The sequence below is a fragment of the Ostrea edulis genome, chromosome 3 (assembly GCF_947568905.1).
Source record: "Ostrea edulis chromosome 3, xbOstEdul1.1, whole genome shotgun sequence".
Classification (NCBI taxonomy): Eukaryota; Metazoa; Mollusca; class Bivalvia; order Ostreida; family Ostreidae; genus Ostrea; species Ostrea edulis.
The window spans coordinates 30,313,366-30,431,950 of record NC_079166.1 but is presented as its reverse complement, the minus strand read 5'-3'; the positions used below and the strand labels follow the sequence as shown (position 1 = coordinate 30,431,950).

General features: G+C 35.8%; 4 protein-coding genes across 5 annotated transcripts; 2 read left to right on the top strand and 2 right to left on the bottom strand.

Annotated features, from left to right (window-relative positions):
• Window positions 1–23,855: 23,855 nt before the first annotated feature.
• On the top strand, window positions 23,856–50,537 carry LOC125674934 (protein GDAP2 homolog). 2 transcript variants are annotated; one of them, XM_056160438.1, is made up of 15 exons: window positions 23,856–24,246; window positions 24,403–24,545; window positions 25,461–25,614; window positions 27,758–27,846; window positions 27,970–28,046; window positions 28,672–28,834; window positions 32,108–32,294; window positions 32,570–32,723; window positions 35,970–36,109; window positions 36,698–36,752; window positions 39,406–39,549; window positions 46,290–46,392; window positions 46,476–46,635; window positions 47,488–47,646; window positions 50,297–50,537. In XM_056160438.1, exons 1-15 carry the CDS (start codon window positions 24,089–24,091, stop codon window positions 50,412–50,414), a joined length of 2,004 nt encoding a protein of 667 aa, XP_056016413.1. In that variant the 5' UTR covers window positions 23,856–24,088; the 3' UTR covers window positions 50,415–50,537. The 2 variants fall into 2 exon arrangements, with proteins under 2 accessions (XP_056016413.1, XP_056016412.1); XM_056160437.1 differs by lacking the exons at window positions 46,290–46,392; window positions 46,476–46,635; window positions 47,488–47,646; window positions 50,297–50,537 and adding an exon at window positions 40,015–42,112.
• LOC125677676 (uncharacterized) lies at window positions 42,274–65,667 on the bottom strand. The gene is made up of 12 exons (XM_056160864.1): window positions 65,660–65,667; window positions 63,817–63,928; window positions 62,941–63,064; window positions 62,519–62,691; window positions 60,240–60,417; window positions 56,582–56,740; window positions 56,339–56,466; window positions 55,635–55,787; window positions 54,776–54,901; window positions 54,216–54,403; window positions 43,745–44,010; window positions 42,274–43,114 (listed from the first exon to the last, which is right to left on the bottom strand). The coding sequence occupies exons 1-9, from the start codon at window positions 65,665–65,667 to the stop codon at window positions 54,884–54,886; spliced, it is 1,053 nt and encodes a 350-aa protein (XP_056016839.1). The 3' UTR covers window positions 42,274–43,114; window positions 43,745–44,010; window positions 54,216–54,403; window positions 54,776–54,883.
• A 4,709-nt stretch (window positions 65,668–70,376) lies between these two features.
• Window positions 70,377–72,569, bottom strand: LOC130046551 (uncharacterized). Its single transcript, XM_056160445.1, has 2 exons — window positions 72,205–72,569; window positions 70,377–70,830 (listed from the first exon to the last, which is right to left on the bottom strand). The coding sequence occupies exons 1-2, from the start codon at window positions 72,342–72,344 to the stop codon at window positions 70,611–70,613; spliced, it is 360 nt and encodes a 119-aa protein (XP_056016420.1). The 5' UTR covers window positions 72,345–72,569; the 3' UTR covers window positions 70,377–70,610.
• A 4,613-nt stretch (window positions 72,570–77,182) lies between these two features.
• Window positions 77,183–105,310, top strand: LOC130046632 (uncharacterized). The gene is made up of 6 exons (XM_056160435.1): window positions 77,183–77,320; window positions 82,016–82,118; window positions 82,876–83,514; window positions 86,467–86,508; window positions 95,708–95,755; window positions 100,780–105,310. Exons 3-6 carry the CDS (start codon window positions 82,902–82,904, stop codon window positions 104,322–104,324), a joined length of 4,248 nt encoding a protein of 1,415 aa, XP_056016410.1. The 5' UTR covers window positions 77,183–77,320; window positions 82,016–82,118; window positions 82,876–82,901; the 3' UTR covers window positions 104,325–105,310.
• The last annotated feature ends 13,275 nt before the right edge of the window (window positions 105,311–118,585 follow it).

Genomic DNA, 118,585 nt, shown 5'->3' with positions numbered 1-118,585 from the left:
TTTTTTTAAATAGTGCAGATTTAAGTTTGTTCAAATCATGGACCCCGGGGATTGGATGGGGCCTCAAGGGGGGCATCAAAGTTTTACATACAAATTTATAGGAAATATCTTTTAAAATCTTCTTCCCAAGAACCACTGAGCCAGAAAAGCTGAGATTTATATGAAAGCTTTCTGATATAGTACAGATTCTAAATTGTTAAAATCATGCCCCCCCCCCGGGGATCGGATGGGGCCACAATAGGGGGTCAAAGTTTTTTTTATTTTTTGTTGTTTGCTTTTTTTTTTTTTTTTTTTTTTTTTGATATAGTGCAGATTCAAGTTTGTTCAAATCATGGATCCCGGGGATTGGATGGGGCCTCAAGGGGGGCATCAAAGTTTTACATACAAATATATAGGAAAAATCTTTAAAAATCTTCTTCTCAAGAACCACTGAGCCAGAAAAGCTGAGATTTATACGAAAGCGTTCTTATATAATGCAGATTGTAAATTGTTAAAATCATGGCCCCCGGGGGTCGGATGGGGCCACAATAGGGGATCAAAGTTTTACATACAAATATATAGGAAAAATCTTTAAAAATCTTCTTCTCAAGAACCACTGAGCCAGAAAAGCTGAGATTTATATCAAAGCTTTCTTATATAATGCAGATTCTAAATTGTTAAAATCATGGCCCCTTGGGGTAGGATGGGGCCACAATAGGGGATCAAAGTTTTACATACAAATATATAGGACAAATCTTTAAAAATCTTCTTCTCAAGAACCACTGAGCCAGAAAAGCTGAGATTTATATGAAAGCTTCCTGATATAGTGCAGATTGTAAATTGTTAAAATCATAGCCCCCGGGGGTCGGATGGGGCCACAATAGGGGGTCAAAGTTTTACATACAAATATATAGGAAAAATCTTTAAAAATCTTCTTCCCAAGAACCACTGAGCCAGAAAAGCTGAGATTTATATGAAAGCTTCCTGATATAGTACAGATTCTAAATTGTTAAAATCATGGCCCCCGGGGATCGGATGGGGCCACAATAGGGGGTCAAAGTTTTTTTTTTTTTTTTTTTTGCTTTTTTTTTTTTTTTTTTGGATATAGTGCAGATTCAAGTTTGTTCAAATCATGTCCCCCGGGGGTCGGATGGGGCCACAATAGGGGATCAAAGTTTTACATACAAATATATAGGAAAAATCTTTAAAAATCTTCTTCCCAGAACCACTAAGCCAGAAAAGCTGAGATTTATATGAAAGCTTTCTGATATAGTGCAGATTCAGGTTTGTTAAAATCATGCCCCCCTGGAGTAGGATGGGGCCACAATAGGGGATCAAAGTTTTACATACAAATATATAGGAAAAATCTTTAAAAATCTTCTTCTCAAGAACCATTGGGCCAAAGTTCACATTTACATGAAAGCTTTCTGACATAGTGTAGATTCAAGTTTGCAAAAACCATGGCCTCCAGGGGTAGGTTTGGGGCCATAATAGGGACTACGGTTTTACATGCAAATAGATATGGAAAATCTTCTGATATGGACCAAGGTGACTCAGGTGAGCGATGTGGCCCATGGGCCTCTTGTTATTATACCCCCCGAACGAAGTTCTGGCGGGTATATAGGAATCACTCTGTCTGTCGGTCTGTCCGTCCGTCTGTCTGTCCGTCCGTCTGTCCGTCTGTCCGTCCGTCCGTCTGTCTGTCTGTCTGTGCAGATTCGTGCCCGGGCCATAACTTCTTTGTTCTTTGAGTTAGGCATACCATATTTGGCACACAGGTAGATCACCATGAGACAATGTGTCGAGTACCTTCATGACCTCTATTTGACCCTTGACCCCAAGGGTTTTTTTTTACAATGGATTCGTGTCCGGGCCATAATTTCTTTGTTCTTTGACATAGGCATACCATATTTGACACATGAGTGTATCACCATGAGACGATGTGTCGAGTACCTTCATGACCTCTATATGACCTTGAACTTTGACCTCAAGGTTAAAATTGATTATAGGGTTTTGACATACCATAAGACATGAGTGTATCACCATGAGAATATGTGTCATGTACATTCATGACCTCTTTATGACCTTGAGCTTTGATAGGTTTATGCCATGGATTTGTGTTTGGACTATATCTTCAATTTTCTTCTACAAAGGCATGTACCATATTTTTACACTCAGGAAAAAGGTAATTTATACTTATTAACAACACCCTTTGGGAGATTGGGGTAAGCGGGGGGTATTCGTAGTGAGCATTGCTCACAGAACATCTTGTTTAAGCTATCACTCTCGTTGATTTGCTACTGACTAAACCGTCATTAACGCATTCAAAATCCCGTTAGATGTCACTAGTTGTGTGGCAGGAAAAATGTTATGACATTACTATGCACATATAAAGTCGGGCACATACTTCAGAGTCGAATTTTTACTCTTAAATAACTCGACTTATGTGCGAGTATATACGGGTAGGTCTAGTGATTTGGTTTGCACGTGTCCTGGCGTTCTTCATGACAGTTTAGTTTTTTAGACCTCAAATGTTGAGCCAAGTTTAAGTGACTTCCATTAGATTCTGTAATGATGCATGAATGACCCAGTATTCAAAACTATATCTTGATGCTATCAAGTTTTGTCATTTGAAGTATGTATTCAAGATGAATTTCGTTTGTATGTTTAGGATGTCCTATAAAACCAAATGTACGAGCACCAATCAGGAAGCAAATGTTGTGTTAGAACGTGCATTTGGTGTACTCGTGTCTCAATGTATATAAATTGCATGCTCTTGGTTTAGCTTTAGCCACATTGGTAAGTTATAATCCTTTCTTGAATGTACTACAAGAGACCCAGATCTTTCAAGTGGCGAAAAACCTTCATTTCTATCATGAATTATGTCTACATGTAAAAGTATGCCAGAAGTTGGGTTAGATATGGAAAGAAAGAACTTGACTCCTAGTCAAAACGGTAAAATGTATAACAGGAACATTAAAAACCCGTATTAGGCACATCAAAACAGATTTGCGTACCAGCCATCCCTCTGTGTTTAGTAAACCAGAGGTAATAAAAGAATTAGATAGTTTGCATGAGAAATACTAGTATATATTAGTTCTAGCTGACAAAGCTTGTAACAACGTTGTCTTTGTTTTTAAGGCTCATCAGTACAATTTATTTAGAATTACTTTGAAAGTAGAAATACCAATGTATAAGCACAATTTCTATTCTTTTTTTTTTTTTACCTTTATATGATTTTAGATTTATTGCATTGTATACTATGTCTATAAGCTGTATTTGCTTTTGACTAATAAACAACAATTGTATTTTAAGAGCTTGGGTTTAACTACACATTCAGCAGTCCTTAATAGCCCAGTCAATGGGACGAATGAATATGAGTTACCTATACTGCATTCCAAAGCTACACAAAGTACCTTACAAACATTGCAAGATCCAGTAACTATTCTATCAAGCCACTGTGTTTGCTCATCAACAGAAAAACACATTGCAAAGGTATAGTGCTACAACATATACCAGAAGTGGCATGAAAATAATGTAGATTGCAATTTTTCCCCAAATCAACAACATCGAAAGGCATAACATTTTGATGCTTTACGTCACCATCCCTCACGCTAGATTAAAAACTAAACCTTTTGACATCTGGACACTTGCTTCATCAACAAAAATAGAAAAAGGAAATATGCATATCTAGTGATCAGTCATAAAAAAATTACATTCTTAAACACCACTATAATTCCACGAACAAGTACTCTGAAGTTGCTATTAAAAGATGCTAGAGTCCCTCATTGACAATTTCTCCGTAGGATTTCGTGATCAGATCTTCCAACAATCAAGGTTAAAGTAAAGCATGTGAAACATGTTGAAATAGTGAACGAAACAAGGTACTTAAACGTCTCTGACTTTAGCTTCTACATCGCCAACTCCCCATATTAATGTAGCAATATTCAATTCCCGCCTGCATATGGTGTTTGTCTCTCAACCATCCAGTATTCTAGATCAGGTTCTATGTATGATATATATATATTTTGTTGTAAATCAAGGCAAACTCCCGACAAGTAAGTTGATGTTATATGGGTTGCAGCAATCCAGTTTGAAGTCCACGTTTTGTAAATTTTATGGTTGTTATAATGATCTTATTTGCACATGTTACCTGTCGTTTGGTTCAACGCCGTCTGAAGCGGTTCATACAATGTACATGCACCAATTGTTAAGCCTTCCTTTACATGCTGATTTTGACTACGGATTACTCAGTTTACCTGATCAAGATATGGGGCTCACGACGGATGTGACCTGTCAGCATGGCTTGTTTTTCACTAACTTTCTTACGTTCAAGATTTCGTCGCAAACCTAAGTTACCAGAAATATCCGTCTTACTAAACTTCATAAGTTACGATAAAAAACAATCGTAACTTTGCGACACCTATGGGATAAACTGAGTTAAGTTTCTTTTTAAATTAATTTCTTTCTACTAAATAAAAATAGCCGCCATCATGTTGTTGAATGTTCTGGAATATTATGAGATATATATTTACAACTGAAAACATTGAATATTACGAGACAGAAGAGACGTTCAACACACCGCGACAGACGTAGAAATCATCGAATGTTATGCGATTCCGAAACATATTTTTCAGTTGACAAAGAAATGGGTGGTCTTACTGTGCTAAAAATCTTAATAACCTTAGTTTACGATATAAACTTAAGAGCACACTAGTAAAACAGAAAGCATCGTATCTTAATTTACAATTTACGAGATGCTTAAGTCAGAAGTTTTTCAGTACAAGATTAGAAGTTTAGTAAATCCCATCCCTGGTGTGCCCAGATATTTAGATTGATCACTGTTGTCCGCAACACATACAGTAAAATGAAATGCACTCTTTAAAGCATGGCATTGTTCTGCTGTTTTTGGTGTAGCATGAAGTAGCACAAAAATGGCGCAACGTTATCGTAAATTGTTTTGTATCTACATATCTGAGAAGCGAAGATAACGAACAGTGATCAATCTCATATATGTAACTCCTATAAGCAATACAAAATAGAGAGTTGGGCAAACCTGGATATACCAGAGGTGGGATCAGGTGCTTGGAAGGAGTAAACATCCGCTGTCCACCGGTCATATCCGCGTGAGCCCTATACCTTGATCAGGTAAACGGAGATATCCGTAGTTAAAATCAAAAGTTAAATTCATTGTGTCAAAAACGGTCTAACAATCGGTATGAAACACGTCAGACAGCATTTGACCCAAAGATAGGTTGTAATGACAAATTAGATCGTTAGAACGATCATAGAATTTGCGAAATGCTGACTGTAAACAAAACTGTTGAAATCCCTGCACCATCAACTTGTTTGTCAGTAGCCTCCCTCAATTTAAAAACTGACCATACGCATAACAAGCTCTAGTGTATGGAATCAGTTGGGAAATGTAAACACCATATGTAGGTGATAATGGAATATTGGTACATAAATATGGGAAGTTGACGATGGAGAAGCTGAAATCATCCCGTTTGTCATACAGTTGAGTTGTCAGTTTGCCGTTGATGTCTACTTTCAATAAAATTTCTCTAAGTATGAAGCAGAAGTAGACGACTCTGGTGTCTTTTATTTAGAATTCACATATTGAGTCCACATATGAAGGAAAATTATTATTCCTAATAAATAAGACGTTGCCAATACATCCAAATGTCGAATCGAAGGCCACGGCAAGATATATTTTCACACATAAGTAAGGCAAGCATCCTCCAAACATATGTTGATTTATTTATGAAATCACACACGCTATATGTCTGAAAGAATATTGAAGAATGCTGTTTAATCTGTACACGAAGCCGAATTTGGCCTTAAATATCTTAGTTCTTTTGTAAACAGCAGACCTGTACGGAACATGAAAAATTAGTTTGATTAATCTGAACCTATTGTCCATTCAAATTAATGTATGAAGGTTTTGATGTACTTCTCTTTGAATTACCATCAACTACGAAATAGAATGTCCAGATTCAATTTTATTTGAGTAGAACCAAATAATATTACGGACATCATCTTTTTTATGGGTCTTGTTTTCTTCAAACCTGTTAACTTGTCAATGTGGACCATATATTGTTTTACAATATATGAAGGGATGTGTGTTATGTATGAGTAGGTAGCAGCTGGACACTGATATATTTACATTACAGTCCACACTTGTGTAGACGTGGCACTATACGAGGTTGTAAATTCTATTATGTGTTTGTATCATTTCGTAGATAACAGAATAATATGCCCGTGTTTGGACATGGATCATACGAGTTGACACACATGTATCTAATCTTCCCAAACACCCTACAAAAATGTCCAAACTCCTTCTTGGGGTAAGTGCAATTAGTTTCCTATGAACCTAATATACAGGTTATGATGAACTAATAAGGTTTCCAAAACCTTCGGATTTTCTATGGTCTTAACCCCAGCAATACACTATTACACCATATTTCTTAGTTTTCTTTTATCATAATTCATATCAGCTCTAAATATGTTATTTTCTCGAGTTCGACTTCTTTTTTAATTCAAAGAAACAAAGGATTACGGTTTACATAATTATTTTATGCATTTCAAAATGTGCAGAATTCGAATGTTTTAAAAGTTCTACAACAAATAAAAGTTGTTTTTCGTATCTTAACAGCAATCCATTTGAGTCAGTATTTCCTACACCTGTGCAGACGAGAGAATAGGTGTGATAACAACCTTTCTCTATATACTTAAACTAATTTCTGTTGTTTTACAATTTATCTTCAATTTTCTTCTACAAAGGCATGTACCATATTTTTACACTCAGGAAAAAGGTAATTTATACTTATTAACAACACCCTTTGGGAGATTGGGGTAAGCGGGGGGTATTCGTAGTGAGCATTGCTCACAGAACATCTTGTTTAAGCTATCACTCTCGTTGATTTGCTACTGACTAAACCGTCATTAACGCATTCAAAATCCCGTTAGATGTCACTAGTTGTGTGGCAGGAAAAATGTTATGACATTACTATGCACATATAAAGTCGGGCACATACTTCAGAGTCGAATTTTTACTCTTAAATAACTCGACTTATGTGCGAGTATATACGGGTAGGTCTAGTGATTTGGTTTGCACGTGTCCTGGCGTTCTTCATGACAGTTTAGTTTTTTAGACCTCAAATGTTGAGCCAAGTTTAAGTGACTTCCATTAGATTCTGTAATGATGCATGAATGACCCAGTATTCAAAACTATATCTTGATGCTATCAAGTTTTGTCATTTGAAGTATGTATTCAAGATGAATTTCGTTTGTATGTTTAGGATGTCCTATAAAACCAAATGTACGAGCACCAATCAGGAAGCAAATGTTGTGTTAGAACGTGCATTTGGTGTACTCGTGTCTCAATGTATATAAATTGCATGCTCTTGGTTTAGCTTTAGCCACATTGGTAAGTTATAATCCTTTCTTGAATGTACTACAAGAGACCCAGATCTTTCAAGTGGCGAAAAACCTTCATTTCTATCATGAATTATGTCTACATGTAAAAGTATGCCAGAAGTTGGGTTAGATATGGAAAGAAAGAACTTGACTCCTAGTCAAAACGGTAAAATGTATAACAGGAACATTAAAAACCCGTATTAGGCACATCAAAACAGATTTGCGTACCAGCCATCCCTCTGTGTTTAGTAAACCAGAGGTAATAAAAGAATTAGATAGTTTGCATGAGAAATACTAGTATATATTAGTTCTAGCTGACAAAGCTTGTAACAACGTTGTCTTTGTTTTTAAGGCTCATCAGTACAATTTATTTAGAATTACTTTGAAAGTAGAAATACCAATGTATAAGCACAATTTCTATTCTTTTTTTTTTTTTACCTTTATATGATTTTAGATTTATTGCATTGTATACTATGTCTATAAGCTGTATTTGCTTTTGACTAATAAACAACAATTGTATTTTAAGAGCTTGGGTTTAACTACACATTCAGCAGTCCTTAATAGCCCAGTCAATGGGACGAATGAATATGAGTTACCTATACTGCATTCCAAAGCTACACAAAGTACCTTACAAACATTGCAAGATCCAGTAACTATTCTATCAAGCCACTGTGTTTGCTCATCAACAGAAAAACACATTGCAAAGGTATAGTGCTACAACATATACCAGAAGTGGCATGAAAATAATGTAGATTGCAATTTTTCCCCAAATCAACAACATCGAAAGGCATAACATTTTGATGCTTTACGTCACCATCCCTCACGCTAGATTAAAAACTAAACCTTTTGACATCTGGACACTTGCTTCATCAACAAAAATAGAAAAAGGAAATATGCATATCTAGTGATCAGTCATAAAAAAATTACATTCTTAAACACCACTATAATTCCACGAACAAGTACTCTGAAGTTGCTATTAAAAGATGCTAGAGTCCCTCATTGACAATTTCTCCGTAGGATTTCGTGATCAGATCTTCCAACAATCAAGGTTAAAGTAAAGCATGTGAAACATGTTGAAATAGTGAACGAAACAAGGTACTTAAACGTCTCTGACTTTAGCTTCTACATCGCCAACTCCCCATATTAATGTAGCAATATTCAATTCCCGCCTGCATATGGTGTTTGTCTCTCAACCATCCAGTATTCTAGATCAGGTTCTATGTATGATATATATATATTTTGTTGTAAATCAAGGCAAACTCCCGACAAGTAAGTTGATGTTATATGGGTTGCAGCAATCCAGTTTGAAGTCCACGTTTTGTAAATTTTATGGTTGTTATAATGATCTTATTTGCACATGTTACCTGTCGTTTGGTTCAACGCCGTCTGAAGCGGTTCATACAATGTACATGCACCAATTGTTAAGCCTTCCTTTACATGCTGATTTTGACTACGGATTACTCAGTTTACCTGATCAAGATATGGGGCTCACGACGGATGTGACCTGTCAGCATGGCTTGTTTTTCACTAACTTTCTTACGTTCAAGATTTCGTCGCAAACCTAAGTTACCAGAAATATCCGTCTTACTAAACTTCATAAGTTACGATAAAAAACAATCGTAACTTTGCGACACCTATGGGATAAACTGAGTTAAGTTTCTTTTTAAATTAATTTCTTTCTACTAAATAAAAATAGCCGCCATCATGTTGTTGAATGTTCTGGAATATTATGAGATATATATTTACAACTGAAAACATTGAATATTACGAGACAGAAGAGACGTTCAACACACCGCGACAGACGTAGAAATCATCGAATGTTATGCGATTCCGAAACATATTTTTCAGTTGACAAAGAAATGGGTGGTCTTACTGTGCTAAAAATCTTAATAACCTTAGTTTACGATATAAACTTAAGAGCACACTAGTAAAACAGAAAGCATCGTATCTTAATTTACAATTTACGAGATGCTTAAGTCAGAAGTTTTTCAGTACAAGATTAGAAGTTTAGTAAATCCCATCCCTGGTGTGCCCAGATATTTAGATTGATCACTGTTGTCCGCAACACATACAGTAAAATGAAATGCACTCTTTAAAGCATGGCATTGTTCTGCTGTTTTTGGTGTAGCATGAAGTAGCACAAAAATGGCGCAACGTTATCGTAAATTGTTTTGTATCTACATATCTGAGAAGCGAAGATAACGAACAGTGATCAATCTCATATATGTAACTCCTATAAGCAATACAAAATAGAGAGTTGGGCAAACCTGGATATACCAGAGGTGGGATCAGGTGCTTGGAAGGAGTAAACATCCGCTGTCCACCGGTCATATCCGCGTGAGCCCTATACCTTGATCAGGTAAACGGAGATATCCGTAGTTAAAATCAAAAGTTAAATTCATTGTGTCAAAAACGGTCTAACAATCGGTATGAAACACGTCAGACAGCATTTGACCCAAAGATAGGTTGTAATGACAAATTAGATCGTTAGAACGATCATAGAATTTGCGAAATGCTGACTGTAAACAAAACTGTTGAAATCCCTGCACCATCAACTTGTTTGTCAGTAGCCTCCCTCAATTTAAAAACTGACCATACGCATAACAAGCTCTAGTGTATGGAATCAGTTGGGAAATGTAAACACCATATGTAGGTGATAATGGAATATTGGTACATAAATATGGGAAGTTGACGATGGAGAAGCTGAAATCATCCCGTTTGTCATACAGTTGAGTTGTCAGTTTGCCGTTGATGTCTACTTTCAATAAAATTTCTCTAAGTATGAAGCAGAAGTAGACGACTCTGGTGTCTTTTATTTAGAATTCACATATTGAGTCCACATATGAAGGAAAATTATTATTCCTAATAAATAAGACGTTGCCAATACATCCAAATGTCGAATCGAAGGCCACGGCAAGATATATTTTCACACATAAGTAAGGCAAGCATCCTCCAAACATATGTTGATTTATTTATGAAATCACACACGCTATATGTCTGAAAGAATATTGAAGAATGCTGTTTAATCTGTACACGAAGCCGAATTTGGCCTTAAATATCTTAGTTCTTTTGTAAACAGCAGACCTGTACGGAACATGAAAAATTAGTTTGATTAATCTGAACCTATTGTCCATTCAAATTAATGTATGAAGGTTTTGATGTACTTCTCTTTGAATTACCATCAACTACGAAATAGAATGTCCAGATTCAATTTTATTTGAGTAGAACCAAATAATATTACGGACATCATCTTTTTTATGGGTCTTGTTTTCTTCAAACCTGTTAACTTGTCAATGTGGACCATATATTGTTTTACAATATATGAAGGGATGTGTGTTATGTATGAGTAGGTAGCAGCTGGACACTGATATATTTACATTACAGTCCACACTTGTGTAGACGTGGCACTATACGAGGTTGTAAATTCTATTATGTGTTTGTATCATTTCGTAGATAACAGAATAATATGCCCGTGTTTGGACATGGATCATACGAGTTGACACACATGTATCTAATCTTCCCAAACACCCTACAAAAATGTCCAAACTCCTTCTTGGGGTAAGTGCAATTAGTTTCCTATGAACCTAATATACAGGTTATGATGAACTAATAAGGTTTCCAAAACCTTCGGATTTTCTATGGTCTTAACCCCAGCAATACACTATTACACCATATTTCTTAGTTTTCTTTTATCATAATTCATATCAGCTCTAAATATGTTATTTTCTCGAGTTCGACTTCTTTTTTAATTCAAAGAAACAAAGGATTACGGTTTACATAATTATTTTATGCATTTCAAAATGTGCAGAATTCGAATGTTTTAAAAGTTCTACAACAAATAAAAGTTGTTTTTCGTATCTTAACAGCAATCCATTTGAGTCAGTATTTCCTACACCTGTGCAGACGAGAGAATAGGTGTGATAACAACCTTTCTCTATATACTTAAACTAATTTCTGTTGTTTTACAATTTATCGTTATTTTCGTTATTTCGAAGTGAAAAGACGACAACACGATGATTAGCGACTTTTCAAAATCCGAAATAACAAAAAAACGACAAAATAAAAAGTCGAAGAGACGACAAATTACTTGTGAAAGGGCGATAAAAAAAAATCAGCATTTGTCTTTTCGCTTGGCGTTTTGTCGTCTTCTCGAGGCGTAAAAGACGACAAAACGATGATTTGCGATTTTTTACATAGAAAAAAACGACAAGGAAAACTCGAGCGTGTCCTCTTTTCGCTCGTCGTTTTGTCGTTGACGATAATAAAATGACTTTTAATGTCCTATGATCGGTGTAATGATCTAATTTGCAAATACATTGTACATGTATATAAGCTATCACTGGATTGAATGTTGTTTGGCATGTTTCATATCAATTGTTATGAATTCCTAATGCCGAATTGTTCAAACAAGAGCAATGTACTATCTGAATATCAATGAAAGGCGAAGCTAATGAACAGTGATCAATCCAATAACTCCTATAAGCAATACAATTTCTTATCACCTAATCACTGCTTCATTCATATGTCGATTCGATATAACCTTGTGAGCTCGAAATTAAAAAAACACACCAGAGAGTCGTCCATACTTCGATATTTTATTGAAAATAGATATTAACGCAAACTGATACCTCAAATGTATGACAAACGGGATGATTTCAGCTTCTCCATCGTCAACTTCCCGTATTTGTGTAGCAATATTCTATTATCACCTGTATATGGTTTTGATATATCTCAACTGATTCGATAGGCAAGAGCTTGTTCTGCGTATGGTCAGTTTTTTTAATCAAGGCAAGCTACTGACAATAAAGTTGATGCTGCAGGTGCTTCAACAGTCTCGATTGAAGTCAGCATTTTGCAAATTCTATGCTCGTTATAACGATTTAGTTCGTCAATACAATCTATCATTAAATCAAATGCTGTCTGACGTGCTTCATACCGATTGTTAGGCTGTTCTTGGCACACTGATTTTGACTACAGATAACTCCGTTTACCTGATCAGGATATAGGGCTCACGGCGTGTGTGACCGGTCGACGGGGAATGCTTACTCCTCCTATGCCTCTGATCCCACCTCTGGTGTGTCCAGAGGTCCATGTTTGCCCAACTATCTTTTTTGTATTTCTTATAGGAGTTATGAGATTGATCACTGTTCGTTATCTTCACCTTTCATTACCTAAAATATCAAATATTGGCAGTTCCCCCCCCCCCTTCTTCTCCTCCTACGCCCGTGAATGATCTTCCTTGAAATGCTGTCCAGAACATGCGAATATGAAAATGAATCTTATTAGATATGAATATTTCCGTTTTCCATTTTTCTTGAAGAAGCAACTGTCTATGGTGTCAAAAAGTCTAGTCTTTAATTTATCGTGAGGAATGGTCGTGTAAAGTGTTAAAAAGTCGTAGGTTTTGATGTTAATGATTTAGGACACATTTTGCGATTTCAAGTCTACTAAACGTTGTTTAGAATTTTTTAGAATCCATATTTGATTAACACCACTTCTGGTAAATGTACTTGTACAGTAAGTTTGCAGTTTCTCCACAGCTGTTAATATTTTCGTGAGGAGCAAAGATAGGGGCTTAGTAAAGCACGTACTGGTTCCAGCAATGCATCTTTGTTTATAAGGGTTTTTATGTATTTTAGGAATCCAGTATACATGTACGTACGGTAACTCATATTCATTCGACCATTTGACTGGGATATTAAATATGTCTAAAACTGAAGCATGGTTTTGAAGAATTTCATCTTTTGAAAGAGCAGTTGGAGTATAAGTACGATTAACAAAAGTGAAATTAATACCAAGTTCATATACAGTTGTAATAATTAGCCTTACAAACAAAGACAATGTTGTTACAAGCTTTGTCAGCTGGAACCAAAACATATTCCTCATGTAATCTATCTAACTCTTTTATCCCGTCTGGTATACTAAACACAGAATGATAAATGGTACGTACTTTTGTTTTAATATGTCTAATGCGGGATTTTAATATTCCTTTTATCCTTTTAACCCATTTAACCCATTCCATTCTGACAATGTATCAAGTTCTTTTTCATATTTAGTCCATCGTCTAGCATAATCTTCGACAGAATTCATAATAGAGATAGAGTTCTGTCGTCAATTGAAAGACCGAGGTTCTCTGTATTTAGGACCTTTTAGAATAAGTGATTTGACGTCCTCATTTTCAACTATATCAACATCACCAGTAATGACATGCCAAGCTGGACAATAGTTGAAAGAATATGAAGAAAAAAGAACACGTTGGTGGATTACGTATAAGATGGTCTATATCTAGGCACTGCAAAGTTTGTTAATAATTACAAAGTTTGGATGCACTAGTAGAAGTATAGTTGTAGGAAATAGTGGGTGTAGACTTAGAATTGAAATAAGTTGGAATACACGACTGAACCATTTTGTGACGAAGAATGTTGCTTATGTTGGGAGGAGCTAAGCCGACGGTGAGATTATCAATAAACATTGTCGATAATCGCTGGAGCGCGCCAACACGGTAGTCGAAATTCAAGATAAAAATAATACACTATACATGAAAACAGCACATATTCAAAATACTTATGTGACACATTTTCATGAATTTATAACAAAATGATAGTTTATGAATACTAGTGAAAAAAGACAGTGCACATGCAGAGTTTATAAGTCTGATAACCACAATTTCACAACGTAAAATCAACTGACGTCCATGTTCTGTCAGGCAATTTTGTGTTGTTATTCATTATTTATTTGTTTAATATTTCATACATGTGAAGTGTATCTTGGGTTCTGAAAATTATATTGCATAATTATATTTATTTCTTGACTGGGTTATTGAAATCAATGTGTTTAAAGTTGCCTAAATGATTTATTCACTTATCGTCTATATTAAACTAGCAAAACCCGGCTTTCCACTTACGTGTACACGTATTTTTAATTTGTAAATGATTGGTTAGATATGGGTTACTTATTGCCAGCATTGTAAAATTGTTCAATTTCACTACAGCATTTAGACAAATTTAAATAATTATGAAGATTCCAATTAAAGTGTAAATGTACATGTTGTTTTAACCTGAAATCGAAGGTACAGTTTTGGTAAAGTGCATGTTCCCGAATAGACGCGTTCAAAGTATTTAAAGTATGTTTACAACGTAGGTGCATTTGTTTGTTTTATGTTAGTTTTTTTTTTATGTGAAAACGCCTCTGTACAAATGTTTAATATTCATGATTTTATATAATTATCCGCCGCCAAATGTAGGGAGATATTCTTGTTATTCTATTTCCATCCATTATTTTCTCAAGTTCTCTAGTGAAAGTGCGTCAGTAACGGTGAAAAAAACTACTGAAGTGTATATTCTGAATACACGGTGGACGGGGTTTTCTTGTCAATCATAATATCACGTGATTCATTCACGCTTGGATGAACAAAGCAGTCCCAGAAAGCAGTCCCAGAGCAGTCCCTCTTTTTGAGAGAGCAGTCCCAGAGCAGTCCCCGGCACTGCTTTCTGGGACTGCTTGGGTGTCAGATTGAGTCTGGTTGGTACTGTGCTACTTTATGGCATTTTTTTGCTCCTTGTCATGACAAAATTCTTAATTAATCATAAGGATAAGGATAAGATGGAAACATAAATAATTACATTTGTTTTTACCTTACATGATATAGACGCTCTAAGTTCGTAAAAAAAAATAAACATTTCAAATAGTAGGCCGTTTGTCGCACCCCCATTAAATGCGACAAACATGATATATCATTGCGCATCTGGTGCATCAAAATTGGTACCGTATAAGTTTTACATTATGACCCCTGGGTTGAGGCCTCTACTGGTGGACTGTTAGTCCCCGAGGGTCTCTACAACCCAGTAGCTAAGTACTTCGTTACTAGCTTGAAAATACGGATGTACATGTATATTAAATTGCTGAGATAAAATTTTAGAAATTCATTTCAAAATTAAGGATTATCTTCCTCATGCATAGCTCTTATCCTTGGACGAATTTGACTCCAGTTTTTGGCACTCTAGTTTTCCTTTTAGCTCTTACAAGTTTATTGTTATTTCGAATTTCCAAAATTTCTGCATGAGCATCACTGAAGAGACATTATTTATCGAAATATGCATCTGGTGCATCAAAATTGGTACCGTATAAGTTTTACATCCAACAGTCACCAATAATACATTTGACTGTATATTTCACCATATCAATATATTTGATTTATAAAACTGCTATGAACTCGTTCAGTCTATGAAAAGTTGAAGATAACAAACAACGATCAATCTCATTTATCTCTTATGAAAATACAAAATTAAGAGTTGAGAAAACACGGACCCCTGGATATGCCAGAGGTGGAATCAGGAGCCTAAAAGGAGTAAGCATCCACCACTGTGAGCCCTATATCTTGATCAGGTAAACGGGGTAATCTGTTGTCAAAATCAGTCTTTAAAGAACGGCCGAAGAATGGATATGAAACACTTCAGACAGCATTTCACCCAATGACACTGACATGTTGTATTGGCAAACTAGGTGTTATAACGATCATAGAATTTCGGATTGTTGACTTTAAGAGAGACTGTTGAAACCTGATTATACGCAGAAGAAATTTCAGCGTATCAAATCAGTTGAGAGACTTAAACACCATACGCAGATGAACGTGAAATATTGCCACATACATGTAGATATGCGAAGCTGACGATGGAAAAACTGATATCATCCCTTTTGACATAAAGTTGAGTTGTTAGTCAACATTGATGTTCAATGAAATATCTATGCATAATATTGATTATCTTTACCTTTTCAGGATATAAGGCAGAAAGTATTAGATCTAATGACAGGTTGTGTTCTCAAAGTAGATGCAAATGAGACGAATAAAAGGTAATATTTCTCTATGTGAAAATACATATCTTTATTGCCAAAAATCGATCCGATAACTACAATTTAAAGCCCGAAAAATATGACCGTAGATTACCATATATGTAACGCCCGTGAATCCCGGGTGCTCTGATCCACACCTGTTCCCTTTTCTTCATGTTGATGTTGACCGTGGACGAGCTCGCCAGGAAATACCCACTCTTCACTATTTTACCATCGGCGTAATTATAAGCAATGATATTGCCGTCCTTAACAATCTCTGTATGAAACTCTTTTCCAGAATGAACCAGAACATTCCAGCTAAAGGAGTAAACCCCATCCTCCGGAGCAGTAAATTTTCCCGTTTTGACGTCATATCCTGATCCTTCATTTAGCTTCACTGTGTCAAATTTAACCGTCTGATACTTTCCAAGATTTGATAAGTGATTCTGAAGCATGGTTTGGAATGCGACAACGCCTATAAAAATAACATCTGATACTACAGATATTTCATCAGCAATAGTACTCTTTTTTACAAATTAGATTTATCAATGTTGGTACATTGTTTTGTATACAGCAACCAGAAATGAGAAGAAATGAACCTGCTAGAATTCACTCACCCTTCCTTGAACAATATTTGTTGTTGTGTTCCACTCCACTGCATATCATGTGTCAGTTTTTATATTGTGCCACTATCTGTTGAGGTGTCTCGGATAGCGTAGCATTGAAAAGCACGGTGAGAAATAGTGATAATAGGACAAGTCTGGAATAAATGAATGGAATTCTTAAACAGTTGGGCAAATACCGAAATTTATGATATTCAGCAATTATGATATGCAAATAATTTCATTTCAAAGCCCCAAAGGTAGTGAATATTGACTTAATGAAAAGTGAATATAACGAACACTGATCAATCTTATAAATACATGTACTATAAAGAATACAAGAGAGAAATGGGGAAGCAAGAATCCCTGGACATACAACAGGTGGGATCGGCTGTCTAGGAGGAGTAAGCATCCCTTGTGGACCAGTCACACCCGCCGTGAGCCCTGTGCCTTGATCAGGTAAAAGAAGTCATTCGTAAATGCCACGAATAGCCTAACAATAGGTATGAAACACGCCAGACAACATTTGACCCAATGATAGGTTGTATTGGCAAACTAGATCGTTATAACGACATGCATAAAATTTGCAAACTTCTTACTTTAAACCAAACTGTTGAAACCCCTATAACATTGACTCGTTTGTCAGTAGCCTGCCTCGATTTAAAAAACGATTATGGTGATAATGATAATTTACGATGAGAACCATCATCACAAGTCAAGGGTTATTGATTCGTTACCTCGCATTAACGAATCAATAACCCTTGACTTGTGAAGATGAATGCATATGGGAACTTTAGTACTGAACAGAAGAATCAGGCATCCCTTACCTCATAGACAGACGTTTCGTGAGATGCCTGCTTTCCAGTTGGTTGTTTCAACGCATTCACGAGGTTGAGAACATTGATTTTGAAATTACCGGTATGAAACTCGAAACAAAATACTCTGCGTAACGTATTTACAAACTCACCTGTACATTTTTATTGTAGTTAGCAAACTAACTTCAACCAACAAATAGTCAGGAAAAAAATGGCTCAGATTGTGACTCACTTCAACGATGAAAAATCTTGCTTTTATATATACTTTACGAGTTACATTATAACGACATACGATATGTGCTTTTCGTGATAAACACCAAATCGTAACCATTCGACATGTTACTGATCAATATCAACACATGTTGATTATAAACATGTATACTATGACGTATAAACTTTTTATAGTATGTTATGTCGATGGAGGCTCATATAAAAATGTGATAAATCGTTCCCTAATGTTTCTTATTGCCAAGTAGAGAAGATTCTTTATATATGTAGTGCCTTGACTCTGTCTATCTTTCTTGTACATGTTGGAATATTAATAATTGCCAGTTCGTTTCCATCTCTGTAATTCTTTATTTGGAGTAGGAAAAGATTGACTACAGTACAGAAAACAACAAAACTTACTATGTTGTACAATATGTAAATATTGTACTTTCAGATATGATTAACAATTATTACTGACTGAAATATTGAACTTAACTGATAATACTTCATAAATTGACAATTAATGCATGACTTATAGAAAGGTAAGCAAAATGAAATGTGACATCTACACTCTGACATGTGTTATAGTTTTGTTTACATACTTGAACTGACAATTTACCTTTTATAAATAACTGTAAATACACTATAAAGAAACATATCAAGTTTACACATTAAAACAACACTATTAAATTGATAATTACCGTGATTATTTTCTGATACATCATTGAATATAAGAAAACAGCTCAAACACACCACAGTGAGTACAGCAAATATGGCGCGTTTTCAAATCAGGTCAACATAAAAAATTACTTCCTGACAAAATTGGAAAACCTATTGACATACAATCAGATTAATTTGGAAAATTGAAATCAAATACTTTACAATATATGTAACCTCTGTAAATATATTATCATTAATCATTTATTTCTCATTGTTGCATAAGTGTAAATGTGTTTTTATTTCTGCGCTCAAGTGTGACAGACCACGTGTGTGTGTTTATAACTGACCAATGGACTTCCCTATACTTGTTTAACCAGTTTCTAATACTCACTCACTTTCCCGCTTTTACTAAACCAGGGCCCGCACTCTCGGCGCTACCCTTTAAGGGAACAGACGTTAGCTACTTAGCATTCGAGTAATCATATTTCATATACTGGAAATATATGTACCGGTGTTTGGTAAAAATTCATGATAACTTTAACTATATGTAAATGTGATATTCATTGTCATATTTAAAGGCCGGGAGTAACCTAGAAAAATTTACACCCCTACAGCAATTAAGCATATATGGCAAGAGGGCAGGGCTTAGCAGTGTTATCAGAATAAGCAGCAGTCTACATGTGCTCTGTAGCAGACGATATTTTGAACAGGGAGACTGGCATGATTTATCAAAATAAACTAAAGTTTTCCCGCATTTTTCTACCACTTTGCTCGATCTATGAGGCACTGAAAGGATATGTTTTTACTTTAACAAATTTTCACCCTAGGAACTTCAAAATGAATTCATCACTGTTTTATCCATGTCTTTTAAAACATGTAGTTTTTTGATAATATACACACATATAATGATATTGGTATATATGATATACTAATACTTATGATTTTCCTCTTGGTACCTTTCAATTATGAGAAGAATTTGGGGGGAAATTGTAGCTGTGCAATGGAGAACATATGCATTGAAGGATTATTAAGAAACACTTTGTCCATTTTGATATTTGGAGACCTGCTATCTGTGATTGTCTCTTTTGACATTGTGATGTTCACACGTTAGAGTCCAGATTGAGAGTAATTTTAGAGTGATGGTTGATCAATTGGACATTTGTCATCATTGGTGAGAGACAATGGGAGTTACACAACTGGCCTAGGAGATTGTTGCTTAATCAGACAAACATCATGCTTGACATTATTCGAGAAAAGGTACCAGCAATCCTGCAAAACTCTGAAACAGCGATCAGACTGAACAGTCCTTATGAGTTATTTTTATAAAGTTAACAAATTTTTTAAAGGAATGTGATTATATATAATTAAAAAATAAAATCTGGATTTACCAATGATATATGAGTAAGTACTTTTTTTCCACGTTATACAGTGATTTGATTACATGTTTCCTTTTGTGCAATCCCCCTTATCTAGAACTAGACAAGCATGCTCGTGCAATATGTGAGTCAACATCTGGTGTAAACAATAACAAAAGATAATCACACCCACAAACTGCCAATCTCTAGTTTGAAATACAAATTTAGCCCTGCTTCAGATTTTTGAGGCCAGAATTAAAACTTCATGAGAATGTATATCTAAAATAGATATGGCCAATATATGCACAGTTATGAGGGGAACAACCATACCCATTTTAAAATTTCAGTACAACAGCTTAATCTTTATTTTTGCAAAATAAGTGCTGCAATCTGAATGTGACCAGAAAATTCATATATTCCACCATTTTCACCGATTGGCTGCTTTTATACCCAATTGCTGGCCTTTAAACGTATTTCTAATTATTCATTTTATTTCAGGTTTTCACTTAATAGTTTTAATAAAACATATCCCTCAGACTGATGATATTTATCTCTCTAGTTGCATTTATTTTTAATTTTCTATATTAAATTTTGGAAAGGATTTAAACACTCCATCTTATTAACCTAGTTTCCAACTATCTTTCTTTGGAAAGATATATTGTCTTTCATTTATTCTAATATGATCCCAATCTTTACTATTAGGGGGAAATTGATATGATGAAATGAATTCATTTTCAATCATTTGTCTAAGTGCATACAGAATTTACCCTGGTTGTAAACTTGTATTGAGATACATGAGTACACAAACCACTCCTTTCAGAGTCTCAAACTCAAAATTATCTCAGCATATTTCATGTCTCATCGCAGAGTTCCACGTGTACTATGTATACCTCTCTGAGTTTCGCATATACATGTACATGCATTACTTCTCTCAGAGTCTCCTCTGGTCCCAGATATGGCGTTTTAGGGATTCATGTTTGCCTTACTTTCAATGTTGTATTCTTTGTGGTATTCGTGAGATTGAATGCTGCTCGCTATCTTCATTTTAGCTCACCTGAGCTGAATGCTCAAGGAAACTTTTTTGATCACCCATTGTCAGTAGTCTGTCCGTCCGTTTTTAAACTTTTCATACTTTCGGCTTCTTCTCCAGAACCACTCAGCCAATTTCAAACACACTTGGTACAAATCCTCCGTCGGTAAAGGGAATTGAAGTTTATTAGAATTAAGGACCATATCCCCTACAAAGGGGAGATAATCAGAAAAATGGGGTGGGGGTCATTTAAAAAGCTTCTTCTCAAGAACCACTGGGCCAGAAAAGCTGAAATTTACATTAAAGCTTCTTGAAATAGTGGTGACTCAAGTTTGTTAAAATCATGACCCCCGAGGGTAGGATGGGGCCAAAATAGGGGATCAATTTCTGTTTTACATGCGAATATATAGAGAAAATCTTTAAGTCTTCTCAAGAACCACTGGGCCAAAGAAATGGAGCTTTACCTGAAAGTTTCCTGGTATAAAGTAGGTTTAAGTTTGTTCAGATCATGGCCACCGGGGGTATGGTGGGACACAATAAGGGATCAAATTTTTACATGCGAATATAAAAGAGAAATCTTTAAAAGTCTTCTTCTCAAGAACCACTAGTCCATAAGAGTGAAGATTTACTCGAAAGCTTCCTGGTATAAAGTAGATTCAAGTTTTGTTAAGAGCATTGCCCCTGGGGGTAGGATGGGGCCACAATTGGGGATCAAAGTTATACATATAGAAATATACATAGGAAATCTTTAAAAATCTTATAAAGAACCACCGAGCCAGAAACGTTTACACTTACATAAAAGCTTTCTGGCATAGTGTAGATTCGAGTTTGTTAAAACTATGGTCCCCGGGGGTAGGGTGGGGCCACAATAGGGGATCAAAATTTTACACATAAATATGTAGGGAAAATCTATAAAAATCTTCTTCTCAAGAACCACTGGGTCAGAAAAGTTTATATTCACATGAAAGCTTTTTGATGTAGTGCAAATTCGAGTTTGTAAAATGCATGGGCCCAGGGGTAGTTTGGGGCCACAATAGGGATCAAAGTTTTAAATGCGAATATGTAAGGGAAATCTTTAAATCTTAAAGATATATGAGCCAAGGTGACCCAGGTGAGCGATGTGGCCCATGAGCCTCTTGTTAGAATTTGTATATAAATTATATGACTGGCATGGGATTTTCAACGCGGAAGAATTATTTAATCACATATTAGTCTATTTGATAAGTTATAAGAAATAAATTTCATTTTTGAAAATACAAAATGGCATGAACTTCAACGCTTTACGCCAGCATACTTTTTTTTACCCTCTATACTTTCATTTGTGTCGGGATATTAATATTTCCAGCCATTATTTGAATAGTCTTTATCAAGATTCAAACACACACACTGTTCATATTCATGAGGAAATGGCTATCATTCCAATTAGTTAAGAATCGAAGGTGAAAACATTGGAAATGTAAATATAAGTATATGAAGTCGAGACATCAAACGTTGACTATCTTATACTCGAATCATTTTCTATTACCGTCAGTACCCTTGGTTTGATTTTCTGGCAAGTTTATCATGTACAAATTCAGTGGATTTACAAAATTTCCAAGTTCTAGACAGAAAATTCGGTTATTTAACCGTATCTACCTTGGCATTCCTGAGTTTTACAAGTAACTTATCATATGGAAAGCATGACAGCTATGAATAATGTTTGATAAAAGAAAGTCTTATGCATTATTGCTATTTCAGAACAAGGGATTTATGTTTAGCAAGCAGAGAGTATTAAAGGGGTTGTACTTACATGCACAAATCAAAATGTTAAACAGTTACTGTCACTATTTACCAAACTAAACACGCACTGTATGTTCAAGGAAGCGAGTGAATGGTTCGAGCCCAGTACTGACAAATGTGCACAGAAGCGTTCCTGATTATCTGAAACCTCAGACCTCTTCTGCTCCATAACCAATTAACCGAAGGGACAAAGATGACAAATGATCATGATAGCCAGTTTCAGCAGACATTCTGACTTTCCACTTTCACAAAAAATCGCCCGACTGAAAGTCCCCTATGAAAAACGTACGAGGCCCAGAATTCTTAAGTAAAACCACTCTGATCCACAGGCACATCAAGTATGGACACTGTTTCATTATACCAGTACAAGGCCAATCTCAAAAGCTTAAAAAAGCGTGATACGATTATATATATCAAAATTGGTCGAGACACACAGGGAATTCACACATTTCGGAGAAATCATCGCCGCCAAATAATAATTTTAAAAAATCATAAAGGGTGGGTGGGTGTTGTTGTATAGTGTCCAAACTTCAGGTTTATGAGCTCATACTACACCGTGGGGCTAGGATCCTGACTACCAAATAACAAAAGAAAGAAAAAAAGGGGGGGGGGGGGCTGCAATACCGAGGATTTCAAAATACGTGGTAAATAATTTTAAATCATTTCACATTTTCTTAAAATCTAGAAAGTAGTGTACGTTTTTACCAAGAGATTTGTTTGAAAACATAATTTTTTTAAAAAAATATTTGATAAAACACGTTCTTCTAATACACTTCAATGTAAAATTGTAGGTGATAAAATCATGCAGTAATCAAAATTGTGTAAATTCCATTGTATACTATTTTTCAAACTTCAATGACTGTTTGCCATTAACCACAGGGGCTAAGCCCGTTTTGGGCCCGAACTCTGTGATACCATAAGTATATATTTATAGTATCACAGAGTTCGGGCCCAAAACGGGCTTAGCCCCTGTGTCATTAACAAACACATTTTCTTTTTCAAATTATTTCTATGTCAAGTTTTAAGAACTTTTCAAAACGGTTTATTTCCAAAAGAGAATAAATCTCACAGTTTGAACAAGAGACTTTGAGTCCATTAATTAAATGTTACGGAACAACAAATGATGCATGAATTGCAGGGGTTGAATTAATTATGCGGCGAAACAAGCTGATACCGGATCAATAGAATCACATGATCGCAAGATGGAGGATGGCCATGAGAATGACAAGAGAGGTACTCGTGATGTGTGATTAAAGTAAACAAAGAAGTGGAGAAAAACAATGCTCGTCAATTTTGCTTTTAAGTTATAAATTCATATCGTATTCCGTGAATTGATGAATTAAAAGAATGTGAAAACTGAAAACAAAACCACTGGAGAATATTTATCAAAGGAGGAAGTTGATAACAGTGATAATGGACGATCCTTTGGGGGCCCGCTCCGATTGTGTCGATCTCGGGGAATTGACAAGATGGAACCTAACACAACTGCCAATGACGTCAGAAGAAGACGAAGATGCCGAGATCTCTCCCTTTCCTTGGAGAAATGATCTGAACGCCAAACTCATATTGTGGTACATGTGTTTTATCATAATTAACTTGGCGTTTAAGCAATTAATCTTGAGGTTTGGCTTGATTGAACTGGTTATATTAATTCTAAACTCAGTTTTTGTATTTTGCCATAAAAATTTGGACTGGTTACTAAATTTGTATTTTGTTTGGCTTGTCAGGTGTGGCGACATGACCCGTCTGTTGGTCCATGGTATAGTGAACTTAACCAATGAGAGACTGGACGCTAGGCTTCCTGAAACAGAGGCTATTTATCAGAAAGGCGGGCCAGATTTAGTGGCAGAAATCAGGAACAATGTCAGAAGTGAGCTGCAATCTCATTCATAAAAGGAAAATATATATTTTGTCTTAGTTCATATGCATGTACCGTACAAGTGCATGGTTATGTACGCTGGGGGTTAAGACCGTTAAGTACATGTTTTTTAATGGCCAACATTATGTATGGGTAAAAATACGCAATAACTGACTGTAATATATATTATATGAAAGATTTATTACTATACGGTGGGGGAAATTTACACACTTATTACGTGACCGCGTAATTAGTGTAAATTTTCCCCCCATGCATAAATATAACCACTTTTATAGTAATTTGAGTACCTTAGGATTTTTTTGTTTTATCACATATGCATGCTACATGTATATCATGCATGTAATTCTGGAGTTAAATAGGAACTTTTATGTCCATAGACAACCTTGTTTTTTTAATTTCCCCCCTCAGCAGCACAGGGTTTTGACACAATCTGAGCAAATTGGTACATGTAGTAAATAGTGAGAAGGGAGCTAACAAAGCAGCCATAAATTCTCGGTTGCTCGCTTCAAACTCTCAAAACTTAGGTATTAATCGTGATAATGCATAAAAAAAATTCCCAGTTGAAAGCCAGAATATATTGTTCTGTTTTGTAATACAAATCATTTACCTGACGTTACAGAAACTTTGAAAAAATAAGTCCAACTTCCAAGAATTAGATCGCCGTTGTTAACCCTACAGCATTTTCTCCATGCAATTTTCCTTCATTATGTTGTAACTTTTATTTTGTAAGATTGTGTAGAAAAAATTTTGAATGTAAAATTAGATATGCAAATTATTGAATGTGTACTTAACAGTTCACAAATTACAGAGAAGGTGCTGTTATTTTATATGTTAAATGTAATAATTGACATGAAAGCAGGCAGTTTAGAAGACTAATTAATTTAATTGATTGATTTACCTTTACAGTATGTAAGACAGGAGAGGCGAAGACCACCAAGGGCCATAAACTTCCGGCTCGATTTGTTATCCACACGGTCGGTCCTCGATACAACATCAAATACATCACGGCAGCAGAGAGTGCACTTTTCTGTTGCTACCGAAGTGTACTACGACAAGTCAGGTTAGACACCGCATACACTTATATTGAAGTCACTTACATTGCACTATATGTTATTTTTAAGTTCAAATAAATCCCTAGTAACATCTTTAATATACAGTTTAAAGGGACTGGTTCACGATTTTTGATAGAAATATTTTTTATTTTTGATGTTAAACATTAAAAATATAACTCATTTAATGTTGACTGTCAAAATTTTGACCTTCTGAATGCAAGAATAAAAGCAATATTTTAGCCTTGAATCTGTGTTATGTAAACAAACACTTGAATCTTTTTATGTATACAAACAAACAAGTGAAATATTGATTTTGTAATATAAAGCATCTTAATTTTGCGTAGTCAGAAATTTTAACTTTTAGATGACACATTTTACCCCAAAAATACTTGAAATGTGAAAGATATAATAAACTTTGATTGATATCCATTTCTGAACTGTTGAAAATTTCGTAAACAATAACATACTGCAATCTTTGTTTACAAAGCAAATAATAAACTTTCTAAAATGAACTTGTGTGATAATGTATAACCTTAATTTTGATGTGAAATCTTTTAAACACATTAGACAGTAGATTTTGACCATTAAAAGTGAAAAAGAAAATTTGGGGGGAAATCGTGAATCAGTCCCTTTTATATCCGTTATATTTAACTTTGGATATAATGAACAATTCAGGTTGGTCCCCTGAATTTCAAAATATCTGGAGTACACTATTCTTTGGAATCTTTTAATTTTCATTAGGGGGGGGGGGGGGGGGGGGTGTACCAATTTCCATGGATTGTTGAATTCTTAACAGTTTCGTCAAGACATAATTTCTTGGTTTTGATTTCTAAGACTCTGGGGTGTTTTAGATTAAGGAGGTTCTGGGAGACATTAATTTTCCTTTCAAGGAGACTTTTTCCGGAATCAAAGATTCAGGAGCATATAGTTTTTGTTTGTCTAGATCTGTGGCAAAAACTGTTAATCTTGGTCTTATCTTTTACACCATAAGAGGTAGAGCTTTAAATCTTGTGGCAGGACCTTACTATTGACACCAAAATCTTTGGCCTTGTGACCTTGACATTGACTTTGACCTGGTTCCACTTTATTGTAATCCAGGGGCATTGGTGTTTCACAACCACATCTTGTTAGAATTAAAAGTAAAAAAATAATATAAAAGACATTTTTAGCTATATTTTCAATATGTGTACCAACAAGAATGATTAGTTCGGTTAAGGATATAATTATGTGTGTTACTGATGGCAGTCATACATCAATGCTCAAATACATGCATAGTATTCAGTCTTTGAGGTTATGAAAATAAAAAAAAATTTAAAAAAAACATTTTTCTGTGCAAACTAACTTGAATATTTTCACCAATCAAAGGGAAATAGAACACCACAATTTTTACAGGATATAACAAAAAAATTCTTCATACAATGTACGTCTCAACTGACCTAACAGTTTAGGACATTTCAGAAGATTCTGTGTACATATTATACAGATTGGGTAGTTAGTTGAGGTTTTAGATTTGTGAGATGTAATACCGTCAGCAATTGAGCACCTGTGAGATACACTGATTCCATAAAACAACTGTCACAGGGGCTAAGCAAACTGACGCAATGTCATAAAACTACTGTCACAGGGGCTAAACAAACTGACGCAATGTCATAAAACTACTGTCACAGGGGCTAAACAAACTGACACAATGTCATAAAACTACTGTCACAGGGGCTAAAGAAACTGACGCAATGTCATAAAACTACTGTCACAGGGGCTAAACAAACTGACACAATGTCATAAAACTACTGTCACAGGGGCTAAAGAAACTGACACAATGTCATAAAACTACTGTCACAGGGGCTAAACAAACTGATGCAATGTCATTAAACTACTGTCACAGGGGCTAAACAAACTGACACAATGTCATAAAACTACTGTCACAGGGGCTAAACAAACTGTGATGCAATGTCATCCTGACAAGGAAATCTTTAAAAGTTCAATAAACATTCCAGAGCAAACTTGGCACAGAGTTTAAAACAGTCTTATACAGATAGAAACTTTGAATTATGAATGTCTGTTTTCTTCTAAGATGAATGACAGTGCATGTTGACTTTTTAGAGAATGTCTGTTTTCTTCTAAGATGAATGACAGTGCATGTTGATTTTTTAGAGAGCACCAGATGAAATCCGTGGCCATTCCATGTCTTCACTCAATAAAACGGGGCTATCCAACCGAGGATGGGGCACACATCGCTATCAGTGAGTAGATATTATAGAACAGGCTACCTGAATGCTATCATTGGAAATGAACAGGTACATGTATATATAATGTTTAAATTCATATTGTTTAGAGTTTTATTTGAATGTTTTGTTCATGAACAGGAACAGTGAGACGTTTTCTAGAGAAGTTTGGAGACGATGTTGAGACGGTGATATTAGTCTGCAATGAGGACACAGTAGTGAGTGAAATGCGTGTTCATGTCGTGTTGTTGTTTGCAGAATAGTGATAGGGTATTATATTGTGCAGCCAAATTTCCTCTCATTTTTACTATTAAATTCATTCCATGTAGCATGTTACTGCTCGCTAGGGAGACACATTGCAGTGTTACACTTGTACATATTGTTTGGTTGTACAAAACATTTTTATATTGCCTGCATAGTATAACAACAGTTGAAGATTACTTACGAAATATGTTACAGTTTTGAAATTACATGAGGGTATGAATTGGGACTCTTCACACCTACATATTTCATGAAACGCTAATGCGATTCATGAAGTGGATGCGTATGTGAAGTGTTGCAGTATGTACTTTAAGTTGTCTGATTGTTGCTGTTACATGATCTTACCCCTGTAATTTTCTGATTACCGCTGTTACAAGATGCATTCATGAAGATCCCACCCCTGTATTTCTCTAATTGTTGCTGTTACATAAAGATCCTGCCTCTGTATTTCTCTGATGTTTGCTGTTACAGGATGCCCCCTGTATTTCTCTGATGTTTGCTGTTTCAGGATGTCCCCTGTATTTCTCTGATTGTTGCTGTTACAGGATGCCCCCTGTATTTCTCTGATTGTTGCTGTTACAGGATGCCTACATGAAGATCCTGCCCCTTTATTTTCCACGGAGCTGTAAGGAGGAGGGGGACATGCTCAAGTTTCTTCCCAAAGACATCGGAAACGAAGACGGAGAACCCATCATTCCCGAGAGACAGATCAGGATTATGGATAAACCCATGATGGCCTCTATGAGTATGCTATTGATCAGATACAGAAGTTTATCCTTTCATTTTCATATTCCTAAGACTTAAAATAAAAATTGATTTGTTTGATGTCCTCCGACCGACCCATGAAATTTGCCCCGACCCGATAATTTTTTCCACACTTGGAAATTTTTTAATTCTTTTTTTATTTGCTCCCTGGAAAATAGACATTCTTCGAATTAGTATTAAACTTAATGCCCTTGTTTTTATTATTTGGACTAGTTGTTTTACAGAATTCTTGATATCAAAATGTCCTTAGGGCGTCTTTCGGTTCTACTTTCACTTTGATAATGACCATTTGTTAATCCGGGAACTTTTCCAACATTTTCTATGTAATTAACGATCAAATATACCGCATCACAGCCCCAAATTACCACATTATCTACCAACAAGATAAAACAATGAGCTACGAAATCCCCCGTCTAGGCCTGATTGTATTTATGTACAAAAGTTTGAAAGCCATGCATGTTATTTAGATAAAAAATCATGTGGGATAGTGCACCAAAATTATGGCGGACCACGAGTCGGCGCTTAAGTTGATGGTCTATATTTCTGAAAAAGCACACATATTATTTTGATATAGGATTATCTAAATGTTATTATAGGATTAAACGTTCTTTTTGAAGAATTTATCGATGTGTAAACTCCGGACATTTTGCTCACAAACTGAATAAAAGTGTGAAGCACTTTTATGTTAAGTTTGTGAGTAAAATGTCCGGAGTTTACACATCGATAAATTCTTCAAAAAGAACGTTTGATTCTTATAATTCCAATTCATTCACTTTACTAACAATTCCAAAAATTTGAATAGTTTCCCCGCACTATGTTATTTGTTTCCAGGTGTGTATGAATACATCTCGTTTTCGGATTTATTGATGTGTAAACTTTTGTTCAGCTTTATTTTCGTCCAATCAAAACAATTGTAATAAATAACATTGGAATTATGACGATTTGATAGTTGAATGGCACTTTTACTTTGCTCTTAAAGGGACTGGTTCACAATTTTTTATCAAAATATTTTTTATTTTTGATGTTAAACATTAAAAATATAACTCATTTAATGTTGACAGCCAAACTTTTGACCTTTTGAATGCAAGAATGAAAGCAATATTTTAGCCTTAAATCTGTGTTATGTAAACAAAGACTCGAGTCTTTTTATGTAAACAAACAAACAAGTGAAACATTGATTTTGTAATATAATTCATCTTAATTATGCATAGTCACAAATTTTAACTTTTAGATGACACATTTTACCCCCAAAATGCTTTAAATGTGAAAGATATAATAAACCTAGATTGATATCCATTTCTTTTGAAAATTTCGTAAACAATAGCATACCGCAATCTTTGTTTACAAAACAAATAATAAACTCTCTAAAATGAGCTTCTGTGATGATGTATAACCTTAATTTTCATTTGAATTCTTTCAAACACATTAGACAGTAGATTTTGGTCATTAAAAGTGAAAAACAAAATTTTGGGTAAAATCGTGAATCAGTCCCTTTAAACTGAGACACACGAATGGAACACGATCGTCACAACAATTTGAACGATGCGGGAAAGTCAGCATTAAATTTATATTGGGTAATATTAAAACTTATTGTAAATTGCTGTCATCATGCAAATTACTTGGATATTCATGGATCACATTAAAGTGTTTAAGAGATTGCTATTATGAATGTCGGAATCGACTGGCGGTAACAAAAAAAAAGGGGTGTTAATTTATTTATTAACAACTGTAGAGGTCCTCATCCGTGATAAATGCAAAACGTCCTGAGTAAATTTCAGGAGACATTGGAAGATTTATGTGTATTATATACAATGTGTACAAAATGAATGTTCTAAACTCTATTCTGTCTGGCAGTGTTATGTGTTTAATGAAAACATAAGAAAATTGTGTAAATCTGATTTTAAAAAAAATAAAAATACCGATCTACCTACCCGACTTGAAAAATGTGGGTCGGAGTACATCAAACAAAAATTTTTTTAATGATGGCCTAAGATTAATCGAATATCAAATTTAGTCTGTTTGTCTGTTTCCTTACTTGTCAATAACTTAAACATCCATCATGAATTTAGGACTGCTCAAGATGAAGACTTATTGATTGATGAACTGAAATGTAAAAATGTATATGATAGGAAAGGTCAAGGACACAGGTCAATGTCAAATTTGCCATGATTGAATTTGGAGTCAAGGGAATGTAATTATAAGATACATCATTTGATAGTATTAAGTATATAGTAATGTGCTTTTTAATCAGCGATTCGGCGGCATAGAATTTTTGGTTGTCCGTCTGTCTGTCTGCAAAAATTTTAACCTTGGCTATAACTTTTAAATAAATGCATCTTACAGGGCTTTCATATTTCACAAATGTATTTCTTGTGACAAATCTCTTCTTTTGGTACCCAAAAGTTTGACCTTGTGACCTTCACCTTGGAGTTTGATCAACTTTTGAAAAACTTTAATCCTGATGCTAACTTTTGAATCGTAAGTAATTGGGTTTTCATATTTCACATGTGTATTCCTTGTGACAATACCTTTTTTTTGATAACATGATTACCTTTGCTGTCATATGGGGGCATCAGTGTTACACAAACACATCTTTCTTATTTGTTTGATGAATGACCTTGACACAACCTCTGTCTTGTGTTGACTGTAGATGGATTTACGTAGGTGAAAAGTAACATTTAGTGAATCTTCAACTTAAACATGATAGTGAAATTATAGATTTGAAGAAAAAATATGATAGATGGTTGGTTGTATATTGTTTAATGTTCCTCTCGAGAATTTTTCACTTATAAGGAGAAATATGATAGAAACATAAACTCTAAATTATCAAACATAAGACAACAAGTTACATAAGATAAAAACAATGTTGGTGCCAGACAGAGGGGGGAAGGGTTGTTAATACATAAGCTGGGGACAATGTAGGGGTCAGACAGAGGGTGTGTGTCATTTTACGGGGAGAGAATCGGCATCACGTAGCAACCCCTCATGTTTGAGGAACCGTGACCTTCTCCCACACAACTGCTTTTGATCACAAAAATTAAATTTGGGTTGCAGCAGTGAGAAAGCAAGTGTGCTATTTTATTAAGTTTTGACAGGTTAAGTCCTATATCAATTATATCTTTGAATTTACAGATAAGTGCGAAGTGAATATCAATAAAACATAGTAATCAGCATAGTCTATGCTAACAATATACTCTTTATGCCGAAATTCATTGTGAATCGGTGATAAATGATTTTTTTTTTTTCTGTTTAGGGAACACTAGAGATTTGGAGGGATTGGAGGAGACGATTGATTTAAACAAGGAGTTTGGTACCTCCACCGTCGTGGAAGTCGGCAGACATCCATTCGCTCAGATGCAGAGTAATCCTGACGAAGTGAAAAAGTCCACTGTGTCGAGTTATAGCACGGCAGAACAGAGGCAGATTGAAAATAGGAGGAGGTTTGTTCATAGCTGGCTGAAAACTATATAGACAATTGTACTAATTAAGTAAAGAAAAAACCATATTACAGGTGAAAAGTGAAGTGAGCTTTTTTGACTTTGTTATGTTCAGTAAAGTTGAAAACCACTGTTCCGTTTAGAATCAGTAATAAATGTACAAGTATTTGAAAGTTTTGTGTTTTCAATATATATCATTGATATGATGTGTAAGATAGACTGTATGTGTTTTGCTGTTGTGTTTATAATTCCCCTTTTCACCATTTTGTGTTTTGTAGATATGAACGGCTACTGAAGCGGTCTAAGGTGGAGGACCTGACGGACATTGCAGCCCTGAAATGTATCTACCGAACAGGGGTGGATCGCTTCGGACGACCAGTTATCATTCTCGTTGGGAAACATTTCCCAGCCAATACTATCAACATGGAGAGGGTAAGGAATGAATTTTATTCATGTGTACTATGACCAACAATTCACTTATTACGGACCCTGAAGTGTGCTATTATACCTCCAAAATATCAATATGGAGAGGGTAAGGAATGAATTTTATACATGTGTACTTATTACTTACTTATTACAGACCCTGAAGTGTGCTATTATACCTCCAACGTGTTTTGTTTTATGCAAACTGTTTAACATTCTGTGCAAACTGTTTAACATTCTGTGCAAACTGTTTAACATTCTGTGCAAACTGTTTAGCGTTCCATGTATTATACGAGTAACTTATATCTTATAATTGTCCTATCCATATTACCGTATATACTCGCCTATAAGTCGGATTTTTGGGAGTCAATTTTTGGTCCAAAACTCTATGTCCGATATATAGGCGCGTCCAAAGAAGATTGGTATTTTTCTAGATGGCGTAATGTAGTGTTTTTTAAACAACTCCGACGATTATCATGGACTACCACACAAATGATTATTGTTCACAAATATCTAGACATATTGTATTGTTTATGTATTTTAAAATTATGTATAAAGTACAAGTATTTACATACTTTTATCTTGTTAAAAATTATTTACATACCGGTAACTAATACTTTCAATTCAACTAATCTATCGTTTATCGGTAAAATTGAATTACAAACCTGATTTAATATTGAAATATTCATATGTATACCGGCTGAAATATATTTCATAAAAGATGGAATATTGTTAACAGATAATTTAGATCATCATTCTTGACTCTTAAAAACTCTATTGTTGATACATTGAATTATACTGGAACCCCACAATAACCGCGAGGCGCGTGCCACTAAGCAGGGTTTTCACTTCCTTTTCATTGAACAGGGCTATAAAGGATTTGAGGAGGCCCAAAACAAATTTTTTTGGAGGGGGGGTCGGGGGGGTTGCCCCTGAAAATTTTGAAAATCAGGACGCAAAATCCTGCATTCTGGCGCATTCTGAGGGTAAATTTATTGTTTAAAATATGTAAAATTATATATCTTTTTTTCAGGTATTTCAGCAAAGTGCATAAAATATGACATTCAGTCGTCAGCATTCAAATTCAGATCTATAACAAAAAGTTTGTTTTCAAATAAAAATGAATCATGATCAATTAAGTCCCAGAAAATTTTGAAAATTATGGAACGCAAAATCCTGTATTCTGGCTACATATTTAGAAACACATGACAGTCTTCAAAAAACCATTAATTGAACGAATAACCATGCAAAATAAGTGGGAATTAATTTTATTTTTAACCTTTAGATCGCTTCGTTTGCTTGCTTTGGATTTGAAAATAGTCTTTAACTGTTCTTTTCATCACCAGTTCTTCACGTTCATCTTTTAAGTTTTTTATCAGTGTTGTGGGTCAGCGTGGTACATTTGGGAAGATTCCCGTTCATTCAAAACGCAACATCGACTCGGAATTTACAGCCAATGAAAATCCTTCATAGATTATACACGATATTCGCAACCAATGAAAATCCGCGATACGTACCGCTTTCAACAACGAGGAAGTGATATGCACCATCTATATTTAACTAGTAAACACAGTCTATTTTAACTAATAAGTACTGGTTATTTCGATGAGAATAATAATTAACTTCAAGTTAAAAAAAAAGATGCAATAATATTTTTTTTCAAACACGATTTGAACCGGCAACTTAGTTGTCTGAGGCGGTCAATTCGACCGTTGGCCGGTTCCTAACGAAAACACTGCTAAGTAAACACGGTGTCAGGTACTGGTAATTAGGAGACCATAATTGCGTAGGTAAACAAGGGATCGTTGTCCATCATAGATCAAGGTTGCGTTTAAACCCCACACAGATATGGCTTGGATATTGAGCACCTCATAATTATTAATTTCTCAAAATATTTTTTGAAACATAGGTAAAAACTTTAGAGCATTGACTTGAAATTGTCAACCAATTATGACAAAAATTTGTACCGACTTCTAAGCGGGTCAATGGCAAATTCCTACAAAATAACCTTGAAAAATACAACCGACTTATAGGCAGACCGACTTATAGGCGAGTATAAACGGTAGCAGGGATTCTACATTTGTACCATATGTCTGTCTGCCTGTCTGTCTGTAGGCCCTGCTGTATCATCTGTCTGTCTGTAGGCCCTGCTGTATCATATGTCTGTCTCTCTGTCTGTAGGCCCTGCTGTATCATATGTCTGTCTGTCTGCAGGCCTTGATGTATCATATGTTTGTTTGTCTGTAGGCCCTATTGTATCATATGTCTGTCTGTCTGTAGGCCCTGCTGTATCATATGTCTGTCTGTCTGTAGGCCCTGTTGTATCATATGTCTGTCTCTCTGTCTGTAGGCCCTGCTGTATCATATGTTTGTCTGTCTATAGGCCCTGCTGTATCATATGTCTGTCTGTAGGCCCTGCTGTATCATATGTCTGTAGGCCTTGATGTATCATATGTCTCTCTGCCTGTAGGCCCTGCTGTATCATATGTCTGTCTCTCTGTCTGTAGGCCCTGCTGTATCATATGTCTGTCTGTAGGCCCTGCTGTATCATATGTCTGTCTGTAGACCCTGCTGTATCATATGTCTGTCTGCAGCGATTTTTTTCTACCCATTGGTACTGGTACCGGTACCCATTCAATTGGGAAAAATAGTGTCAAAATTGACCAAATTGGGAATTTTCTACCAACGCATCGGCAAATGATTTCAACCAAAACAAAAGAAAAGAAAGAACAAAACAAGAAGTATTCATCACTTTACAAACTTTTTAAAGATAATATTTGCTGTTGTGAGACATAAGGAATCATCGTAGGCTCGTTTTAGAATTCTCATAGCTCTACAATACTTGATCTGTACTTTCGCAATCTCTACCCAGAGTTATCGTTCCCGCTACGCTCCACTAATGTAGCGCAGCGTAATACGCCCTCTGGTGAGAGATTGGTACTTTCGATTTAATACCGGAAGTGAACATTTTAGTTAACTCGTACAATGTTTCAGACTAAGTAAATTACGATGTCAGTGGTCTATTTTTCGGCAAGTGAATTGGGAATTTTTAGTCTCAAAATTGGGAAAAATCAACGGTTTTTGGCATTGGGAATGGTACCGTTTATCAGTACCAGTTATATAAGGGGAAAAAATCACTGGTCTGTATGTAGGCCCTGCTGTATCATATGTCTGTATGTCTGTCTGTAGGCCCTGCTGTATCATATGTCTGTCTGTCTGTAGGCCCTGCTGTATCATATGTCTGTCTGTCTGTAGGCCCTGCTGTATCTGATTCGTGTCATGGAGCCGATAGTGGAGTCTGGTTATGTCATCGTATATTTTCACACACAAACTACGGCAGAAAATCAGCCGGACATGTCGTTCCTCAAACAGGTGTACTCCGTCCTGGATAACAAGTGAGATGAATTTCTTAAGTTCGCAATCTGTATAATTATTGTTACAATTATGAGAGAATGAATTACGCATCAGTCAGTAACTTTCAATAAATTACCTTTGAAAGGATAAACATTTATAGAATTACCTTCAGAAAATGACTATTAAAAGGATGAAAATTGAAAGAATCAGCTTCAGGAAATTACATGTACCTTTGAAAATATACAAATTGAAAGAATTGCCTTCAAGAAATGACTTTTAAAAGGATAAAAATTGAAAGTATTAGCTTCAAGAAATGACTTTTAAAAGGATGAAAATTGAAAGAATTACCTTCTAGAAATGACTGTTGAAAAGATGAAAATTGAAACGAAATTACTACATGTATATTGCACACAATACAGTCATGGTTGCTAGGATGTACATGGGATGTGTACTGAGAAAATGTTATCCACTGGGAATACTAGAAAGAGAGATACACTTATATTACATTGTCTACCAGGAATACTAAGAAAGGGAGATAATTTATTAACAAGAAATACTAGAAAGGGAAATATATCAAGCTTTGTTAATCAATGCATAATTTTTGAATTGAACTTTTTTTGTCTGTTTAGATACAAGAAAAATATGAAAGCTTTTTACATTATCCATCCAACTTGGTGGTCAAAGGTTAGTTTTAATTCAGTGTTTTAATGAAATGACCATGTGGTGGTTATAATTATCAAAGGTTATAACTTTTATTCGATGATTTAATGAGAGAATCATGTGCTGGTTATGATTATGGGGGTCTGTAATCACCATTAGTCTTGTTTTATAATCTTATTTAAAAGAATTACACCAAAAAGATATTTATAAAATTTCTGAAAAGCAGGTACATGTAAACCCAAATTTCCGATGCCTTGATATTTTGTTCAGTTTCATTTCGTTATGTTTGTTAATGTAAGCAGTTGGTTGTAAAGATATGATATTACACCAGAGTTGTTTAAATGATTTTTATTTTATCAATCGTGATGTAAAAAAACAAACCAAAAACGTTAATATGCCCCTGAACTGAAATCAAAGATTGTGGAGCGTTAGTTTCTTCAGTGTCTGCTCCTCAGTCTGTCTGAATGTCTTTCTAAGAAAAAAAAATAACCTTGCTTATATTTTTAAAAGAGAGGGAATCGATGTTTATTATAACAACATTTTGTTGATTTTTGATGGAGTTGTGCCCCTCTAACTTAAATTTTGTTTATCATTATGACCAGTTTTCTAGACTTCTTTTCTAAACGCCTTGAGATATTGAATTGATTTTTTGTATGCAGATGTGTATTGATGAGTTACAGATCGAGTTTGATGTTTTTTTCTGGCTTATTGATTTTTGATGGAGTTGGGCTCCTTTAAGGAAGTTAGCTCCTGAGCTTCTTGGCACAACTGCACAGGATGCTACAACTAAGTATTTACTGGTTCAATACTGATCCTATTGGTGCAAACATATTACACATCTATTACTGAACCATATCCAGTTGAAAAAAAATGTGTCAGTTGAAATTTTGGAAGGGTTTTGCAGGGACTATATTTTGTGGCGGAAGGATACATGTATATTCACCAAAACGTTCTAAATCTGTGTGATATTACAGTTTCTGTTCATCTAATATATCTTCTATTTTTATACTGTTATATGTGTATTTCAATTTATAATTTATGATACAAGTAGTTGAGACTTGGCACTAGATCAAATGTTGTAATTTATTAATTTGGTTGATATATTTTTCCAAATAGAACATTAATTCTTAAAAAAGTTTAAATTAATTTACTCGAAATTTGGTATAAAAATTTATTATTTTCACCAATAATTAAAAAATTTGGTCTCCAACCCCCTGTTTTAGTTCCATTTTAAATTTTAAGACAAGATCTTGAAAATGTAAAATTTTAGAAATTGACATTACTCCTAATATGTCTTTTTAAACTTTCAAATTCGATATCATGAATTTTTTTCATATATCAAGTGCAAAAAGGTCATTATTTGTCTCCATTAATTGTAACTATTAAACTTTTTTTATCTGTATTGTTAGAAGACATGATTGTGTATCTATTTTATGTAATGATTGATTTCTATTGCTTATATTGTGTTGACACCAACAATTGAATACATTTTAAGCGCAAAAGGTCATGTTTAGAACATAGTAGCTCAATAAAAAGCATTGCCACCCCAGTTTTTCTTTTCAATTTCCTAATTCTCCTTCAACATAGAAATTAAAAATACACTTCCCAAAAAATTGACATTACTCCAAATGTCAGGTGCGAACGTCTTTAATGTAGAAAAATTTATTTATTTTTGTAGCTGTTAAAACATAAAGGATTGTTAAATTCTCCATTGTACTAAATGTGAGTAACCTACAATCTGATTACCACATTCAATGCTATACTTTGATGAATTTCCTATATTTGACTTTACTGCAGGCAGGAGCATTCGTGTCGTGTCGACACATCTAGTTTTTTTATGCCCCTGCCACAAAGTGTTTGGGGCATATAGTTTTACCCTTGTCTGTCCTTCTGCAACACCCAGTTTTCCGGATTTTTTTCAAAATACCTTGAGATATTGAATTGATTTTTTGTATGCAGATGTATATTGATGAGTTTCAGATCGAGTTTGAGTTTTGTTCTGGTTCGTTGATTTTTGATGGAGTTGTGCCCCTTTAACATAGAAAAATTTATGTTAGGACCAGTTTTCTGAACTTTTTTTCTAAATGCCTTGAGATATTGAATTTTTATGTAGATAGGTGTAATTTGATCAGTCATAGATCTTGTTTGAGTTTTGTTCCGCTTTATTTACTTTTGATGGAATTGTGCCCCTTTTCTGCACTGATTTTTTGTATGCGTTACAGATCAAGTTTAAAATTTGTTTCAATTCTTTGATTTTTTATGGAGTTGTGCTCCTTTAACATATAAAAATTGATGAATTTTATGCCTGTTAAATCATATAAAGGATTGTCGTTGAGATCTTCATTGTACTCAATGCGTTTAACATACAATCAGAATACCATATTCAATGCTATACATGTACTTAGATGGATTTCCTACATTTGACTTTACTGCAGGGGGGGGGGGGGGGGGGAGGGGGGGGGGGGGCATTAGTGTTGTGCCAACACAGCTAGTTTCTACAGAAAGATAAACAGACTGAAGAGCAGGCACCCACTATATTTTTAACCTTAGGCACAATTGGTCGTGTAGTTTACTGGATGTAGTAAAGAAATGACTCACATAGGCTTTTCTGATAGCAGGAGCATTAGTGATGTACAAAAACAGCTTCTTTAATTTGTTGGAATATACTTTTTCACAGCTGGCGACATGGTTTTTCACAACATTCACTGCATCAGACATCAAAAACAAGGTGATCAGCATGCGAGGAGTTCAGTATTTGTATGGCACAATCTTCCCAGACCAACTGGACATTCCGTCCTTCATCATTAACTACGACATAGAGGTCAGTGTCACTAACCATCACTTCTCGATCAGTGTTGTTCTAGGACACAGAAGTCAGTTTTGTTAGGTATATCATTGAGGTCAGTGTTAATAATAAATCAATGGTTGTGTGCTCTGTTACAATTACTTATGTTTATTTATGAATTTGAATCCAACATCAAGCTACCTAGTAGTTTGTTTTGTTTTGTGGGTTTTTTGTGTGGCTTTTTTCCCCATTTTGATAACATTTTAAGAACTACTGCTCTTCCAACTACTGCTCTTCCATCCATTGCACACTCACTGGTCTATTCCAAGACAGAGAATGCATATACTATGTATACTGCATAGTGTAACGTTATTGTTCAGTTTGTGAATTCAGTTATTTTGAAAAAAACCAACAACGAAGAAATGCTGTTATTGTACTCAATCATTTGCAGGCTGCCAGACTGAAACCTCCTAGTGAACATCTTAACACAATCTGTTTCAGATAAATGGTCCCCGTTATTACGAACCACCAACCGGCAACGAACCTGATACTTTGTGATGACAGAATGGTGTAGCAAAAGAGAAACACTCAGACTTATTTTTGAATAGCTTCAACTGCAACTACAGAAACATTTTTGAGATCATGTGACCGAATGACGTACTCGTAGTCCAGATTAATGATGATAAGACTAGTTTGTTATGCTTTATATCGTTTATACCAAGTGCTGGTCACATTGCCATGACAACTGATTAATACTCAGGACCTTTTTGTTGATGATTGTGGAATGTTGGTGCAAGTTCATTCATGATTGTTAAATGAATAGCTCAAGTGAGCTTTTCTGATCAAGGATTGTTTGTTATATATATCTGTTAGCTTTTAAAATGTTTCCTCTAAAGAATCACTATGCTTATTGCAACCAAATTTTGCATTAATTATCTTAGTTAACTTAATTTCTTGACTTCCTCTAAGGTAGAAAGTAGAGGTGTTGGTTTGTAAAATTGTAAACAAAGAATGCTGGTGTATTCTTTGATATATGATATATTCGGTGTTAATTTTAAAGCAAAGCCATTTGTTGACATAAAGAAAATTTCCCAATTTGTTCTATGTTGACACTATTTTTCCCAACTGAATGGGTATCAGTAGCATTTCCATATGATAAAAAAAAACCAACTCTGATATGAAAATAATTTTTTGACACTATAACCCCCTGGATCAGTTTGGTATTATAATTGGATATTATGTTTATTTGGTAAAATGCAATTCTCAAGTGTCCATGAGCAATGTTGCCTATAGTTTCATTGTCTAAAATGATCCAAGGTTGATTTCTAACATGATACATTGAATTACATATAGTGTTAGTGGACATGCTAATGTTGTAATGTTGAGATGAGAAAATGTTTTATGTAAACTATACAGTATGATGTATATGGTTTTTTTTTTCTTTTTCTTAATCAACTTTACAAATGTTTCCTACTCAGATATAGTCCTTAGTACAACCCATATTCCATTTCTTGTGCAACTCATGTGTAACTGAATAGTATGAATTATGTACCATTGATTTCATATAAATATAATTGATATTGATGCAATTGGTATTTTTTTTTTTAAAGTTTTGAAAGTTTTTTTCCAGATAAGTAATTTAAGTCTTAAAAGGATTTTTGAAAACTTCAATGGTATGACAATGACATATTTGAAGAGTTTAGTTGTATGACAATGAAATATTTGTAGAGAAGACCACTTAGTTGTGATTGATTTCCTTTCAAATTTTTTTCTTAGAATTCAATGTTTGTATGTACATCTATATATAGTTATAATATTGATTGTATATTCTTAATTTATTTTGATTTCATTAAGAAAATTAATTTTCAGCTGTGCAAGTCACTCACTTGATTTGTTGTGAAACTATGACACAATGTATCACCACATGTATTGTAAGTTTCAGAAACAAAATGAAAATGGGATATAAAGCTGGAAAGCAAGGCATGGTGTGGGATCAGAGGGTCCATCGCAATGCCCTGGTGGGGCCCTGGATTACCAACTCCTGAATTTTAGGATGTAATGTATGGTGATTTTTGTCCTGGTGAGATATGTTATACATGTTATTTTTCAGAAAACTGCCCTGTTTGGGGCCCAGGGAGTGAAAGTCTTATAAGCTCCTGGGTTTTAGTATATCATGTGTGTTGTGGTTTTGCCCTCCAAGATATATTTGCTCTCATTACTTAGCAATTCAAACTTCAAAAGATGGGAACTCCCCTCTTTTGCCAAAAATTGTCCATCACCTTCAGCTCTGACAGCTATTTTGCGATGCAAGCTTGAAATGAATATCATGCCAACCAACCTCATCTGGATACAGAAACTGTCACATTTTGTACATCTTACAGATTCCAATCCATTACTCACCCCCAACAATGCTTACATACTTGTTTTTGTTCTTTTACATAAGTTTTGAATTATCATATACCTGTTGTATATGTTTCTGGAATAATGAATTGTCTTTCCATCACGTGCAATCATCAGTATTGATCTTTAATTGATTACATTAATCATTATGTTCACAGACTAACGTCTTTTGTAATGAAATAAATGCTTCGGATGTTTAGAATACCTTGATTATGATGTGGGTACAGGTGCACTGCCTATTTTGTGCACAGGTGATGTTTTGATTCAATAGTGACCCCTGACCTTTCCCCGACACTCCCTCTAAAACTTCTGTAAACAGGGCACCTATTAATTCAAAATACGAATTTTACAAAGAATCATTTTTACAATTTTATTTAGAAATACCAGAAGTACAATGCACAATATGGTGGAATAAATGGGACCACGATTTGTGTTAAAGGTCGGGGGAGACAACTCGCATACCAATAGACACCGGGAAACCAGTGGCCATATCGGTACATACAGCTACAAATCTGACATGGATGAAAGTACCGCCATCTTAAATCCAACGTCTCCGAATTAATGCTGGGTGTGAATTTAACATAAACAATGTATAATGTAGCGACCTGTTGTAGTGTACAGTTTCCTTAGTAAATAATAATCAAAAGTCGGACATGCAAACAACAATAAACATCAGCCATATACTAGCTATTTATCGACTTGCACGGATGTTGGCGCTAGGGGGTCATTTTGTGGGAGGAAACCCGAGTGGGCAACCACTGCTGATCACGGGGATCGGGTCGCAGCGGTGAGAAGTATGTGCGTTAGCCGCTACCCGACCGGACATCTTGTGTTGAGGTACACAGCTGTCGGAAGACTTTTAGATGCTGCAGACTCTCAAGAGACAAATAATCCGTAATTATGGATTCGCTTGTTCGAGCAAGGTTGTAACATACCCCTGTTGCTTTCATGCTGATGGGCGGATACAACAGGTTTGGTGGGCTGCCGATAACTGTTATTGCTTTCATGTTGATGGGCGGATACAACAGGTTTGGTGGGCTGCCGATAACTGTTATTGCTTTCATGCTGATGGGCGGATGCAACAGGTTTGGTGGGCTGTCGACAACTGTTATTGCTTTCATGCTGATGGGCGGATGCAACAGGTTTGGTGGGCTGCCGATTATCGTTATACTTCTGAGTGGATTTTGCTCTAACTCATTATCTGAAAAGAAAGTTTAGAGAAAATGTATTCAAGTACCAATTGTTTTCTCCAACAGAAGGGCAAAAATGTCCACAGTTACAATGTAACACCGAGTTTTATTTACACTATATACACGTGTTTTGGGTGCTACATTAACTAAACCAACAAAGATCAATGCAGAACTTAGCAATGCGATAAACCAATAGAAGAACAACATACAGCTACAAATCTGACATGGATGAAAGTACCGCCATCTTAAATCCAACGTCTCCGAATTAATGCTGGGTGTGAATTTAACATAAACAATGTATAATGTAGCGACCTGTTGTAGTGTAAAGATTCCTTAGTAAATAATAATCAAAAGTCGGACATGCAAACAACAATAAACATCAGCCATATACTAGCTATTTATCGACTTGCACGGATGTTGGCGCTAGGGGGTCATTTTGTGGGAGGAAACCCGAGTGGGCAACCACTGCTGATCACGGGGATCGGGTCGCAGCGGTGAGAAGTATGTGCGTTAGCCGCTACCCGACCGGACATCTTGTGTTGAGGTACACAGCTGTCGGAAGACTTTTAGATGCTGCAGACTCCAAGAGACAAATAATCCGTAATTATGGATTCGCTTGTTCGAGCAAGGTTGTAACATACCCCTGTTGCTTTCATGCTGATGGGCGGATACAACAGGTTTGGTGGGCTGCCGATAACTGTTATTGCTTTCATGCTGATGGGCGGATACAACAGGTTTGGTGGGCTGCCGATAACTGTTATTGCTTTCATGCTGATGGGCGGATGCAACAGGTTTGGTGGGCTGTCGACAACTGTTATTGCTTTCATGCTGATGGGCGGATGCAACAGGTTTGGTGGGCTGCCGATTATCGTTATACTTCTGAATGGATTTTGCTCCAACTCATTATCTGAAAAGAAAGTTTAGAGAAAATGTATTCAAGTACCAATTGTTTTCTCCAACAGAAGGGCAAAAATGTCCACAGTTACAATGTAACACCGAGTTTTATTTACACTGTATACACGTGTTTTGAGTGCTACATTAACTAAACCAACAAAGATCAATGCAGAACTTAGCAATGCGATAAACCAATAGAAGAACAACACCCCCCCCCCTCCCATCAACATACATGAACAAGATAATTAAAGTAACTGAGACCGAGCCTTAATACGTGACAGCCAGACACGTAACATCGTTTTTCGTTGTGTGGGAAGACGGGGTAGCACGAGGAGAAATTGACCTCACTATTGTGTCTTACGAAGTTTTACCTCGTTATTTCTGCCATCACTTGTCAGATGGTTATATCGACTTGTCAGATATTTATGTTGACTTATCAGATAGTTATCTGACAAGTGATGACGGAAATATTCCACCATAAAAATTCTTGACAAGCAAAAATAAAAACCTGTAAAATGTTCTTTTACCCATACTTCAAATTCCTAAAGGGGGGGGGGGGGGGCTTCGTCGTTCACTATATCTGTTCAGGCTTACAATGTTGCATGTGCCACAAAAGGGTTGGGGTGTCACCCATTCTATCTTGCATTGTTTGTGAAAATAATTGCATGTAAAAATATCGAAAACTTAAAGATGCCAGAAAAGTGTGCGGGCCATGCCCCTTTAACATCGATTATATTTTATTAAAACATTGTACGTGTATAGAAAACAAATGTTCAAAATGCAACGAAGCAAATTGACAATTTTTAAAGTATAATATTAACAAACGGTTGATATAATTGTACAGATATAGGCCTATATCTGAACTTAGAATAAATTTTCTAGATCATTGGAGAGAAGAGAGAGAGAGAGAGAGAGAGAGAGAGAGAGAGAGAGAGAGAGAGAGAGAATGTGCTGTTCAAAATAAAACATTGTCACCCACATATAAACAATACAAGGGTTAGTTATGAATATGAATAATTATTTATCTCGGTGACTGGCTGTGTGAGATCATAGTCCATTATACTGTACTGAAGATAATGAGGGACAGTATGGACTATACGCGGTTAGTACTGACTATCGCACTAGTGTCTGTCGGAATTATTGCTGTCCGGATTCCGGAACCGCAATGGCCAGACAACTACAAGGTAAAGATACGGATTAATTATTCAATGAAAAACTAGAGCTGTCACGTGTTTATTTATCTCGTGATCTGAAACTTGTAATTCACTTTCACACAAAGAACAGCACGTGGTATTTATTTACTTTTTGAAAACTGAACTTAAACCGTAATATATATACATGTATATATATATATAAAGCACTAAAATGACCAACGACACGAACAACCAGATTGTCAAATTTTCCCTTCTTCAGGACAAACGAAAAGAATTACAAAATTTCATAATTTTTTGTATTTTACCTTGTATCCATGTTGTGGATCCGACACTTTGAGGTATCGGGTGTTGTTGGAACTTTAGTGCTTTTATATATATATATATATATATATATATATATATATATATAGATAGATAGATAGATAGATAGATAGATAGATAGATATATAATTGTATATCTCGACATAGAATATGAATAAAATTGTTACATCAATGCGAATTGTAAATGAAGAAGAAACATATTTTGTTCACTATATGTTCCTCTGATTGCTTGATCGAATCTTGTTTAATATCCCTCTCGAGAATTTTTCCCCCCTCATATGGCGATGTCACCTATTCCGGTCTTGAGCGTGCCACACCTACTGCGACAAGGGATATCCGTTTTTAAGGTCAATTCCGAGTACCCTTGACATTCACACCTGGCCTCAAGACCATAAACTGAGAATAGACTTAAAACATTTTAATCACTTATATATTAAAATTTATCTTGCACAGATGTTTACAAAAGGTGCAGGTTTTTAAGATATTCAAATGCGAACATATACCGAAAATTGTATTCTCTGTATATTTTATCATTTTTTAATTCCGAATTCATTTTGAAATTTTATGAAACTCTTTAATATACATTACTAAGTATGACGGACATAGAATACAAGAATCTCCAGGAAATACTTCAATTTATTTTGGTTTGGTATATAAGAAGGTATACGTGGATATAAGGGAGCCAGATTATTAGAAGGTACGTGGATATAAGGGAGCCGGATGCTTGTGTTGAAATGAAGGAGATAAAATGTGAACATCCAATGAAAACAAACGATGACATTATAAAGTTTGGTTGATATAAATTCTTACATTTCAGGCCTGTGTTCGAGTACAAACAGAGAGGGAGTTCATTACAGTTGGATGGTACGTTGACAGTGAGGGACAACGCATGCGCCTAGACAGCTATGGCATACCAAAAGGTGGGAAACCAATCATATTGGTGTTTTTCATATAGAGAAATTAATTTTCAAAAGTCATAACATCTCTTCAATTTTTGATTTAGAAAACAAGTATACTTATGAGAGCGGGACCCTCGAGAACTTTAATTACGCCTGTGAACCCATTGGGGAACCCCTGTATGTCTATATTTACCACTTTGGGGCCGGGAAACAGCTGAATCTGATGCCGTCTCCGGATCCTCCATACAAACAATGCACCGTATAGTAAGACTACATACTATGACGTGTTACATTACGTCATTTAATATCTATCAGACACATTTCATCGAGTATCATTCATAGCAGTTTACTATCGTGTAATCGATTACTGAATTCAAGATCTATGATGTTGTGGCGAAGATGTGATGATGCAGTGTGTTGTGAGTCAGAACAAACCCTTAATATAGCGCAGCAGTATTTACTATCAAAAGACAATTAAACAATACAATTTATTTACAATTAATAATTGAAAGAAAATTGTAAAAAAAAAAAAAAAAAAAAAAAAAATAAAAAAAAAAAAAAAAAAAAAAAAAACCCCAACGAAATACTGCATGTAACTTACGGTAGTTGATAAATGAATCCGAACAGAATCTACACACACACACACAAATAGTAATTCCTAAATTGTTGTTCGCAGTATAACCTGAGCTTTGAAAGTGTATTTATAATAGGAATGATTTTTTTAGTACAATCTTGAACGACAATGATGCAACCATTATGTCACCTTTCTACTAAAAATAACACGAGGCTCTAGAACAATCTAGGCCCTGGGTGTCAATTTGAGTGCAAGTAGTACACAACAAGTGGAACAAAAAACGCGATATTTAGCACACTGCGTAAAGACATAGTGCTCAACAAGTTATAACTATGACGTCATCACACCATGTATAATATAATCGTGTAATTCTGTCATCGTTATTGCATCATCATCATGACGAGTCATGACACCATCGCTTGCCAGTCACACCACGTTACGATGAAATGAATTGCGTTTTCATAGATACGGGTTCTGCCATCAGAGTATGCAATAAAACACCGATACCATTGATTTTTTTTGTTTTTTGTTTTGTTTTGCAGCAACATCACCAACTCTTTTCCTCCGAGTCCGCTACTACCACATGTGAATTTCATAGCACGGACACGTGACAATGTGACTGTGTACGATCATTGGCGGTCAGAGTACTTCCTGTTTACCATGGACTATTTTTTCCACACAGTTAATGGTCTTCCCTATAAGTAAGTTACTTATTGTTAATATACTTCCTGTTTATCATTAAGTATTTCTTCCACATGGTTAATGGTCTTCGCGGTAAGTAAATTACTTCCTGTTTATTATGATAAATAGCCAGATATATGATGGTAAATTCATTTGTTTGCCATGTCATACATCGTAAAGTAATTTTTTTTTCTTCATTTACTGATATTGCAATCGAGAAATAAATATTAATAAAGGACCCTTTTTCAAAATTTCACTTGAATATGAAATGGGGTAGTCACGCGATCAAATCTTGTGCGGCTCAAGGGGCTCCTCAGTAGATTTGATGCATGCGTGTGTTTTTAAGACGAACAAGCAATTCTGAAACATGCCACTAACCACAGTCCTAAACCAGGACGACAAAGTGACCCATAAAATGATACTGCACTTCTGTAGAATTTACAGTTTTTATTGAATGGGGAAAGAAGGAAGATCAATTTAAGGAGTTTTGAACGGGACGCTGACAGCTAGATATAGAAGTTAATCGTCTTGGTGTGAATTTGTTATATTGCAAAAATAATGAGCTAGCATTCCGTCCATTAGCTAAATATACATTCCTGTTACCCAGATATGTCCTTACCCAGTCGATGTCTCTTCCTCGAACTGGCGTTTAACAATTATGACATTTGACCTCCCATGAACTTCAATGAAATATTTTGGTATGTTCATATGATAAAGGAACACCACAAATGTACATCTTTGAGTCCAAGTATATTAGTTATTTTCGCTATTTTGTACTTTTAAATTTCTGTCAGAATCATAAGGCTAAATAAGACCGTATATGTAGTTGTATATTGTCTTTTCACACCTGAGGAATCGTGGGATACGAGCATGATCCTGTATCTCTGTATTGAAATGGCAACCACTCTCCAATTTAAAAGATAATGATTTGTGGCGCAAGTGATACAATAGGAAAGTACATGTAAGATACAGATTAAAAATGAGCAATATTTATGAAAATTCGGTCTCGATCTGTGTATGATCTATAGGTTTATAACCCCCCCCCCCCCCCCCCCCCCCCAATACGCTTTTCATTGAAAAAAAGTCTTTAATGAAAATACACGAGGGTATGAACTGTGACGCTTCACGCTATAGCGCTTCATGAAGTATGCTGATGTTGTAGAGTGAGCCTTCCCCCATAATGAGACCCCCACCCACCCCCCCACCCCCCGGAAGCCTGGCTCTAGAGTGAGCCTTTCACCTGGAATCCTGGCTCTAGAGTGAGCCTTTCACCTGGGGGAAGGCTCACTCTAGAGCAGGAGAACCCCCGGGGAAGTCTCACTCTTGAGCCAGACTTCCCTGTGGGAAGATCTATTCTATCACTAGTTGTAGAGTCAGACTTCACCCCATAGCAGGACTTCCCCCCTTCATTCATTCCTGATAAACTACTATCACTTTATGGAGATTGTTTAGATACCAAGACCTTTTTCAGCAGGGCATTAAACGATTTTGCTTATGTCGTTCAATAAATTCAAGAGAAGAAAACGGTGAATAAAACACATTGAAATCAATAAGTAATTTTGTTTGACCCATAAACCTTGAACTTTGACCCACACAATACCTATGCCTTGGCTAGTTTTAGAAGTTTGAAAAATTAAATGAGGAAATTTCGAATTTATGTTTCTTCTCATCTGCGTACAAATATCGGTTATGCTTTTAAACTTGTACAACTTCAGGTTGGTAGGTAGGTAGGTAGGTAGGTAGGTAAGTAAGTGATTCCCTGTCCGATAAACTAAGATTTATGTCATAGTTTGTGCAGGAAGGGATGAAGGCGGGGGTGTTCCTCTAGAGCGAGACTTCAAGAGGGTGTTATGGCTCTAGATGGAGTCTTCACCTTGGGGGTAAGGTTTATTCTAGAACAAGTCTGCTGGGGGGACAATCTGATTAAAACCAGATCCTGAGATCCGCTCACAATCGCTACACTAGTGTAGCGATCTAAGTGAGCGGATCTCAGGATCTGGTTTTAATCAGATTGGCTGGGGGAAGGCTAACTCTAGCGCGAGACTACTGGGGGAAGGCTCACTCTAGAGCCAGACGTCCGGGGGATGGCTCACTCTAGAGCCAGACTTCCGGGGGATGGCCCACTCTAGAGCCAGGCTTCCGGGGGGAATTATTAAGTCTCACTATGGGGGAAGTCTGGCTCTATAACACAGACATGAAGTTTTAATGTTCATTTTTAAAAATGATTTCTTTCATTTTTCATATGTACTTTCTACTTTCATTTCTATCGGGATCCTCAGTCGTTCAAATGGGCATCTTACACAGTGTATATTTAACAAGATTCATACGCGTAATATTTACAACTGTTACACATTCATGAGGAAATGGTCATCATTAAAATTCATAAAGTTAGCAAAGGTAACAACATTGGGAATGTGAATAATTAGGATGTTTTGAATATTGCAACGTGTCACGTGTTATGATAAAATTATATGTAAATGTAATCTATTTATAAACTCCCATCATGATAGAATATTGTATAGAATTGAAAACAAATGAAATACGAAAATATCTTACTTCATAATTTGGTAGTTTTCAAATTCATTAGCAATGCTTTTAACAAGTGCCTATCGGATTAGTGTGTTTAAATTCAATATGGTCGTCACTATTGGGGAATTTTGTTTTTTACAGAATGTTTGTGAACGCTGAAGCCAGCGAGTTTATTTCGTTTGAGGTAGGGGACCAGAGTGACGCTGTTTTCCTCCCCCCGAGAGACGTACAGTGTTATTACGGAAGTGAGTCCGACTGAGCGGCTTGTGTTCAGATCTTGACTATACATAGATTCTATAAAACCAAAAAATGAATAATTATGATCTGTGTATAAGAACTATATAATCCCAACTAAAAATATAATCTTAAAAAAAACCATAAAGTGGTTTTTTATTGATTCTTCATGATTTCTAATGACAATATTTTAAAAATTGAATTAATTCTATTCATGCATGTGCTGCTCTGGTTAAGGGTAGGCATATGAGATATAATCTTATTTGGAATTTGACAGGGAACACATTTTTAAAAATAAATTTTGCCATGGTATCCCATGATCCCAAAGAGGTATGTGTGAGTGAAAGGCCATATAAGTGTATAAGTGCATATTTTCAGGGTTTATTTCTACATGATATATATATATATATATATATATATATATATATATATAATTTATAAATAAAGAATTTGGTATTTGATACAGTAAATACATCCAATAACAAAAGTCAAGAAACACAAAACTCGAATAACATTTCACTGAGCGCTTTCGGCTTTAATGCCTCTTCAGACAGTTATAAAATGAAATAAAAATATCATTTCATTTTATAACTGTCTGAAGAGGCATTAAAGCCGAAAGCGCTAACAGTGAAATGTTATTCGAGTTTTGTGTTTCTTGACTTTTATTATTGGATATATATACATGTATATATATATATATATATATATATATATATATATATATATATACATGTATATATATATATATATATATTTATATAAATATATATATATAAATTTGGCTCTTTTCCCCCCTATAATAGCTCTGACAAATGTATTGTTATTTCGGATTTTAAAAAATTCGGTTGAGCATCACTGAAGAGACATTATTTGTCGATATGCGCATCTGGTGCATCAAAATTGGTACCGTACAAGTTTTACATCTGAATTGTAAGTTTAATTTTTTATCACTAGTCTCTATAAAACCATGGGAATTGAATACTGAGGTAGTTATCATACAACTCTAGACTCGGCCTGGTGACAACTGTATAATGTCATCACATGGACTTCCGCGAATTTCTGTCATTTTCGCATTAGGTAATTACATCATATTATGGCAAAGGTGAGATACATGGGAAGACATTGTTTTGATATGGAGAAATCATCTCTTTAGCTTGAAGAGATATATATCATTTAATAACTTTTAAAGTGATGACTTAACAACGATGCTGATTGGTTGAAAAATTCGTTTGATTTCTCTGCCAAAATTTCGTTCGGAGTTCATCTACACTAAGCACGCGGGGCTACTTTTCTCTGGAATGCGTCTTCCCCGTTCTAATTTTAGCGCTTTTTATAGAACGGGATTTTCTACACAAGCATTATATATAACGGCATGCATTCGTTTGATTTTTGTTTTTCATTGCTATCAAAAATAAGCAAATAAAGATATGAATAAAATACAAATTAATTTAAAGAAACAACATACATAGGCGATGACGTGACAGAATAGTCAACTTGATGACGTTGACCACTTACTGGTAGAAGTAGACAGATTACACGAGTTCCCGGTATGAATCGTCTGCTTTACAAGATCGATACCATGACGGAGCAAGTGGCGACTTCTGATCTGGTAAATATTAATGTAATTGAACTGCGTTATATGGGGCTCAGTCAACGAGTGCGTTTTACATGTAGATGAAGAGGTGTTGAACTTTTTACTCGATATTGAAATGGAGCCGAGTTGCATTCCACCGTTCCAACGACCCAATCAGTGTTCAACGTCTCCTCCAACGCAATGCAGCATAAATCCAGTCACCACTTGTTATCTTCCTTTATATTAAATTCAGTTTTTAAGCATTCACCTTTAATTTGGCGTATAATCCATTTAAATCTGCACAGTAACTGTTCCTGACCTGAACGCACAGCCATGTTGTTTTGTTGTTTTCATTCTTACATATATGTATTACTACGCACCATTTCAAAAACGTTAATTCAAGCTTTTTGTTGGGAGAAACTTTTTGTTTTTCTATCTTAAAAACATAATTAAATGATAAGAAATTAAACTTATAATTCTTTGTTTGATGCATGTATCAAACGAAACAATGGACGGAAAACTTTTTCATCAATGCGCTACGCGCATTGATGAAGTTTTCCGTCCAATGTCTCGTTTGATACATGCATCAAACAAAGAATTATAAGTTTCATTTCTTAACTCAAAGTTAGAGAGATATCTTCTTCTGAAAAGTCTATGCAATAAGGATATATCTCTTTCCTTTAAGTAGATGTCTTTATCGGGTAAGAAATATAAATTTTTGTTAAAGACATATCTCTCTACCTTTAATTTCAAGAGATTTCTCTCTATGTTAAAGGGGTCGCTTTGTTTTAATAAGTAGTAAAACAGGTTGTCATAGAAATATGTCATTTAGTGTTTGATACTATAACGCAAATTATCACATGGGAGGTGAAGATAACAAACAGTGATAAATCTCATAACTCCATTCGCACTGGTAAGTGCGAAAATTTCCCAGTTTACTTGCGGAAGGTCGTCGGTCTCTTCCCAGGTACATTGTATCTGGGTTCTCTCTTCCACCAATAAAAAACTGGGCTCCACCATTTAGCTGAAAAATTGTTGAGTGTGGCGAAAAACAGCAGAACAATCAATCATAACTCCTATAAGAAATACAAATTAGATAGTTGCACAAACACGGACCCCTGGACACACCAGAGGAGGGATAAGGTGCCTATGAGGAGTAAGCATCCTTTGTTGACCGGTCACACCCGTCGGGAGCCCTATATCTTGATGAGGTAAACGGAGTTATTCGTAGTCAAAATCAGTATGCCAAGAACGTCTAAAAATCGGTATGAAATACCTCAGACAGCATTTGACCCAAAGATAGGTTTTATTAGCTGACTAGATAGTTATAACGACCATAGAATTTTCGAAATGCTGACTTTAAATGAGAATGTTAAAACCCCTGTACCATCAACTTGTTTGTCAATAGCTTGCCTCGATTTAAAAACTGACCATTCGCAGAATAACCTCTTGTGTATCGAATCAGTTGCGTCATATAAACACCATAATCAGGTGAGAATGAAATATTGCTACATAAATATGGGAAGTTAACGATGGAGAAGTTCAAAGCACCCCGTTTGTATATAGTTGAGTTGTTAGTTTGCCGTTAATATTTACTTTTAATAGAATATCTAAGAATAAAGCAGAAGTGGTCGACTCTATGGTGTCTTTTATTTTGAGTTCCCAGGGATATATCGATTCGGCACATTGATGAAAGTTACCAAGTTAAATAGATTAAGTGTCGTCGATATATCTAAATGTCGAATTGAAGGCCACAAGAAGATATTTTTCTTCTCACATTGACGTTATGGAATAAATTCTGCTTCATGGGAATATAAAAACAGATCAGCTAACAAAGGATCACAATTCGTGCTCATGGGAAATCCAACAGACTGTTGGAAGACCTGATCACCAAAGACCACGAAGGTATTGTCAATGAGGAACTCTAGCATATTTTTTTTATTTCAACTTCAGAGTACTTATGCGTAGAATCAGAGTGGTGTTTAACAAAATATTTTTTTTTTGGATGACCGATCACTAAATATGAATATTTCCATTTTCCATTTGACAATATTGATATATCTATTCGAGGAATACTATGGTCATTCAGCACAACATGATGCATGATGTGCTGTGCTCAATATAATGATACCATATTCATCATGATACATGTAATGATGTACACACAAAAGTAACTATATTGATGAATACAACGACCTGCTAAAACGGATAGCATTTGTAACATGATAATTGATAGAAATAATACAGTAATACCATTTTTGTCTCCTGCAACTGTCATGAAGCAATGGCCGATGTGTGCTGAGTAATCCACAGCCATTCCAATGGCAATGACGAGATTAGTATTGGACATAATGTTGATGTACATGCCCCAAAGGTGCATAATGCCAGCCACATCCACCTACATCAGAAGCAATCTTACAGTCTTTACGAACAATATCCTGCTACAAAACAGAATTTGTCAAAAGATTATTCCAGTGAAACGTGTATATATTTCACTAATAAAGAAATTATGCACACTGACCAACTTCAATTCCTCTACGGTTATTAAAAACATTTCTAAGAATTTTAAACGGGATCGAAGTTCATTTAATTATGGCAGAACTAAAAGCTAAAAGACAGCATAACAAATGCTAAACAGAATCATTTTCATGAAAGGTGAAGATAACGAACAGTGATCAATCTCATAATTCCTATAAGCAATACAAAATAGATAGTTGGGCAAACACGTAGTTTTATCTATCACACGTATTTTCTATATCTGATGTTTACATTTCGTTAGACGAGTTTAAAGTATGTATCTGTAATATACTAACCAGAGTCATGATGACACAGGTAACGACTACGAGACTGGTCCAAAGATTGTCTATCAGGACCAGAGTGACTACAAATACACACACTGAAGCCAGGCTCACGTTTCTCAATCACTCACGCTTAATCACCTGTTCAAATTAGATCAATATAAATTTAGTACATATAAAAATGTGCTCTCAATCACATGAAAGGCAAAGACAACGATCTCATAACTCTTAAAAGCGATACAAAATAGAGTTGGACAAACACGGACCCATAGATATACCAAAGGTGGGATCCGGTGCCTAGGAGAAGTAAACATTCCCTGTCGACCGGTCACACCCGCCGTGAGCCCTATAACTGATCAGGTAAACAGAGTTATCCGTAGTCAAAATCAATGTGCCAAGAATGGCCTAAAATCGGTATGAAACACCCCAGACAGCATTTGACCTTTTGATAGGCTGTATAGGCAAACTAGATCGTTATAATGACAATATAATTTGCGAAATGCATTTTGCAATACTATTACTTCCACCATTTTCCCTTGTTGGCTTCAATATCGAAAAGATTTAATTTTCACTACATTCAACTTGTTACTATAAATATTTACAAACTTACTCACAAGATTGTTATTATTGCATCAAAGCAACTTTTCAAATATGATTTAGTTCTCACAAACATAAAGTGATTTACAGTAGGAATATTTACAGTACCATCAACTGTGTATAAAGCACTATGTATATTATTTATAAATATTCACTGATAAATACAAACAAACCAAGTGCCATCATCCGTTGTAGACTGTGGACAAAGGTGATTTTTGTGTCCAATCAGTCAGAATATGACCCTAGTTGTCTGTATTCCTGTATTTTATTATCTCACTTTGTTAGCCTCCCATTCTAGATACTTTCTGGAATACGGAGAGCATTCTGTCTCAGGAAAAATCCCTCTCACTAATTCCACCATAGCATCCATTGCCACAATTTCTTCTGCAACAGTATCAAATATCTTGTGTTGATATGAAACGTACGTTGTCTGTAAAATAGATATCAAAGAAATGTGGACCACTCTTCCAGGTGTATTGGTAAAGAGGCATCAGTTCACGTTGGTGTCATATCAGAAGTCTTCACAAAAAAGATACCAGTACATAATAAATACTTGTATCTAGCTTGCAGTAAAAAGAAAACTGCGACCCCGACCAGTTTATTGAGATTGAGAAGCGTGTCTACAAAGTACTAAGGAATGAGAAACATTTTGATTTAGTACACTACAGTAGGATGGACAGTATTAAAAGGTATATTTTTCAGCCAGACTGCAATATTTGCGGGCACAGTTAGATGCACTATTAATCAAATCCACTTACTTTATCATGAAACAAACACATTTTTACTTACCCTATAATATGTTAACCGTACTTTTCACATGATAAAATGATAAGTGTAAAGGAAGTGGTTTCCTTTAAAGCTGGCACATGTAAGTACATTTATCAGTGTTGATTACAAAAGGCTAATACTTGTAAGATCGCATCAATAAGATATGTTGAATTCAACTCAGAGCAAAAGACCTGGGCATCATAATCTTATTACCGTGATATCCAGAATTCCAGAGTTGTTTTGGAAAACCACCTCTCTTAGATGCCGTTTTCCATTAGTCTCATTGTTCAGAAAGGTTTGCAAGAGATCTGCAAAGTCTGCTTCTGTATTTGGATAGTTGTCTAAAGTGAATGCAAATTATAGAATTGATCAATTGCTGCTTTGATCGTGTTAAGGAAAACCCATAACAATAATTTCATTTTTCACATTTTGACTTGGTCGGCTATGAGTACATACTTGTCACTTTGCCAGCAGTTGCTGCCGGATTTGTTTCCAACCAGTCTGTGTAAGATTTGAACCAACTGTCAACTGAACCAGTTGCTATATACTGGTTGTTAATCGTTCGGTTGTACAAAGTTTCAAATTTCGTCTTCGAGTTAAGGTAATCGATGTTCTCTGGAAAAATGGAAAGCGAATGTTGAGAATTCCAGATTATTCAATAACAGAAGCACATTACAATATTAAAAGGCATACACAACCATGTAACGTATACGTATTTAAGAACAAAGTTTAAGGCCCCCAGCAAAGGTGGACATCTCACAACATGGACACATACGCATTGCCTAAATTTTACTCTTCAGCGATTTTTTCCTTTGACCTTCAAACGTGAAAAAGATTAACGTAACCCCATGCTCGTATTATTATCTGATAAAAGTTGAAAATGTGTATTTATTTCAATCCATTAGAGTTAAATTTAATGAATTATCGAATAGAATATATATATAGGTCATTAAACTTTTTAAGATGCGAGGTATATATGTACAAAATCATATATCAACGTCAGAAAATTGCAATTTTTCTTCAACATTTTCAAAATTTCACAGAAACTAGTTAAAACGATATGATAGTATTCATAATAATTTCATAAAACGGTTTCTTTACAAAATATTCAAAATTTCTGTAAAAATGAAAATCTTTCGCATAAGGAACTTGTTAAAGGATTCAATGAAAACAGATATTGCCCTTGGATTTAATATTTTGAAACATACTGTTGATTATTCATACACGAGTATAACTTAGACTTTTTGAATATTTTATGGTTAACAAGATATGTTACAATAACCATTGGAAAAAACTTCAACAAAATTATGGTAATATCACAAACAAATCTAAATGAATGATTGATTTTGCAAACTCTTATGATGTCACAGGAAGGTGGGACTACTTTAAGGACAATACATAGTCATTCAAATCATACACATTACACTCAAATGTAGCATATATAATATCCTTTTTTCAAATATTTATAAATGCACCCATTCTATTAAAGTATTCAGCGCTAGCCTTTTTTCGTGTTTCCAAGTAAATCAAAACAAAATATTGCACCAGCTTTTTAGTGATGTGATTCATGCGATTCATAGACAAATACTTTCATCCAGTGAAATTGTTTATGATACGGTATGTTCGATTGTGTGTCTCATTTGGTCATTCCCGATGTGTCTATAAGTAATTCATCCAATAAAATGAAAATTTACAGAGTTCTGTGACATTCAGTGAAATGTCATACCCAGTTTTCATGCTTTATTAGTAAAGTCAAACATTTCAAAATGTAAGTTTGATTACTGAAAGGCAAAATAACGAACCGTGATCAAACTATACGCAATACAAAATAGCGAATTGGGCAAACACGGTCGCCTGGGTATACCAGAGGTGGGATTAAGTGATGAGGAAGAGTAAGTATCCCCTGTCGACCTGTCACACCCGCCTTGAACCCTATATCTTGATCAGGTAAACGGAGTCATCAGTAGTCAAATATCAGTGTGCAAAGAACGGTCTAACAATCGGTATGAAACTTACAAGAGAACATTTGACTCAATGATAGGTCGTATTGGCAAACTAGATCGTTATAATGACCATAGAATTTGCGAAATGCTGACTTTAAACGAAACTGTTGAATCCCCTGTACCACCAACTGGTTTGTCAGTAGCCTGCCTCGATTTAAAACTGGTCATATGCAGAACAAACTCTAGCAAATCGAATCAGTTAAAAGGTATATTTACTTTATGCAGATGACGGAGAAGCTGTTTGTCATAAAGTTGAGTTGTTAGTTATACATGTATAACTATATATTATATTATAAAGTTTTTTTAAAATGGCAATATATAGTCATCATTAAAACCTTTATCGGCTGTCCGACAAACATAAGTACTTTGAATTTGTTTTCAGATAGATGTGAAATCTTTGAATTGGATACAGTTGTTTTATAATGATAATGTAAAACTTGTACGGTACCAATTTTGATGCACCAGATGCGCATTTCGACAAATAATGTCTCTTCAGTGATGCTCAACCGAAATGTTTGAAATCCGAAATAACTATGAAGTTTTAGAGCTAAATATAACCAAAAACAGCGTGCCAAACAAGTGGAGCCAAATTCGTCCAAGGATAAGAGCTATGCATGAGGGACTATCAATAATAATAAATTTATGTTGTAAAGCGTAAAATCCATATTGCTTTTTTAAACGCTATTTAAATAGCAATAAAATAAGCAAAATAAATTGTATAAGAACAAATGACTAGTAGGTGAAGATAAAAGAGTCCGCTATGATTGCACAACATAGTAATCTTGACTTAAATTTCATCTGCACAGACTAGTTGTAATGAATTGTAAACAGGCGAGTCTTCAGTTTAGATTCAAAAATACATTTTATCAACATTTTGTTCACAGATAGACGTGAAAATAAAGTGGATATAGTTGTTTTATCAACACTTTGTTATCAATGCATTAATCAATCAAAACAACCGATATGACTACATGTTCAATTGAAATAGCATATTATTCATGGATGATTTAATTTCTGTTGAGTAAACTACATGTATATTTATGGCATTGTAGCAGTGAATGCTTTACGAAAAGTAAACTGATCTTCTTTACTCATTGCATATGCAGGTGCTAAAGCGATGATCAAATGTCCAATATTTCTGTTAAATGATTACATAACATTAGCACCGCAAAGTGGAGCTGTTCCTCAGGACTAGACACACATTTATCTACACTCTCTTCCCAAATGCATCACCTTGTATGTATTTTCCCCGGTGATAGATTTAAAAAAGGTACATATCTCCACCCAATTTTCAAATTTTAGATGAATTATGAGATAAAAATCAATGATAGAAGAATGAAAAGGAATTCAATTTTATTCGTGATTCACAGTTCTGTAGAAAATGTTTTTGCAATGCATACTAACCATTTGTGATGATGAAGAAAATTCGGAAAATAGTTCAAAACTTGATACAGCTGATGATCGTAGAAAAAGGTTAATAATTAGTCCTTGAATGAAACTATTTTATGTCTAATACTATTTTGTTGAATGCACGTATGCCGACTGGATGACTTATCTGTTGGTACTTAAAACAATGAAATGAAATAGGAATGTGCCTCAGATTGGTGATTGTACAAAACCGTGGTTAAATGCCAGTCGGAATGAAAATCATAAACGAAACATATTGTTTATAAATTGTTTCTTCTTGGAAACTTTTATAGATAGCCAATTTTAAGTTACGAGTTAGTATTTGAAATTAATGCCCAATACCAAGATTCACATATGGAACAAGAGGGAGGATAATGAAAGTGTCAGATCAGACCACGATGTGAACCCGAGCATTAAATGAATCTCCAGCCAGGCGCTCTACCAACTAAAATACCTGGCCACGGCGATCGATACCTAATCGCCACATCTATCCCCCGTCAAATCTCATATCGTCCCTGTTCAATTAATTCGTTTTTGATGGAATAGTAGGCCACCATGCATGTAATGTTAACTGTGCACACTTTGTCCTGAGCCCGCTGGGACCACCAATGTGGACCCTGGATCTCCTGTCTAATCAGCTTACATCCCCTTGATCTGCCCCCAGATCCCCCTCTAACCTAGTTAGGGAAGATCATAAACCTTACTGCAGTAGACGCCCCCTAAGGCTCCTCTTTTGGGGAAATATTTGTCTTTCATTTCGTTGAATTCATAAGCGTAGGAGTCAGTAGGAGAGAACCAGTTTTCCTTGTAGTCCTGTTTAAGGCTATATAATCCCCAAATGTTCAGTCCTAGCAAACCCAGAGTTATCACCACCACCATAATCTAAATGAATATAACATAGAAGTCTAAAATCAGGTTAACTTGTAGACAACATTTTGTAACAGAAAATGTTAAGCATAAAATATTTGAAATCTTTACTTCTTTCCCTGTAATAACATCTGACAGGCATTTATACACTATGATGATATCATGAAAATATATTTGTCAATTAAAGGTTATTAACAAAGCTTGAAGGGATTCATCCTACCCAAACAGATATACGGTATTTAACCTAAATTCTTATATTTTTGGGATATGATAATTGTGTATGAGTTATAGCTCTACTTGGTGAACCCGCAGCTCTTAGAAGATCCATACCTTGACCGGCAACTTCAAAAGTATCATTGTGTAGTAATTGCATAGTACAGTGTTGAAAATGTTCTTCTGGCTGCAGACATTGGCTTTGTAGCTGGGTTTGTGATTATAGCAAAAGATACAGGCATTCCGACCTTGCTCTGTCCTCATAATGTCCAGCGTAAAACAGGCCAAAAAGAAGGGGATAGCCAGAGAAAACAGTCCAAAAATGCCCAGACAGGCAAAGATAAATAACTACTTCAGAGCTGACAAGGTCTGAAAATTGAAGGGTTTGTCCCATAAAAGTTTATTCAATTCCCATTGCTATTTAGTTTTGTAGGTCATTCAAACTTGCTGTTTGAGTGTATATGTATTTTAGCACATTGTTAAGATATTGAAAAACTGTACAAATGTGAGATATTGATGACTTTTATCTTTCAGCATCTCAAACAAAGTTGTTTCAATTTCAATAGTGTCAAAGATTGTGGTTGTGGACATACTTTTTTATATCTTCAAGCAATGTAGATTAAATTGAGTGAATGGTACATGTAATTCTCAAATATTTAACCGGTGCAATAACACATATGCTAATTCATTATTTATTCTAAGATGCAAAATATAATGTCAAATCTCAATATACATGTAGTACTAATTTATGATGGCACCAAATAGTTCGTGACTACAGTTGCATTAAAGAGTGAATTTTGAATATAATAAGATATGAACAACATAAACATATAGTGACTTTTCAGAGGAAGGAATTGGTATTTAGGACTTCCTATACGGGGTGGAATACGCTTTCTCTCTCTCTCTCTCTGTATATATATCCTGTCGACCGGTCGCACCCGCCGTGAGCCCTATATCTTTATCAGGTAAACGGAGTTATCCGTATTCAAAATATGTGTGCGAGAACTGCCTAACAATCGGTATGAAACACGTCACACAGCATTTGACCCAATGATAGGTTTTATCTCTGTGTGTGTTTTTGTTCTGACATTGACAATGAAATTTGCCGGTGAAATTGATTTTTAAAACACAATGAACCTGCGTTTTACAACAAACAATACAGAGACTTTGAATTTACCATGCGTATTGTCTGTGTCAAATTGGTAACAAGTGTATTTTGAAGATAATATAACGTTCAAGATACAAGTACATAATTTAGATATTTATTTAATTTTGATGATTAGTGTTAGAAATCACCAAGGTGACTGAGAGAGTCATACTTTGATGCATACCCCCCTCCCCCACGAACAAGTAGTTTAATAAAGGATCCACAGTTCTTTAAAAAAAACTCCCCAGAACGAGGTATCCCCTTGCAATGTAGGCAATCAAAAAATGCGATTTTTTTTCTATGAAATTCCGTAGTGACCTCAATGTTTGGACCCCAAATTGATAAGGATCTTTTTATAACAAACCTAATATGAAGTATCAAATCAATTAAGCAAAAACTGTGGCATGTAGAGTGTCGGCAATATTTTTTCTATAAATTCCTATAATGACCTTGACGTTTGGACCCCAGAATCAATAGTGGTTCTTTTTCCTTTTTTGATAACAAAGTTACATGTGAATCATCAAATCAATCGAGCAAACAATGTGTCCCGTAAAATGTCTATAAGTTCAGCATTACACACTCACACGCGAAACATTCCGTTAATACATGTGTATCCTCTCTCGCAATGAATTGCTTGGGGATGATAAAATGGACTTGACAAGCTCAAAAGTCCTGGGTATAGCAAGGTGCTACTAAGTTTGACAAGTTATACACTCAACGATAAAACAAGTTTGAAAAGCTCTGAAATGTACTCACTGTTGTACCACCAACTCCAAAAACCAAAATGTCAGTCACTGACGTCACAAGAACGTACACACCTGCAGGCCGTAACAACTTCCCTATCCTCTGGTTCAAGGGTAAGCTGAGTTCACTGTGACTGAGTCTCTTGTAGGACCCAACAACCACAAACATGTTATCTACTCCAATACCTGTCAACGACAGGATCACATTCAGACTTAAAACAAACCTGAATGACATTAATGCACATCTATAATGGTACGCTGCTTTGGACGAAAATGAAAGAAACTTTGTCATGTCTTATGATTTATGAACCTACACTCAAATTAGGTTATTTTCTGGAATACTGTAAAATATATGATACATTGTGCCTACGTAATTTGATCAGTCATTTAAAAATATATTTCCAAGTATTTTAGTAAGTACATGTACTATCTTACCCAGCAGAAAAAAAGGCAAAATAGAATGTAGCGGTCCATACTCCAATCCTACAGCACTGGACAATCTAAATGAGAACGCAATGGACATTCCAACCATGATGATACCAGCCAGAGACAACCTAATCTGTCAAAGAAAACTACAGAATTCAAATTAAGATAAACAATAATAACTATAGGTACCGGGTACTCAATTCTAGGGCAGTTATAAAGGTCCTGTCATATAACGGGTAAGTTTTGTAAGCTCGAGGAGTTGGCATTTTTTTTAATATGGGGAAATCCGGCCCAATATAAAAGCACCAAATTATTCACATCTAATTAATACACATCTTTAATGAAATTCCATCCAATATAAAGCGCCGCCAAGATTTCAAGCTATTTTCAAAGAGAAATTTCCAAAGCCTATAATTTCAGCATACTCCAGATAAATGGAAACTCAGGGTATCAACTGATTATTTTCATTATTTACGAAGTTCAAAATAAGTGAAGTTTAATCAAATTAGAAAGTCGGGGATATCTTGTTTTGAAAACATATCATACCTGAGATGAAATGAAAATAAATTCAGTTCAATTTGAAAAATAATATAAAAGTACGCTGCGCCAAAGTAATGTAGTATTGTCATAATTGGACATGATTTCCCACGACCATGCCGAAGCCAAGATCAGACAGTGATCTATTAACAGCAGGAACCCCTATAGCAATAACTGATATTACTATAAAACGAAATTTCAATGCCCCCCCCCCAAAAAAAAAAAACCCAGAAAAGGTCGGGAAATTATTTCAATTTGAAGATAAGCGATATTTCAAAATACATAAGTGGTGCCAGCTAATTCAATTGATGATGATTGGTGATTCAATGACAGAAAGATTAACCTTACTCTTTGTTCAACACAATTGATCCTTCCGAAGAGGTAGACAAAGACCAGCAACACTCCTCCTGTGAGCAGTGATAAAACTTCTCGAATGACATTTCCTGCTTTATCATTCCAACTGCAATAAATAGACAATGATCACTGTAAACATCAATAAAAAGACAATAATCACTGTGAACATAAATAAATAGGCAATAATGAAAGGTGAATATAACGAACAGTGATCAATCTCATAACTCCGATAAGCAATACAAAATAGATAGTTGGGCAAACACGGGAAACATTAATGAATAGGCAATAATCACTGTAAACATCAATAAAAAATAATAATCACTGGAAACAGCATTAATATAGTATTATTAAACATATATTGGTGAATATTCTCAGAGGACGAGTTATAGTAATGAGTGTAAAAATCAACTTTACCCCGTGAATTTCCTTATTAAACACGGTTAAGATTCCATACAGTAAGAAGTCGAGGGTAAGGGAAGGGAGCTAACTCATGAAATAAAAGATTAACAACTATTCATCAGGCAATACCCACATTGATCATGTCTTGGGCAGAAGAAGGATATAAAGTTACAAAATATTTAACTGTTCAAAAAGTTCGGGCTTTTGTCATATAATGACTGAAGTCAACTGACAAATGGTTTTGTCATGAAGGATGTTTGCAAACCATAGGGAAATCGGCATGCACTCCTGCAAACTAGAATGCAATCTAACAAAAATGTGTTTGTGCGTGTCTCTGTGTGTATGTGAGGGTGTGCCTTTGGGAGTGGGGGTGATTGGTTTGTGTGGGTGGGGGTTGGGCGTGTATCTCTGTGTATGTGTGGGTGTGTCTTTGGGAGTGGGGTGATTGGTTGGTTTGGGTGGGGGTTGGGTGTGTATCTCTGTGTATAATTAACAAATCCTTTCACAATAGTCAAAACCAAACTACAAACATTCACCGCAAGATAAACTCCTTTAGCGCGTGTGTGTGCTTCCCCTAGCAGAACAGATCCTTTAGCTACCAGTGCGTGTGTGTGCTTCCGATAGCAGAACAGCTCCTTTAGCTACCAGTGCGTGTGTGTGTTTCCCCTAGCAGAACATATATGGACACAATTTTGTGCTTTGATATATTGTACTTACAGTATCAATATAAAATGTCATCATGGCAGCTGAGCAGCTGTAATTTCTGATCCGGACACTGTTGTCTTTCCTAAATACTTGGATGTTTCCCAGGGAGACTTGTACATGGGGCTATCATATATAAGATGACGAATGATAGTGTGTCCAGGGGTCCGTGTTTGCCCAACTATCTATTTTGTATTGCTTGTAGGAGTTATGAGATTGATCACTGTTCGTTATCTTCACCTTGCATAGATAAATATTAATTGCCACCTACATGTAAAATTGTTATTTTTCCCTTATACATATGAAAATCCTATGCATAGAGAATTTTCAAGAATAATACTTATTAAGATACAGTATTTACATGTATACTTCCTAGTATTCTGCTCAAGTGAGCTAAAATAGTAATGCTGGCTTGGGTTGCCAAGGGACATGTCCCCATAACAACTTACATTATACAATTTCAACTAAATGTTTCCAGTGTGGTCACCCAATCAAATTGCGTGTAACAAGTAAAATTAAATTATTACAGTATACACCCAATAGTTACTATAAAGAGACTTTACGGAACACATCAAAGTTTGGGAATCTCTAACAGAATCTTTTCCATAAAATATTATATTAATTCTTATATGAAAATTATTAAAAAAGTTGATAATTTGTCCAAGAAAAGCAAACAATACCAACAGCTAGGTGGTTGTCCTATGCTTATAGTGCTAAACGCCAGACTAATACTTACCTAGTCATTGTATTGTTTACGTCATTCCTTATTGACTGATCAGTCAATCTGTTGATAGTAGTGCTATCATATGACCACAATTCTAATACACTAGTGACCACACAATTTCCACCAGTTCTACAAGAGAAAACTATACCATACTCTTCATTTTGTACTCCGTGTATGAGCTATGAGGTTGATTGCTGTACGTTTATCTTCACCTTTCCATCATGAACCATATTTTATGAGAGTAAAATTATTCCAGTAAATAATAGTCTTTTATCTATTCATTGCATATGTAAGTTACGATTATTAAAATTGCTATGCATTCAGTTGAGTGCGGGTTAACTTATACATGTAGAACTAGAATTCTATTAGGAGATTGATCACTGTTTGCTATCTTCCCCTTTCATTATGAGAACCAAAACAAATGTTTACTGTCAAAAATAAATATACATGGTCAGAATGTAGAAAATAGTGTCTTAAGGTTTTAATTTCATTTTTAATCCATGTCGTTATGAAATCGAACTACTGTATAAAACAGGTTCTTCACTGAAGGAAACTTGACTATAATCAATGCCTGTGATACAAGGTAAATGGAACATATAATGTTTTTCATCTGATCAGTATTGGTATTTCACAGTGGTAAAATATTTTGTATATCTACGTACAATATATTTTGTATCCAAAGGTCTTTAGCACATTCAGTTCCACATCAAAATAATATTTGAATAAAACGTATGAACATCTGATTTCCACATATTATCATGCATAAGAATTGGAATATGTTACACAACTGTCATCATATTTGTTAGGTTGATTGATTGATTGAATAGTTTAACGTCCCTCTCGAGAATATTTCACTCATATGGAGACGTCACCACTGCCGGTGAAGGGCTGCAAAATTTAGGCCTATGCTCGGCGCTTATGGTCATTGAGCAGGGAGTGATATTTATCGTGCCACACCTGCTGTGACACGGGACCTCGGTTTTTGCTGTCTCATCCAAAGGACCACCCTATTTAGTTGCCTCTTACGACAAGCAAGGGGCACTGAGGACCTATTCTAACTCGGATCCTCACGGGATCATATTTGTTAGGACTAATGAATCAAATGTGTAAGAGTAAATATGGTTTTATTTTCCAGCGATCTTGTAGTCCGAAATTCGACCAATACCAACTGTTTATTAAACAAGGTTTTTTTTTCTTCAAAAATCTTGTCTGAAAAACCTACAAATTTCGGTTTCGTTTTTTAATGCCAAGGGCGTGGGAAAACACAGTTAGTAGCACTTATTTGACTGATTCAAGTCAAAGCTGAACCACAGAAACTCAAATTCTCTACAACAAATAAGTTACAATCAGAAGATGTGTTTCTGAATTACTGATGCTTCCTTATCTTAGATGGCAGCAAAATTGATACATTAATACCAAAGTTAATTTGTTTTCAAAATTAGGTCAAAACCAAGATAAAGGTAATAGGGTCAAAAGGTATGATACCAAAAGAATGTCTTCTCACAAGCACTACACATGTGGAATATGAAAGACTCATTACCATTCAAAACGTCAGACCAAGGTTAAAGTTTTACAAATAAATAGACATACAGATGATCAGACCAAAAACTATATCTCCCGAATCTCCGTTTACGGGGGCAAAAATAGATTATATTAACTTTGAAAACAGAAATTACCATATGCTATATAGAATTTCTATTAAAATCCAGTACTACGCAACTTTTTCATGCTTTTCCTATATACACATACTTCCCAGTACGAAAAGCCCTACCCTCATCCCTAAAACCAAAGGCCCTGACCACGTTCCCAAAACTAAAGGCCCTAATAATATATTTCAAGCACCAACATCCTAACTTTATTCTCAAAACTAAAGACCCTGACCACATTCCCAATACTAAAACCTTAACCGTATTCCCAACACTAAAGACCCTGATCACATTCCAAGGGATGCTTACTCCTCCTAGGCACTTTATCCAATCTCTGTTGTGTCCAGGGGTCCGTGTTTGCCCAACTATCTATTTGGTATTGCTTATAGGAGTTATGAGATATATTCACCTTTCATTCCCAATACTAAGGTCTTAACAGTATTCCCAAAACGAAAGGCCCTGGCCACGTTCCCAATACTACAGGGTCCTGACCCACATTCCCAATACTTAAAGTCATGAGCACATTTCAAAAAAGAGATGGCCACATTTGTGTGACATTATGTTTTCGTTCTGTCATTCAAATCAGAAAATGTGATAATGTTAAACAACAACTTTCATGCAAATTAGATAAATTTGATTGATTTAGAAACATTTTTCAAAAAGTATTGTTACCCAACTGCGTGCATAAACCCCGCCCTCCCGGTAACGGTACATAACAACGGTTGACAATATATGACGAATTGTAACAGTAGAAAATTGTTAATTGTGTAGAGTGTTAGTTCGTACGATTCATCTTAGTTTAACACAGAGGTATTTAAAGACTTATCTTTAAACATAAAATAATATGTTTTGTAGGGTAGCATGTGAAGTTGTCACCCCTTGAAAACCCCCTTTGCCTAGATCAACAATGGTTTTTCGCGGAGTGCCAATTTTGCATTGTACCCTACAAGACGAACTATTTTATACTGTTATTAAAATGTATTATGTTGAAGAGTGCCTAAAGTCAGTGCAAACTGTAGACAAATGCAGTGTATTTGATGAAAGACTTAAAGAAGCTATTAGGCGGTGGAGGATTTCATATATCAAAGTGGATCAGCAAGGTTATCAGCACCAGAGATAGATAAAGACATCAAGGACCTGGATCTAAATTAGGCCTTTCTTTACACACTGATTTGACTTTGAATTGTTCCGTTTACCTGATCAAGATATAGGGCTCACGGCGGGTGTGAACGGTCGACAGGGGATGTTTATTCCTCCTAGGCACTGGATCCCCACTTCCGGTATAGACAGTTGAGAGTGTTTATATTTTGGACGGGTGTGGTATTTCGGACAGTCAAGAAAACAGCATCATATCTTGCGTTACAATAGTTATTTGTTCTAAATTTAAACTGATTTCCGAACTTGATATATTTACAAAATGGAAAACACCTAATCCTATGCACATGTGTTACCGAGCTCTGATTGGTTGATTGAAATATATGACCCTCAACAACATTACAGTAAAAGACCCTGGCATCCATTTTTTTTGATTGGCAAAATCAAATTCCGTTACCGATGTAATTATAAAAATTATACACAAGATAAAAAACACTACCAAAAATAAAAATAAAAACATCTAATGTGCAAAAACGAAAGCATCATATGCTATTGAACCATGAAATGAAAGGCAACAACCGAATTTCTTAACTGTCCGCAGATATACATGTAACACCATGTGTCCGAAATAACAACACCACGGTCCGAAGTTACCTAATTGTTTTTAAGTGTTAATATGTGGCATACATGGCAGGAAGAAATCTGAAGAAACCCGAGAGCACAATCAAAAATGTTCGTTGAATCAACCAATAAACAATATGCCTAAGTTCAGTGGTTAGATGATGACCATTTCCGAAATACATCACATACTGTCCGAAATATCAACACTCTCTATATGGATATTTTTTTGTAATTATGTCACATATGTTCCATGATCAGGGGGCTGGGTTGTGAGAACCAATTCGTCAATTAATAACGCTATTGAAATTAGTGACGTCATAAATTGTTGTGCATAATTTTGTTTGAATGTAGAGTCGCAACTTTATGGCAGGTGGTAGATAGTTGCCAGCGTCGATATATGCAGTTGGGCAGCTTTCTAGTCAGCTTTGTACTGAGTTATAATATTGGATAACATTTCTAAAACGGTGATTGTTAACATTTTATGTTCTATGTTAGCAATGCAGTGATAGTGCATTAGGATGATACTTATTTATTTGTTGGAATTCATAATAATTGATTTAAGTATATCTATCATTTAAGTACGCATACATTTATATTTGCATTAATTCGGTATACCATCATCGGTGAAGTTTGGGTGTTACATGTCGGTGTAGGTAGTCTTCATGTAGGCAAACTTTACATAAATTGTGTATTACGAAAGATGAATCCATCTACACCAGTTCATATATATGTCTCTGGTTGAAAGAGTCAAGTCTCTCTGCACATAGGTGTCGGTGCTTCGGTATTGCAACTATAGGCGATATGAATCGAATAGTGGCAATGTGTCTTACACCTGACAATCAAATACATGTAGTTGAAAGATTGGTTGTTTGTCTGCAGCTGTAAATCCCTGAATCGATAATGCCCAGATCAAATGAAGTTCTAAAAATTTGACCAAATACTAGTAGCAGGCACAATATCATAGTGAAGGATATAATGACTCTCCTGCTACAGGACCTTGGTTTATAAGGTATCATATGAAAGGCCCATGAAATAATACTTCACTATCTCTGTTATTCTAAGAACTCGAGTCTCTGCAGTCAGAACTCAAACTTCAAGCGACTTTCATAAAACCATAATTTAAACATTGAAATCTAGAGACTTACTTTTGGCAAATTGTGGAATAGTTTGCAGAATCTGTACTGAGATTTGTTATGGTGTCATAAGCATTGTATATCTGAAAATGCAGTAAAGTTGTTTTGTAATAATTGCAACATGTACACACTATATAAGAATTGTGTGCCAACAAAATCTTATAAAAATATGTTACCAATGTACCAGATAGTTTTGGGTAATATGGTTTTCTTTAAAATAAATACAAGCTCATCATTGTTTCTAATTTATCCTATATCACAATAACCAGGTTCACTGTGTTCATTGTCTATTAACGAACGTGTCTGTTCTTTGGTATAAATACACGTTAACATATCAAGTGCAAGGTTTGAATCATCAAGATTCAATGGTTTAAAAGTTCATGCATTATTCGATTTCCATAAAATGCTATAAAATCAAACTGATCAGAGCTTACATTCTGTATGGATGTTTTTGTCATAACATTACTGTTAACCCAAATCAGGTAGAAAAATCTTGTTGTTGAGGGATAGATACTTTCTACGTATTTCTTGTGGGTCACCACTTCTGCATCTGATGTTACCCAGATCACACTGTTGTCGTCTGTTTGTTTCTGTGAAACTGACGACATTACTAATGCTGAAAAGGCCTGCGATGATTGTTGATACCAGTATTGTTTTCCATGGGTGTGTACTTATCAAAATGCCAATCCTGAGTGAAAAAACAATCATACACTATGAGAGTGCAGCTACTGTTCTCTTGATATCAATAATGATATATTGCACTACGACTTAGACAAAAAATATACAGTATACAGAAACCTTCAGTACCAAACCATGAATAAAGGGCCTTACATTGCTTGAAATCCAACTTGTTTAACAACCCAACACTTGTCTAACAAGTAACATCTCAATATTTGTCTAACAAGTAACAACTCAACACCTGTCTAACAAGTAACTCAACACTTGTCTAACAAGTAACAACTCAACACCTGTCTAACAAGTAACAACTCAACACTTGTCTAACAAGTAACAACCCAACACCTGTCTAACAAGTAACATCTCAATATTTGTTTAACAGGTAACCACCCAACACCTGTCTAACAGGTAACCACCCAACACCTGTCTAACAGGTAACCACTCAACACCTGTCTAACACGTAACATCCCAATATTTGTCTAACAGGTAACAACCCAACACTTGTCTAACAAGTAACAACCTAATATTTGTTTAACAAGTATCAACCCAAAACTTGTTTACCAGTCCAACAATTGTCTAACAACCCAAAACTTATCTAACAACTATTTTTTTAAGGTATTCAATGTATAATGACCATATTTCATATATAATAAATGGATGTTGGAATATTTGTAATCATGGTATCATTTTGAAGGGTTCATCAAATAAAAATAATCCACCATAGGAATTTTCAAAACTTTGTTTTCTGCTTGATTTATTTCACCTAGAATTTAACATTGAAGTATATGGAAAAAGCATGTTTTATTACAATATTTTAAAAACAAATTATATTTCCATACTAATCCCTTGGTATAAAGTTACATAAACTTTCTTTTTATGAATTTATGAAATAAAATTAATCATTGACCACACACATTTTTAGAAAATTAGATTTTTCTTATTTTTACCAAGGGCAGACAACTCTTCCAAAAAGTCTTAAGTGCAAAAAGGTCAGCTTCTAATCATTTACCACTCATGTGAATTTCATCTGCTTCACTTTCATCATTATTTAACAATAAACTTTTATGTTGATCTAAATCCTTCAAAATTGTTCATAATCCTTTCATTATACATGGACTACCTTAAATAATCGAAACTTTGTCCAACAACCCAAAACTTGTCTAATAACTCAAAACTTTTCTAACAACCTAAATTTTCTAATAACCCAACGTTTGTCTAACAACTCAATACTTGTCTGTCAACTCAAAAGCTGTCTAACAACCCAAAATTTGTCTACCAATCCAACACGTGTACATCACGATATGCATGCTGTTATTCCACAATGGACTTAGAATATCTTTAGTTACATACAAACCTCTCTAAATTATATCTGATACCATTCTCTCACCTTTCAAATCCTGTTTCAAAGAAGCAGGTGGTTTTATTGGCCATTCTCTGTACAATGTTTGGTTTCTCCTCTTGTTCAGAGGTTGTTGGCATATGATCATGTTCAGTCTTTGCAGGATTCGTTTCTGAATGTCCATTCATGGTAAAGCAAGCCAATCTTGGAACTAACACTCTACCACCCTGTGCAGTCTTCTCAACTACGCCTCGTTCTATTCCATAAAAACCATTTGTTTCACAGTTAACGTAACATGTGCATTAAACAGTGTACATACGTTTAAGTGTTAATTGAGGTAAAAAATTGCCTTTTCATAACTAGTACCAATATGCCATGTCCTCTGCACTTACACCCGAAAGATAAATCCACCCCCTTCAGAAATAATGTGATATCCGCCTTACAATACAAGAACAGGGAAGTAGTGTACACGTAAAATCAATGATTCCCCATGTGTATCAACACAGGTTACCCAGAATGACTGGCTATTTAAATGATTTAAAGACTTCCCCACAGATCAGCAATATTCCACATAATTGCATAACAGTTAGAATATAGGCCTATATTTACCCTGCTGTTGTTGTCTGTTGTATTTTATCTTTGTGGTTGTTCTATTTCCACTTGTTAACAAGTACATGTTATTTTGCAGATAGTTTAGTTCTACCTATTCACAATGAAATGTAAAGATAACTTTATAATATGAATTATTTCGTTTGTACTCGTACTCATCTTATAGCCCCTTGATTCCGTTGTACTTGGATTTTGGGATTTTAATTGTAACATAGTAGAGGTATCTCTAGACAATAAAATATGTTCAACCCAAACAAAAGGCATATGAAATTACACAGCTATGAAAATGTAAGCTACAAAGCTTGCTGTAGAAATTCTTTGCGGTTTTCCCAAAGATGGCAGCCAAGAGACATAGCCTTTGAGAGTGTAGATTCATGTTATCGGAAGACAATCACTTGGGTCACCAAGTGCTTTCTAGAGACACTCTGGATATGTTTTTAGGTTATCAAATTAATCAAAAGAGAGAGTAGCATAACATAAATTCAGAGATTTTGTGTTTGATTATCCAATAGTTCTTTAAAATTATTTGACATTTTAAGGTTTGATTTCAATGGACTACATGTTATATCCCCGTACTAAAAGCTGCTGCTAATTAAATAACATTGGTAGTTATCAATCATATACAAACATGTATTGCACTTTGCATTCAATGAACATCTTTATCAGAATAGTGTATTTCTAAGTAAATATATTATTGCATCATTATGAAATATATTATATAAAAAAGCTATTATTGAGATTATCATTAAAGATTATCAATACAGCATATCATTGTTAGACCGTTCTTGGCACACTCATGGTGACTACGGATAACAAGTTTACCTGATCAGAATATAGGACTCACGGAGGGTGTGACCGGTCGACAGGGGATGGTTACTCCTCCTAGGAACGTGATCCCACCTCCGATGTGTCCAGGGGTCCGTGTTTGCCCAACTATCTATTTTATATTGCTGATAGGATTTATGAAACTGATCACTGTTTGTTATCTTCACCTTTTATACATAGTTTAATCAAAAAGCAAATATTTGAATATTATTGGAAATATCGCCTCTCAAAACGTTGATTCTTAATCAGCGATAGTAATGAATGTTTGAAATCACGGTCTTTAAGACAAATATCGTATACTAATGTAAATATAGTTTATTTCTCACATTCATCGCGATAATTTAAAGACTAGACTAGACTTTTAGATAGCACAGACAATTGCTACTTTAACAAAAATGGAATACGGAAACATTCATATCAAGTGATCAGTCATCCAAAAAATTACTTTGTTAAACACCACTCTGATTCCACGCAAAGGTACTCTAAAGTCGAAATAAAAAATATGCTAGAGTTCCCCATTGACAATATATTCGTGGTCTTTTGGTGATCAGGTCTTCCAACAGTCTGTTGGGATTATCATGGGCACGGATGGTGCTCCTTTGTTAGCTGACCTGTTTCTATTCAAAAACTACATGAGAAGAAAAAATATTTTGCTGTGGTCTTTAATTTGACATGTAGATATATCGACGACGTTTTGTCAACTCTCATTCATATGTCGATTCGTATATCCCTGTGAGCTCGAAATAAAAGACACCAGATTGTCATCCACTTTTCCTTCATACAAAATGTTTTATTGAAAGTAAACATTAATGGCAAACTGACAACTCAACTGTGTGAAAAACGAGATGATTTCAGCTTCTCCATCGTCAACGTCCCATATTTATGTAGCAATATTACATTATCACCTGCATATGGTGTTTATATTTCTCAACTGATTCGATACGCAAGAGTTTGTTCTGTGTATAGTCAGCTTTTAAATCGAGACAAACAAGTTGATGATATAGGGGTTTCAACAATCTCGATTGAAGTCAGCATGTCGCTTCTATGCTCTTTATATATCTAGTTCATCGATACAACCTATCATTGGGTCAAATGCTGTCTGACGTGTTTCATACCGATTGTTAGGCCGTTCTTAGCACACTGATTTTTACTACGGATGACTTCGTTGTTGCATAGGGACCGAATACTTGTACCAAAATCGCTCAGGACTGATATTCTGAACAGTTTACATGAAGGTCACCTTGGACTCAATAAATGCCGTGCATTGACTCAAACAACGGTTTGGTGGCCATGAATATTAAAGGACATACAAAACAAAATCGCTACTTGTTCATTTTGCCAGATTCATAGGCCGTCACAGCATCGGAACCACTCAGGATTACAGACCTCCCTGAAAGACCGTGGCAGAAGATGACGTCAGATCTCTGTGAACTAAAAGGGAAACACCACTTAGTTGTTACAGACTACTATTCGCGTTTCCTTATAATAGCATACCCTGAATCTATCACTAGTAAACAGGTCATTGGAAAATGAAAATTATGTTTTCGCGTTGGGGCATTCCAGAGGAAATTGTTTCAGATAACGGCACACAGTTCACCTCTGACTTAATTCGTTCATTCGTAGAAGAATATGGTTTCAGACAAACATTTACAAGTCCGCATTATCCGCAAGCCAATGGGGCAGCGGAGAGTGCAGTCACGGTAGCAAAGAATATTCTTTAACAGGATGATGCATTCAAAGCATTACTATATTACCGATCAACTCCGTTGGAAGCCGCTGGTGTAAGTCCAGCAGAGCTGCTTATGGGTCGTAAGATACGTAATCTAGTTCCGACTTTACCGGAGGCTTTCGCACCAGGATGGCCTGACCGTGATGAAGTGTATCTCAAGGATTCGAAATATAAAGACCGATACAAATCCAGCAAGTGATGATTCATCCACATGGGTAGTACCAGCTGAACTGGCCGATACAGGTGTACCGCATGAAACCACAGAACCACCGCATAATCAGCTGTCTAATGCTCCGAAATCACCAGAAAAAGTTAATGTCGCAGAACAACCAGCAAAATTAATGCAATGCGTCCCAGCCAGTGATCACTCGTAGTGGACGCATTAGCCGCAAACCAGTTAAACTTGACAGTTATGTTTGTTAAATTGGTGATACTCATTTTCGTGTTTTGAATGAAACAGAAAATGTTGAGTTTCTATTTTCAGGGTCTGGAATATTTGACTATCTTTGAGATTGTACTTTACCTAAGAGGGGAGATGTTACAAAATGAATTAGAGTTATTCCTCTTTGTACATGAGTATCAGTTTTGTGTATCATGTGACATCTTCAGTGTCGATTGTGATGTAACTGATTTTAAATGTCTTCCAGTTAACACGTGCGTTAGTGATCTCTCCGCGCTCACAGAACCCTCATTATTTACGAGTTAGTACGGACCAAGCATACTGCTCTGAGAGTGGAAGAAATCATTGCTTCTTTTGTCGTTTACATTTATTCAAACAATATTTACCTTAAATTTGAAAATTTAGGAGGGGGGGGGGCGCTGGTTGCGCCCCCTTTAATACCCCACTTTTCATTTCACGTACAATTCACTTGCGTTCCTTCGTGTTTCTACTAAACATCTTGGGGTATATATTACCATATGCATGTCTCTTTTATTTTGATATATTCTGGTTGTTGCAGGTAAAATGTAAAGTCGGCTAAAGTGTATTTCAGTAAGCGTGATGTTGAAGATAAATATAATTTTCTTCGTGTTTATCCACTCTATCAAAATTTATGAGAAAACGTCATTAAAAAGTTTTATTTTTATTCAAGCTAGTTAAGGGGCATAATTAACGCAATAGAAAAATCTTATATGGATGCGAAGGGGAGGATAAGTATGAAAATATTTTGAAATTAAAATCTTTCAAGTTTACTTTATTTAGTAAAAACAATGTTGTTTTAGTTGAAAGTAATCTGAAATTTTAGGAAACCCCTGCTGTACTCGTTAACCGACTGAGTTACTCAGCTAGGCAATCAACTTTTAATAGAATATATTTCTGATATTTATATTTTCATTCATAATTTAAAAGGAGGTCGGTCATGCATAAGTACGATATTATACCTCCTTGAATTACTGATTTTCAAATGCAAAAACATTCGAAACGTAACATTATACATATATATGTATCTATCTATTTTACATATCAACACTACATATATGACATATTCAAAATTTTAATATTATACCAATTACAATAAATCTAGACAAATTTTATTAATTATATAACGTGTAGATACCAACAATCTAATTAAAATCAGACTTCTTAGATCCGCGCCGTATACTCTGCGATTGTGGGCGTATTCTACATTCCCCCATGTGTTTCTTTTAAAATCAAACTTGTTTAACCTTGGGGACCGTCATATAACAGTTATGAAGATTAAGATCTAGAACTGCTTTTTAATACTCATGTTATTCAATAATCATAAACAATTGTCGGGTTAACTAGATGCCGAGTTAACTAGGTGCCGAATTTACTAAGTGCCGAGTTTACCAGGTGTCGAATCCACCAAGTACGAGTTTACCTAGTGCCGAGCTCCCGAGAGAAGCGAGGTCAACAGGGTACCAGTTCAAGCTGACTATAGTAATCCATATCAGTATTGTCGATCAGAACTTTGTGAAGAACAAACGGAGGTGATTGTTGATGACAAATCGATATACAGTTATCAATGACGACATGATCAGGTAAATATATCAATGAATGGAAAAAAAAAGAAATACTATAATTTCTACTTTCGATTTGATTTCCTTCCTTAAAATCTCGAAAAACCCATATTCTAACATGAGGGAATGTTTTATACAAAGGCGCTTCAGTTTTAAAGTAGAAACACATAAAAGACGGGTAAATATTCATATTCATCTGGGTATTATAATATTCTGTCGTGAGTTTTTCTTAGAATGACAGCATTTACATTTGGGGCCCTCACAATACATCTATGTACATGTCACCTTTTAAAAATCTCATAGGGGATTTTGTGCGGGGTGGGCAACGTCTCGGGAGTGCGACGTTTCAGTACTTGTCATATACGACATTTCGGAGTTCAGTGACGACAGTTCCGTTGCGTGACGTTTTGGACACGACAGTTCGGGAGCTGGTAAGTAAAATTGGTATTTAATGTTATTTCTCCGTTTTAAAATTGACATGTATACTTCTTTTTGATATTTTAGATAATGTGACATCTCATAATTTAATTCTTATAAAATCAATGATTACCCAAAGGAAAAGCACGAGTGATGATTATAGGAGCACCATAATGAAGATTGGCTTCTTCTCAATCCCCCCTTTGAGGGAAGGCGATAATTAGGAGCATCTGAGTTAAGATTGGCGTCCCCTCAATTTCAATCTTCTATCGTGTCGTTCTTCTCACAGACTAAGACAGAAGGAAATCCAAATATGCCCAGAAATCATCCTACATGTAGATTTTCTATATCAACCATTTCCAAACCTTCTCCAGAGCCACTTGGCAAATTATAACCAAACCAGGCTAAAAGCACCCGTGGGTGACGGACTTTCACGTTTATTCAAATGATGGGCCATGCCCGCTTCAAACTGGAGATAATAACAAAAATGCAAATATAGGGTGGGGTCATTTTAAAACATTCTTCTCAAGAACCATTTGGCCAGGAAAGCTGATATTTACATGAAAGCGTTCTGACATAGTGCAGATTCAAGTTTGTTAAAAACACAACCCCCGGAGGTAGGATGGAGCCACAATAGGGGATCAAAGTTTTACATACAAATATATAGGTAAAATCTTCAAATATCTTCTTCTCAAGAACTACTGAGTCAGAAAAGCTGATATATATATTAAAGCTTCTTTACATAGTGTAGATTCAAGTTTGTTAAAATCATGATTCTGGAGAGTAGGATGGGGTCACAATAGGGGATCAAAGTTTTGCATAGCTAATAAATAGAAACAAATCTTTAAAAAATTCTTGAGACAAAGAAGTTTACATTTGCATGAAAGCTACTCTTGACATAATGCAGATTCAAGTTTGTAAAAATCATGGTCCCCGGGGGTAAAATGGGGCCACAATAACTAAGGATCAAAGTTTTACATGCGAATATATAGGAAAAGTCTTTATGAGTCAGGTGACTCAGGTGAACGATGTGGCGCATTGACCTCTTGTTTAATAATTACAATAATCAACTCCCGAACCGTCGTCACCGAACTCCCGAAACGTCGCATCAGGTGCCGAACAGTCGCGTACCCGAAATGTTGCGCACCCGAACTGTCGGTAATTCTTTGTGAGTAACAACATTTTGTCAAAGCTCTAGATTTGCGGCATTTTGTTGTGAAGTAGATATTTGTTTTGCAAAATTTTAACTTCAATTTATTAACAGCATCATTCATACATTGGTATGTATTCATTTATAGAACAACAAAAATAACTGTCAAAGTGAAACAGTCTGCATGTAGAACTTTGTGTTATACTAACAGGTATACCGCAGATTCCTTGCTTTACATGAGTAATTGATGTTGCAAAATGACTCGTAGACGTCAATAGCGAGAACATAAATTCGCGGATATGAGTATATGGTGATTACATCGACTAGACCTTTGGAAGCAAGTAATGAATGCTAAGTTGATAGAACACCTCACTATAGGTTTACAGGACCCGGGATGAATCTCGGTTTTGTCTATTAACAATTTTCGCTTTGCGTGATACAGGGTGTGCTTATGAGGAAGCACAGTGTAATATCTAAATCATGTCCTTAGTGCATACGTATATATTGCTTTGTAAATTGAAAAAAATGATAATCAATTTTATCGTATTAGCATTTATTGCCCGATTGCCCGTCTTGCTTTTCAATTTACCACATTTATATTTCTAGAATGTATTTTGTGTGTATCCGTTTACTGCACAATAAATTGTGTTGAAAATATGTGTTAATAGGATAAGTCTAGGCCACAATTAATCTCAGTTACGTACAAAAACTTAAGAGGCGCAACTGTTAAAGGATGTAACAATTGAGATTTATAATTATTACATCATTATAGCATATATATATTTATTATATAGCTAATAAATAGTCTATCATAAAATCTGCGTAAAATCTAGAGAATATTAGCGTTCAATATCCTGAGAATTTATTGAACGCTAACTTTGCATTGCGTAAATTGTATGCTCCCGAAACATTCCGAGTATGAGCGTTCAATATTGACGTTACCGTAACGATGTAACCAAGCCAAAATGGCAGACGACGGTCCTCCGAATCTGACAGAGCCGGTATTTGATATTTACTTAAGCAAAATGTTTTACTGTACATAAATTATGATGTCCCCATTTACAAAATCAGTTTGCTTCTTGCATTAATGACGGGTTAAATATTGAACAGTTGAGAAATGCATGCTGTTATTGCACAGCTGCACCTTCACCTTAGATGCCAATATTGATGAATTCTCGTCTATTTTGGAGTAGTTTGAGTGAAAAGGGATATAATTTAACAACTCAATACTTTAGCTATATAATAAAAGGGTTATTGAATTTATATAGGTGAATATTGGCACTCGTTGGCTGTCAAAATGCACTCGCAAGCTCGTGCAATTTTACAGCCAACTCGTGCCAATATTCACCAATATAAGTTCAATAACCCTATAATATATATATATATATATATATATATATATATATATATATATATATATATATATAAGGTTTAGAAAAACATGTATTCCTCCAACATTTGTATAATGACTTTCAAAGATTCCATGCAGTCATTAAATATTGATGGCGCTGGTGGAGGTGTTAATGTTTACGACACTTGGCATGTATTATCAATATCAATATACTTTGAAAGAATTATTGCAGTTGGTAAGATTCCTTTGCTATCAGTAAGAGTTAATGTCACTCAATATTGATGTTACATGAACCATTATCCCCTCTTTCGTCTCTTTATATTTACGAAAATTATAAATTAAGCGAAGCATTTTCATGTATTATAAAATATCCCCAGATCTCTTTAAGATGTTATGTACGCAAAGCATAGGGAATGTAAAAGGGATACTACTGGGGTGGAGGTTGTGAACGGTACCTGAACGATCAAATGTTGACCATCCCCCTTTCACAAATTCCTGGATCTTCCTATGATATATATACTTTACATTAGACATTAACACAACGTCAAAAAGTGTGTTTTACTCCTTTAACTTTAAGGAAACTGAAAAAGAAAATAAAGACACAGAATTTGAAAGAAATATATGTATCTATTTTGATAAAATTATCAATTAGCAAAAAGCACATCTAATACACAATCACCAGATTTTTAATCACATGGAATTGCAGGGAGCAGCCCGTGTAGTATTCAGCGCATGCTTTTTGGCTGTTTTTAAGGATATGCAGGACGTTTCTCAATTTATGTACACAATTTTTCGTGACTTCCTATTTACAATTCACTTGCACTCTATCTTGTTTGTACAAAAAGTCACTGTCTTGGGGTATATTACCAGGTGTAGGATATTTTGATAGTTCCTGGTTGCTGCAAGTAAAATGTAAATTCAGCTCTTATAAGTTATATAATGAATATTTTAGTGGACAAAAATCGTCGGGACAATCTGGTATTGAACCTGTGACCCCTGCATTGTTAGTCAGGTGGTATAACCACTGAAGTACCCAACTGTTACACAAAGTCGTGTAATATTATTACGATATAGAAACTCCGAAACCATACAAGAACTCTTCCTATCAAGGAGATGAAAAAAGTAATTTCAGAAATGTCGAATATTTCTTTGACAGTTTTTGATACAAAGTCAAAATTGGAGACCAACACCTTGAGGTTAAATTGTGGAAGATTCTTACAAGTGCATACCACTTGGTATTCAGCAGGGTCTGTATCCAAAGTATAAACTTAAAGAATTAAAACAGATTACCAACACATAGTGCGAATACAGGATACACTTTATTGGTTGACCGGTTTCGACCAGTGGTGGTCATCAGTTTTTAATATGTCAATGGAACATGTTGGAAGGTTTGTTCACTTTCACAGTCAACATGTTCTCAGTAGAGAAGTGTGGAAAAACATAATCTACATCTACAAATGTCCATGTCTATTTTTCTAGAGAGAATACATACATAACTTACATCTACAACTATACCTGTCCATTTATCTAATGAGAATACAGACATAACCTATATTTACAACTACACCTGTCTACTTCTCTAATGATAATACGGACATAACCTACATCTACAACTATACCTGTTCACTTCTCTAGAGAGAATACACACATGACCTACATCTACATCTATACATGTGCACTTCTTTAAAGAGAACACAGTCAGCAGAGCACGCGGTGTGGAGTTGTCCCAATCGAATTAAAGTTGGGTCCTTTCATCTGCTCACGTATATTGCTATATATCTAATTTTGATTATTATAGATGGATCGAGTTGTCCACATTTGATCTAGTGTCTATATTTTTTCATCATGGAGAGCTCAGCATTGGAGTTAAGGATGAACATCACGGTTGTTTGATACCCTAGGTGAGTAATGTATTGCATAGTTAAAGACGATCAGTTGTTAATTTTAGTTTGTTTTTTGTTTTTTATTGAAGTGTTTTACACATTGCTGGGTCCCACCGCTATCCTCGACAGTTTCCACAAAACGAAATCCACATACGAGTACTATACATTTCATTGCCGTTGAAATATATTTTCTGTGGCATTCTAGCATTGCTCATGACCGCCGCAATCTTGCTCAATTAAATTCCTGTGCTTCCTGGCATTTATTCCCGTCCATACGTTACATACCAAGGATGTTCCGATATAACAGCTAAACTGTCATGCTAGCGAAAGCTGTCATTTCATTGGCCAGGTGTGAAAGGTTAAATAACATGACCTCACACGGAATGCTGTCAGATCCTTCTCCAGTGTAACGGTTAGAGAAGATCTAATGTTATTAAAATTGGGAAATCACCGTTTGTCCCAAAATACATTGAGTAGACCAGTACTCCTTTAATAACCATATACCCATATATAATTTGTCAAAATTTTCCAATCACATTATTTTTCATAGCTTATCATACTGACAAAATACACGGTCTGCTTTTTTAACATCGAACAAATTATGGTTTAATACGGCACACATACCATTAATGAAACATATTGATGTCATACGCAGACGAAAGTGATTCTTTATAAAACAGCTGCAGAGCTACACTGTTCTAAATTTGCATCAAAGTAATTGTTAATAGATAGAAATCATACATTAAAATAATTCATATTTTCATTCCCTCCACAGATTAGCGCCTGACTTGATAGAAGGTAATGGCGAGTTCTTATGAATCAACGCCAGAGACAACAAACGCAAACAGAGCGTGTCGAGTCGTACTCGGTCCCTGCACGGATGGTCTACGTGACTTATTGCGTCACTACGTCCCACTACACTCATTCCATCATGTCATTAAACAAAACAAGCTTAATCTTCCTCGACTTAACAGAGATCAGCGAGACCTCATCTTACCACGAACTGGGAACTATGCTGGAAACTATGGTGATATGGACATTTCATTACTGTATATCTTATTGAGGAATATATCTAGCATACCACCACACTCCAATGGCTGGGGCAACGATCCTGACCCCAGTGACAAGAGTGTCTCTGCCAACATTGAGAGGATTAGATTGGTTCGGAATCTTTGTGTTCACTCATCTGATCCATCCATGTCCATCTCAGACTTTAATTCCATTTGGTCCACCATTAGGTCTGCAATGGTAGATATGGATGTCTTCCTCATGAATGGAAACAAATATGAAAAAGAGGTGGATTTCTTACATAGTGAGTCGATGGACCCTGAAAATGACCTACATTATGAAGAAGAACTGAAGAAGCAGGTGGAGGAAGATAAGACGACCAGGAAAATGATGGTCAACCTTAAAAGTATGGCAATATTATGCAATATCAGTTTTGATTTTTTTAAGAGTATTACTATATGTTATATTATACATTGTATATCATACCAGTCGACAGGGGATGCTTACTCCTCCTAGGCACCTGATCCGACCTCTGGTGCGTCCAACAGTCCGTGTTTGCCCAACTATCTATTTTGTATTGCTTATAGGAGTTATGCGATTGATCCCTATTTTCACGTTTCGTTGGTCACCTATGTCTTATTAATGTATTATGAGTCACTGGGTTGTGACCGGTCAACAGGGGATGCTTACTCCTGCTAGACACCTGATTCCACCTTTTGTACATGTAGGAGTCCTTATGTTATACTTTTGCTAATGACTATAGATATTGTGTTGTAACTGTAATGGAGACTAGGACATGTTATAATTTTGCTGGTGACTAGATTTTGTTTTTGTCAACCTGAATCATTTGAGTTGTATTTTAAATTTGATAAAGGTCACTGATGAATTATGAGGTGAAAAGTGTTTGCTCTTGCCATAATTCTTCATTGGAGCTGCAATATAAAGGATGATTACTTGTAGTTATTAGGAGTAAACTCAAGTGACCTATATTGCAATTGATGAACGTCCGTTGTGCTTCGTTCATTAAAAATTGAACATATTTAACTTCTTCTTGTTAGCTGCCACTCCAATTCTTTTCTAATTCTGTATGAAGCATCTTTGGGAAAAGAGGGGCATCCATTGTAATTTTCAGGACTCTGCTTCCTTAGGGCCTTAGAGGCGGGACAAGAACTGCTAAAACTATACAAATTTTCAAAAGAACTGCACATGTCACAGAAAAACCAAAAACATAGTAATGTAGAGCAGGAATGCTAGCTTCTACCTAAAACGTCAAATTAATGACCTATTGAATACAATCTGATTAAAATCAGATCCTCGATCCGTTCCTCGTAGCGACAAGGGAAAAAAAAGAGGAGCGCATCGAGGATCTGATTTTAATCAGATTGCAATTGAATAGAGATTCTAACTGCATGGCGGGTTCAAACTTGGTATTCAAATAGTATTTATGTGTAAAATATTTTTTTTTTAATTGATGTTGTCATTAATACTAATTGAGACTACCTAATAAGTGTTTAGAATGGTTTCCCTTTACCAAAATTGTGAATTTCATGTTAACTATTGAACATTTTCAACATTATCGTGGTGACTTACCATTGCAATTCTTTTTAAATTTGGTATGAAGTATGTTCATTGGCGATATACATAAAAATTTCAAGACACCTGCTAATCCCCGAGGCCTTAGTGACTGGGCTAAAACTGCCAAAACTTGACTAATGTTTAAAAATCATCTCTACAAAAAGTGTAAATTTCATGATCCCCAAGGTAGAGGTTCTGACTTCAGGGTTGATGTTAAACTTGGTATATTACATGTATAGTATAAAGTTACATGTATTAACATTATTAAAACATCTTTAAACTTATGCTATTTATACTGAGTTGAAACTAAATGGATATTCAAAATGAGCAGAAAACCCTCTCCAAAAAGATAGATGCATTAAACAAACAAGACGAGGCAGTATAGGTATCTCCATTTCAAATAGATATATATGAAATTCAGGATGCATAATGTCTTGATGTAACAAATTTATGATCGAGTAGTCTGCAGTTTTCTTCCATCTTTCACAGTTGATAATTATGAGACCACAAAACCTGTCATGAGGCTTATGTCATAGATGTAGATCCCTTCTAGCTGCAACAATGAAACCCTTTCCAATATGTTACCTCAACTACTGGCGTCGGTGGCATAGTTGTAAACATTTCACATTTTCATCTTTTCCAGAACCACTTGGCAAATTTCAACCAAACGTGGCATAATAGCATCCTAGGGTAAAACTGATTCAAGTTCATTAAATTGAAGGAGAAATAATCACAAAATGTAAACATCTTTAAAATTCTTCTTCTCAAGAACCACTGGGCCATAAGAATGCATTTAAGTGAGAATTTTCTGATATAGAGTAGATTCCAATGTGTTCAGATCATGGACCCGAGGGTACATTATGTATGACGGGACCACATTAGGGGATCAAATTTTACATCTTGATGTACGTGTGTAGAAAAACCTTCTCCAAAAGTACTGGGCCAATTTTAATCAAGCACGATTCAAATTATCCTTAAGTGAAGGGGATTCAAGTTTGTTAAAATGAAGGGCCATGTCCCCTTCAAAAGAGAGATATTTACAAAAATGCAAAAATAGAGTGGGGTCATTTAGAAATCTTCCTCTCAAGAACCACTGGGCCAGGAAATCTGAAATTCACATAAAGGCTTCCTGACATATAGTAGAAATTCAAGTTTGTAAAATTCATGACCCCTGGGGTATGTTTGGGCCACAATAAGGGATCAGATTTTTGCATGCGAGTGAATAGGGAACTGAACTTGTCACAAAACATCTTTTACATGAATTTTGTTACTATAAAAGTCATTACCGTCTACAAAGACAGATGGTAATTGGTGAATTTGTAGTCAAGATTAATGATTAAGTTTTATAATCACTGAATTTTAGATATTACCATTGGAATTCAATTCTGAACCAAGTTGCTTGTATGATGATAAATTTCCTCAAGCTTGTTTATTGCTAGGAACTACTGCACAGTTGATGGATGTGGCCGATGGGCCTCTGCGTTTTGTTTTGACGTTTCCGGGAGAATGCTGGCAATTCCATAGGATCTTCGTAAAAAAAAGTCTGAGAGAGATTCATTATATATTGCAACTAGATGCCTACCAGCTCAAACGTCATAAGCGTTGAACATGCTGCAGGCCTAAATTTCGCGGCCTTTCACCAGCAATGGTGACGTCTCCCTATGAGTGAATAATTATTTAGCGACACGTGAAACCACAATTTCGTCCAGGGATTTTACATGTTGTATAGAAAGCTTAGAAAGCTTGTTTCAGTAATGCATTATTTTTCATCATATATTTGCAGGGAAGTTTGAGGAAACTGCAGAGGAAACAAAGAAGTTGCGTGGTATGGCATAAACTTATATTTGATATGTTTGTATGGAGATAGATGGTACAGTAAATACATTGTACTAATATGTTTGTATGTTGATAAAATGGACATGGATATTGAACTTAGAAATTAAAAACATTTGTAGGAAAATGAAAATGTATTCATCACCGTATATACAGTTTACCCAGATGAATTAAAACTCAGGCTGATTATTTCAAAATATCTAAAGTTAGAAATACAAAACTTGATGTTGGTAGTACATTTTGGAAAATGTATTTTTGATTCTGATATGATAAAACATATGCAAAATTAACTACATTAGTTAATCCTTTGTTTATTTAGTTTGTAACCATATCGTTCACAAAATGACATTGATATTATATTCTAAGTGCTTGTGCTACATTGAAGTGAAGAAGGGAATAGTGTTTAAATCGCATGTGTTTTACCTATCTACAATATTAGTACACAAGGTCATTGTCTATGTTATATATAGCAGCATAATTCTAAAAACTATTTCAATGTTGTAATTGGGGCATATTTTTTGCTGACATGTTGAAGACAAGATCAGACAGCATTATAGAAATAGAAACATTTCTTAATTCTAAAAAAAAAATGTTTAGGAACAAGTATTACTGTGTTACCTCTGAAAAGTGATAAAGAACCACACAAAGCAGATATATAACAACTTTATTGCCGTGGGCTACAAATACTGAAAGGCGAAAAACAAATACATGTATAAGGAATTTACAGTTTGACCAACATGTGATACATTGTTGTGCCATTGGAGAAGGATTACAAGTTTAACGAGAATAAGGATTAATCTGATGAATAAGTCAACTCAGGGTTTTACTTTTTCTGTTTTCATACACTGGTTCACTGACCACGATGAGGGTCAATGTTGAATATTTCAATATCACTTTTATTGTTTACTTACACTGGTTCACTGACCAAATGATTAAGCAGCACTTTTAAATAACTCATTTCAATGTGTGTGGAATTGGTTGGTTGACTGTTTTTGTTAAATAGTCGATTTCAATATGTGTAGAGTTGGTTTATTGCTCGTATTACGTCCCATTAATATTTTTCACTCATATTTAGACATCACCAGCTGTATGTTAAGTACCACATATTTAGACCTATACTAGTTCTGGACCGTAATTATACTGTAGTCATCGTCGGAAACCCACGTTCGGTCGCACTTCTTTTACCTCCTGTGTGACACAACTTCAATGCCATTTTTTTTCGCTGGAAGGTGTGACGGCTCAGCTTCTGTATGTGTTTTGTCGCTTTACCATTCTTTATTGCGATATTCAACCAATGAAAAAGCCCCCTTTTCCAGTGTTCGGGAGTATAGAAGAACATGGCTTTCAAATGGAAGAGTTTGACAATTCCTAAGCATTCAGCGATATCTTCTCTGTCAGTTTGTTTTGAAATTAATTTTATACAAAATATAAATACTCCTAACAACTTATCTCTTTCCTCTTTCTTCTGGTCCACGTTCGTGACCATTGACTCATTGAATTTGCATATCCGATTTTATTTATTCGTACAAAGACTACATGCAAACGACACTTCGATAAGGTGAAAGTTGAGACACTCTAGATAATAGCTTTACTGTTCAAGTGACGTTTTTGACAATAAAACCTGTTACCCCAATATTTGATAGTGGCACAACAAAACCTACTCTTTCTTGAGCGCCTCCATTACTGCTGACGCTTAGAGTTCTCGGAATACATACAGTGATTCCGGTTTGTCCTCAATACATCATTAAAGGTCATGGATTTTAATGAGTTAAGTGAAAATATCGCCGTTGTGTCCCACAGGAGGTAAAGAAGTGCGACCGATTATGGGTTTCCAACGATGCGTAGCCGTGTGAGTTCTTCAATGTGTCAACGCCTGCCACAACTCGGGACCTCCATGTTTAAGGTCATATCTGAAAGACTCGAGATTTTCACTTCTAAATGTTGAATGTTAAAGGACACAACGCATGTTTCTAAACTTTTTTCATTTTTTCAGCAAAAATAACTCTTTTTATGCCTAAAACTACTTTAAATGTGTTTTAAATGAAATAGTTTGCGTAGTTTTCGAGTTTGAAAGCGATGAAATTCAAATCTTGCGATATGCATATTTTTTTTCGCTAGTTTACGCGCCATTATGGGTGACGTCATATGCGCCCTCGGGTTTGAAAACATCTATTAGCCATTTCTTAAACAGATTAGATTTAATCGACAAAAAACCAATTATCTCGTTAACGGCTGGTAAATAACAATGCATTAAAATGTGTTGTGACGTGCTCAGGTGTACTAGTTGTCGGTAGAAAGGATTTAGACTGAGTATCTTTCTATTTTTCGAAGGAAGGTACGAGAATAAAGACGTGATAATATTTTTGGTGGAGCAAGAACTTTACCTTAAAAAACACACCCAGTCACCTTTTCAAACACCACTTGGACAGAGACCCTGATAAACTGCGAGAAAATGGATATATCGAAGCTATAAGCACTGGTAGGCCTATAGCATACATTCTGTTTTGCTCTTCAAATTCAATACAGTGAATACACACTCGGATCAACTGATCTTCACCTTATAACAACATATATCGACGATACAATGTAACTTCACCAGGGTGAAGCTAGCAGCCACTAACCAGCAGCCAATAAGCACGTAGAAGCTAGCAGCCATTAAGGAAAATCATCAAAGGACTGAGAGTACTCATAGAAAAATATTTAATTTGAAACCTATTCTAAAGGAAATTTTTAATCTGATTAATGTTTTGAATTAATAAATGTCAATCGCAACACTCATGGGCAACTTAGCTCACATGAGATATTGTACATCAATGGTGAAATGAATTTACATCAGTAATTTGTAATGAAAGGATGAAATAAAATAAAATTGACCACACATTTCATTTTCTGATCTTTTTGAACAATTAATTTCTCAGCTTACATGCACGAAAGTATGTGCACATTGATAATTTAGCTACCAGAATATTACAATCTTAGTCATTAAGTACCTATGAATAGATTGATATGATAGGGGAAACTATATGATGTGGGGTGCTTTATTATCTCAAGACTGATCCTATTTTCATGTGCCAATCCATTTGAAATCATATTGCATTCAAAAATCTTTTCTGTAAATTAGCTCACCTGAAGAGTGATAACCATTGCTTTGTAACAAAAGAAATCAACAAAGGAAATCTTTTGAGCAAGTGGTGTAAGGAAGCAGGATTAAATATTGAAACACACACTTTCTCTGTGATATCTGGTGAATAATGCCTCCATCCTGTGACTGCTATCAAAAATTGTGCATTAGCTCACCTGATTTTGACATTGTGCATAACCTACTGAAAAAAGTATAGCACGAGTTTTATGACTGCTTTTAGAGCTGTAATCTATGAAGACAAGGCAGAAGGAACATGAAGGCAAGATAAAGGACCACTAGAACTATCATTCACCATTTCAGTTTTGGGCCGTAGTGGTACCACCCGGTGGCTCCCAAGGGTCGGGACAGATTTCGAGTCCCCATTTGTACTCTAGGAGGGGTTACAAGGACAATGTATCCATTGATTGCGGTAGTGAGTACTAAGGGGTATTCGATGCCATGTAAAGAAGAGCTCTGTGATACCCGGAAGTATTGTTTAGCTCACCTGAACTTTGACATTTTTCGTTTCTTGTAATGAAAGAGGAGTTTTTATTAATGCTTTTAGAGAATTGATTTTGAAGACAAGGCGGAAGGAACATCAAGACAAGGTAAAGGACCCCTAGGACTATCATTTACCGCTTTCAGTTTGGGGCTGTAGTGGTACCACCAGGTGGCTCCCGGGGATCGGGACAGATTTAGAGTCCATATTTCTGCTCTAGGAGGGGTGACAAGGACAATGTATCCATTGAATGAGGTTGAGAGTACTAAGGGGTACTCGATGCGATGTAAAGAAGAGCTCTGGGATACGCGAAAGTATTGTTTAGCTCACCTGAACTTTGACATTTTTCGTATCTCGTAGAGAATAAAGGGGTTTTATGACTGCTTTTGCAGCATTAATCTTTGAAGACAAGGCGGAAGGAACATCAAGGCAATGTAAAGGACCCCTAGGACTATTATTTACCGCTTTCAGTTTGGGGCTGTAGTGGTAAATCTCGGTGGCTCCCGGGGTTGGGGACAGATTTCAAGTCCCTATTTCTACAAATTGATGGGAGACAAGGACAATGTATCCATCGATTGAGGTAGAGAGTACTACGGGGTACTCGATGCCATGAAAAGAAGCGCTCTGGGAAACCCGGAATAATTGGTTACCTCACCTGAACTTTGATATTTTCCGTTTCTCGTAATGAAAGAGGGGATTTTATGACTGTTCTTCCAGCATTAATCTTTGAAGACAAGGCGGAAGGAACATCAAGGCAAGGTAGAGGACCCCTAGAACTATCATTTACCGCTTTCAGTTTGGGGCTGTAGTGGTACCACTCGGTGGCTCCTGGGGAACGGGACATATTTCGAGTCCCCATTTCTACTCTAGGAGGGGAGACAAGGACAATGCATCCATTGATTGAAGTAGAGGGTACTAAGGGGTACTCAATGCCATGTAAAGAAGAGATCTGGGATACCCAGAAGTATTGTTTAACTCACTTAAAGAAGAGGTTTGTGATACCGGAAAGTATTGTTTAGGTCGTCTGAATTTTTCATACATATATCTCATGTATAGAGACTACTTGGTATAATGCATTTCGTCTTTCCATCGTAAAGATTCTCCATTTCTAGACTTATCAATCCACGCATTCTGTTTGAAGCCGTAGAGATACCACATGGTGGCCCTAGTGGGTCGTGACAGATTGATGGTCTTTACTTCTAGTCTTTCATATACTCAGGAAGGGTCAAAGAGAAATGAGGTGATGGGTCGTTGAGGAACAAGCAAATTATTAATAAAAATGCAATAATTTCCTTAGAAAATTGTGCGTAGTACAAAGTATCCCTAGTATTGTGAACGAACATTGGTAGGTACTATGGAGAATTGATATAGATTTAGCTAACGACCGCCATTTAAATGAGCTGGCGACCGCCATTTAATTTAAGTGGTAACTGCCAATCATTATCTGGCGACGAAACTTAAGTTAAGTGGCGGAGGCCACTTCTTGTATGGCAACCGCTACTTATTATCTGGCGGTAGCCACTTAAGCTGAATGGCGTCCATCACATAATTCACCTGTTGTCTAACTGCCAGCTGTCACTTAATTCAGTTGTTGGCCACGAATTGAGGGACTATTGACAATGTGTCCTCTTTTTTTCAGTTTTCTAAAGTGTTTCCACTTAAATTTGGGAAAGGGTAATTGCATGGGGTTCCAAGTAACAGGTAAAAAAAAAAAGCCATGTTCTTAAGATAGGGGTAAACTCGGGTATCATTCGTTTGCAAACATGATAGAGAGAAATATCACTGGGACTTTAAGATTAGAAAAATTTTATAAGTCACGATCGTAGTCAAATTGAACGTTAGAAACGAAAAAAATCATAATACACCGAATGCAGTATCTATGGGAAATTCCTTCTCTACAAAATATCTATGTAGTTTATTAACCACGTGAAAAGTAGAAGAAAATAGTGTAAGTTTCCTCCTCGTGACAATTGTAATTTCCCCGTCCTGTGACCAGTAAACAGTTTTCGGAATTTGAGATTGCAAGCGTGAATAATGGGTTGAGGTAAAAAGCATGGTTAAAATATAAAGAGCTTGTTATTCATTGCAGAAATATTTGACTGCAACTTGATATCACAAAGGAATTTTTAAGTGTGACAGTGCAGGTTTTCCCGATGTAATGATCAGGGTCCAGTTTCAAAAATGAAATATTTGATGTCAAAAATATTTAGACAAAATTAGTCATAAGATCCCTTCATACCTGTACCAGTGGTAGAAGTACTTCTACCAACTGGTAGATTTACAAACAAGAAAAAAAATTAAAGATACAAAATAATTGAACTTTTAATTATACAAATAATAGAATATTGTATTTCCTAACTTTAAATTGAATTATAAAATTATTTCATTATTGAACTCGCGTTCGTAGCATCTTGAGTGCGTACGTCAGTAGGCTATAACGCCGTGCTCCCACTTCGTACTTCCTAAAGATGTGCATATCACAATTCAAAAATAGTAATAAGATTGCTTTATCAAAATAAAATAATGTGATTACCACTTTAAATTTGAATATTTTTATTGATTTGTGTGTGTGTTGTCTTTTTCTTTCTTTCCGAAATGCACGCGTGACAATAGCTTGGCATAGGGCCTAGTTGTCAACCATTTAACTTATCATAATTTGTCTAATCCAAAAATAAATAATGATTGTACTGTTTATTTTAGAAAAACAGCGCCAATTACAGATGTATAAAGGAATAACATACCCAAACAGTTTATGGACAGCGACCCATATAAACATTATTTACTCACAATATTGCCGATTTCATACACGCGTTTCTCGCTATATTTGGGTATTTACATCGTTATTTGTGTGCACTGGTGGCGAACACATAAAAAACTCGGACAATTTGTCAACATCGATTTAAATGTTGCCCATGGTAAATAAATTAGCTCCCTAAAAGTTGAGTTTTTAATAATATCTCGCAGTACTTTCACAATCCGAAGGGCCCATATGACGTCACTGTACCACGTGACTACCTACCTAATTAACTTGACTTTTTGAAATTGGCGCTTATATTTAAGTCTGTATTGTGGTTAATTATCGCAAAATTTCAGCGAACGAACTATTAGAATTAATTACTATAAGCATAAAGAAGACAAAATGCATGTAATATTGTATACTTTGAAAACATGAGATGTGTCCTTTAAGCGACAGAATTATGTGTGGAGTAAGCTATAGGCTGATAAATTCATATGAACATACGTCTACAACTGTAAAGGAGAAACTTCAAACTTACTGTGCGACTACATATGCCAGAAGTGGTGTTAATCAAATGTGGATTTTAAAAAATTCTAAAACACTTTTAGTACACTTGAAATCGCAAAACTTTTCTCAAATCAATAACATCAAAACCTGACTCTCCAACTCTATACACGACCATTTCTTACGATAAATTAAAGACTAGACTTTTTGACATCATAGACAGTTGCTTCTTCAACAAAAATGGAAAAAGGAAATATCCATATCTAGTGATCAGTCATCCAAAAACTCTAACGTTGAAATAAAAAATATGCTAGAGTTCCTCATTGACAATATCTTCGTGGTTTTTGGTGATCGGGTCTTCCAACAGTCTGTTGGAATTCCCATGGGCACGAATTGTGCTCATTGTTAGTTGACATGTTTCTATATTCATATGAAGCAGAATTTATTAAAAAACTTCTACATTGTGGTCTTCAATTCGACATGTAGATATGCGACTACGTTTTGTCTATTAACAATAATAACTTGCATATGTCGATTCGAATTATCTCTGTGAGCTCGAAATAAAAGACACCACAGAGTCGTCCACATCTGCTTCATACTTAGATATTTTATTGAAAGTATACATTAATGGCAAACTGACCACTCACCTGTATGACAAACGGTATGATTTTAGCTTCTCCATCGTCAATTTCCCATATTTATGTAGCAATACATGTATTGCATTATCACCTGCATATGGTGTTTATATCTCTCAACTGAATTGATATGCAAGAGCGTGTTCTGCATATAGTCAGTTTTTAAATCGAGACAAGCTGCTGACAAAAAAGTTGATGGTACAAGGGTTTCAACAGTCTCGATTGAAATCAGCATTTCGCAAATTCTATGGTCGTTATAACGATCTAGTTCCTCAATACAACCTATCATTGGGTCAAATGCTGTCTGACGTGTTTCATACCGATTGTTAGGCCGTTTTTGGCACACTGATTTTGACTAAGGAAAACTCTGTGTACCTGATCAGGATATAAGGCTCACGGCGGGTGTGACCTGTCGACAGGGGATGCTTACCCCTCCTAGGCACCTGATCCCACCTCTGGTGTGTCCAGGGGTCCGTGTTTGCCCGACTTATCTATTTTGTATTGCTTATAGAAGTTATGAGATTTATCACTGTTTGTTATCTTCACCTTCCATGTACAAGAGTGAGGAATTGATATAAGTGCACTTGTCTTCCAATCTCAAAAATTCCAATGGTATGTACTTAATCATGTTTTGTTTCTTTGAAATAAATGCAGTTTAAAATTGCATGTAATTGGTTGGTGAAGAACGTTTTGAGGTGTTAGATACTGTGTGGATAAAATATATTTTATACAATATCTTTTTAGTTCACCTGAGCGTTCAGCTCAAGTCAGCTTTTCTGAGCAAAATTTGTCTGTTAAATTGTCTGTCATCAGCGTGGGTGTAAACTTTTCACATTTCCATCTTCTTTTCCAGAACCACTGTGGTAATTTCATCCAAACATGGTGCAAAGCATCCTTGGGTGTAGGGCTCTCAAATTTGTTCAAATGAAGGGACCATGCTCCCTTCAACGGGGAGACCATCACAAAAATGCGAAAATAGGATGGGGTAATTTAAGAATTTTTTTCTCCAGAATCACTGGGCCAGAGGAGATGAAATTTACATGACAGTTTCCTGACATGCAAATTAAAGTTTGTTAAATTGATGGCCCCCAGGGATAAGTTGGGGCGACAATAGGGGATTGAAGTTTTACATGCGAATAAATAGGTAAAATCTTTAAAAATCTTCTTCTCAAGAAACACTGAGCCAGAAAAGCTGAAATTTATATGAAAGCTTTCTGACATAGCGCAGATTCAAATTCATCAAACCATGGACCCCCGGGGATAGAATGGGGCAAAATTAGAGGAAGATGAAAGTTTTACATACAAATATATCTAGCGAAAATCATTGAAAATCTTCTGAAGATTTACTGGGCCAGAAAAGTTTACATTGACATGAAAGCTTCCTGACATAGTACATATCAAGTTGTTTTTTACAATAATGCCCCCAAAGATCAAAAAACGGGGATCAAAGACTTACAGACTACTATAAAAAGAAAATCTTAAAAAATCTTCTTCTCAAGAACCATTGGGCTAAAGAAATTTACATGAAAGTTTCTTGGCATAGTGCAGATTCAAGTTTGTAAAACTCATGGTCCCTGGGGTATTTTACATGCAAATATATAGGGACATTTTTTAGATAGGGGACTTGGTGACTCAGGTGAGCGATGTGGCCCGTGGGCCTCTTATTAAGTAAAATGTTTTATTTCATTGTTTTAGGTAAAGTAGTGAAACTAACTGAGTCCCCCATCCCACCAAATGTGAGAGGTAAGTCAATAGAATAGCCAATCATTAGAAAGTACATTTACGTCTTTAGTTAAGTTTAATTACATTTATACACAAATATCAACTCTGAACAAGCATTCCAGATATTCAAAATCGGCAAGCACTGCTAGCATTCAACATTGGCAAGCATTGCTATCATTCGAAATTAGCAAGCATTGCTAGCATTTAAAATCAGCAAGCATTGCTAGTATTTAAAATCGGCAAGCACTGCCTTGCTGTAGTCCACCATGCCAGCAATCTTGCAAAATTGCTTCTGCAGCTACAATTATAAGTAATCAATTAAATGCTGTACATCTTGGTTCTTTCTCTGACATGGATTGCAGTAGGTGAAATTTTCATAGCATTGATAATATTGCAAGTTTTGAATAATTATAGGATTTGACGCAGTATAGATTTCCAAATCTCGTACTGCTTAAATTTCTTCTAAAATGGACTCATTCACTGCTTGTTCAAATGAAGGGTAACACCCGGAGATAATGGCGAAATAGTGAAAATGAGTTAACGAGTTTTAAAAATCATTTCCAGAACCACTGGCCCTATTTCAACCAAACTTAGCAAAACGCATCTATGGATGAAGGGAATTCAAGTGTGTTCACGTGAAGGACGACAAGAGGAGATAATAGCAAAATAGTGAAAATGAATGTGAATTTTAAAAAAATTCTTCACTAGAGCGAATAGGCCAATTTTAACCAAACTTATCAAAAGCATACTTCTACGAAAAGCTTTTAAAGGGAGGATAATCACAAAATAGGGTGGAGTCATTTAAAAATCTTCCTCCCAGGAACCACTTGGCGAGAAAAGTTAAAATTCACCTGAAATCGTCCTGACATAGTGCAGATTCATGTTGTTCAAATCAAGACTCCCGGGAGTAGACTGGGGTCACAATAGGGGATCAAATTTTTGCATGTGAATATATAGGTAAAATCTTCACAAGAACCACTGGGTCGAGAAAATACAAATTTACATAAAAGATTTCTGACGTAGTTCTAATTCAAGTTTGTTAAAAGCATGGCTGCCAGTGGTAGGATGGGCCACAATAGGGGATCGAAGTTTTACATACCAATGTATAGAGAAAATCTTTAGAAATCTTTTCAAGAAGCATTGGGCCAGAGAAGTTTACATTTACATGAAAGCTTCATGCAGATTCAAGTTTGTTGACATCACATACCCCGGGGTAGGATGGTGCCACAATAGGGGAGAAAAGTATTACATACAAATACATTTAAAATCTTCTAAAGAACAACTGTGCCAGAAAAGTTTACATTTACCTGAAAGCTTCCTGACATAGTGCAGATTCAACTTTGTAAAACTCATGACCCCTGGGGTAGATTAGGGTTACAATAGGGATCAAAGTTTTACATGCGAATATGTAGGTAAAATCTTTAATTATGGGCCGAGGTAACTCGGGTGAGCAATGTGGCCCACGGGTCTCGTATTGTCCTCCAATACTGGTATTTATAATTAATAGTACAATGCTAAATTAATTCATAATGATTGACTCAGTTTTCAACAATGAAGAAAGAAACGAAGCATAGAAATTAGAAGTGTATACATCCATTGTATGTCTTCTTAGAACTGACTTCCAGATGTTCAACATTCCCTTTAATCTCCATGTTTGAAATCATAATTTTTTGAAATTGTGTAAGAAAAAGAAATCGGCATTAAAAACAATGTAACTTAAGCATATACTGATATTGGTTTATGGTGGCTGGCGGGTAGATTTTCATGTTCTGTATCATTTTCTGTCAGAAAACATTTAGATGACTTTGAATAGACTCGGGCACATCATTGTGTGAAATACGAACGCCAGTAAAGAAAATGTAAACCATAATAAAGTAGAAGTACATTATCGTGAAATACATATTCAGATCAGCAAATTTTGTTAACATTCAAATTCAGAAAGCATTACTGTCATTAAATACTGGCAGCTTTCAACGTTTTTCTGTACTGTATACGTATGTTATGTGAGCATTGCTGCCTTGCCCCCGCCCAACTATTTAATGCTCAGGGTACATAATGTTGCTTAATATGCCTTTATAACCATCGTTCAATCATATTTACCGTGCACTTTCCTCACACTGCTTACCGATATTGAGCTAGTCCGTTGTTTGTCGATTAACTACCGATCAAATTAAAGGCCGGACCTGCTTCCGTTCATTTAACCTTCATAAACTATCAATACCATTTTGGCATTTGAACTACATAGTTTTGAAATAAACATATACTGTACGTATTATATGAATATACATATACCCATACTGAATGCAAGGTGAAGATAACGAACAGTGATCAATCTCATAACTCCTTCAAGCAATACAAAATAGATAGTTGGGCAAACACGGACCCCTGGACACACCAGAGGTGGGATCAGATGCCTAGGAGGAGTAAGCATCCCCTGTTGACCGGTCACACCCGTCGTGAGCCCCATTTTCTGATCAGGTAAACGGAGTTATCCGCAGTCAAATCAGTGTGCCAAGAACGGCTTAACAATCGGTATGAAATACATCAGACAGCATTTGACCCAATGCGAGGTTGTATTGACGAACTAGATAGTTATAACGACCATATAATTTGCGAAATGCTGACTTCAATCGAGACTGTTGAAATCCCTGTACCATCAACTTGTTTGTCAGTAGCTTACCTCGATTTAAAAACTGACTATACCCAGAACAAGCTCTTGCATTTCGAATCAGTTGAGATATATAAACACCATATACAGGTGATAATGGAATATTGCTACATAAATGTGGGAAGTTGACGATGGAGAAGCTGAAATCATCCCGTTTGTCATACAGTTGAGTTGTCAGTTTGCCGTTAATGTCTACTTTCAATCAAATATCTAAGTATGAAGCAGAAGTGGACGATTCTGTGGTGTCCTTTATTTCGAGCTCACAGGGATATATCAAATCGACATATGAATGAAAGCTATCATTGCTAATAGACAAAACGTCATCGATATATCTAAAAGTCGAATTGAAGGTCACAGCGAGAGATTTTTTCTTCTCACGTAGAAGTCTTTGAATAAATTCTGCTTCATATGAATATAAAAACAGGTCAGCTAACAAAGGAGCACAATGCGTGCCCATGGGAATTCCAACAGACTGTTGGAAGACCTGATCACCAAAGACCACGAAGATATTGTCAATGAGGAACTCTAGCATATTTTTTAATTCAACTTCAGAGTACTTGTGCATGGAATCAGAGTGGTGTTTAACAAAGTAAGTTTTTGAATGACTGATCACTAGCTATGAATATTTCCGTTTTCCGTTTTTGTTGAAGAAGCAACTGTCTATGATGTCAAAAACTCTAGTCTTTAATTTATCGTGAGGAATGGTCGTGTATAGTGTTGAAAAGTCATAGGTTTTAATGCTATTGATTTGGGGAAAATTCTGTGATTTCAAGTTTACTAAAAGTTCTTTAGAATTTTTTAGAATCCACATTTGATTGACACCACTTCTGGCATATGTAGTCGCACAGTAAATTTGAAGTTTCTCCTTCACAGCTGTTAACATTTTCGTGAGGAGCAAAGATAGGGGCTTGGTAGAGCACTTACTAGATCCAGCAATGTATCTTTGTTTGTAAGGGTTTTTATGTAGTTTAGGAATCCAGTATATGTACGGTAACTCATATTCATTCGACCCATTGACTGGAATATTAAATGTGTCTAAAACTGAAGCATGGTTTTGAAGAATTTCGTCTTTTGAAAGGGCAGTTGGAGTATAAGTATGATTACCAAAAGTGGAATTAATGCCAAGTTCGTTTAAAATACAGTTGTAATAATGAGCGTTACAAACAAAGACAATGTTGTTACTAGCTTTGTCAGCTGGAACCAAAACATATTCCTCATGTAACCTATATAATTCTTTTATCACTTCTGGTTTACTAAACACAGAAGGATAGATGGTACGTACTTTTGTTTCCATGTGTCTGATGCGGGATTTTAATATCCATCTTATGCTTTTAACCCATTCTGACAATGTATCAAGTTCTTCTTTTTCATATTTAGCCCATCGTCTGGCATAATCTTCGACAGAACTCATAATAGAGATGAAGTTCTGTCGCCAATTAAAAGATCGAGGTTCTCTGTATTTAGGACCTTTAAGAATATGTGATTTGAGGTCCTCATTTTCAACAATATCAACATCACCAGTAATGACATGTCCAGCTGGACTGTAGTTGAAAGAAGATGATGAACAAGAACATGTTGGTGGATTACGTATAAGATGGTCTATATCTAAGCACTGCAAAGTTTGTTTATAATTAAAAAGTTTGGATGCAATAGTAGAAGTATAGCTGTAGGAAATACAGGGTGTAGACTTGAACTTGAAATAAGTAGGAATACACGACTGAACTCTTTTATGACGAAGAATGTTGCTTATGTTGACGGCATCTATTCCTTTGTTTGTAAATTTGAGCTTAAGGAACTGACGGCATGATTTGCAAGGAATATCATCCATGGTCCGTGCTGTTTTATAGAGCCTGTGGTAGGCAACATCCATAATCATAGAGTTCAGTCTATATTCAGGTGTTGAAAAATCCAAGTATAGACTAGCCATAGCTTCTTCAAATAACGTATGTAAAACCCTCAATGGAATAGAGTAAAGTTTTGTCCGAATATGATGTGGACCCAATTGTCTGTTGATGTGAGGCAAAAGTGAATCAAAAGTGACATCATTTATACTTGGTGTTTTATATGAACGATGTCCGTGACTGTGTTTTCGTATTTGGGTATTGAGAAAGAGTCCCATCACATTAACGTTATTTCCTTGTGGACTAGTCAAATTTCCCACATCATATACATTATCATTGCATTCGTATGGAAATGCAGTACCTAGGGTCCTGATCAAGTGATCTTCTCGTTGTCTACGAAAGGGGGTGCTCAATGTAGGATTGTTTGTGTGATGGTAAAGGTGTTGTTTACATTAAAGTAATTCACTTTTACACATCAAGCGTATTATAAAATGAAACATCATTTATTCAGCTGTTTCGTTAATTTGTAATTTCAGAGCAATACGATATAGAGGTTCAGAGATGGAGAGAGGAAGACAAGCTTTACTATGAAACCCACAGCTTCCCGTCAGTGATGCAGAAAGTGAGAAACCAACCATACGTAGCATTTGTCGGTGTACCTGGGTCTGGGAAGTCGGCCACAGCTCATCACATCGCCATCAAGCTCCAGGAAGAAGGTTATCAGGTTGTACCAATTGATGAAATCAGAGAGTTAAAGCAATACTGTGACACAAAGAATCCGCAGGTTTTTGTTATTGATGATGTGGTGGGTGTCTTTGGCCTCCAAAAAACTAATTTAGATGTGTTAACTAATTATGAAAAGAAAATAACACAGCCTTGCATGCATAAGTCTCGAACTTTGATGACATGTAGAGAGACTGTGTACAATGAGACACTACCTTACAAAGCATTCGTTACTAAAGATGAGAATGTGATTAAGTTACACAGTTCTGACAACGCATTAGATGACGAAGACAAAAAACAGATTCTCAAGAAATATGGTTTAAAGGAAAATCTAATATCGCCTGAATTGCTGACATCAACATCTTACATGTTTCCCCTTCTCTGTAAATTATTTTCAAAGGAAACAAAATTCAAAGCTCTTGGTCCAACGTTTTTCCTGAATCCAGTCCAATGTATCATTGATGAACTTGATGATATGCAAAGGCATAACAAACTGAATTATGCAACACTTGTTTTATGTATGCTAAATGAAAACAGCATCTCTAAAGAAATTTTAAAAGATAGAAAAAATGAACATTTCATGAATATGAAAAGTGATATTTTGGAAGATTGTGAATTAGAAAACCAAACTGATGCATTCAAGTTTGTGAAAGCCTTGTCGGCAATGGAGGGGACATACACAAAACAGTGTGGTGCACAATACACATTTATACATGACTCCATGTTTGAAATATGTGCTTGTCACTATGGCAAACAGTTTCCGAACAAAATGGTATTGCATATGAGTAGTAGTTATATTGCTAATTATGTCAAACCACAGAAAAGTGAACCAGAAAAAGGGAAGGAGAGCGATGGTGAAAACAATGAGAGAGAGGAATCGTTTGATCTGTGTATAAGGTTAGATGTGGACCAGTACCCACTGTTAGCAGAGAGATTGTACAGAGACATACAGAATATGGAGCTGTATGATGTTTTCAGGAATCGGGTTTTAAAACACGCCCAGGTGTGTCAGGCTTTTATTTATGTGTTAGAGACAAAGCCATACACAGAATTAAAATCCTTATTTCTGTCCAATCTGGGAGAGATCGATAAGATAGAGGATACACGAGAGTGTGTGGAGAATGAGAGGGATGAGAGTAAGGCGAGTAGGGAGGTGAGTGAGTATTGGAAACAGGCAGTGCTGTTGGATCGGAGGACGGAACGACATAAGGGGGAACTATTTTGGAATGAATACGCATACAATGTGAGAGTGATCAGCTGGGTGATTTACTATGGACATTATCAGATATTAGAGTACGTAGTTCAACAGACTGAACTACACAATGAAACAAGTGAATTATTTGAGATAACAGAAAATTCTTCACATCAGTCTAAATCTGGGATAGATACATATATTAAACAGAAAAATGAAAACAATAGGTTAATAGAAGAGTGTAGATTACTTCTGTTGAGTTGTTATAGTGGTGATGTACAGGCAGTCAGACTTCTACTTCCTGTCTGTAAGAAAGCAATCGATGGGATAGATCAGATCAGTGAATATACGCCCTGGCCTATTCATACACCTCTTGGTGCTGCATGTGATGCAGGACATGTGTGTGTGGTGGAGGAGCTGGTGAAGGCGGGGGCTGATGTCAATCTAGAGTCTAGTTGGACTTGTGGGGATACACCACTGATAGCTGCATGTAATAGAGGACATGTGAGTGTGGTGGAGAAGCTGGTGAATGCGGGGGCTGATGTCAATATACAGAATGAGTGGGGGTTTGCACCACTGATAACTGCATGTTACGAAGGACATGTGAGTGTGGTGGAGATGCTGGTGAAGGCGGGGGCTGATCTATATGTATATGATTGTGATTTGCACACACCACTGACAGCTGCAATTCGAGAAGGACATGTGAGTGTGATACAGGAGCTGGTGAAGGCAGGGGCTGATGTTAATCTACAGGTTGATTGCGGGGACAGACCACTGACAGCTGCAAGTACGGCAGGACATGTGAGTGTGATAAAGGAGCTGGTGAAGATGGGGGCTGATGTCAATCTACAGGATAACCCTGGGCATACACCACTCACAGCTGCAAGTATGGAAGGACATGCGAGTGTGGTGGAGGAGCTGGTGAAGGCGGGGGCTGATGTCAATCTACGATCTATATACCAAAGATTCAATACACCACTAACAGCTGCAAGTTGGGGAGGACATGTGAGTGTGGTGGAGGAGCTGGTGAAGGCGGGGGCTGATATCAATCTACAAGATAATTGCGGGAATACACCACTAACAGCAGCAAGTAAAGGAAGACAAGCGAGTGTGGTGGGGGAGCTGGTGAAGGTGGGGGCTGATGTTAATCTACAGAATAATGACGGGGATACACCACTGACAGCTGCAAGTGAAGGAGGACATGTGAGTGTGATACAGGAGCTGGTGAAGGCAGGGGCTGATGTTAATCTACAGGTTGATTACGGAAACAGACCACTGACAGCTGCAAGTACGGCAGGACATGTGAGTGTGATAAAGGAGCTGGTGAAGATGGGGGCTGATGTCAATCTACAGGATAATCCCGGGCATACACCACTCACAGCTGCAAGTAAGGCAGGACATGCGAGTGTGGTGGGGGAGCTGGTGAAGATGGGGGCTGATGTTAACCTACAGAATAATGACTGGGATACACCACTGACAGCTGCAAGTGAAGGAGGACATGTGAGTGTGATACAGGAGCTGGTGAAGGCAGGGGCTGATGTTAATCTACAGGTTGATTACGGAAACAGACCACTGACAGCTGCAAGTACGGCAGGACATGTCAGTGTGATACAGGAGCTGGTGAAGATGGGGGCTGATGTCAATCTACAGGATAACCCCGGGCATACACCACTCACAGCTGCAAGTAAGGCTGGCCATGCGAGTGTGGTGGAGGAGCTGGTGAAGGCGGGGGCTGATGTCAATCTACGAGCTATATACCAAAGATTCAATACACCACTAACAGTTGCAAGTTGGAGAGGACATGTGAGTGTGGTGGAGGAGCTGGTGAAGGCGGGGGCTGATATCAATCTACAAGATAAATGCGGGAATACACCACTAACAGCTGCAAGTAAAGGAAGACAAGCGAGTGTGGTGTGGGAGCTGGTGAAGGTGGGGGCTGATGTCAATCTACAGAATAATGACGGGGATACACCACTGACAGCTGCAAGTGCGTTAGGACATCTCAGTGTGGTGGTGGAGCTGGTGAAGGCGGGGGCTGATATCAATCTACAGAATAATGACGGGAATACACCACTGACAGCTGCATGTGAGGGAGGACATATGAGTGTGGTGGTGAAGCTGGTGAAGGTGGGGCGAAAAAGAGCTCTGGAACATGTTCACAAATGAGACAGTTTCAGTCAATAAATACCTCAACCCACCCTCAGCCCCGAATTATCATTTAAGCATTTTCAAATTTGGATAAAAGCACAATTTATTATCTTGTCTCACTTGACAAACATTTTGCTAGAAAACTCAATTTTTGACACTCCCTCTTACTTTAAGAAAAAACTTGATGCTACAGTTCGATACACATTCATGCCCGAAAGTCAAACTGATTTGACAAGTCTTTCTGATTATTTTACGCCTATATTGATGAAAGATATTGTCAATAAATGTATTTACTCCTTTTCCAAAATTTGAAACGTCTCAAATATAACGATAGAATTTTTCTCCTACATAATGTCTGTCCCACATATAATATACGTGTAGTTCAGTACAATAACCAGTTCTAATCGCATCAAAAATATACAAATGTTGCACATTCTAAATTTAATTCATGGTCACATTATTTGTTTTGTACGTATATTGAGCTATATGTTTACCTGCACTAAATATCCGTTCTATGTTGGACCGAACTGTCACTATATCTTTGTTTAGACTGAACATACACATGTATTCAAAACAAACATGTAGAACATGCACTTCCCGAATTGTTTATATATGCATATATATATATATATATATATATATATATATATATATATATAGAGAGAGAGAGAGAGAGAGAGAGAGAGAGAGAGAGAGAGAGAGAGAGAGAGAGAGAACGTTTTAGGGACTGTAACTGTTTGGTGTACATCAGACATGCTGCAATTAAATGAGACAGTAGAGATGATGTGGTGGTGACCGACAGATCAGTGTAGTGTATAAATATAAATGATGAATACGGAGATTTTAGTGAGGGAGACTGTGATGTACTAAGACATCTGCTGTGTGTTCATCTAGATGTAAAACAGTCTATACGGTTGTATCATAAGTGCAATGATAGTAAGTCAGATGTGAAATTTCTGATTAATGAGCGGTATTTTGATTATATAACGGAGAAGGTGATGATTCTGCGGGGGGGGGGGGGGGAGGGGGTAGGGGACGGACATCGATGTCAGGACGAGGTATTGAGTATGACTGTGTTAGACCGGGAGGAATTTTTGTTTATATATATATTATTTTTCAACATTCTGTACATAGTTCATGGTATATCTTCATAATATATGCATGTAATATAGAATTACAGAAGTGTTTATTTGTTTTAGATAGAGAAAGAAAGAAAGAGGGAGAGAGAGAGCTATGAAAATATTTGGTTCCATCTGTTCCAAAGGGCATCAAAATTTTCAGTATCACCATTTTTATAAGAAATTAATTTTTGTGTTTCATAGAATAACTTTAAAAATGATATTACAGAGCGCAGACTCAAATTTTTCTCTGTAGACCTTGTTGTATAAATATAATACTTTAACCAAAAGATGAGAATATTTTGTATACCCTTGTTTTTCTCAAGGATGCCTACTATAAAAGACTTTTTTGTAAAGACTAGTTGACAATTTGTTTTCTGTTCTAAGTAATGCGAAATGATTGAACACAATTACATTCCCACATTATATGTTCTATTGTTTCCTCCTCATTGTGACAAAAGATGCACATTTTTGAGTTCACTTTTTTTTTTATTTTAAATAAAAAAGAGTTTGCTGCTAAAACTTTATTAAGTATTCTATATTGGAACCTTTGAACTTTACTATTTTTTGTTATTACGAAAGGTATTTTGTGGATTATTTTCCATTCAGTATTATCCAATTCTAAGAGTTCACTCCATTTTGTTTTGTCTGTTGTCACAGAGGAATTTTTGTTGAGAAGTTCATAAAAGCATTTGGACTTTCTACATTTCAGTACATTGTATATGTTTGACATAATGAATGGATTCGCCAACTTTTTCAAACTTTTGGGGGGGGGGGAGGAATTGTTTGTTCTAGAGAGGACTGCTGTGTAAGTACAGTGAAGATTGGCATGACAGAAAGTACAAAGCGACAGCGTATAAGAAAGTGATGTGTGATATAAAGAAACATATGTCAGAAGACACTGTGTATAGTCCTTGATAAAATTGTAGAGACATGTTGTTACTGAGTACAAGAGAGTGGTGTATGAGATAAAGAAACATGTCAGAAGACAATCTGTATAGTCCCTGATAGAATTGTAGAGATATGTTGTTACTGAGTACAAGAGAGTGATGTGTGAGATAAAGAAATATATGTCAGAAGACACTCTATATAGTCCCTGATAGATTGTAGAGAGGTGTTTTTACGGAGTACAAGAGAGTGATGTATGGCATAAAGAAACATGTCAGAAGACACTCTGTATAGTCCTTGATAGAATTGTAGAGAGGTGTTCCTTTGTCAGTAGATGTACTAAGTATAAAACCCGATAGGTTACTAATGTCTTTGTAGATACATGTGATGATGTTTAAAGAATTCTCTCGTTAAGTTTCCATTTGTCTGTGTATAATAAGAAAGTGTTTTAACATAACCAATAGTCGATGCTTTCTGAAAGTATACAGTGTCGTTAGCAATAGTATGTAAATTTTATAAAGTATACAGTGTCGTTAGCAATAGTATGTAAATTTTATAAAGTATACAGTGTCGTTAGCAATAGTATGTTAAACCTTATAAATTGTCGACATTGTTGGTGATTAGTTGTATGTTTGACGTCACTCTGTATCACTCTCAGTCATTCATTATAATTATGTGTATGTGTGTGTATTGCTTATTATCAATGTTTATGTTTGTTATTCTTAGAATCAGTATCTAATACTTTTGTTACATGTCAAAATGAGGTATCTGACATGGAAGAAATAAAATACTCTACATATGTGCATATTTGTTCAAGCTTTTTGTTCTCCCTGCATGAATTGCGTACCTCTTGAATTTTGATTTAAGGTCAATATATCATCGGAACTCCTGTTCTGTAACATATTGTTCCCCATGAATCCCAGTCGGATTTTCCGCCTGTTGTGTGTGTGTGTGAGGGGGGGGGTGTCCAACAACTTGGAATTTGGTAGATGGGAGGTCACTGGCGGATTAAGGAGGGGGATAAGGTTTTTAGCTCACCTGAGCTGAAAGCTCACGTGAGCCATTCTGATCAGCTTTTCTCCTTCTGTCTGTCCGTAAACATTTTACATTTGCGACTCCTTCTGCAGAACCACTAAGCCAATTTCAAGCAAACTTAGCCAAACGCATCTTTGGGTGGGGGAGGGGGGGGGCTTTCAAGTTTGTTCAAATGAAGGCCCATTTCCCTTTCAAAGGGGAAATAATCACAAAAATAGGATGCGGTCATTTAACATTTTTCTCAATAATCACTGTGGCAGAAGAGATGAAATTTACACGAAAGCTTCCTGACAGAGGACAAATTCAGGTTTGTTCAAATCATTGCCTCCGGTGGTAGGAAGGGGCCACAAGGGGGATCAAATTTTTACATACAAATATATAGGAAACATTTTTTTTTTTGAAAACCTTCTCAAGAACCAATGAGTCAGAAAAAGCTGATATTTACATGCAAGGTGAAGATAACGAACAGTGATCATGAAAGCTTCTGACATGGTTCAGATTCAAGTTTGTACACATCATTGCCCCCGGGGGTAGGATGACGCCACAGGGGAATAAAAGTTTAACATACAAAATATATAGGAAAAATCTTTAAAATCTTCTTCTCAAGAACCACTGAGCCAGAAAAGCTAATATTTACTTGAAAGCTTTCTGACATAGTGTAGATTCAAGTTTGTTCAAATCTTGGCCCCGATGGGGCCACAATATGGGATCGAAATTTAACATACAAATATATAGGGAAAATCTTTAAAAATCTTCTTCTCAAAAACCTCTGGATCAGAAAAGCTGATTTTTACATGAAAGCTTTCTGACATAGTGCAGATTCAAGTTTGTTCAAATCATGGCCCCGGGTGTAAGATAGGGCCACTAGGGGGATCAAAGTTTTACATACAAATATATAGGGACAATCTTTAAAAATCCTCTTCTCAAGAACCACTGTGACAGAAAAGCTTATATTTACTGAAAGCTTTCTGACAGTGTAGATTCAAGTTTGTTCAAATCGTGGCCCCCGGGGGAAAAATGGGGCCACAAAGGGTGATAAAGTTTTACACACATATATAGGGAACATCTTTAAAAATCATCCTCTCAAGAACCATTTGGCCAAAGAAGTTGACATTTACATGAAAGCTTTCTGACATTGTGTGGATTCAAGTTTCCAAAAATTATGGCCTGCAGGGGTAGGTTGGGGCCATAAAAGGGACTAAGGTTTTACATGCAAATATATATAGAAAGTCTTCAGATATGGGCCAAGGTGACTCAGGTGAGCGATGTGGCCCATGGGCCTCTTGTTGAAATGGCACAGATTACCTTTGGTACCTCCCGTAAGGTAGGGGGCACCCCCTCATGAACAGTTCCAATATGTTTACTCCTGTCCTTAATTCCAAAGTCCCTGTTGTCCGATGTATATTTTCATAGGCTTATACATCAATTATGTTGAATTGATCTTAGTATCTGTGTTTTCCTGTTCACACAGCGTGTGACTATACATGTAGTACTTGCATTTTAAGGAAATAGCATCTACGGTATTAGTCTAGTGGTCAGTGTTTACTACACAACAGGTCACGGTATTAGTCTAGTGGTCAGTGTTTACTATACAACCGGTCACGGTATTAGTCTAGTGGTCAGTGTTAACTACACAACCGGTCACGGTATTAGTCTAGTGGTCAGTGTTTACTATACAACTGGTCACAGTATTAGTCTAGTGGTCAGTGTTAACTACACAACCGGTCACGGTATTAGTCTAGTGGTCAGTGTTTACTACACAACCGGTCATGATATTATTCCACTGGTCAGTGTTTACTACACAATCGGTCACGATATTAGTCTAGTGTTCAGTGTTTACTACACAACTGGTCACGGTATTAGTCTAGTGGTCAGTGTTAACTACACAACTGGTCACGGTATTAGTCTAGTGGTCAGTGTTTACTATACAACTGGTCACGGTATTAGTCTAGTGGTCAGTGTTAACTACGCAATGCCTTAATTGGTCTTAAAGGATTCTAGGTCGTGACCATGATGGTATCTTGTGGCAGCTTATTCCATATTCTAATGGTAGTAGGAATGAATTAATCTTTGAAGATGGTGATGGACCAACTTGGAATCCTGTATCGTGTTGGTTTCCCCCTGTGTTTAATTAATTGATTGTATATTGTTTAACGCCCCTCTCGAGGATTTTCACTCGTCCTCATATGGCTGCACCTGTTTCGCTGAATTGGGAAGGCAGTTCCATGGCAACAAGGGAATGGACAACGCGGTACAGCATGATGGCCTTTGTTCGGACTCTTCGTTGGTGTAAGTTCTCCCACTCTAACATGTCAACCATGGCTGTGACACTACTGGTGGTGGTGTAGTTGTTTGTTACTAACATTGCTGCTCTCCTTTGTGCCGCTTCTATTTTCTCGATTTTTTTCTTAGCGTGAGGGTCCCAAGCAGTGGATGCATATTCCAATTGGGTTCTGACCAGCGTATTGCAGCATTTGTCCTTGATGTTGGTTGGGCAAAATGATATATCTCTCCGTAAAAAGACAGTGGTGTTGTTTGTTTTCTCACAAACACTCAATGTGATGGTTCCACGATAGCTTGTTAGAGATGTTGACCGCTAGGTACATGTACTTGGCCTTGGTAGTAAAAGTCAGCTCCTTTCCATGGATGTAGTATGGGCTGATGCGTTGTTTCCGTTTTGGTGGTGATGCGGATGACCTCATACTTATCTGGGTTGAAGTACATTAGCCAAGCTGTTTCTCATTGCTGGAGGTGTTTTAGGTCCATTTGGAGTTGTCTGTCGTCGGCCTCTGTCCTATACAGGAGGAAGTCGTCCGCAAATACTCTGGACCCACTTGCACGAAGGTTAGTTAACTTGTCATTAACTCCTATAGTTATATAGTGAACCCCATTCTTATCGAGATCGTTCTGAACCCAAGTCTTACTGACATCGCTCTGAACCCCAGACTTACATATGTATTGAGACTGATATGAACATCAGGCTTATCGAGATTGTGCTGAACCCCAGGCTTATCGTGATCGTCCTGAACTTTAGGCTTATTGAGATCGTTCAAAACACTAGGCGTATTGAGATCGCTCTGAACCCCAGGCTTATTAAAATCGTTCTGAACCCCAAGCTTATTGAGAGTGATATGAACCCCAGGCTTATTGAGATCGTTCTGAAGCCAGGCTTATTGAGATTGATATGAACCCCAGTCTTATTGAGATTGTTCTGAAACCAGGCTTATTGAGATCGTTTTGAACTCCAGGCTTATTGAAATTGTTCTTAACCCCAGGTTTAATGAGATCATTCTGACCCCAGGCTTATTGAGATTGATATGAACCCCGGGTTTATTGAGATCCATATGAACACCGGGCTTATTGTGATCCTTCTGAACCCCAGCTTTATTGAAATTGATATAAAGAATTATAAAGCGTAAATTAATCCAAAACAGATTATCCTCGAACGATATGCTCCAGTCATTCCTTAAATAATTTAGAAGGTTAGAAAAATTGCAGGTACTCATTCAAGCGGAAGTCGTATGACTGATCATATATTTTCAAAATTCAGTTTTTACGTAGATAAAACAAAAATAGATTCGGGATATTGGAAGCTTGATGTACAATTCAAATGGCAAAAAGGAATAATAGATATTCATAATATTAACTCGCCCCTTAGTCCTATGACGGCATAGGGATTGGTCAAAAGTAAAATTAAAAGATTTTTCCAACGACTTCGCGAAGAACAAAAAAAACAAAACTCAATTAAACAAAAAATAAAATCAATGGAAAATGGAATGGAAGATATCGAAAAGGGAAACACTGATGACTGTAACTACAAACGTTTAAAAATATTATTTACGATAAAAAAAAATCCAAAAGCTCTCAAATAAGATCTAAAGTAATGTGAATTGAGGAGAAAACCACAAAATATTTTTAATCCCTGAAAAACACAATCAATCATCAAACAATATTAAGGAACTACAATCACAGACGTGGATGAAAATTAAAAAAAAATACAATATTGGGCAAATGTTTTTTTATAATGATTTTCATACAAGTAGAAAATATCAGATGAGAAAATAGAAAATATTTATCTAGAATGGATGATCTTCTAAAACTAAGAAAAAATGAAGTTAAGAATTATTAGAAACTTTTTCTAGATATGAAGAGTGTAAAGATGCTGTCAGTTATGTGAACAAGAGTACCGCAAACGGTACAACATATACCCGTCGGACAGTGACATTAAACCTGAAAGCATATTATGCACATTGAATTGATACCACACACATACTGAATAGAAAAGTCTTAAAGTGAGTCGTGGCGCACCAATCTCTCTGACATTTGAGCTGATTATGTATTTCTCTGAGAGTGAAGTTGTGACAAAATGTCGGTGCATTATCTATCTATGATGATAAAAAGTCCAGGAAACCATTTGATCTACTTTTAGCCCTAAAGTGTGCCATGGTGCACCAAGTAAGTTGAAATGTCAGCTGATTGTGTATTTCTCTGAGAGGGAGTTTGTCATAAAATTTCAAAGCAATATCTCTGACTGTACCAAAAACAAAATCCGGAAAACTGTGTGACCTACATTTGCCCCTAAAGTAGGTCAAAATGCACCAACCAGCTGAAATGCTACCTGCACTTGTATTTCTGTAAGAGGAAGATTATGAATAAATTTCATGGCAATATGTGTATCTGTAGCGAAAAAAGTCCAGAAAATTGTTTGACCTATATGTACTTATAGCCCTAAAGTAGATCAAGGACAGACCAATCTAGCTGAAATGCAAACTTATTCTTATGCTTCTTATGTGAGAAATTGTGATTAAATGTCAAAGTCGTGCATGCATCGGTTACGAACAAAAGTCTGGAAATATGACTTCGGATGGATGGATAGCTACTCAGATAGATAGACAGACGGCCAGACGACGGACAACAGGCGATCAGAAAATCTCACCTGAGCTTTCACCTCAGATGAGCTAAAACTGACCACACGCAGGACAAGCTCTTCCGCATCGAATCAGTCGAGAGACAAATCTTGATGTTACAGGTTCAATGCTAAACTCGCCATTAAAACCCTTTGATAATATGGTTCACAAAACTTCTCATATGCAAGAGCTTCATAAAAGAAACTGCATCTATGGTCTTTAACATTCACAATTACTGTATAGAAAATAACTTTAATTTTGTTTTATATGTGTATAAAAATGTGTAATTAGAAAATTCAAATATTCTGCACAATCGTTTGAAACATTACAAAGAATTCTAAATTCACATGTTTATGATACATTGAAAAAATCTTGCACATACAAAACTTCCCATAATACATATGTATATGATATCATATGATATAATATAAAATATCTCTAAAACTTCATTGTTATTTCGGATTTCAAACATCTCAGTTGAACATCACTGAAGAGACATTATTTGTCAAAATGCACATCTGGTGCATTAAAATTGGTACCGCATAAGTTTTACATTATGACCCCTGGGTCGAGGCCTTTGCTGGTGGACTGTTGGTCCCCGAGGGTCTCTTCAGCCCAGTATCTCAGCACTTCGTTACTAGCTTGAAAATACGGATGTATATTTAATTACTGTTATAAAATCTAGAAATTCATTTCAAAATTGAGGATTATCTCCCTCACGCATAGCTCTTATCCTTAGACGAATTTAACTCCACTTTTTTGGCACGCTGTTTTTCCCTAAAATAGCTCTAAAACTTCATTGTTATTTCGGATTTCAAACATTTCGGTTAAGCATCACTGAAGAGACATTATTTGTCGAAATGCGCATTTGGTGCATCAATAATTGGTACCGTATAAGTTTTACATATAGTTAAAAAAATTATACATTACCTTTATCATGAAAATTTTAATAGTTCCATATCAGTTGTTGCAAAATTTCATCCGACGAAACTTTAACCAATAAGCTTTTTATATTGCAAAAACGAGCTTCAAGGGTACTTCGTAACATCAGAAATATCGAAACACCATCTCATGTCATGTTTACATAACTGGTGTCCTCAGTCAGATTACTTTGTCTATAGAAAAGTCATTTTAATGTATAACGTTTTACATGGTTTGATGCCAGATTATTTAAATGTTTTTAAATATGTATCAGAATTCAGTCAGAGGCAAACTAATAATTCTAAATCAAATATATTGTATAAACCCAGGGCAAAAAGATAATATTTTAGAAGATCTTTCAGCGCTTCAGGGAGCACAATGTGGAATGCCTTGAGTGAAGATCTAAGAAACTCAACAAGTGTTGTGTGTTTTCAGAGAAAATATCTTGAGATTATCACCATACTTTTTAAGCTTCATTTTGTTCCTATTTATCTTACATTCATAATTATTTCTTAATTTGTGTTGATTTTACTAATATCTGTCTGTATATATGTTATATGTAGGACCGTATTGAAAACTAGCGTTATCGGTAAATATGTAATCCTGGATAAATAAAAGCTTTATCATTATTATTAGTAGTAGTAGTAGTAGTAGTAGTAGTAGTATTTATCTAAGGTACACAATTTACACTCAGTAAAGAAACATAACATTTGCCAAAATTTAGTCGTAATATATTTTTCTATTTTCATATTTTCTACCTTTTTAAATCAGAAGCACTATACATATGTTATATCTTTAGTCAGTCGTTTAAAATAGCATTCAAATATAGGCTTCAACACGGAATTATAATTTTACGAACCCAGGCAGCTTTTAGTGTTTTTAATCTGCATTCAATAGCAGCAATTAGCAATTTCAAAAACTACCTATCAAAACATTAAGCTGAATTCTCTCAATGAAGGGGGGAAGATAACGAACAGCGACCAATCTTTTTTTTTTTTTTACATACTTTCAGTTTTACATGCGAATATATAGGGAAAATCTTTAAATATAGGCCAAGGTGACTCAGGTGAGCAATGCTGCTCATGGCCCTCTAGTAAAATCGAGGCAGGCTATTAACAAACAAGTTGATGGTGCAGGAGTTTCAATAGTCTTGTTTCAAGTAAGCATTTCGCAAATTTTATGGTCGTTATAACGATTTAGTTTGCCAATACAAGCTATCATAGGGTCTAATGTGTTTCATACCGATTGATAGGCCGTTCTTGGCACACTGATTTTGACTACAAATAACTCCGCTTACCTGATCAAGATGTATGGCTCACAGCGGGTGTGACCGGTCGACAGGGGATACTTACTCCTCCAAGGCACCTGATCCCACCTGTGTTGTCCAGGGGTCCGTGTCTTTTGTATTGTTGAGTTATGAGATTTACCATTCTTCCTTATCTTCACATTTCATGTATCAATGTAAATTATTAGGAATTCCTGATAAGCAGTTATCTGAATTTAACCACAAGCTTTTAAATGATATCCTCTGTCAGGAAACCTAATTCATTAAATTTGCTAATTTTTCATGTAGCTATAGCTTACAGAATATATAAGTATAAGATAAATATAATCGCTAGAGGAAACTTCTTATAATATTTTTCAACATATCCAATTTCTAGTTTTGACGCATGCTTATTTTTCGAAAAATCTCAACTAACTTGCTGATTATGAATGTTATGCAATATTTTGTAGATTATATATCGTAAATCTGGATATTTTTGCGTCGATTTGTTTTTGCGAATTTGAGTAAAAAGCCTATATATTCATTTTTGTGTTCCTTATATTTGCGAATCTATGTAAAAACATATTAAAAAACGTGTGGAGCATTATTTTTAGGAAAACATTTTTTTCGAATCCAATTGACTCGGAAAAACGCTAAAAATTAATCGACAGCAAAAATAACCAGATTTACGGTAGCATAATAGATTTGGATATCTTAAAACACTACATTAAGTCAAGTGTATTAAGTTGACAAAACTGTCGATTCTTTATTTAACGGACAGGTTTTTCCTCAACTAAATGTTCTATTAAAAGTAACTTAATAAATAGGTTTTCAATGTTGAAAGCAATCTCATAAATCCTATTAGCAATAGAAAATTAATAATTGTGCAAACGCAGACCCCTGTATACACATGAACTAGAGATGGGATCAGGTGTCTAGGAGGACTAAGTATCCCCTGTCGACCGGCCACGTCCGTCATGAGCCCTGTATCTTGATAATGTAAACTGAGTTAACTGTAGTCACAATTGGTGTGCCAAAACGGCCTAACCATCGGTATTAAGCAAGTCATACAACTTTTGACCCAATGAAAGCTTGTATTGGCAAACTAAATCGTTATAAATAGCATAGAATTTGCAAAATGGTGACTTTAAACGAGCCTGTTGAAACCTGGCTATCAATAACCTGCCTAGATTTGAAAACTGATCATACGCAGAACGAGCTCTCGTGTATCTAATAAGTTGAGGGATATAAACACCATATCAAGGCGATAATAGAATATTGCTACATAAATATGTGAAGTTGATGATGGAGAACATGTAATCATCCCGTTTATCATAAAGCTAACTTGTTAGTTTGCCATTAATATCTTTTTTCAATGAATATCCAAGTATGAAGCAGTAGTGGATGACTCTGTTGTGTCTTTATTTCGATTTCACAGGGATGTATCGAATATTCCAATGAATGAAAATTATTATCATTAAGAAATGAAACGTCGTCGATATATATAAATATTGAATTGAACATCACAGCAAGATGGTTTTTTTCTCTCACGTAGTTATTTTCAATAAATTATGCTTTATACGAATATAAAAAGGTCAGCTAAGAAAGGGGAACAATTCGTGTCCATGGGAATTCCATCAGACTATTGTTATATTTCATCCCGAAAAAGGCCTTGAGAATTCAGAACTGCATTTTTTATAATTTCAAAACTATGAATACTGTATATTGTACGCATAAAAATTAAGATTTCGAACACCAATGATGTATTCTGGTGGTAGAATTAGACGAATCTGTCTGCGTGTGAAATACGTACGCATATGTAAATTATTACATGAAAGATGCCAATTGGAAAACAATCGAAAATGCTCAATTGATTTAGCAAGCATGAATATGTAATTTGCATACCTGTATAATTATACATGTATGCGAATGGGTGTTTTGATATTAACATATCTTATAGTATCAAGGGTATACAATGTGATTAGGCACGCGTTCTGAAAACTTATGTTGCCCTCTCCCCACATACATGTATATTATGACATGTGTACACACATTATGAGTCACAGTACATTTTAAAGACAGTATATATGTATAATAATATTATTTGCCTAAGAGCATTTCAATCTAAAACTTAGCTGCATCTACCATATTTTCCAATACGTCTTTGAAAAGTACAAAACAATTTTTCATTTCTTGCAACACCAGAATCATCATCCCATAAAACATATGATGTCAACGGCATGATTTTTATCAAATCTTAAAAAAGTATCGAAGAAGTATTTCCTAGCCTTTGTGAATTTCGAACAGAACAAAAAATAATGGTGAGCATCTTCTACTTATAATATCCACATCAACATATATACCTAGGTTGCAGTAATACATCATTGTTCATAGTACAAAATAATGACAAAATCAACTACCTAGATGTACCATCATAAGTGGTAATTTTGTGTGCCGCTTTATTTATGTTTTATGATTTGAGATTGAATGAGCATTTCAAATACCAACAGAAATGGAGTTAACCTGTCAGGATGTAATCTAAAATCCTATTGGTGTTCGATTTGCAGATGATTATTGCTTCGTATCTCTGTAACATTCGGGCACTAAACTGTATGCAAATACTTGTTGAATACAGTACTTGTTTTATTATGCTAATAATAATATATTGTGTATGCCATATTATAAGATCAGAGGGACCCCACTGGAAATAAGCCATACGGCTTTCATGGGTTATCATTGGCATAGGCATACATGTATACATTAATTTATTCACTGTGCTCTTAAAGTCAAATAGTTGTTAATGTTTACCTTTTTATCTTATGTACATGTATTTAACAAAAAACTTTTGTTTTAACCATGTGTTCCTCTGTGATATTGTGCTGTATTTATATTGTATATGTGCCTATTCCTAAATAAATAAGCAAATACTGAATTTAGCTTCTCTATCGTCAACTTCCCATCTTTATGTAGGAATATTCCATAATCACCTGTATATGATGTGCATATTTCACAACTGATTCGATACACAAGAGCTTGTTCTGCTTATGGACAGTTTTTAAATCCAAGCAGGCTACTGACAAACAAGTTGATGGTGCAGGGGCAACCTTGCTATGAATGTCGTTTAAAGTCAGCATTTCGCAAATTCTATGGTCGTTATTACGATCTTGTTTGCCAATACAATCTATCATTGGGTCAAATGATGTGTGACGTGTTTTAATACCGACTGTTAGTCCGTACCTGGCACACTGGTGTTAACTACGGATATGTCCGTTTACCTTATGAAGATACGGGGCTCATGGCGGGTGTGACCGGTCAACAGGGGAAGCTTACTCCTCCTTGGCCCTGATCCCATCTCTGGTGTATCCAGGGATCCGTGTGTGCCCAACTCTCTATTTTGTATTGCTTATAGGGGTTATGGGATTGATCACTGTTCGTTATCTTCATCTTCCATTCATACGATAAAAAGTAAGTTGCAGCTTGATGCTGGCGGTGTCAGTTCTACAGCTCATGATTTAAGTTTGTGACATGCGTATTATGTACCGTTTCCGGTATTCTTGTCACCTCTTGTGTGCAGGAATTGAAAGATATTCTGTACCAAATCAAACAATATCTCATTTCATCTCGTGTTTACTGGGATTCAAATATACACTGTACGTGTACATTATCTGTACAATAAGATGATTGCAGCTCTAGACGTCTAATGCAATATTGTACCATGCATATTTGACTTGTTTATGCATCGCATTCAGTCTCGGGCATTACGTCAAACACATTTACAGTACTAGTAATCAAAATATAACACCGATTTCAAAACCTCAACTCAGTTCAGTTTTGTTATAAACTATAAACATATCAAATATTGTCCTTACATTCTTGTCATAAATAACAAATATACATCGCCGAGAACATAACCTTCAACAAATGAAACATTATGTCAGCGTATGAACCATGAACTTCTCGTATATATTATATTGTGTAAACCTTTGTGTAAATAGACATGGCTATAATGTATCCTTAGGTAATTTTGAATGCAGAATTAAATATTGTGCATGATCAGTGATATAAATTTCTTAATTGAAAGACATGCACATCAAATCATCGACCAGAAATGCAACACATCAATGTTTAAAGGATAAAAAAAGATGA

Excerpts from the sequence above, each read along its gene's own strand:
- LOC125674934 (XM_056160438.1), top strand. The coding sequence starts at position 24,089 with ATGGACGATCCTTTGGGGGCCCGCTCCGATTGTGTCGATCTCGGGGAA. Across the intron at positions 36,110-36,697 it reads TACTCCGTCCTGGATAACAA|ATACAAGAAAAATATGAAAG; the intron begins GTGAGATGAATT and ends TTGTCTGTTTAG. Across the intron at positions 46,393-46,475 it reads CAGCTATGGCATACCAAAAG|AAAACAAGTATACTTATGAG; the intron begins GTGGGAAACCAA and ends TTTTTGATTTAG.
- LOC125677676 (XM_056160864.1), bottom strand. Across the intron at positions 56,741-60,239 it reads CTTAGGGGGCGTCTACTGCA|AGAACATCGATTACCTTAAC; the intron begins GTAAGGTTTATG and ends CCATTTTTCCAG. Across the intron at positions 56,467-56,581 it reads AACTGCTGGCAAAGTGACAA|ACAACTATCCAAATACAGAA; the intron begins GTATGTACTCAT and ends CATTCACTTTAG.
- LOC130046551 (XM_056160445.1), bottom strand. The coding sequence starts at position 72,344 with ATGAATGGACATTCAGAAACGAATCCTGCAAAGACTGAACATGATCAT. Across the intron at positions 70,831-72,204 it reads TTTGAAACAGGATTTGAAAG|GATTGGCATTTTGATAAGTA; the intron begins GTGAGAGAATGG and ends TTTTTCACTCAG.
- LOC130046632 (XM_056160435.1), top strand. The coding sequence starts at position 82,902 with ATGGCGAGTTCTTATGAATCAACGCCAGAGACAACAAACGCAAACAGA. Across the intron at positions 86,509-95,707 it reads GGAAACAAAGAAGTTGCGTG|GTAAAGTAGTGAAACTAACT; the intron begins GTATGGCATAAA and ends TCATTGTTTTAG. Across the intron at positions 95,756-100,779 it reads CATCCCACCAAATGTGAGAG|AGCAATACGATATAGAGGTT; the intron begins GTAAGTCAATAG and ends TTGTAATTTCAG.